Genomic DNA, 121,386 nt, shown 5'->3' on the forward strand with positions numbered 1-121,386 from the left:
GGGGGGGGGGGGGGGGGCTTAGTTTGGGATGTTGTGAGCACTTACAACTGTTTATACAAATCAGTGACTGTTCCAGATAACTGGATTTTCTAGTAAACAGTAGGATATTCTTTTAAAATTGAATTGTGATTTAGATTCTGGATTTCCTGTTCTTGGAGAACCCACCATTTATTCTCTTCAGAGGTCATGTAAAGGTTTGAAAGATTATAAAACCGGATATGATTGTTTAAAATGCTAACAAATACCTCCCCTAATGACTCTCTGATTAAAGTTGGTACTTTAGATAACCAGTACTTGAAGGAGACCTGAGTAAATACTTGGATTAAACATTTTCGTCGTCTTATTTTCAACCATAAAATGGTAAAAACATTTTTTCTTTTTAGAGAGTTGCAAAGATGCATACTGATTTATTTATTTATTTATAAAGCGCAGACAGATAGATAGATGCTGAAGGTAAAAAGCCTATGAAACAGTTATTTTCATTGCAGGATTGGGATAGTATGCAATAAGCAAGACCTTGAGACTACATATTGAGTGGTGAAAGAGAAATATTCATTAAGCTGCTTCATTCCCTGAGCATGTTCCATCCTGTGCAATGAATGAGGCAAGAATCTTGTGAAGAAAAATAGAATGTTCTCATGTAATTAATCATATGCATACAAGGGTCAGAATTAAGGTCAGACATAAACTTGCCTTTGCTTTTAATAGCCATGTAATGCTTGACTTTGAAACTTTTTTAAAAATAGATTTTAAAAATTATTGCAGGAGACTTTTGTGCTTCAAATCACTCATTTTGAGTGCATGAAATTGTACTGAGTTGTAATACTTGTTTTTATTTTACAGGTCCATCACTTATATCAGAGAGCCCTTCAGAAGTTACCTCTATGTGCAACACTGTGGAAAGATGTAATGTTTTCTCCTTATGATTCAGTTTGAGGTTTCATATAAATTTTCTGCATATCCCATATCCATAGATGTGGTGATGCTCAAGCTCTGGCTAAATCTTATATCTGCTTCCCCATCTCTTACAGCAACTCTTGTTTGAAGCATCAGGAGGAGGTAAAACTGATAACCTGAGAAAACTAGTTTCCAAGTGCCAAGAGGTTGGAGTCAGCCTAGATGAGCTTTTAAATTTAAACACTTACAGAACAGAAAGCAAGAATCACTGAACGCTGGGTACGGTCAGCCATAAGTCCTATTAAATGCCAAAATCAGTTGAATGATTCTTCAGGCTGATCCATGCCTAAGATCTGTGTAAGGCAGATGAGTATTGCTGAGCATATCAAGTCTCCAGTCTGCTTTCCGTGAACCTGGAAACAATTAACATGACCCTCCTCTGGAAAAATGAACTCCCTGTCTGGCCTTGCTTCTGGGCCCTGCCAGATTCTCATAACGTCATCTACGTAAGTATAGTTAATCAAAATGACAGACATTATTTTTTTATGTTTTCTTTTTATTTTCTGTTTTCTTTGTTTTGCTGTTCCTGATTCACTTGACACTCTCGCTGATGCCTGAGAGATCTGTGTTTGGGATTAATTTACTGGGCTGTGTTTACAGTAAAAAGCAAGTAGTCCATTTTGGGTTTTTCCTTTTTTTAAACCTTTTTTGAGACTTTTTCATTACAGGATTTAAAACAAAAGCAGCCGCTCTTAAGGAAAGTGTAACTGCCGTGGCCACAAGTATGCTTCTTGCACTTGAAGGCTCTAAGAGGGTTGCTTACTGCCCTTTTCTGCATTGGACTCACGGCAGAGACTATTAAACTTGAAGATTAAAGAAACTATTGCAAATGCCAGTGCATCAGAACCTAAGAGTGGTCAATTATGTGCAATTTTTTGTAAAGAAATTTTAATTTATAATAAAGTTTAACAGTTTAAAGAAAGTTATCATTGATCTGTTTTGTATTGGGACTACCTTGTAGTATATAGGTCTTTTTACAGAGATATTTTCAATACAGGCTTACCTTTTAAAAAAAAAAAAAAGTTGTCTTCTGTTATTTTAATCAGAAGATAGTCAAATGTGATTGTGCCACCTGTTGTGGCTGTAAATAACTACGTCAAAAAACTACATCTCAATGAGATTTTTCTTCCTCTTGCCTCAGGTACATAGATGTTTGTCCCATAACACATATTCCTGTCAATAATACCACTTCAGTAGTGTAAAGTACTTTTTTTAAAAATAAACTTTGTCCTTTCCACCTGTAATGAAATAAGGCCCACTTTCCAAAGTCACTGCATGTCCATTACAGAGAGATACTGTCAGGCCACTGAACCTGTGGTGGGACTGTTCACAGCAGGTTGGCTTGCCACCTGATTTTCCATCTGCCAAATGATACCAAAAGATGGTTGTGTAGTGCCTTTTGCATAGGTGATTTATGCAGATGCCATGAAGACAGTGAACAAGTGGTCTTTGTGTTTGAGACAAGATGGTTTGTGTAACTTCCATTAACTTTCAAAACCCTTACTTTATCTAATGTTACTACCACATGAAGCAGGTCCCTTAAAGGAGAGAGAAGTGGGAAATACTGACTTTCATTTAGGGACAGGGGATGATTCTGCACCTTAAGTCATTTTAGACAACTCTCATATTTAAGATATATTTAATATAGCCACTTTAATGGCCAGGTTTTCCTGCAGACTTCACAACTGGTATCAGAAAAGCTGACTCAAACCCATTTTTCATTGTAGTAAAGTGATATCCCTATCTTGAAACTTCTGTGGTACAGCTCAGTGAAGATGATGTAGACCACAGAAGTGCAGCGTTTTTAATAGAAAACTCCTCAAGTATGGTAAATGCTGGCTTATACACATTGCCCAAATATTTTTTTGAAATTTGTCTCTAGAACTTTGCTGATAAACAATTGCTTTTTTTTTTTTTTCCAGCAACACCTGAACACCTGCAGTAGTTATTTTAGTGGGATACCATTTTACCTATTTTGCTGTTAAAAACAGAAAAACTTAACACTGTTAAGGGTTACAGCACTTTGAATGCTGTCTTATACATTCCCTGGCTTGGGCTTGTGTTACACTTAGGACTGTTGGTGACCTTGGTTGCATTGCTGTGCAATGAGTTTATAACAAAAGACCTAGTGCCTCAAAGGAGATCTTAAGCTTTAGGTACTCTGCTTTCATGGCTTCTCACATCTTGGGAGGTAAGGGGAGGGAGAACCAAAACCCCACAATGTTCTGCCTTCTACTGGCCTTAATTCATATTGTTTTAATTAAAATACTCTGGGTTTGTATGTGGCCTTTTGACTCAATTTTGCTTGGCTTGATGGTATGTTAAAGTGACTAATCGTAATGGAAATTGTTCATTTAGGAGATGGAATGAAGAAGAACAAGGAAGTGGTATAGTCTTTAGAGCAGCACAAGTAATTTTTTTTCACCAAGCAAGAAACAAAATGCATGCTGAGTAATGTAGAACTGCCAGGGAAGGATTTAGAGCTTCCACAGGTCTGCAATTACCATTGAATCCTTTCTGTCCTCTGGTATTTGGTAGTTACAAGGCGGGCATGCTGTTTTAAGAAACAAACAAGGTGGTTTGTTTCTGTCATTTGCAAAACTTCATTAATTCATCACTAGAAAGAATGAAATTTAACAGAGGGTACTAAATTAATCTGAATTTTAATATTTTAAATTAGTAATATCTCCTGAGGACTTTGTTCTAGAAGAAATAAATTTCACATTACAGGCAACAGAGGTGAATAACTGGGAATAAAGAAGAACTCCAGTCAATCAAGCAAAATACTAGCTGCTTAACAGGAAAAATAGGAGGAAAGCACATAACAAAACATAAAACAATGCTGCTACTTGCTCTACGCTCAGAATGGCTACTTTATCAATAGTGATTACTTATTTGGCCTTTAGTTTGTCTTTCTGGAAGCAAGCTACTGTCACTACAGTTTTTTCATTTCCTAGCTATTGCAAAGACACAACAACATGAACAAAACATTCAGCTGCATATATTAGGAAGAAAAATAAATGTAAACTATTCATTGTGTTGTTTAGTACATCCAGTGAGGACCTGCATGAAGATAATCTCTTTCACTATTAGCCATTTTTGTGCTCATCAAGACAATTATCAATTTATGGGATGGCATGCTGTTTTTAGCTTTGTTAGAGATATGCTCTTCACAGCTACAAGGTGAAGGCACATTGGAAAGTAAGTGTGGAGAGAAGCAAGCAGAAAGGTTTTAAAGAATTGTGTAGGTAAGAAATTTAGATATGAAGGCCTAAGATAGTCCTAATCTTTCTGAGATAACTGAGACTTGTCTTCTATAATTTTTTTTTTTAAGTTTTGGGATAAGAGACTATTTTTCTGTAAGGCACATCCTCTTTTCACTGGATTCAAGGATGAGCCCATTCATTCTTCTAGGCCCATTGGTTAATTGCATTTCATATAGCAATATTTATTGGGAATTGGTAACTCTTAAAAGCAGATGTGAATTCCCTTTTGTGTTCTACAGGCCCTGTTTCAGGTGAAAGACTTGAAACTTTGTAGTGCATGTTTTGTGTTTATATATAAGACTTAACAAAGAACCAGAAATTTTCAGTGTCACAGGAACGTTACCGAAACTGAGTGAGCGAGGAGGTTTGCCTGATATTGATAGCAGCAGGGGTATGGAGCTTTTAAGAGGTATGAAGAGGTTGGCAAATAAAGAGATGCAGTGCAAGTATACAGGAAGCTGGGAATATGAAGATGCAAAATGGAAAGAGCTGCTTCCATTAGACAAGAGCGGTAGGTAAACATCAACAGTACTGTAACAACGGGATGTGATCAGCATGCTGTAGATGTCAGCAGGGCAACTGTTGGCCTGCTGCTGAGCTTTTGGAAGCGAGAAGCTTGATGCTCCGTCCAGCTTGTTAGCTTTAGCTGTTGCCAGCTGCCTTGCTACTTCCTGGAAGTTCTGGTGTTCTGAACACGGTAAGAGTACCAGCTGTCCACTATTAGAGCATTAATACCATTAGTATCATCATTAACATTCTTACAATTAGAGGTCACTACTTGGGGGCCTACTTGGCCATCTGTAAATGAAGCAAATCAGAGTTCTCACACTGTGACTTACAAACTGTTCTTTTCCGTGCTGCTAGAAGTAACTTGTTTTCACTGAATTAATTTCATGTCTGTCATGCTTCTTGTGTTTGGGGGCCCTTGTGCCTCCTGTTAAACAGTGTAAAATGAGAAAAGCTTCAAACTGTTCTTACTGCTTGAGATTGTGAGGCAGAACCCTGTGATGTCTGTTTCCCGTTATTTATGTGATTCTCCATCTGCAAGTGTCTTAAACTTTTGCATGGAGAAAAGAGAAAGGGAACAGTGAGTAAGTAAAATTTAAAAACAGGAAGAAAGATCTCACTAGGAGTTACCTTCTTGTAAAGAATATATGCAGCATCTACTCCTTAACATCAGGAATCATTCATGACAGCTTTTTTTTTTTTTTAGCGGTGCACGTGCTAAAGTTCTTTAGCTTCAATTCCACTTTTCAGTTTTTCTTAGAGCGAAGCGTTGTCAGATGTTGAATTATCCACACCTCTTTTGTGTTTCACTTTTTTGAGGTCCTTCTGAACAACTGGCTTTGATCTGAGCTTAAGGCTGCTTGTGAATCTCTACTTTTCTCTGGGATTCAGAAAAGAAGGAAATTTTCTCCAAGGTCTTAACTGATCAGTGGCTGAAAGCTAAGCAGCCTTCGACTATGAAAGCAGACCCACCAGCAAACCAGATTTCCATCACTAACGTTTCTACAATTAGTGCTGTTCTGAAACACTGGGCTAGTATTGGGAGATGCAGAGATGGCTACACTGGTGTTGAATGCAGACATTCTGCAAAACTGCTGTGAGTTTATTGGCTCAGAACATTTGGCACTGGTGTCTGTGGGTGCAGAAAGGGGGTGAGGTCGGATCTGATGCAAATCCCTGTTCAGCAGAGTAGACTGCCTCTGTGAGCAGGGACACCTTCCGCTAGACCAGGTTTCTCAAAGCCCCGTCCAACCTGGCCTTGAACACTGCCAGGGAGGGGGCAGCCACAACTTCTCTGGGCAACCTGTGCCAGTGTCTCACCACTGTTATTCTAAAAAATTTCTTCTTGATGTCTAGCCTAAACCTACCCTCTTTCAGTTCAGTTCACTGCCCCATGATCTGTCACCACAGGCTTTGGTAAAAAGTCTCCATCTTTCTTATAAACTCAAGTTGTTAAGCCCACATCAGTGAGATGCTTTAACTCCTAGCTGTTGACCTTCACATCTAGCAAGTTTTGGAGCAGCATCTGAACTTTTGAATTGCAGTCATTGGTCATGTAATTGTACCTAATTAGTTTTTATTTCTGCTCATAGTGCTGAGTTAATGCTGTTCCTCTATGAATTCTGTGCATTGATAGTAGGTTCTTGAGCTGCTTTATCTTACCCTTTTCATGCTTCTAAGGCATACTGTGAAGATAAGGACAAGCTTTTTTATCTTTCTATCCAGATTACAAGCCTTGAGTGAGGAGTGAAAGGAGGGAAAACAAAGTCTTGGTTTATTAATTTATTGATTTATTGACAGTTTTTCATGGTTGGGCTGTATAAAACTGCAAAGATTCCAAAAATGTAATCACATAAAGAATAGGACATACCCCAGTAAAACATGCTTCCTTCCGTTCATCCAGGCTCACGATTAATAGCATTTACTTTTTGGGGTACAGATTTATATTGAGACTACAAGAGGTGTTAGAGCTGTGCATCAGGATCTGACCAGTACTTAAAAGCATAAGTGGATGCTGGTATTTGACATTGAAGATTTCCTAACCAATTTCTATCTTACCTGACAACTCACTTAACAGCCACTGTTATGTCACTCTTATACTAAGGTGTCTGTAAGGAAGCTAGACTCGCCGGAGTATGTGGGGTGGAAGATGCAGAGTTCTTGCATGGACAATAGTCATGGGAAGTGGTATGCCGTCCTCATAGAGAAGCTGATGAAGTATAGACTGGCAGAGCAGGCACTGAGGTAGACTGAAAACTAGCTCAACAGCTGTGTCCAGAGGGTGGTGATCAGTGGGGCAAAGTCTAGTGGAGATCAGTCACTAGTGATGTAATCCTGGGGTCAATACTGGATCCAGTCCTGTTTAACATCTTCATTAATAATCTAGATGGTGGGGCAGGGTGTACCCTTAGCATGTTTGCTGATGACACAAAATTGTGAGGAGTGACTGATATGTCAGAGGGTCATACTGCCACCCAGACAGACCTTGACAGGCTGGAGAAACATGACAGCAGAAACCTTGTGAAGTTCAACATCAGGAAGTGCCAGGTCCTGCACATGGGGCAAAATCACCCCAGGAAAAATCACCCCAAGGCTGGAAAGCAGCTTTGTAGAGAAGGACCTGGGGACACCAAGTTGAACATGAGCCAATAATTTTCCCCTGTGGCAAAGGTGGCCAACAGCCTCCTGTACTCCATTAGGAAAACCATTGCCAGCAGGTCAAGGGAGGTGATCCTTCTCAGCACTGAGGAGGCCACACCTGGAGTGGTGTGTCCAGGTCTGGCTTCCCAGTACGAAAGAGGTATGGAGTTACTGGAGAGAGCCCACTTAACGGCCACAAAGATAATTAAGGGACTGGAGCACTGGGACTCTTCAGCCTGAAGAAAGCTTGGGGGAAGGAAGACTTTACTAATGTGTACAAAAGGAGGGCGTGAAGAGGATGGAGCTAAGCTCTTTTCAGTGATGCCCAGTAACAGGACTAGAAGCAATGGGCCCAAAACTGAAATACAGAAATTTTGGCTGAATATCAGGAACCCCTTTTTTACTGTGAAAGTGATCAAGCACTGGCACAGGTTGGCCAGAGAGGAGGTGGAGTCTCCATCCTTGAAGACATTCAAAAGCTGTCTAGACATGGTCCTGGGTAACTGGCTCTAGGAGGCCCTGCTTGAGCAGGGGGTTGGACCAGATGACCTCTGGAGGCCCCTTCCAGCCTCAGCCCTTCTGTGATTCTGTCCTGTTCCTGGTGTACATTAAATCTGTGTGCTTTTACCACCTTTGTCTAACCAGCTGCACCTGGCCCCTAACTGTCTTCATGCTCCTTGAGTCAAGGGCAAAAAGCATGGAGCCAGGCCAGCAGTCTAGGTTCTTTCCTACCATCCCTGGCTGAGACAAAGCTATGAGCATGTGATCTTTTGCACTTGACTAACTTTGTTTGTAAACACTTCTTATCTTAGTGTATACAGTATCTTAATAGCTGTCTATGGACTATATAGTTTCTTTAATGCTTTTATTGAGGTGTTCTCCCACTGCACACACTTTGTTTCATATAGTCAGTACAGGGATTGCAGTTGCTGATAGAGCCTTTCTGCCCAGTTTTATTCTTTCTGGAGGTAACCATGGCCTCCAATGAAAGATGTATATTAGCTTTTGTTTAGGTGAATGGCAGAAGCAAAAAATTAATGGTTTAAATTGAAAAGACTAAGGAAGCTTGTTCATCTTGTATAGTAGGTGGCCTGTTTTCAGCCCTAACTGCTGGAGAGACTATCCATGCCAGACAAAATTTGCTGGAATTTCCATGCCACCTGTTGCTGGTGTCATAATTTGTATTTATCTGGGAAAACTGATGAACTACTTAGCATCCTGTTTTTTCCTTTTTAAAAAAAAAATCCACATCTATATTTTGTTTACTAACTGTAGCAAATTGAACACCCCGTTCATGCCCTTGCCCAAACTCTACGTATGTAGCAAGTGTCAAAGGAAGACTTCCTGAGACAAGCAGAAGTGATCAGGCTTGGAGCACTCTTGAGCTGGACTTTTGAAATTGCAAACCACAATGACTGTTACAGAGGTGCAATTATCCCCGTAGAACTGATGATCATGAGTATGTTTCTCCTAGCAATGTATGGATAGCAGCGCATGGATGAGTTGAAATTTCCTTGATCAAGGAAAATTCACTTGCAACAAGTTTGAGGAAGCAATTGATGGTTCTTATGTGGCCTTAAGATATATAAACTCTTAATTGTCACTGCAGTTGCTGTCATGGTTATACTCTTCAAAATCTGGAAGCTACAAATCTCCAGAGAAATTCTCCTCTCTGAGATACTTGCTCACATGATGATTAAAATGGTGGAGCCTTTCATGCAGAGAGAAGTATCAAAGACTGACGTCTAGTGAGGAGGAGCAAGAGGAAACAAGCACCATAAACAGGCAGCAATCACAGAAAGCTGCCCCTTGGAAGGAGGTAAATCATCAGTGAAGGAAGAAAAGCATCACAACATAAAAATTTCTTCCTTGCAGAAGTTGGTTTCTCTGTTCCTGAGAACCATTTGGTCTGGCCCTCTGTTAGTTCTGCTCTTTCCTGGCAATTCTGGGCATTGCCTGGTTTTGTTTTTCCTTTGGTCCATAAAGAAGATCACCTCAGGATTTTGGAAATAATCAAAACAGATTATATTTATCAGGCAGAGTATTTAATAGGATAGACTTGAATGAATTTTCTGATAGAAGGAAAAAAATAATTCTTGACTTGCCCATCTGTGGGAAGGGTTCATGTCCGTGGAGCTCCAGAATGCTCATGGACTTGCCTCTTTCCTTAAGCTGGTTGGACCTTGACTAAACCCCTTCCCACAGGTAATGTGAGTTCATGTTCCATGAAATGTCATTTAGAATTACAGGGCAATGAAGTTTCTAGTTTATGTGAATAAATGAGAAGTCTGATCACCCAAATTTATGTCATGGAACAATTCAGCTGAGGGACGAGTGCATCAGACATCTCATCAGCTTTTTAGGGTTATGAGCAAACCTCTTCCATATGAACATGGAAACCCAATCTGATCAATAATGTGACTTGTCTCCACTAGTAATATTTCTTCAGATTTAAAATAAAAAGTTCCCAAGCAATGGTCAAATAGTCAAACCAATTGCTGCCCCATTTCCCTCTGAAGGTTTTATGTTGACTGACTCTGGTCACATCTCTGTTAGCTTTCTGTGCTTTGGTTTTGTCTTTTTTGTTTGTTTGTTTTCCCTGATAGCCTTCAGCTTCCTGAACTGTTGTGGAACAAACTGAACTCCATCCTCTTGGTTTGAAGGACACAATTTGTGTATCTACAGAAAACCACAGGCTGTTTCACTGACTCTGGTCTTGGCAGGATAGGGAGAATGAGTGGTATTTGCATTGTTTTAGCACACAGATTTTTTAACAAACATCCATTTAAACAAGCCCATTTATCTTTATGGAGTTTCCTTGCCAGTTGTTTCTTAAAACCTAGCATACCTTTCCGCAGCTGGTTAATAAAATAATTTATTTCCTTGTTGCTGGGAATAATAAAAGGGTATAATTTGAATAATTTTGCTAGATGCTATATCACATCTTGGCATCTGGTAGATTTCGAAGATAGTTTTTAAGTGAGAATGTAAGCATCTATGTCTTGGTGGCATTTGGTTACAAAATAATAAATTTGTGGGTTATGTATCTAATGAAAAGACTTATTTGAATATCTCTGCCTACTTTATCTAACATGTAAGATATACAAGTTATATCTCTACTCTGTAATGAGAATGTAATTGTACATGTGGTGATGCTCCTAACTAGCTTGGACAGAGTACAAAGATGTAGCAGCATTGACTTCTAAATTTTTCTGCATCTTTCAAATCCTTTAGAAATTCCAAATAGGCTATTGAGGTAGTTATAGTGCATGGAAATAAATGAAGCCTTTTCTTACCTGGGGAATCTAGACTAAAACCAGCAGATGTCCTTACACATCGTGCTATTTCACCTGAGACGGGGGTCATCCTACCATTGGTTTTAGGGAGTGGTAAGGAATGAGGTGAGAGCAGAAAAGGGCTGTTTTCCGGAGTCGGTCAGTATTTCATGCCAGGGGATCTGAAGAACAGAGCAGGGGTGTTAACTTATCCTTATCTGCAAGGTGGCTTAATGTTTGCAAGAAACCCAAGATGAAAATTTGGCTTAAAAGAGGATATAGACGTTAACTGCTACTTTTTTATTGCATACTACTGTTTGTTGTTGTCCTACCTGAGTAGCAGGTAATAAAGCAGAGTATGGCTTGTAACTGAAACAACCTTGTAAAATTGTTGGCAATGAATTATCTATGTGTCTGTTTGTCTGTTTGCTCTCTGTTAATGGGAGCATAAAATCCAGTCATAAGGTTTGCGGTGCTGCACCTGGGGTACTGGCAGAAATGACCATATTGTGGCTCAGTAAAATGTTACTAAAGAATAAATGGTAAGAGGCCTTTCAGTGCAGACAGCAGGGCCTGGTCTATCAGAAAACAGCATAGAAAATACAGTGATGCTGTCGTGTAAATGACTTCATTCAAAGAGTCTGAGCTGGAGAAAACTACATCTTTGAAAAAGGGAATGACTTTGAATTAATTTCTCATTGCTACCACAGCATGTGATGGCCACAGGTGATCTGTGAGGAATGTTTGCTCTTTGAGATTATAATCCTCACTGATATCTATATCTTTTTTTTTTTTTTTTTCATGACAACTGTCAATCTGGCTCTCATTTGTAATGCTTTTAGTTAAGTCAGTCCCTTTTCTGCTCAGTTTGAGAAAACTGTGTGGCTGAAGAAAGGTGGTTGGGGAAATTCTAAGAATGAGTTTCGAGAGCAATGATGTTTTCTCCTATATTGACCAGAGTTAATACAGCATGAGTAGGAAGGCAGAAGAAATGTCCTGACAAGCCTGCATGAAGAAGTTTTAGTTATGATGATGTGATGTGGGAATAGCCCATATTTTTCAGTCCCTTCCCCCTGTATCACATCTGCCTTTCCCACCAGCTTTCTCTTTTCTCTCCTGAGTCTTCCTTCTCTCTCTGAAGTCTTCTGAGAACTTGCCTTCTCTTCTAGAAGAGATGTTAAGACACCTTCTGCCAGGAGTGGTTGGGTAGATTTTGATATGAAGTTCACCAGCAAGACCTGCGTTGTTCAGATCTGAGCAGTCAAGAGAAACCAAACTTTGCCTCATCTCCTCTTGTTGGAACAGCAGCAAAGAGTGGTGGTGCATTCCTCTCATGGCCCTAGATAGACCAAACAAGAAGCATGCTTTCAAAAGGGCAGTGGCTCTAAACTCTGATTACAGGTACGAAACCATCATTCCTGCAAAATGATTGAGGGAGGATCAACTTTAAATCTTGCCTATACAGAGGACAAACTCAGTGGTTAAAAAAAATTATATTTGCAAAAATCTTAAAATAGGTGAGGCTATGCCTAAAGACACCAGTGCAGGGTATGCTGAAGGTTTGATGATGGATGCAGGAGATGGTGTATAGCAAGACCAGATTCTGTGGCAGATGCATACTCCAGTACTGTGTGGACAGCACAGACACCTACTTGCCTCCTAAGCCAAAGTCTCCAATAGAGGGTAGTGTACAGAGGACTCTGATGTACCTGGGTATTCTGAAGAAAAGAACCAGAGTTAAGGTCCCTACTTGAGTGATCCTCTTAGAGGAGCCTATGTTTCTCTGTGTTACTGCAGAAGATGTTTAGGCAGGTCAGCATCCATGCCTCAAACTAGCCCTTGGCGCTAGCAGTCGACAGCACAGTCTATGCTGTCTTTGGGAGAGGCACCCAGTATGGACTCGGAAAGCTGTGTTAATCTTCAGAGCCTACAGATGAGGGCTCTAAGATATATGTGCTACATGGGAACAGTCATTCACAACAGCATCCAGCATTCCCTGTCCACCAACTCAGCCTATTTACAGAAGATAATATGCTTTTTATTATCGAGAGGTTTTGTTGGTCTTTGTGGTGCATTCATTCCCTGTTGTGCTGGTATTGACTAGGGTAAAGTTAATTTTCTACGTAGTAGCTATTATGGGGCTATGGTTTGGATTTGTGCTGGAAACAGTGTGGATAATGCAGAGATATTTTTGTTATCGCTGAGCAGGGCTCACACAGAGTCAAGGCATTTTCTGTTTCTCACCCCATCCCACCAGCGAGCAGGCTGGGGGTGCACAAGGAGTTGGGAAGGGACACAGCTGGGACAGCTGACCCCAACTGACCAAAGGGATAACCCAAACCTTATGATGTCATGATCAGCAATAAAACTAGGGGGAAGGTTGGCTGGGGCACCACTGCTCGGGGATTGGCTGGGCATCAGTCAGTTGGTGGTGAGCAATTGTTTTCATTTGCATCACTTGTCTTTCTTGGGTTTTATTTCTCTCTCTTTGTTATTTTCTGTTTCCTTACAATTTAAATGATTATTACTATTTAATTTTATTTCAATTATTAAACTGCTCTTATCTCATCCCACAAGTTTTATTTTTACCCTTCCAATTCTCTTCCCCCAATTCTGCTGGGGGAGGACTGAGTGAGGACTTTGTGATGCTTAGTTTCTGGCTGGGGTTAAACCACGACAGTCCTTTTTGGTGCCCAACGTGGCACCTGATGTACCGGGCCATTGAATACACAGAGTCCAGTAAACCCAGTTGCCCCTTTCCTCCTCTTGGCCAAAGGGAGGCCCCTCTATTCCTGGCTGGAGTCTTCATTATTTCGTTTTTATAACTGTAAAACAGAAATCCCTTCCACAGGCTCAAAAGTACAGTCAGCCTTTCTACTCTGCCCAACAGACACTGGAGCAGTAATTTTCATGGATGGATATTTTTTGGCTGTTGTTTTTCCTTGCAGTTCCTGTACCTGAGCTTCTAGTCTCCCTGTAGGTTCACCATCCCACTTCCTCATGTCCTCCACCTGGTCACACAGGAAGAACCACAGGGTTGCATGTGGCATGTGCCACCAGTACCCTTTGCCTTGAACAGAAAAAGACTGACACTTGGTTGAGGTGCATGTGGAAGACCTACCCTTCTCGGCTTGCTCAAACATTTTTTGGTCAGTCTGTCCACGGTCGAGACATGGGCCTACATGGAGGAAGTAAGATTATTTTCAAATTCTCAGAGTTGTCTGGCCAGTTTAGTTGGTGCCTCCATGTCTGTCCAGCTCATTATTGTCAGGGTATTGGGTGTATGACTTCAGTGCATTTCATATAAACTTTTGCCACATTGACTGCGTGCACCAGATTTCGTCCGGGTCTTTGGATGCCTGTTTGTCAACCAAGTTGTTATAGATCACCTCCAACATGGCTAATTCCCTCAGATACTGGATACATCCCTCAATGCTGGTCCACTTGCTTTGGAAATTTGCAAATTCTTCCTTGAAGGGATACTTGTCCTTCACACTTGACAAGAGTCACAGCCAAACCCTTTGTCCAAGCCCTTTGTCAATAGCCTTATCCTTTGCAAGCTGTCCCAGTTGCTGGGCTTCCTTGTCCCAATATCCCAGCATCAGAATAACCACCTGAGAATTATCTCATCCAGTTGGCAGCTAAAATCTTTTCACATATCTCTCAGCTCACTTAGGGATAGGGATCATGGGGTTTCTGTCTGATTTATGATTTGAGTCTCTTCCTCTTCCTGTTTTTGTGGCTACTCTGCTGTAGAACAGGCTGCTTCTTCTGATTCTTTCTCTTGCTCCCTCTTAGGAGAAGCTTGCTCATCCCTTACTAAATGAGCTGACTTTTGTTTCTTTTTAGTTATAGGGGTTATTGTCTGTTGGTATGTTTTCCCTCTCTTCTCCCTGAGGGTGCTGCATAATAACGAGCAGTGTTTGGTAGATGCTGGCCAGGGCCCAGCACAGTGAGATAAGTTGCACCTCTTTGGAATAGCCATGACATTGTTTTTTTCAAGCATTCTACCACTTCAGCAGGATCCTATAGCTGTTTGAGAGTGAAGTCCCAGATCATTAGAGGTGAGAATTTCTCTAGGTACCTGCCCATATTCTCCCACATGCCATGACACCCATGACCATACTCTCCTGGAACCTGGTTCATATTCCTAAATTACTTGTTAACCTTAGACAAAATCGGTGCCATATTTGTAAGAAATACTAATAGAAGTATTTTAACTACTCAAGGATGTTCAAGAAACTGTGAAATTATTGTATGAGGGAGAAAACATCACAGAAGAAGGTAGTGAAGGTGCCTTTCTGTATTTACTCCACAGAAAACCTCTCAGAGGAAGAAGAATAATTGTTAACTGTCTCCATGAGATAGTACCTGAAGTAGAGTAATGGCTTCAGTACAGAGCCCAAATACCAGTTGAAGCTCAAGGTCAGTGTTTTAATAACAAATCTCTCAGGCAAAACATCACTAATCACTACAGAGCACAGCAAACTGCAAAAGCCAACACTAATCTTTAACATGTAAAGCAAAAAAAGGAAAGAGCATGATGCAGATAAGACAAACTACTACTGAGAACAGATGAATCAATAATTTGATCTGCAACTGTTAAAGGATATAAATCCCTTCTAATATGCTCTAGTCAATCTGTTATTATCTCAAACCCTTCGAGCCTCAACTTGGGCACCAAAAAAGGACTGTTGTGGTTTAATGCCAGTGGACAGCTAAGCACCACCCAGCCGCTCGCTCACTCCCCACCAGTGGGATGGGGAAGAGAACTGGAAGGGTAAAAGTGAGAAAACTCATGGATTGAGATCAGAACAGTTTAATAATTGAAATAAAATAAAATAGTAGTAGTAGTAGTAATAATAATAATAATTTGTAATGAAAAGGAAAGTAACAGAGAGAGAGAAATAAAACCCAAGATAGACAAGTGATGAAAATGAAAACAATTGCTCACCACCAATGGACTGATGCTCAGTCAGTCCCCAAACAGCAGCCCTTCAGCCAACCTGGTTTTATTGCTGAGCGTGATGTCACAAGGTAAGAGATATCCCTTTGGTCAGTTGGGGTCAGCTGTCCCAGCTGTGTCCCAACTTCTTGTGCACCCTCAGCCTACTCACTGGTGGGGTGGTGTGAGGAGCAGAAAGGCCTTGATGCTGTGTAGGCACTGCTCAACAATAGCAAAAGCATCCTTGTGTTATCAACACTGTTTCGGTCAGAAATCCAAACCATAGCCCCATGCTAGCTACTATGAAGAAAATGAACCCTACCCTAGCCAAAACCAGCACACCTATTCATCTGAAACCGAAGATTTTCATGGTGTGTTACTGTGCTCCCTACAGCACAAATATATGATGAGCATTGTTGCCTATTCAAGGCACTAGCTAGAAGAATGTTGTGTAAGATGCATATTTTCTTTAAGCAGAAGTTGGACAACATCATAAAATCAAACATGTCTTGATGACAGTAATTCTCTCTGAGAAGGGTTAGCCCCCCACCCCCAATCCCCTGATACAGAAAAAAGAGGCAGGACTCTCTTACTCTCAAAACATTTTTCAGCCAGCAACCTATGGCATATTTCCAGCTAAATTGTCAGAAGACAAATATGGGAGACTTGGATGGAACCAAAGACTGAATTATGGGCAACAATCTTGTTTAGAATGCAATGATCATCTACTTGTTTTTATAGTGGGTCTGTGTGCTCCAGCTAAGCAATGTCCTGGGGGACTGGCATGTGGCATCTCTGCACCAACTCTGAGTGCAGTAGTTTTGGCTTGGTAAGTAGGAAGTCCTACCTCCATGTGTTTTCTTATTGTAAAGTCCCAGTATAATCTGATGGATTATCTGTAGAATAGTGTGGAGAGAGAAAGATATCACACCATAAATAGTGTAAGTGGATTTATAATTGCATGATGGGAGATAGGGAAATGACAAGTGGAATTCATCTGGAAGGCAAAAATTCAGTGCTTTTGTCTGAAATAAGCACGTGAGTGGGTCAGTGTCTGTAGAGTGCCAATGCACATGAAGCCTGTGCTTTTATCACTTGTTCAGCATAATCCTTCCAGAGTGCTATGTTGAGTTGTTTTTGAAGGCCCTGTGCCAGGGCTTTATCAGATCAACCTAGATCAAGGGTTAGGCTTGATTATTATATTTGTATGTCTTTTTTTCCCTGTCCAGTTCTACTGAGCAATCCAGAAGCTTTAAGTTATGAAATGGAGCAATGAAAACTGTTTCAGCTTGGCCTTCTCTCACCCAACATGCAGATGAGTGGAGAACACAGCGGTACAATGCCAGGACCTGAGCTCACTCCCTGTATTGTACACGCTCTGATTTCTGATGTAGTGGAAGTCCTAAATCACAACTGGGACAAATGGCTGCATAGAGAATCATCCATAGAGATGAGTCAAGAAGATTTGATCCAGTCACAAAGCCCCTGCTGATGGGTTACTGGGTCTTATCCAAAATTGGTTTTTGTGTTTGCTAGATCACAGGCAATTGGACAATGGAGTGGACCAGGAAGTCTCTAATCAAAGTCAGAAATCTGCTGGTTGCCTGAGATAAAATGCTTCCAGGTCTGCTGGACACACTGATAGGATGCTAAGCCTAAACCCTGGACCCTATCCCTCTGAACCATCTGATTTGTGCCAGAAACTCCAGAAACTTTGGTTTTATTATTTGGACTGGACAAGGTATGAACTCAAGCACAGGCTAACAGCTCAACATGCTGTTAGCAGTCTCCCTGTCATGGTTTTGGCCCATACAGCATCTATCCCAGGTATTGTTTGGTGAATTAATATAGAGCAGACACTGTTTCCAATATATATTTTGGACAAGGCCACTCTATTTTGAAGGACAGAGGGACTGGAGAGAGCATGAGCACATAGACCTGATTATGCTTTGAGGTCAGAGAACATTCTCAGACTGTTTAATCCACAGTACAGATGTAGCGAATGTGTCTAGAGGCATGAGTCAGATTGTGTGCTGGTACTTTAGAGCCAGCACACCAACCAGAGCCTCCTGGCATTTTGCTGGATGGAGCTGGGATCCTGGAGGTCTTGAGTGTCCAAACTGCCAAAGACAGGGTCCTGACTCTTTTTTCTAGAGGCAGCAAGATATAGCAGCTGGGCTGCTGGCACTGCCTGAGTGCCTTTCCAGCTGAATCCCCCCAGTGCAGCTCACATCTCTTCCTTCAGGACCCCTGAACCAGCATGAAATGCCAACTTTCTCAGGACTGTAGTGATTAAAGAACAAGGATGTAAACAGTTATGCAGGGTGAAAGAGGGGATGCTTTCCTAATAAAGTGATTATTTTTCCATATGTCTTCTAGAAAACCGTGGTGGTGGTGGCAATCAAGATCTCAATTTGACTGAGCAGTGAAATATGTGCAGATTGTGTTACTTTATAGGACATTTTTGCTTTTGAGGAGTGTAAGTCTCTTGTCATACATCCTTGCCATCATTTGCCCACCTGTACACTTGCTGGGCTGCAGTATTTAGGTTGCTCACATGGGCTGTCAAAGTGGGCTGCAGTATTACCATTTTACCATTATTACCATTTTCTTGGCTTCTCCTGCAGACCTGCCTTAAGATTTTGGAATTGGGAACTGGAACGCTTCAGGAGGTTCAGGACATCTCTGTTCCATCTCCAGCCTTCCAAATACTTTGGGTTTAAAGCTTACCTTTATACATAGCTGAAGCAAACAGGGACACATGCTTTTAACAGAATAATAAATGCATAGATATGAACACAAGTAAGTTCCAATACACTTAGTTTCCTTGATTTCCTGACCACTCTTCTGTACAGACACAAGAGTCCTCTGTGCATGATTTCCTAGTCCCTGTTTTCCCTCAGATGCTTGGTTGGGGTCTGTTTTCTGTGTCTTTGGCTTTCCTGCCATGATTTTCCTCAGCATGGATGATATTATTTTATTTCATACTGCTGGAGCCTTTTGATCAGTTTTATCAGTTGACATCTCCATTGATTATTTCCTTTCTGCATTTCAGAGTGTTTTACCATGACTGGCAACCATCTTGCTGATCAAGAACGCTGTGTTTTGCATGGAAAACCATTGAAGCCTAAGGGGTCCCACTGTCAGTCTTGTACTCACCTCCACCACCACCAGAGTGGAAGAGCCTGAGAGCATCCTTTCTTCCAGAATTCCCAAAATCTGCACAGGGAATTTTTTCAAATTGTCCTTACAAGCTTTCTGGAAGAGGGATGACTCACTGAAGCAGAAACTGAAAAGGGAGATATAAATGTTTCATAAAGGCAGTGAGGAACACTTGAGCACATGGTGGCACTAGGTGCCTGGTGAAACAAGATCGACTTTCTCCAGCTGGCCCCAACTGCCTGCAACCTCAGATCTAAGAGGCAAAAGCCTGAATATCGCACGGAAAGACAAAGTAAGAGATCTAGGTTCCAATACAATGTCTGGGAATGCTCTCTTAGCAAGTGTCTTCCTTTGTCATCTGTCATACAAATTCTGCTTCTGGTCATATTACACCCACAGATCCCTTGAGGCAAGCTTTTCCTGTAATGCTGTCTCATGCCTCCCTTGCAAATAAACCCAGGGCACATTCCTGCTACCTTATTAAAAGATCTATGACATAGTTATTGAAAATCTTGCTCACATAAAAAAAAAAAAATAATTAGCTTTTTAAAAGGTGATGGCTTAATTTTCAGTCTGGGTCTTTCTTCAGAATCTTTTAATGGCTGGTTAACATCACATTGGCAGCCTAAACTTCTGAGCCATAAAATGTGAAACTTTTAAATTTTTTCCTCATGACAGAGGTATTTGGGGTAGAAAATCTGAATGACACAAAAGAAGAAATTTGCCAGGGAGCTCTAAGAGGGAAATAGAGGTGAACAATCTTTTTCTAATTATCCTAATAGAGTGCCATTATCAGAAATGCTCTGTGCTCCATTGGGAAAGAAAGTTATGTTAATAAGAAACAAAGATATTTGATCCTTCCTAGATCAAAGCACTTTTATGATGCTGCTGTCATTATGAAAGTCTCTTGGTGTAAAACGGTACTTAGTGGACAATGGATCTATTGTTTGTCACTTATTTACCTTCTAAGAAAACCCCCAAACCTAGTGTATAATTTATGAGGTCTCAGATTTGATGAGAAATGCTTCACTTTATCATAAAGCAACAGTTTTTAAGACTATGCTGTAGTTCGTTGCCTACAAATGTGGGAAGTTCCACTGTGAAAAAAGGAATATTTGGTATGGAAATTAAAACTTGCTGAAATCCACTGAAGTGCAGAAGGTTTTTGCAAAACCTCTGAATTCCACACTGGAAAGGCCTGTGGGCTTTCTTACCATTTTTCTTCCCTTTCTCTTTACACTTGCTTGCATACAGAATTCAGCTCAGAGTTTCCAAGCAGCCTTTTTCCTTTTGTATTCATGCAGCATTAGAGCAGTGGGATGGTGGTCCATGACCAAAGCTCCAAAGTGCTCTCCTAACACAGATAATAATTAGAGTAGAGAGAGAGATTGATACTGATTCACCTATGGCCCACAAAATGGATTTCTGACTGCTGTAAAACCCTCTGAGGAGGGAAAAAGTGCTTAAAGACCTGGAAAGGCTTATGTACACTAGCAGTGGTGTGTAAAGAATAGTGTCAAGAGTATGGGAAAAAGAGAAAGAATGTTTTCCAAAAAGCTATCAATTCTTGTAGGTAGAAAAGCGGTATTCAAGGATAGAACTAAATAATTAATACTGGTAATTTACTTTAACCTGTATTTCAGTTCTGGACAAGCTAGTATCACTGATTCCTATTTAAGCAGATTGAATAGAAGAAAAAATAAAAAAGTATTTGAGTTTTGAATAGCTTGTCAGTTCACCAAACTTAACACTTGATGAACCCAGTAAAACACAATAATTTATTGTTTTGTTTATTTTCTACTAACCCTTGCATAAAGGTGGTGGTTTTTTAAGTGACTTTTTCCCATGGAAATGCTTCGTTTTTGCATTAGTATCTTTATCTTCTTTTTTTGACTGATGCTGCACAAATAGTCTCATACTGTGGATACACATACATGTCTTTAAGATTGGAGATCTTTCTTCTCCCTTTTGCAATACCAGTAAAGGGTACTGTACAGTCCTTCCCTGTGTTCAGCACATGGGTGCACACCATTTTCCCACTGCCATTTCAGTTTCTCTTTGCTGCTTTTTGGAATGAGGCACTTGGTGCCTATGAGATTTTTTAAAATATTTTTGCTTCAGTTTCTTCTAAGGTTACAATTTCTTGTTTCTTCCAAATTCTACCTCTCAACCTCTATACAACCTCTGTATTTGCTCTCTTAGAGATGGACAAATTTCTGTTAAGTGCTCCACTTGCAGTACTTTTAAGCCCAGACCAAGGACAGCTCAGAACTTTCAGTTGCGAAGCTGCTTGTTCAGGAAGCCATGGAGACTGCATCCAGTTCCAGAGGTGGCATTTCCTGGGGCAGATGTTTTGTCACAACTCACTGCACAGACAAAAGCTTCCAACATGAGTGCTTGGGCTGGAGAGCTGGGGCATGTTGTCTGAAGTCTACTCCAAAAGAATATTTCTCTGACCTGTAGTATCCATTTTTGTAAGACAATTGCACAACATTTATGGCTCATGGTGATCTTACAGAGTTTCCAGTCTGTCCCGACTTTAACTCCCTGCCAACGAGTACAGTGAAATGGGATTTTTTTCTCCTTGTCTTTGTGATACTGAACACATGCCAAACTCTGCTGCAGGTGTTCCTAGCTGTTTCCATCCTGTGTGCTTTATTGCCTTGTTTCAGCTCAGCAAGAATGTCACTGTCCCTTAGATACATACTCTCTCCCGGCGTCTCAGGGCTTGGTGTCTTTAGCCCCCCATGTCCTCCAGAATAGGATATATCCCTCTGTATGAAGAAGCCCACTTGGGTGGCCAGGGTGAGCAGGACTGGGTCTCCAGGGAAGCAGAAGCTTTGTGTCCATATTAGACTTTCAGGCTGTTCAAAATACAAGGCTGACAAATCTCACAGTGAATGCTTATGTGTCCAGGTGATGATAAGCAGCTCAATTACCATCCACTACATCAAAAAATGGCACGCTAGGAGGGCTGCTCTTTTCTTTTGGGAGATGGTAGTTATGGAGGGCAGATGTCTAGAGAATAAGGCTGTGTATTACATCACTCAACTCTGCCTATTTTCACTCAGATAAACCATGTACTTCTCTATCATACCTGAGATCAGCTCCCATATTCACATGTGGCCCTTTTGGGAGTAGGATCAATTTAATGCAGACCTCTTCGCTTTCCTCAACAGGAAGCAACACTGCTTTTTTTGCATAGGCATAATTGCTGAGGTTTTCTCCAGATATTCCTCTCATACCACATCTGCACACCTTGATGGTTAGAGTTGCCTCAACATCTTTACAGAAAAATGCTCTGGTTAAAGTAAGCAAGAGGAGCCTGGTCATCGCACACAGCTGAGGAAGTTCTAGTGTCAGATCTTTGTTCCTTGGTAAGGTCTTTAAGACTGTTGTTACTTCCAGATCAGCTCTGTGAGAACCAAGTCACCTGACTCCCTCTGCTTTTGAAGTGCTTGGTTGCACAACGTAGGCATTGGATGGCTCTCTTTCCTAGTATACTCCAGTAAGAGAGGAATAACTCCTCATAAAGGATAGAAATGATCTGTTAGTTGCAGTTACCCTATTAGGTGACTTAGCCCCTGGTCCTCATGAACTATCTCCCTTTCAATGTAATCAGTTTTGCATACTGGAGTTATTCCCCAAATAACATTTTTATCCAGCCAGTTAGGAACAGTTTACCACCACTATGGCTCTATGACACCCCCTGTAGATTGAGTCTTTGCTTTCTCTAGTCAGGTAGTTTGCAGATTATTTCACGTCTGAGGTGTGTGTGTGTTTAACCCATGCAGGGGGACTCCATGTTTCTGCAAGACTTAACCTTGTGCTGTGCATCCATGAAGATCCCTACTTGCTCAATTAATTTTTCTGTTAAGATGGTTCTCTCAGCTGTAATGGTCTTTGCTAGAAAAACAAAATTTAAGATGTTATGACTGATCTTTGTATCTTATTTTTCAGAACAGCGTGGCGGAGAGACGTAGTTAACTAGTTACCCCACTGTGCATAGGCAAAATTAGAATTCTTAAAATGCATAAGGAAAGAAAAAGGTCTTCATCTTCTCGGCATACACAGCTCCCTGAAATGGTTTTAGACTGGCTTTGCAGGTAGCAATGCAAACTTGCCCACAAAAACAGGTGAAAAAATTACAATGGACTGGCCTGTGACTGCAGTTGCTGTATATTAGTGCGATGTATGATTGGGTAATTCCTGTCACTGCTCTGCATCAGCCGGTTCTGACTTGACGGCGGTACTGTTTCCGTATGTGCAGGACACCAAGACTTACCGCCTACACCACCAACAGCTCTAGAAATTTATATCATTATTCTGTAGTTTTGAGAAAAAAGTTACTTGAAACTAGATGATATCGCGTCCCCTTCACTGGGATAAATGCAAGCAAGAGTGCATGTCCCCCAAACCACAAAGGTTTCTGGAATCTAAACTGATGTTCCAGAGGCACATATTGGGTATTACTTAGCCAGAAACACAAGAGGAGTGGGACAGAAGCAGGTAGAGATGGCAGTGAGGAAGTACTAGCGTCACCCAGAGAAGCAGATATTTTTATGAACAGGAAGGTAACAGAGAATGGGAATTTGGGTGAATCTGGCTGAACGCAGAAATTGTTCACAGCTGCCTTCAAGTCGATGGCATTTTGGAGTGTGCAGTAAATTAATGGGATGGTGCCAAAAAGGTATCCTTACTCTCCGAGGATATCCTCTCCTCACTGGGCCTGCACAGTCAGGGTATTTCACCGTATCAGGGCATCTTAAAATATTAAGAGGAGTTTTTACACAGGCACTTGGGCATTCCTGTTCTTCAACAGGAAACTGAATAAATTCAGCTGTCGCTGGAATTAAACTATACTGTAAACAAAGTGCCTAAACCCTGTCCAAGGTGGGGAGAACTAGGCTCTGACCTTAAGAAATTCATACTGAATTTGAATGACATTGACTCTCATGAATGTAGTCATATTTTTGCCTTTTAAAATACTAAATTAACAAATCGGGTCAGAATGAAAATTGCTAGATTAAAGACTGTTCCTGAAAGTTGTGAACTGAGATGCTTTCTTGCAGGGTAGGCCTTGCAAACTTTGATTTGCTATACTGCCTTGCATTGAGGTGAGACCTCGTATGATGGATTTTAGATCTTCAGGTGTGAACATAAGTGATGACCATTCCTGGCAGCTGGAGCATCTCAAGCCTCTCTATATTCCACAGACTGAAGATGGATGTAGGTTGGCATTAAATTTGTTTGCCAAGCAGAGACAAGTCCAGTGAAAAACTCGATGTTTTATTGTTTTCTTCAAGCTTCCTATGATTTTCAAGAAGCTGTAGGTGAAACTTGAGGTAAGTATATAAACCCCATTTTTAAGGAAGTGGCTTTCGGTCTCATTCAGTTCTACAAATGGGTCTTCCACCTTCCTCATCTATCACACTGAATTTAACAAGTATCAAATATACCATGTCACCACCAAACAAAAGAAATATGTAGAACTATGGCTCCCCTAATGGCAAGCAATGGCTATTTTCCTTGAGGAATAGTCAGCTCAGAGAAATCTGTGTGTAAAATTTGTATGCAGTTGCACATTAGTATTGAGGAATATGTTGAAATCTCACAAACTCCTGAATATCGCTAGTTGCTCAAACCTGCAAAAATGCAAACAAAAAAACCCCACGGGAAAATCCAACAATATGGAGGGCCATCTGTATACTGGGACAAGTATATATCAAATAAAGAAAAAACTCCTCACACTTTGCATTCACAGTAGGGCATTTAGTTAAGTCGGGGAACTATTTTCCCACTTCATGAATTAAGATGCCCATGGCTGGCTCTTCCACTTGGCTAGTTTGTTACGGTTTAGACACATTGTCATCTATCATCTCTTCTATATACTTCCCTGGAACAATGATCTTGGGTCCTCATTCATTTGCTGACTGATGACAATGTTCAGGGAGAGAAGTGCTGAGGCATTTGATAACGCTGCAGACTCAAGACTGATTTCATATGCTACAATTCATTCCCTGGCCACACAAAACTTTCTGGAGTTCTTTTTCATAGTTAAGATGAAAAGAGGCCTAGGAGAATTTCACAGGCCGTGGTACTTACTACAGGAGACAAAACCTCTGTTTCTAGTAGAGAAAACTTCCCAATTATTTTTTTCTTAGAAGGCTGGGAGAGCTCCTTCCTCCAGGAAAAGGTCAGTTCATAAACTGGAAATGCTGGTAACTGCAGTGACAGCTACAGATAGTCCTGAGAAGCTGTTGTTATGCATGGAACAAAATTAATAACTGAAGGCACCTGTCAAAACAGTGATTACATATCAGGAATGACACCAGATGAAAAAGGAGATGTTTGAAACTTCCTTCAAGTATTAGTTTTGGAGTCCTGAAACTTTCAAGGTCAACTGAAGACTTTTGGTACATGCATGCATAATACTTAGTGGAAGTCTTCAGATTCACAGATGGACAAGTTTTTTCCTTGTTAATGAAGCATATTTTTTGCTTGACAAGTGGAAAATGTTGCCCCTGTGAAAAGATTAAATAGGGATTTTGAGTGGACTCTGTCTGTGACTGAGTTTTTTAGAAATCCTGGCTGTAGGCCAGCTCTCAAGAGGAATAATGTTTGTTTTTTCCTATGACTGAGATTGGATCATTAGATAATTTTGACAATGCCACAACAAATTGTTTTCTGGAGGGAACATACTCATATTTCCTATGTCTCCAGAGTCACTGGAGCACGTCTGTGATTCTCATTATGTGAACAAGATGTTCTTAATATTGATAATGTCTTTTCTTTCCAGTATGCTTCCAAGTGTTAGTTATTAGAATTCCTTCTACTTTATTTATTAGCATGGGTAAATTTGCATTTTTCTTTAAAATTTCTGATCTCATGTACCTGGACTCTGTTCAAGCAAAGATAGATAAGTTGAATCAATTTCCTAGGGTTAGTTTAGATAATATCAAATAATACCCACATTATTTTTTACAACAACGTTGCAGAATGACAGATTTGTTCCTTGGCTGGCACACATTATTGAAAGAGAACATGAAGTGCTTATTGTGGTTGGTGGAGATGCTGGTCCATCCTTTGCTGATGGAAGCAGTGCGGGAGTTCGAGAGCTATGTTCTCCTGCAGCACCTGAGCATCTGCACAATTATTGTGCCTCACGGACCTGGAAAGGATTTTCTAACACTGTTGTTGTTGCTGCTGTGATCTAGTTCTGGTCTTTCATTGTTAGCTTTCCTGTGCTCATGTTCTTACTCTTCTGTCTCCACTTCTTTGTCTTCCAGTGCTTTCCTGAAGGAAGCACACTGATTTTCACAGAATCACAGAGTGGTTTGGGTGGGAAGGGACCTTAAAGATCATCTAGTTCCAACCCCCATGGTTTTTAAATTATTTGATCCTTTAAGTGGTTGAGTAATGAGGTTTTCCAGCAAGACCTTAACTTTCATACAGCAACCTAAACAAATGACAGAGAAATGTCTGATGATGAGACTATTGTTGCAGTGTTTCATACAACAGTCGGAGGAAATAAGCTGTGCCCAATACTATAAAGCTGAAATTCTTCTTACAGACAATATGGATAGGAGATAGTTTAAAACTCTGTGCAGTAGCAGCTTTCCTGCTGTCTAGGCTGCATGTAGGCTACTAAGGCAGAAAGCAAACATGAAGCAGCAGCAAGGACTTCACAAGTGGTTGATCTCAATTCGAGATCAAGTATGACCACCAGATTACCCAGGGACGTTCTCCCCTGTTTTGGTCATGAGGTCTGAAGCTGCATGCCCAGCTGATGCAGCGTTTCTCCCACAGCATCATTTTCTGTGCTTCTGTGCTAGTGCCTGCTAAGGCTTGACCTTTATCCCCATCTGTTTTTCTTACAGGTGATCCCATCTTTTTTATGGCTTTCACTTGTATCTCTGACTAGATTTTTTTCCTTGGCCATTCATGTACCTGTAACTTCCCTGAGGACTGAGTTCCTAGATGAAATTCAGTAATGTACCTAGTGTGTCAGAACAGTGAGCAGGTGTCATGCCTAAATAACCTATTACAGCAAACTCTCCTGCAGGTGTTACTGTGGATAACGCTACACATCTGTGGTGTGAGTGCTCTAAGGGAGAGGTCACCCATACTTATGTGTTACAGTATATTGCCCAGAACACTGAAGTTGTGACCACAGGCACTACTGCTCACTATCTGGTACGTAAAATAATAAAAACTTTTCTTCCACAATACCAAGATGTAATTTTTGTTCCACATACCTTGATGCTTCTTTTTCCATTCTGCATCGAGGCTTTCACTAATCAGAACATTCTCCCTTTGTAGTTATTCTCTTTCCCTTCTGTGTTCAATCTATACTACTTCCTTCCTCAAATAACAACATTTCATTCCTCTCCCTTATGGTCACCAGTTATATCACTTATGTTGTCTGGTGCGAATAAGTGCATGGAAAAGCATTTTCACTGCTTGTTTTTTTTATCAATCTCCTCAGCCATCACACTGTTTCCCTCCTTTTGTATCCACTGAGCTCTTCATCCTTCACAGAACTCCACCACTCTTCTCAATATCCCATAAAACTCTGCCCCTGTTTGCATCCTGTCCCCTGAAGCCCTCTCACTTCCCTGGCTTATGCACTCCCCTATGCTATCTTTGTCATGCTTCTGTTTTTTTCCTCCTAAAGATAATTAATGCCTTTCTCATGCCCATTCTCTGCTGGTCTGTCCCACCTCAACAAGACTATTCTGAAACTCACTCACCCTTCTGGCTGAAATGACCCCATCCACTCTAGCCTCCTTATCTACACCGAGAACCTGCACACTCTCTGCCAAAATCAATTTACATCTAAGATCACTTTACTTTCTTTTTTTTTCAGATCTTTGTACTCTGTTACTTACCACATGGAGTGAATTCCTGACTAAGCAATTGCTTTCTCAGAGTTTTTACTTCATTGGTATTTTACCCCTTTCTTTCAGGCGCTTCACAGAAATGACCTACAATCATAATCTTGGAAAAAACAAGCACATAGAACTGTCCTGTGCTGCAGTCCCTCCTAACAGGAATGCATCTGCTGTCTTGCCTTTACTTGATGCCTAGGTGATGACATGACTGTGCTTAGCTGCTGCTTGTCTTTAATTCAACAGAGCTGTAACTTCTAGTGCAGCCTGAGCAACCTGACTCTTGCCAAGTCCCACATTTTAGCTCCACCTTTCATTTGTCCTTAGCATCTGCACCTTACGCATTTCATATATGATAGTGCTACTGCCTCTCTGCTGTGAATCATCAGATGAACTCTGCCAGCTGTTTGGTAATCCTCTGACCTGCTTTGTCTGCCACATAAGGGATTGGAGAGAAAATAAGGAAGCATGTGGGAGAATTTGCTGTCTCACCCAAAAGCAGCAGCCTAGTACAGCAGAACCTCATCTCTCATGTAGCCCAATGTGGTCTGAAGCCTGCTGGTAACTCACGCACGTTCATGGCCTGACCTGATGCACACCCTTGTCACACGGTTGGAGGTGCCAGGCTCACACACAGCAATTGTGAGTGGTCATCACTGAGACACAGACGCATGCACAGGGAGCAGGATCTGTTCGTAAGGGTCTGTGAGTGAAGTTTTGGTAAAAGACAGTCTGTGTTGCAATGAAACATTACTCTTTTTTATTTTTTTGCTCCTTTGGAACCTAATGAGAGCATGCAACCTGTAACACATGTCACCAAGAATTCTGGGCATCTAGGGAGGTCAGTCTAAGTATTACAATGACTTGGGAAGAATTAATTAGGGATGCACACCACTTTAAGAGGTGTTAGGTCCCGATTAGATGGTCTTTACTGGGTAGTCACATTTTATTACAACTTACATATGTTTGGAACACCGATAGAAAAGAAATCATGTCACCTATTTACAGTTACTACACATTTACATTATATTATTTACAGATAATGAATTTAGTAATATATGAGCAGAAAATATAGCAAATATCAATATGAAACTGTACAGGGCTTAATCTCATGTCCTTTACTGTGGTTGCATTTCACTGTAACAATAAATACAGTTCTATATTTACACATTTTACTTTAAAAATCTATTAAATGAATTTTAACAATTTCAAGTTTAAAATATCTGATCAAAATATTTCAAACATGCTTATAAAAATAAAGACATAAAGCCTTTAGGACTTTCTGCAAGCTAAAAAAGTTCTGATAAAAGAAGCCTTCTTTAACTAGTCTTTAGATTTATAACATTATTTTGCTTCTTAAATCACTTTACAAACTTCTTAAATATAGCTAGCTGAAAGGAAATTCACTGACATTAAGCAGTGCAGCACAGATGGACCCCAGTTAAATTAAAGCTAAGTAAACATGGTAATAAGTATTGTGCAACGGTTGACTGATCCTCTGTTTAATCCAAAGTGGTTTCAGGCATCATTCGGGCAGCTGTATGCTGCACTGCTTCAAAAGCCACAAGAGATAAAGGATTAAGATAAGTACTCAGCTGACTTTATCATACATAATTTAAGCATTGGTTCATTTTTTTTCCCCAAAGGATGAATATGTCAGCCAAAGTCAACTGATGCCATCTGTAACTGTAAAACTAAAAATATGCCAGTGTGAATAGACAAGAAAATCAAGGCATATCCATTGTTGGCAACACATTCCTCATTGTGAAAATCCATCCTTTGAGTCCCAGGAAGTTTTATATACAGTAACAGATGCACAGCAGAGATCATCTGTAACTGATTACCTCAATTACTGGGCTAGCCTAACCTTGGTAATGTTAAATTAGTCTCATTCACCTGCAGGTTGAGTGGCCACTAACTGAGCAGTGAGTACTGGGCTGTTAAATGTTACTCTTCAGGGAGCTACTTTTAACAACAAAAAAAAGTAAATTTGTGCACTTTTTTGTCTTAAATGATCAGTTCACTCAAGCAAAAGGTGCCAACTCAGAAAAGAACACTGGAGTATTGCTTGATGACTTGGCCAAGGTCAAAGACTGATATTCTAGGGAAGTGAAGGTGGCTCTGTTGTCAGAGGTATTTTGACAGTAGACTTGGCAAAGATCTGAAATCTCTTTTCTCTATGTGTAAAAAGCTTCTGATGTGTAAACATACAGGCCTTGCTTCAGCAAAGTATTAACAGATTTAAAGCCAGAGAGGAACTCTGTTAATCAAATCTAACCTTTTCCTAAACTAAAGCCATCAGAAATCTCTGAATTCCAATAGCTGCTCCGATACCTTTTTTGGCAATATATCCAATTTGAATTTAGAGATTTTTGGTGACAGATGGTTCAACTAGCTAATGACCATCACTGCCAAAACCGTACACATTTATTTCTATGTTGTGTATCCATAATGTCAACTTCAGTCTATCTTACCAGATTCTTCTCCTCTTGAATGAGTAGTCCCTCTGCTCTCGAGCTTTTGTTTTGCAGAAGCAGCTACTTAATAAACTGTGATCAAATCACTTTTTTCTTAAGCTGCTTTAGATTTATGATATTCATATTCTTTTCAATTTCACGATGTTCTTTACAGAATGTGAATGCAAGAACTGTGTGAAATATCCCAGTCGTGCTTGCATCAGCGCTAAGATCACAGGTCATACAACCTCTTCAATCCTACTTGATACTGCCTTGACTAAGGATATTTGTCATCCTTAGCCAACAGGACACAGTGGCTTCTAAATCTTCAACTGACTTGTGACCATGAACTAGCATCTTTCTAGAATAACTGTTTCACAGGTCAGAGGTCATGCCACGAGCAGGACTACAGTTTTTGTTCCTAGACAAATTACCTTAAATTAATGTTTCTATGTGAGTGCCTTTGGTGTCCTTTAACTGCTCTAAGCATGCCAGTCTTTCTGTATTGATTACTTTCTATGTAGCCTTTTCCACCCTCTATCTGCCAATTTTATCAGCAGTAATTCTGGGATTGATTCTAGTGGCATGGTAGCAATTCAGGACCAAACTGCAGAATTTCACTAGAAAAATATCCATGTGACAATGGCTTGCAATCACATTTTAAGTGCTTAACAGGGTCTTTATTAACTTCTTTCACACCATGTTTTGCAGGTTTTGTAGGTTTAGCTGACAAAACGCTTTGTCAAGTCAGATGACTTCTAAAAACCAAACCTGATGCCAATTAAACTATTAAATCAGCTTTATCAAACATTGAACTTCATCAAAATCTATTCTGCAGAAACCTTTAGAACTTGAATAGGACTACTCTTCCATTTAGATACCTTGCTGAATGAGGGCCATACACAGATGCTTATAAAAACAATCGCAGCACTGAAAAAGTATTATTAAAACCAGATAACAATAAACAGGAAGAAAAACCCCAAACCCAGAAAACAAACTGTATCAGGTGATGCTTTGAACACAAAGCTTACCAATTTAATGTGGCATTTTTGCTCTTGACCAACTGATGCCCTTTCTGAGTAGTGTTGCTTTAAAAGAGCACAGCTGATACAACTGCACAAACTGCAGCAGCTTTCAGTTTCTCTGTTCATCCCAGCATTTTGGAAGCAGGCTGAGAAGGCTCAAGTATTGGATTTTCAACCTGCTGCAGGTTTTGTCATTGTCTGTTTTCTGATGTGTGTAACAATAATTCAGAGGCACTCTTTAGCTTGTATGCACACATCCATACTTACTTTCGAGACTAAACATTTTGTAAACATAGATATTTTCTGTACTGCCACTGAAACTAGCGACATGGAACAAATGTGACTGATGAAAGATTGCAGCTTTCTGCCACTTGATAAGACGATGGCATTAGTGAATTGCTGGTAGGCATATCATATGATATGCTGGCACTTGTGAAGGTTACCAATGCTTGTGTTGAGTCACAAGATTGTTTTTCTATGTCTTCTGAATTCACAGAGATCAGACTAGCATGTTTTGATCTCTTCCATAACAAAGTTTGCTTTCGCAGACTTCCCAAGTCCTCCTTAAAGTGTGGATTGAAAAGTATATAAAGGAGTGGGTTTAGACATGCAGGCAGCGGGACAATTACTAGCAGTATTGACTTAATCACTTCTGGGCTGATAAAAGTGAGATTTAGTAAGGAGGAAAAAGATAAGAAAGCCACAGGGCAATAAAGAATGCAATTAGTAAAAAGCAGCAAGGCTATATGTTTGACCATAGAGCAATCCCAAATGTTGTCAAGTTCTCCCTTTTCTAAACTACAGTAGAGCTTTGTATAAGCAATAGTCATTACCAGGAAACAAAGGGAGTTCAGCAATACCAGTGCTACCATGTAGCCCATAGCAGTGGGTTCTCCAAACGGTAGTGGTAAACAAAGTGGAGAAACTCCAAACTCACTCCCAGTGAGGAGTGGTATCACTGCAATGATTACCGCCAACGTAAAGCAAAAGAAAATGGCAATTTTTACACTAGCAATGGAGGATTTTGTTTCAAACTTCGTAGTGTGCTTTACAGAGAACGCACGTTCAAGTGCAGCTAGGGTAAGGAGAAAAATGGAAGCCTCTGAAGCAAAAATTGAGAGAAGGCCAGTTACTTGGCAACCAATTCCACTTTCCCACTGTGCTCCATACTGAGCAAAGCTACCAAAAGTTGATGCATCCACGCTAGCCAGTACTCCACTGGCCAGACCCATCAAGGTATTTACAATAGCTATTAAACCGATCAAAAGTTTTATGGAGGACATATACAACAGAGATCTGAAAACTGTAGCAGACACCAGTGCATTGCAAATAAATGTTAAACCCACTATGGTCCACACTCCAATTCTGATCAGCCAGCTACCAAACAGATGGTCACATGGTTTGAAGGGACCTGAAATGACAAAATAAAAAGGGCATAGGAAACACATGTAAACTAAAAAATAATTTTATGCTTTCTAAGACAATACATTTCATGCTTCTTGCAGGTTCTCAGCACAGCCAAGCAGTGAATTTCAGTCCAAAAGGGGAGCTTGAAATTTGCTCTTCCTTTGGAGTAATCCAAGACCTTGATAACACGCTGCTAAATGCACGCTGCATTACTGGTGGTGCACATGAGTCTTTGTCCTTCAACCTGAATAATCTATGGGTTTCTTTTTGAGCCTAGCAGTACAAGTGCAATGTGAATGTCCAGTCTGCAGTTTCAAGAACTGCTGTGACATTTGTCAGTGTGTGAAAAAAGCCCAAAAGGATACTTCTCGCTAAACTAGGACAGGTTGCTAATGAGTCTTGGTGCAGTGCGATGTAATGGATACAGACAGATGCACTTTGGCTACTTATAACATGTCATTACACAGTCCAAGAAAATGGAGGCTGTCTTTGCATTTGAAAGTGCTGCCTTTCTGGAGGGGCGTCTGATGACCCGTGGCTATGACTGGAGCCTTCTGTGTATTCTCATAGAACTGAGGTGCATATGCTGTGCAGTTGAAGCTGAATGCTCTGCAGTCTGAGAAACATTATTTATCATGGTACAATCTAGCTATGCTCTCTCAAAGCAAGTAAGCAAGTCCTTCAACAGTGGTCTGTGCTTCTCCATGAAGACACAAACCCTGCAGCTGAGATGCACTCCATATGGCTACAGCTATTGCCATCAATAGGCATAAGCATCTATTGTGTCGGTTTGCAGGTTTTTTTAAGATACCATTTGAAGATCAGCACGGAAGCTAAATTTTTTCTTGGGTCTAGTGATAACTTGCTTTGAAGACAGAAATGTTTTCATGAACTCAGTAGTTATATTTAAGACTCAGGAGAATGTGATGGTCAAATGGTTCTAAATTATTTGGCTTCATGTCCTTCCTATTTCTCTTGACATAACTTTTAAGCCTCAAGCAAACTTCCAAAGACATGTTTCTTTCCTTGCCTTAAAGGAAACTTTCCGTGGAATTGGTGGCCTGTAGCTTTGCAATTCAATCACTGTATTTATATTTCCTTTCTGCCACACTGCAAAGCCAGGGATGCACTATTCGATAAAGAAAATGACAGTGCTGGGGGTCTTTTGTGATGGACTGTGTACATCAGTACAATAGCATTTGGTATGTTATTGTACAGTGTCTGGTATTTCTTAGACATTAAACTAAGCTGTGTGTTGTTCAAGAAGCTCAAGTGCAGAATAACTCAGTGAAGTTCAGAAGAATTATTTTAGCTTTGGAAAAGACTGAGCAAACGAAGATTCTGCTCTCCTTTACCATCTACGTCTTGGTAGAACACAGAGTCTTTGCTTTCTCATTTCCTTGATAAGGGGACCAATTCCTGTGAAAAGGGGCCCAGAGTGAGGACCTGCTTGAGGACTGGGTAAAACTTTCATTACACTCATAGATTAATTTAGTAGCTGATTAGTTTTCTGGACCTCAATGCAAAATTTTATATTACTGTGCAATGTATTTGTATTAATCTCATCAAATTACTGCAAAACATCATGTTACTATCCTAGTATCAGATTCAGTTTATTCTGCATCTAGAATATCTGGTAATGCTGTGCTTGGACTCTTATCTGTCTGGCAGTTTCATACCTGGAGAAGGTGAGCATTGCACTGAATGATGAGCTTTCAAATCTTCTTCAAAGTCAAGAAAAAAATCTTCAAAGTCACGCTCATCTGTGGGGGAGAAAATACCCAGACTTGATACTGCGATTTTCAGGAAAACTTCTTTCAGTACAAATTGCAAAAATGCCTGTGGTATTTAAGGCCTGGTCTTGTCTGTTTGCCTGCCAAAATGTGAGCAGAAGCAGACATATGCGTTGTAGTTGGTTTCGAATTACTGTATTCAGGATTATTTAATAAGTTGGCACCATCACTTCTCTGAAAATAATCACTTAAAGGTACATTCCCTATTACCTAACATGCAGTGTGACAACTGCTTAGAAAGGAGTTTAAAATATGAATTCTGCTGCTGTGCCAGGCTACTAAGAATTAACCCAAGTTTTTTCTGTGTTTCTCATCGCTCTACCATGTATTCTTGGCTTTATTCTTGCTGGGGCTGACCCTGAACTCTGAGACTTACTGGTTTGCAGGAGCAGAGACAGCACAGAAAGCCGCAGGATGGCATAACATGTATGGGTGCACCTACGTAACAGGTAACAAGACAAGTAATCAACCTTGTGCTGAAGGGGAAGAAAAATACAGTAGTCTTCTGACCTGGAGAGCAGATGCACTCTCTGGTACCCAGGAAGTGCTGAGAAAAAATATTGGCAGCTATGCCAAAGTAGCCACATAAACTCTGTGACTCATCCTGAGGCATGTGGACAGCAGGAGAGTCAAGGATGCGTTGCTACTTCTAGAGCTGGCAAGAAACTAGATCTTTGCTGGCCTGCACTTGTATGGGGTTACATACCGGCATCACTTCCCTGTCTCTCATGTAAAGGGAAGATTTCACTTCCCACATTATTATAGTTATTGTTTGGATGGAAAGATAAGTGAGTGAGATTTTTGAAAGGCAAGCCTGAAAAAATGAGTTTGCTAAGCATAGGAATGCTTGAGTAATATATTACCAGGCAAGAGAGAGGCGGCCTCTGTGACTGTAAAAGAGTTCTGGATTTGTTTAACATCACAGGCTGCTCACAACCTTCAGGTAGATTTAAAGGCCAAAGATGATGACTACCTTGAATTTGTAACAATCCAGCATCCTTCCTGTGAAAATCATCAATGCTGCTATTCTCATCCTTGTTCCACTGGCTGGTGATTTTGTAGTGGCTCTCACAAGCTCCAAAGGCACAGCACTGATAAGCATAAGGCATTTCCATGACCCTGTAAAAGAATAAAGCAGCATGCCATGATACTAGTTTAGCACCAGAGTTACTGGATTGTGCTGCTCCTCTACTGTTAGGAGCAGATTGAATTATGACTGGAAGTAAAAATATCTATGTGTAAAAACCAGTCATGATAATACAAAATGAAGACTCACAAATTCCATGTCAGAAATATAGATGATTTCTAGGCTAATTTTAGTAAAGGCTCAATGAAGTTTCTTATGCATTTTCATGGGAGGTAAGAAAGTGGGAGATACATGCCTTGCTGTTGGGCGAATGTTACTCTTAGAGCTGTATTTGTGGTTTTCGATTTTGAATGATTTTACAGTGTAACTCAACAGTTTCTCCATGTTACTTTCTTTAAAAAAGCAGATCCAAAGATCACAACTGCATCTACCTGCCTAACAGGCAAAACCAAACCATCACTTCCCAAATAAAACTTCTCCAGTTCTGGGAGAATGAGATCTTTTGGAATTCAAACTTTGTTCAACTCTTTTCACAGTAAGATGGTAAAAAGATTGTCTTTTGTGCACCGATCAAGAAAGCAGTCTTCTAAATCAAAAGGTGAATGAATCAGAAAGGCTCTATGTGTGAAAACAGATGTCACTGAGGAAAAGGTTTTACTTTATTAATTGTCTTCTAAATGAGCACGGTCAGTGCAGGACCCTGGATGATCATCCTATTGGTATTCCGGACACATGAGTATAGGTCAGAGTTTCAGTGATTCTTGAGGGTTTCTTTTTGTCAGAAAATGGCTCAATTCTGGTGTGTTTTGAACTTAATTCCTTTGGGGATCTGCAAATTCTGGGGTAGCATGGAAGAACTACATATATTCAAGTTCTACTTCTTCTACTCTTTAGATATATTTTATGCTTTGGAAACAGAGATATTTAATTTGCACAGTTTGTCAATAGTACACAGTAAAACCTAACAACTCATCTTAATTCCAAAAGTTCAATGAACCAAAAAATTCAAAGGTAAAGAGGTGATTAGAAGTTATTTTAACTTAACTTAAAAAGAATAAAACAGAACTAGATTCTCCTATCAGATTACTTTTAACACGTTAATCATGTAAATTAACATAATGAGAGTTCCAAGCAACCTCTAACCCTCTGGGAAATGTGCAAACAAATCAGTCTGAATCAGGCCCAGTGCCAACAGGACTTAAACTTGTGTGCTAGCCAAAAGGTTGGTACAAAGGGAAACAAACAGAACCCTAAGCTCTAAAGTGATTTTTAAATTAGTGCGTTTTAGGGCATTTAGATTCTATATACTTACATTTCCATTGGGAATTAGCAACAAAATTCTGTACCCTTGTACCCAATATGAAAAGCTACAGAATGTAATTTTAAGGTACTTCAATAAAAGTTCAAGATAACCAAGATCTAACTATCAAGCAACCTCATGCCAGCAGATTTAAATATTTAATTTCTAACTCATTTTTGTGCATGCCATCTTTTAAAATAAGGAGATTATCTCAAACATTTTTGAACACATTTCACAGAAGCCCTTCTCAAAGAAACTATTATTAAACCCATAGTTTGCCAGACTAAACCATAGCTAGTCACCTGGGCTAAAAGTAATCCCAATCCCCATCTAGAAATGCCCCTTTTCTGAAAAAAATACCCCACAAAACCCAACAAAAACTATCAAAAGAAACACTGGCTGTTCTGCAAAGTGATCACTGCGACTTACGGCTTCAGACCTTTTAGAAATCATTGATACAGCTGGGGAAGGAAGCTAGGGGATATTTTAGGCCCAAGCGTCTAATAGAAAGTATTCTCTGGTTATTCAAACGGATCTATGTGCTTAATAGTGACAGATTTCCAAATGCCGCTACACTTCTACAGGCCAGCTGTCCAGTCATACCCTGGAAATGTGGACCTCTCACATTGTAGTGGTCCACTACTTGGATAAAGTAGTCAAAAAATCCCACTGCTTTTAAATTATCTTTAAAGACCAAGAGTCTCATTTCTTATCCTCTCTGCAGGTCTTTCTAGCATCCTTTCTTCAACCTGAACAGTTTGTTTGTTTGCTTGTTCCCCTGGGTTACTAGGATATACATATAGGCCTTAAAAATGCTGAATGCTTCTGAACCTGTGTGCAAAGTATAATTGCACAGAATGACTGGGAGCAGAACACAAGAGGACAAAACATACTTTGCAATGCAGAGAGATCGGTATCAGCTCTTCTTGGTGACAGAGGAATTTCTTTCTCAAAAAGGCACATTTAACAAAAAAAAGAAAAAAAAAGAAAAAGGAAGGAACTTGTCAGCTATACAGTGCTGGAAGCAGTCCTTTTTATGGCTAGTGCTTATTTGATGAGGATGATTAGATTTGGACTTTGTCAAACACTTTTACAAACACTGGCTGAATTTATTTTTATATACTGCTTATCTTACTGATGATATCTGTGTCCCTCATGATTTTTTTCCTGCAGCAAGGAAAGCCTCTTTTTTTCTGTTTTTAGATTAAGCAGCAGAGAATACAAGGTCGTTTCCACCTCACAGAGGTGTGAAGTTTACCAAGAATGGGAAGGCACAGTTGTAATGAATGGAGCAAATCACTGAGTTCTTTACAGAGCTGAATCAAAGCATCAGATAAAGAAGGAAGGAGTGGCTGGCAGCCTGACTTTACTTCCTCAAAGCTTGCCATAGCAGGCTGGGCTCAGCTCTGTAGAGCATTCCCCTGCCATTGCTGAAGGTGGGGCAGAGGATGCTCGGTTCTTTGATGTGTCTGTCTATTGAACAGCAATGACCCATTTAGATGAGCAGGAAGCTTTTATACAGGAATTTGTCTTTAATGTTGTAACCAGTGTCTCGTTCCAACAATTAAAAAAGGGTGAAATTTCATTTTGGTTTAGATCTCTGTTCAAGTTTGGTGCAGTGATCCAGTGTGAAGTCCTGGCCTCATTTCGATTTAGTCCTGCAGACTCCAGGTCAGGATTTTACCCCATTCTCTCCTGACTGGATACAATTTGTTCTTGCAGATGTTAATCAACTCTACACAAATTAATCATTCTTTTTATACCTTTTTTTTTTTTTAAGACAAGATACTGCCTGACACATTCTTGTTAACTACTTACCCAGACTAAATACACTGTAGTTGCATCTGACCAATGTACATAATTTTACTGGTGGAAAAATCACATGAAGTATAATTTTGATAAAAGAATTAAAAAATCTCATCTGTACATAATTCAGTTGAATAGTGCATTATTCTAGGACTACTGCAGCACCTTTTATGCTTCTAAGCCATGGTATACACATCACTACATATTTGCTAGGTTGGAGTAATCTATTTTGTTGTGTTTACATTCTTTTAAAGAACCTTCAGGTATTTTAGAACCTGCCTCGAGATGTGGGTCAAGTCAGTGAGAGAAGACAAACTATGGCAGAAGCTCAGCCTCAACCATTCATAAACTTCTGATGGTACTTGCTTCTTGACCTCTTAGACCCATCTCAAGGTCTCTAGTGTAAGAGAGGTGCAAGGCCTCTAGTACTTTGAATGTTTATGTTATAAAGTAGTTTCATACACTGTGATGAAGTCACTGCCTGATCTCCTCTGTGACAAGCTACAAATACTGGGTTTATTAAGAATTTTAAGGCATTGTTTCCTAACCTTGGAACCATTTTTTGCAACTCTTCTCTCGGTTTATATTAACCTGCCATCACAGAAATATTCTAGTGTGGATCCCTCCAGTGCTGTACATGAAGGTTTAATAGCTCTGCACTTCTACTCCTGACTCCCTTATAACTCCAAACACTCCAGTCCTTTTCATTAGTGGTAGTGTCTCCTTGAGTTGTCTGCCTGATAAAAACTCATGGGACTTTTCCAGTGCAAAAGGCAAATCTAGTGAAGACATAAAGATGGAGTCTCCATCCTTGGAGATATTTAAAAGCTGTTTGGACATGATCCTGGGCAACCAGCTCCACATGATCCTGCTAGAGCAGGGTGGTTTGGAAGAGAAGACCTCCAGAGGCCCTTTCTAACCTCAACCACTCTGTGATTCTGTATCTATGTGCACACACTTTAATTGTTTAAAATTTTACAATATCAAACCTTTTACAGTAAAACATGGGAAAAATGTATGTTGCACTTGCCATCCTCTAATTAAACTATAAAAATCGAGGGAGAGTGTTGGGATTCTAGAGGGCTTCCTACGAGAGAACGGACATGTGAGCAATCCTGCATGAGAACAAGACTGATAAGAGCCTCAGCTGAGCAAGAATGCGATAAGGATGTGGCCCTGAATGAGGGGGGAGAAGCTCGACGAGACAAACAACCCCCAGAAGGCTTTGGGATGGAAGAGGAAGTTACCCAAGGCAGGAAGCCTGGCAAGGCTGATGTGGCACTTCTTATCCAATCATAAGAAGGTTTAAAGCGCGGGCTAAGTTAACTGTCCAGTCTTGAGGACTTGTACTGCATGTTACTGACGTGTGCGGGATTTCTTAGTTGTAATAAATGGGCATTGCTTGATCACAACGGTCGTGTGCGTGCTCAGCTGTCCCGCAGGAGAGTTAGGGGACACTAATACCCTGAAGTCAGAGGCAAAACTTTATTTACTGAGATTTCTCTATGGTCATCCAGTGCCTGGCAGAGCTGCAAATGATCTCTAGGGAACATTTCCTTCCTCTATCACAGAGCACCCAGCAGAAAATTACTAGCATCAAAATGTTTTAGTAATAATGGCAAAGTATTATCTGAATCTTAATCAAAAGCTTACAGAAAAAATATGTTCAAACAAAAGAGGTCAAATATTCTGGAACTTCAGGAGTATATTCCTCCCTTGATATTTGTTGTGTTCTTGTTAAATATAATGGAAATTCTGTAAGCACAGCCCAGTAGAAGAAGGACATATCACTAAGCCCCTAGCAATATTGTTTTAACAGCTTTTGAAACGTATCACCAGGAAGCAGATGTGGCTTGTATTAAGCAAGTACTGCAGTTAATATTTCAAAACCCTTCATAGTTTTTTCAGTTAAAACTCAGCATAATAAAAGAAGTCTATCATTTTTATCATATTTGCTTTAGTTTTAACAGCACAGATCAAAGACTGACAAGATGAAGTAACATGCGCTACACACTGACACACCTTCCATTGCACATGAACACAAATGTGGCTTATTAGTTTTAATGATATACTCACTTGAGTTCTGGAAAATTTTCAGATGATATCAAACTTTGTAGGGCATGATTTCCTGTTAATTTTAAATGAGTTAAACCATGTAGCCCCGTCACAGGAAAAGAGGACAAAAGGTTGGATGACACATCCCTGCATAACAGCAAATAAAAATCAGCTTATGGGTTTTCAGTTTTTTTCTTCAGCACTAGAAGTGACACATTTGAAGAACAGGTTAGACTTTTTTAACTTGATCAAAAATGACTGCAATAAACAGAGCCCCAGTCAGTGGAGCAAGGCTGCAGCACCACTCAGGAGTATGCACCTATGTGTCTAGAAGAAAGCTAACAGTAGTATCTATCAGTTAGCTGTTTCTGTTGACAAATTTTGACTCCAAACATTCATAGTGTCAGTTTGGAGACCAGCAAATTAATTTATAATCTGTTAATTAGATTGTTTGAATTAAAGGGAGCCAGTACCAGAGCAGCTTAAAAGATTCAGTGCTATGCTAGAGGCCATGTTACACTGAAAGCTCCACAAGGGTCAGGTCAGGTGTACGGGGAAGACATGTTTCAGTGTAGGATGGGTCTGGGCTGGAGCAGATGAAGGTGACAGTTTTAAACTGAGGTTTGTCTGAGGAGCTGAGGGAAGACAGTGCAGATGAACAGATACAGAAGTGGGGGAAAATAAATCAGGTGAACAAAAAAGTGACAGTGATCAAGGAGATATGGTAAAATAATCAAAGAGGGGGAAGTCCAGAGGTATTCTGTATTTCTCCCTCTCCCATTTATTCTATGAGGCTTTTCAGTCCTCTTCACAATTATCTACACTGCAATACTTAAAATGGTCAACAGTCAAGGAGGACAAAGAGGAGTCTGATGCTGCCGAAATGCTTTTATGCCCAAGGCTGCACGGCAAAGTTCCTGTCTCTTGGACTATCTACTGAAATCAAAGAGCTAGACGTAAAATAAGGTATGTTGATAGATTGGTCTTCTACCTATCTGGTTTACTCTGTGTCCACTTGCTCACAACATAGTTAAATACCAAAGATGAAATTCTGGTCCTACCACAATGGTAAAAATGAATGCTCACTTCAGTCAGACCAGGCTTAGAGACTACCATTTCAGGAAACACTGGTACACTGTGTTACTGCATGTGTGTTAAAGGGCTTTTTTCTTTAATCCCCTCTGACTGTTCTATGCTATTTACCAAAGCTACAATTTATTGCTCATCTCACAAATTAGGAAACTTCTGAGGAGGGCCTTAACAGGGTATCATAGACAACATTGTCTTTATGGACATTTTTCACTGCACCATTCAGAGGGGAGGGTTTGGACATCAACAGAAATGAATATGCCTTTGCAAATGTAGGTATCCCACCAACTACTGGATTATCTGTGAGCAAATGCCCATCAGTGTATCTTTGTGATAACCATGCAACAAGATGATTCCAGAGGAATTTTTTTTCACATCTTCCCCATACACCCAATGTCTCGGGGATTCACCTTAAAGAGGCATTACAATGACAGTAAGAAGTGGGAAAAACTTATTAAGGACTGAGAAGTGCTTGTGACAAGGCCTGCAAAATTGGCTGCTGATATTTTTATCACTAACTACTCTGGCTGACCTTACTAAAGAAGAAAAACTATTCCATCAAATGAGGAATGATGAAATAAAGATGCATACTGGAAAACTTTTCTTATTTAATTTTAAATTCAGTTCCTTCATCCTGAAACACAGATAACAGGAAATATTCCCCTCTGAATCAAGAGGCTAAACTGCTAACAAATTGAATGAAGCAAAGCAGATGCACTGTTATTATTCACGGACCCCAAATCGCTCTCATTACACAGTGTTACATGCACCTTTGCCATAATACCTGTGGGAACTAGTGAAGTAAAAGAAAGCAATCATTTAGACACAGATTCAAAAGACTGGAAGATTAGACTAGAGAAAGCCTCAGTTTCTGCTGGGGCACCAAGTTATTACATTTTTGTACACTCTTGCAAGAAAAATGTGACAATTTAAATGTAGAAAATATACAAATACTTACAGTTTGATCAGAGATGGTAAAGAGGAGAAGGCATTGGGGTGAATAACTTTAATTTTGTTCCAAGCTAAATTCCTACAAGAAAAGTGAGTGGAAAATTACATACCCACTAAGTGAATATGCAAGTTTTCATACACTTGAATAGAATGCTCAAATATAAAAAAGGTATTAATGACATGCAAATATTTTCAATAAACTTCTGCATATCTCACAGTGCAAAATCTTTTTTCCATTTTAAAATTATGTTAGTCAGTTAATGGTGTTAGTTATTAAACTGACAACTTTCTTAAAACCTCTTAATGCCTTCTACAGTCTAAGGCAGTTATTTTCCATCTGCTTCACACCTTCCTAAGGCTGCAGAGAGAAGGGTGAGGTACATGGACTACTTTAAGAGGTCCTCATGATGTGACTAAGAACAGCAAATCCATTGTCAATAACTTCCTAATCTCAATCCTCACCGCCCTTGAAAAATCAAAAAGATTGAAAGCAACTCTTAAAAAAATGTATGGGTTTGATCCTGCGAAAACTTACAACCATGAGTAATTTCTTGACAAAGTTACTCTGATTAGCACATGCATCTGTGTGAAAACTAGAAACCCACACATGACTGGACTCTATTTCTTAAGATGCTGTTCTCTATTAGAAGATTTCATGCTACCTAGAGCTGATTATTATGTGAACCTGCCAACAGATGCCATCTCTGGCTCAGTGTCTCTCTCCACCTCCATCAGAAACATTCAGATGTAACAGCTTTTATAGCTCTAAGTTTACACCTTTGGATTCATTGCTGCAAATGCTAAACATCACAATGTTTGTTCTCCTTTCACAGTTATGACCTAACGGGTGAAAGATCAAAGTGAGGAAAAGCAGAAAAAAGGATGTTTTGGGATATGTAGTGAGCCGACAGTATATACCCCATGTTTTTAAGAACGTTGGTGAATGGCTTTTAGGGCTGTACTCACAGAGACCGAAGAGCAGCCAGCTGCTGAAACGTGTCTGCTTTGATTTCACCGATTTCATTGTGATGCAAGTCACTGAAATAGCAATAAGAATCTCCTCAGTTTCAAAGACACTTGGAGGACTTGGGGTGTTTTAGACTGTGTTTATGATCCACTTCAATATACTGTAAGGGTATGTATTTGGGATATGTCAAATCAGCCAGCAATAACCAAGTTAATGATGTTCAAACGCATTTGTATATAGATGATTATTTTTATGCTTTTTACGGTAGTTTGATGCTTACATTTTTTGGAGTTTTTTACATGTGGTAAAACAAGGTAAATCTTTCAGCAGGTTATAAGACAGATCCCTGTAATACACAAGAAAAGAAAAGATTAACATCAAAGTAACAGTAAAAGAAAAAGATCTTTCATTGTCTACCTTCATGCTCAATTTAAAATAACTTCTTTTTATCCACACTCACAGAAGAACAAAAATGTGGAAACTCACTTATCATCTCTCATCTGTCAGATTTTGATTTCTAACTGAGGAAGAAAGAGGAGGGGAAAAGGGAAGATGTATTAACTCCATATCCTACGTTTGCAAATTCCTTGCATTGTCTGAAGATTTCCTGCCTGAAGTGTAGACTTCTGCCGAGTGTTTTACAGTAACGATATTGACCATCTGCTCATAGACAATATTGGATTTACATCACAGACTTCATATTCATCATGTTTAAATTCTGACAAATATTTAAACCACTTAAAATAATCTACTAAACATAGATTTATTTATTTTAATCTACTAAATATTTTCAGAGAAGATCCTGTATCTTCTGGTAATAATCACAATGGACTGTAATCAGCTTTCTATTCTATGCTTTTAATTAAGCACTATTGCCTCTGATGCTCAGACTGTTATATCTTATAACTGAGGGAAATGGTTAAAAAAAAAATTGGAACTAACTTTGAAATCAATCACTACATGGGAGGAAAAAAACCTTAAAAAGACTTGAGCCAAAACTCAACAAATTACAGAATAACTGAAACATCTGGACTGATTTATAGTATAATATAACTAATCAAAACCAAGCCCAGGCAATTTGCAGAAATTGGAGGGAAAAAAAAAAAAAGGAACCAAGCACCAACCCCCACCATCCAACAGTCTCATCCTATATATACATGTTGCTCAGGGAAAACTGAATGGGAAATTTATTAGTGAAAAGAATATAGAAAAAAAGCTTACGCCTATAATCAGGAAAAATTTATTTTCCACAGTTATCCAATATTATCATGTAAAAGAGTAATCTCTTTTTCACTCCTGTTTCAAATTCTTTAAAACTGCTTCATCTCCACTCATTTGCTTCCTTGTTGAAGTTTTATTTTCACCATTACTATTTCAGCAGGGGCATTTACATTATTCTACATTTGATTTATGTAAGTCGTGCAAATAATGACTATGTGTGTTTTTAAGGTATTCTACTTTGCTTTTACTATGCATAAAGGCTATCATCAGTGTATGTATATATATATATATATATATATATATTTGTTACAGCAGGGAAGATTATGGCTTCTCCTTTTTCTATTTTTCACAGGTACTCTGTGGTCCAAATCAGACATGACAGAGGATAATTCAAGTGAGCTGGAGGCGTTTAGGCCAAGGTAAAAGACATTTAGTATGTCTGGTGGACTGTGGCTATTCTGTCATGTCCAGATTTGTGACTTGGGTCTTCTCAGATGTGATCAGCTTGAATTTTGTGTATACTGACACTCCTTCTTCACACACAGAAAAACCTCCAACCCAAAATCAAACCCCTTCTTCATTCAGTTTCTGTTAGAACTCCAGGAAATATTTTACTTGTTTATTTTTAAGGATTTTTTCCCACTTTGTTAGTACATGAGGCTCTTGGCAGCAGCAGAGGGCAAGTGGGTTTGGTTACTGTGTTGAGGTGGGTACCCAGCTGTGCTGAGGGTAGTCTCTCGAGGACTCCTGCAACCATGTTCTCACATACACCTTCCCTGCAGGTGCACAGGCACCCAAGAAGCCTCCCTGCACATTAATCCACATTTGGAAGTATTGGTAGGCAGGTAGGATGCACAAATTGTCTTTCAAAGAAGTGTTTGTGCATGTATCTGAGCCAGGAAGCCCCTTCAAGATCACAGTCTCCAGGTAAACTTGCGGGGTTCAGCACACCGTTATACTTTATGGCACAGGCAAAACTGATGTGCAAACCTAAATGTGGGCTTGGCGGGATTGTTCCAATCTGATTGGACAGGGGAAAGAGCAACTCTGAATACACCCCCCCCCCCCCTTAAAATATCAGCTGTAATAATGCAGGGTGATACTCAAAAATAAAAAATGTGAATTCCCAACGGACAGTCCTACTCTACTATGAACTGCACAAGTTATTAATTACTATAGTATTTATTTGCCTTCTGTTTTGAGATTATTTATTGGTTTTGAATAATGCAGGACATATTTAAACTTGAGTCTGTGTGCAGACTTCTGGCAACAGACTCTGTTTCTGTCTTTTCTCATTCTGGCAATGATTATATTGAGTCCATCAACTAAAACTTAATTTTTTTCTGGAAATGTTCGTGACAGTCATGCTGGTATTCAAATAATGTGTTACAATTAGTGCTATTTCAATGCTGTCCAGAGAACTAATAGCAAATACCTTCCTAGTGATGTAATACATAGAGAAGTGCTGTTGGTTCATTCTCAAAGAAGAGGACACGATTACTTTCGTTAGTAATTAAGCAAACTCCAAGGAAATTTCCAAGCTATAAAATACTGGTTATTTAGTATAAAATCTATGCCCCAACTATGCCAACTATGCCAAGGAACAGTCTATTAAAATTTCAGTCAGCTACTTATGTCTGATTGGAAAAGAAACTAAAAGAGGAGCATTACAAGGACTTAAAACCGCACTCCTTATATATATGTCCCATTCACTTCATTGAATTATCTTCCTCGGTGAGGAAAAAACCCTCAGACTACTGTAGTAGAGACAGAATGAATGGAAAATAAGGTAGTTCTGTGGTTTTTTAAACAAAATCAAGAACTGTTTTACCCTTTCCTAAAAATAGGCAAAGTGATTATCTTTTTCAGCAACGTACAGGAAAACCTGACTGATCCGTGGGGGTTGTGAGCTTTTTGAGTAACATGGGGTCCCGCTCCCTCAGCTGACTTCCTAGGAAGTAACGTGATACACAGAAATAGCAGTAACTGGGTAATTTAAAAATCATACTAATTTCATTTATCCATTAATCTCTTGCATTAATGTAATGTTAATAATCTTACTGAAACATACAGCACTTGGAGATTAGGTAACTGGTCACAAGCTGATTTGGGGAGAGAGGTGATCTGTGCTCCTGTTAGTGTCCTGTTGAAAGTATTTATTTAAAAAAAAAAAAGAAAAAAATAGATTACTTTTTAAAGATTGCAAAACAAATATATTTTTTTAGGACATTCTTTAAAATAAGTCAGTACTCAAGAAAATAAAACGAAGCAAAAATACTTCTCTGGCACTTACAAACTCTCCAGACTCGTAGTCCCTGTCAGATCAGGAAACTCTGTTATCTGTGATGCACCATTTAAAGTCCTAGAATTCAAACCCATAATTTTAATACAATTGAGGTGAGGGAAGTGTGAGACAACTCTAATACTGCAATATATAAAGGCATTTAAAATAAAAATGTAAACACATACAGAGTTCTGAGTTCTGGTAAGTGTTGAAAAGCAGATTTTCCAACCAGCTGGATAGGGTTATCATAAAAATGTCTGCAAAAACAGGATAAAAAGATTTTATGAGAAATATTTGAAGTTTCTAAATATATTACACGATTATACTATAAGCAAATGAGTAAACTCTCCACAATGAATCACAGACTGTGCACCTCTGATTGTAGCACAGGTGAATCTCTGGGGTTTTCTCATCCACTCATCTTTATCTATCAACCACATTTCACATTTTGATTATTCAACTAGTCATTGTTCTCTTAGCTTTAAACCCAGAAGCCAGTCAACAAAATATTCCCTCTTCCTCCCAGGTTTGCAAAGACAGGAATCCAAATATGAAGAATATTGTTATGACCTGAGACAAATTTAAGGTCAGCAGGTGAAGAAGTCAGAACTTTACCTACTCAGAAGAGGTTCCCTTTCACTTTTGAAGTCACACTGCTTTTGCTCATAGAATAATATTGCTCAGAATGAGTCACTATTTTTCTTACATTTATTTTACAATTTCTTATTTTGAGGTTTGCCTATTAAATGCATTCTCATGTAAGACAATGGGAACTGAGACTGGAATCCATCAAGAGTAATTTTTGCTAGCTTCTACATTGACAGTAATGCTAAGAGACTTAGAAGAAATAGTTCAAATAAAAGGTCAAAGGCCAGAGACCACTATTCGCTTCCCTTAAACAGGCATCCATGAAGATGGAAAGATAAGAGCTTGTTTGCTTGTATAATGATGTGCTACACAGTATGCTCACAAGAAGAGCTATTTGACAATTAGCCACAAATACAATACTTAATTCCACATTTTCTAATAAGAGTCACTGAAAGACTCATATCACTTACATTGTAATAAGTGATGGATTACCCACAAATGCACGCTCAGGTATTGACTTGATGTTATTGCTATGAAATCCCCTACAAAAGGAAAAATGGTTTACACAGTAAGAAAAAAAAAGTGAAGGCACAATCTGTGTTCACAACGTACGTTTTTTTTTGTTTGTAATAAGAAAAGTGTCTGTATGTAAAGGTATGCCCTTGTTTTCTAGGACAAGATGGAACTGAAAAAAGCAAAAGAAAAGAAAAAACCAAAATAGCTGGAATTCTGCACTTTTCTAAACGAACAAAACCATTCTAATGAAGTAAACTGCAAAATGGCATTTTAAAATTCAGATGCCCTCAGTACGAAAATGCTTTGTAGCTCTATGTCCTGTATTTATGAATTTATGTTTGTAAGTATATAGATCTAATGTAAATATACAGACGCATATACAAATTAGTAACATTAATAGTTAAATATTAATACTTAAATAAATAACAATAAAACAGTATATATATATTTCCCCCTGTACTTGTTAAATTGCAATTATTTCTTTTGATGGGATAATAATGGATTGCACAAGTTTATCACATAAATGATTTTATACATTATATTGTAATATGTTGAGCCTCCCACAACCACCTTTTGTAGAAATATTTTAAATGTGGACATGAACAAACTATCCAATGTAGTTGTGCCTGCTGGATAGAGGGTCAAATGTTTGTCTCATCATTAATTACTGGATTTTATTCATATGAGTAATTCTCCATTGTGAGAAACAAAAGATACAACTAAGATTTCAAAAGAACAATGATGATTTGTGTGGGAAACTCCCATTAGTTCAGTCGGGTATGAAAAAGGCTTCCCAGCTTAAATTTATGCATTTAGAAAGCCTCAAATTGTTCACTGATGCAAGCACACTTGGTCATTACTTGATCAGGTCCCACATTATTGGCTTTACTTGTTTAGGCATTGTGCTACTGCTGATGAGCCGCAGAGCAAGGCTCTAAATCCCTAGTTCTTTTGCGTGCAATAAAAACTGCATCCATGTAGATTCAGACTCTAAGCAATATGAGGATCCCAGTTAATCTAGAACCAGTAAACAGGCTGGTTTTGTGGCTGTATTGAATGGGATTCCTTGCATGGCAGAAAAGATAAGGAAATGGCATGATTACTTCCCAGGGCAGTATCTGGCCCCCCATCACCATTCTGACTTAAGTCAGAGGGAGGGAGCAGCCCCATCATCAACCAAGAGCAGACTCCGGTGCATTTATGCACAGAAGAGCCTGAAGCACTTCTGAACTGGTCTGAACAGAGCATGCTCAGGGCTGCAGCCTGTGTCCTGGGGCACTGTACCCAAGTGATACACTCTGTCTGAACTGAAGGCACTTCACAGCCTGGGTAAAAAAACTATATTAAGGCCACACTGGGAAAAATGCATCTATAGGTATCCTCAAAATCCAGTCTCGAATACAATATATATGCATAAACTTTGGGTAACAGCTATACCCACTTACTTGGGAGAGAGAACTATTCCTACAGCTGAGACCTTGTAGTGCAGAGCATCTGGGGCAATGGTGTCCCTGTAGTATCAAACAGATACGGCCCTGACTCATTGCCACTTGCTAGCAGATCTCCAGCTCTGAATGGTTGCTTGGAGGCACAAATTCTGAGAGAGAAATGAGGTCCCATCCAGAAACACTCTTAATAAGGTGGCCCTGCAATGAGCTGAACCTCTGTGGACCTGGGCTCCCAGCTGGGTGAGAACAGCAGGGCATGTACAACCTCATGGGAGCCGTCTGGTGTTTGTAAGATTAACTTTGGGCCCCAAACAAAGCACCGAAGCTCACGGTCTCATAGTCGGTGCTGCATTTAGGATGTGAAGTTGCAATTTCACACTCTAAAGGTTTCTTGCACCTAGGAGCTCATCTGAAACAGTATGTTTGATACTTAGAAGTGAAGTACTACAGGGGCCTGTAAGTAATCTCAAGCATATCAGGCACTTTGCTGGACTGGGCAAGGTGCATTTCCTGCAAACCTGGGTGATTCACATTTGGCTACTGACTCCAGAGGTCAGCAAAAAGGCAATCCTTTAAGGCCACTGGATTTCATACTCCTTATTTCAGCTGATAGATGGCTTAACAGTGGCAGAGAATAGTTGGGCTGAGAAACTCACAGCCCCACTCCCTCCTTCAGAGCCCCACTCTGCCAGCACTGGAGGTGCTGAGCTAAAGTCATCACTGCCTGGGGCTCCTTGCTTTGGAAAAAATCACAGGTGGATACCTAAAGCAGTTTTGAGATCAGTTTGTGATATAGCAAGGGTACAATTGTGTATATGACTACCTATTTTTTACAAAAATCTGTGCTGATAGTACCAATAACATGGTAAATAATTCAAATGGAAATAATTCTGAACATATGCACTGATGTGTACATTGTGTGTATGATGTGTGAATATAATGTTATTCAATTTGTATAATTCAGCTGTTTCTTACAATAAACTTTGCCAGCTTAATTGCTGATTTTTTTATAAGCAAACTATGTCTGTGCATCCAGAAGTGTTTTATTTACAGCATTACAAAGGACTATTTATATTGAAAAGAAACTGCTTTAATTTAATGGGGAGGAGGGAGGGAAGAAGGTAAAGACATTTAAACCTGATGGGCTAATAAGGGTGCCACACCTTCTTCTTCTTCTTCGACTAGAAGGCTGTGATATATTGGATTGTTTGCAGTATCCAACTGTTGTGTTTGGGAGCCAAAGTACACTAATTGTGTTTATTATTTACTGTAGTCCAAGGATGAAGTTCCTGGAAAAACCGCACTGCACAATGCAGTATAAAAGCAGAACTGTCAGAACCTGAATGCTCTAAACTGAATGTTAAAAATGATCTTTTATGCATGTTGACATGTTTATTAGTTTTTCCTAGGATATCAGTTTTTAAGGATTACTGATAAAATCATCAGCGTTAGAAAAAAAATCACATGCTAGACAAAACATCCTCCTTCCTAATATGAGATCTGTACTTACAGTTCTTTTAGGTTTGTTAGTGTCCTGATAGCGGTGGGGAACTCGTCCAGACTGTTATAATTTAAATCTCTGTGTGAAAATAGATTTTATTATTTAGGTTATGCACTGCATAATGGATAACATAGAACTGTTGGAATTTGTAATGAAATATCACCTTCCATGCATTGAATAAATGCATACAGCTAAAAGCCAGGAAATCCACAAAAGTGTATGGATGTTTTCCAACAAACTCTATTTAGGGCACATTATCGTTCCTATTTTTTATTAGCATCCTATTTTTAGTTATATCTTAGATATTCTGCAATAAAGAAAACATACACGGACACAGATACCATTAAGGGATTTGCTATTTTGTAAATTGCCCATCCTTCTTGTCATTTGAAAGTATTAATCTGAAAAAAAAATCTTTCAAATAGAATATACAACAGCTTTGTATGGCAAGGGGCATTTTACATGGCTAACTATAAAGGTTTCATTTGCCTGTGACTCTCTGTCTAGTTGTATTAGTCTTTCTTCTTTTTTTTTTTTTTCCTGATGAAAAAATCTCTGAAGAGATATTTCCCAACGGTTATGTAGTAAAAATAAGAGATACTGGAGCCTGAAGGGTAAAAATGATTTGGGGTAATCTTGCTCTGTCTAAAACAAGTGAGAAAACATACAGTAAGTTCAATGTTACCATTAGCTGTATTGTTAATGTTCAATATTCATAGGAGAATGTTTCTAACCACACAAATTGCAAAAACTGTAGTTCAACTAGGGTAGTCACCTCTCCTTTTAGAACTGCTCATGCTGCAGTGGTAATAAGACTTTATTCTGGTAGGTTGAATGGACTATAAACCTACTACTGCCCTCAGCATGACATGTGCATCCTTTAGCATTCAGGAGACACCTGAAATTAAAATTGAGGTATGGCAGTTTACTGTGATGCTCTCTGGCACTGCTTTCTGAAGAATATAATCTGAAAAACTTGAGCAAAAGCCTTTTTGAAGAGGCAAAACACAACTCAGATTTTACAACAGATTGAAATTGAAATAGTATCAGACTGAAGTAATACGGGCAGGAAACTGCTGTCTGAACTCAACAAGGCTTTCCTTCCTGCCTGTAAATCTCTCTCTCCTGCTTATTGACAAAAAGAGATTACAGTCATGTATGGTTTGTTTTCGCCCTCCAGTCACATGTGATTTCCAGACCTATGCATCGAATAAAACAAATGATCTTAAAGCTGGTGTCCATCATTTACACGAGATCTCTTTAGATTATCTTGAAACTATCTGGAAACTGGTCTATACAATATGCAACTACTGTGCTTGAGGCAAGTGCTACATTCTCCTATTGCAGTGAAGTAGCTGCACCTACACTTATTCTCAGGTTCCTGTCTGTCCTTTATGTTTTCATCTCTCTCATGCCAGGTGGCTGGGACTGGGTTTGCAATTACTTACTCCATTGTTCTGTTTTTTCCCCCAAGTGCCATGTGAATCTCACTTTAAAAAACAAAACAAACAATTACGTTTTCCTTCTCCCTTTCCTGTCCCCCTTTCTGGTGCAACACTAAGGGACTTCCTCTCAACTCACTGCTGGCTAAAAGTCAAAACTGTAAAATCACAATTCAGTGGCAAGGGATCAATGTAATGAAAACTAGTAAAAAAAAAAAAAAAAAAAGTCCCAAACTTCTCGCTTTGTGATCTTAACGAAAGTGTGCAGTACATAGTTCTATGGATGAGAAAGCAAATAGTCAACTTTAGACTAGTATTATTCATGTTTGAAACTTTGCCTATTTGTTCTTCATCACAGGCCTTTTAGACTCTCTCCTTGCTGGGTGAACAATCTAAAATCTCTGAAAATGATGCAGCTGACTGTGGCAAGTGCCAGGGGGAAGGATATGCAAGGTTTTACCATCCCTGTAGCATTTTTGGAGTCTGTGGCCTACTCTAGAAGACAATATCTTTATTTAACTGACTCTGCAGTGAAATACTTTGTGCTAACCATCAGCACTGTGTTCCTGTTTGGCGTTCTTCTGTAGAATTTAGGGTTTTTTTTAAAAAACTCAAGAAAATTTGAATTGTTCTGAACAGAACTATGGTGAAAACTTGAGGAAATTTTAGTCTTTACCAGCGCTACTCTTTATCAGAGCTCTTCAAACACAAAACCTTGGATACAACTTCAACACTCCTCCTCTTGTAAAACACGTGCATAATTTGGCTACCTGACACTTTTGCTATTTCCAGGGATAAAAAAAATAAACCCATCTAATTTTGTAACCCTGCTCTATGGTGAGACAGTTTCTTAATTTTAAAGTTTTTCATTGTGACAATTTCCCAATCTAGCTATCAGCTTTATTGATTAAACAAGACAAATAAATAGTACTAAACTAGGCAAACATAACTGTTCATTAATAGCCACTTCTTTTTCAATGCTCAGTACAGTTTTCAATTGTCCTTCAAACAATTTATCAATTGACAATGCTTATTAAAAAGGCAAACTAGTTTTATAGTAAAAAATAGGATTTGCTACATAGAGTCATTGTAAACCATCACTTAGATCTTGTAGTGATCAGGCAAGCCAAAAACCTCATATGGCTTTTAGGCTATTTTTATTCTTTCAGAATATTAATGAAAACACTCTAAAAAAAAAAAAAAAGAAACAAATAAGAGGTCAACTCACAAAGTCTCTAGGCTGTGGAGCCCATCAAAGCATTTCTTTCCCAGGGAGTAGATTCTATTGTTATGGAGATGTCTGCAGGGGAACATTAAGCACACAGTCAGGAAAGCACACTGCACACAGTGGACTTAAGCAAAACATTTTGATGGTTAAATGAAAAGAAACTTTTTTTCAGGCATGCACATTATATGCAAGTCATGCTTTTGCAAGAGCATGTACAGGAGCCACCTCCACTGCCTTCCCCCCTTTCTCTGGATATCTCCCCACCCACACAGGCTTCCATTTGGTTTCATAGAAGGGATTTGTTTTAAAGCCACCTAGATATTGTTTAAAAAGTGTATATCCTGGAGTTCCAGGTTGGGGTTTGCATATTGAATACTGAGAAATTGTAGACATATTCTCAATGATGGTTAACTAACATGTTGTCTTAAAAACTGTGTGGAGTGTGAGGTGCGTATTTGGAAGATGTATATTCAGAGGTGTCAGAGGGTATGGCACAGAACAGGAGCAGATGAAGAGATGGATAATATGGCAGACAGGAAACTGGCGTAAGGTCTGCAAAATGAAAAAAGACACAAAGCCACAGGACAAAAAAGTCATAGCTTTACTAAGATGAGTAAACTAACTAATCTTAAAAGTGCTGTATCTTGCCTTCCTCTGAAACTGTAAAAATCAACAACTACTTTCTCAAACGTTTAGCAATTTTAAGTAATTTTGTTGTATATTTAAACCAACCTCCCTGCATGAAGGCTCACAGTGCTGCCTATTTCTAAATGTTTTAGGCTGACATGGAAAAACTCCACTCTGTGTGAAGCTCATTAATGTGAGTAGATACAACTTGGAGCCACTTCAGGTTGTTTCTTAAGAAGGATGCCTTTTTCCTAGCAGATTTTTCTTTTTATTTTATTCTTGACACTCTACCCCTAATAGTGGAGGGAAACTCTGTGAGTAGTACTTTAAAAGAAAAGATCTGTGAATGAGGGGCTGCTAGGCACTTTCCCTTCAATGCTTTATTCTGCTCTGAAAATAATGTTAAAGATGAGAGGCTCTCTGTTTTGGAGAACGTACAGAAACTGAGTCTACCTGTCCAAAAAAGGCAGGGATTCTGATGGCAAAATGGAAATGCTCTGTCTTTTTCCTTTACTAGGAAGAAACCTAATCAACTTTTGTTTTTAATAACTACACTGACCTTTAATGCTTTAGTTAGCGTGAAGAGTGCATCTCCAAATTCCAATTATATTTGGATCTTTAATGATAGAGCTTCAAACCTGCTCCAACTGACCATGCATTTTTGCACTGAGTTGAAAATTTGCCAGACCGTATAGAGTAGCAAACAAAAGAAAGCAGAACCACACACAAAGATTCAGATGAGCAAAAAAATATCACATCTTGTAGGTCATGAGGAATGATTCAATTAGTAATCAAGATGGAGCCCAGATTAGAAATAAACAAGGCAGATCTAAATTAAGGAAACCTAACTGAGCAGAAAAGAAATAATTTTCTCCTGCATTTCTTAACTGTTGTCTTATCAATACATTTCTGGTAGGGATCTAGAGAATGACATTCAAGACAGCCTCTTGTCTTTAGCATTGCTGAGATAAGTCTAGAATCTTAGTCAAATGACAAGTCCATCCACTCTTTAATTTGAATGGGATTAATATTTAATGTAAACAGAAGGCAAAGATTTCACAGCACAAAGCAGCTGTTTACCCCACATTTTTGGTGCCCTATATGCTTATATGAATATATTAAGCACTAGCAGAGATGGTGATTATAACTGTCAATAAAGAACCCTGGTGTGTGCCAGGTTCAATGCTTACACTGGGGCTAGAATAGAATATGCTAAAATATACTAAATGTCTTACACACTGATTTCAGACAGTTTGTAAAGCTTGAATATATTATTCTCTTTAATAATGCTAAAATTTTCCGAAGTATCCCGAAATAACTTCTCCACCTCAGTTTTTCTAGCCAGTCCAGGTTTTTTTCCACTTTTCCCAGAAGATAAAAAGCTGAAATCACACTCCACAGCATATCTTTCAGTCTTTAGTGTGAAGTACGCATGTTTCATTTAGTTGAACTGGTATGCACACATAACAAAATACAAAACTACATATACTTTCTATGAAGGGAAATGCATACCTCTTCTACTGGTCAGCATTCTTTCCAAGTCATTGAGAAAACTTGCAGTTCATTTCCTATTTCTAATCTTCCCTCACTCAGCCTTAGAAACTTAAAGGGCACACAATCCATCTCTTCCTGTTTGTTTTGCTGACCAGATAGGGTGATTTTTTAAATTCATTTACATAGTTCATTATTGGAGAAAGAAACTTTTAAGCTAGATCAAAACAAGTGATTTAGAAAATGCTAGCTTAACTGTAGGAAGGTGCAAAAAATCTGCTTCTCCAAGATAATTTCTTAACATTTTAGTTTGTAGGACAATTACAATCCAGAAAACTTAATTTACATTTCAAAAATAACACTTTCCTCAGCAAACAAAAGTGACCTCTTGGTAAAGGAATACCAAGAAGCCTAGTGCAAATGCAGAAGGGAAACTACAGATTTATAGCCCCAAGATATCAAGTTAATACTAACACTGTAAGACAAAACAGATGTTTAATTAACCTGTGTATAAACCTATTTACCTATAATTTGCCAACTGTGGAGGGACTAGAGGACTATTTAATTATTAAAGGTTGTCTCAAGCAACTTCTAAATTAAACATTGCATCTGCAAGAGGTTAACGCCCTGCAAAGAAGTTGAGACTGTGTCTAAAAAGCAATCAATAAAACTTACAGAACTACCAAACTAGAGAGGTTTCCAAAAGCATAGTCTGGTATATAATGAATTTTGTTCAGTGCCAATGTCATTGCCTGAAGTGCTGGTAAACTTCTAAAAGCTTGAACGGGAATTTCTGTCAAAGAATTATCATCTAGCCACAGGTGTCTAAGGGAGACCAAGCCATTGAAGCAGTTGGGGGGCACATAGTTGATGTGGTTGGCATCCAGACGTCTAGGAGAAAAAGAAATAGAGAAAATTGAGAAAAGAACAGTGGATTTACACAACGGCTATCAGAAGTTACAACCAAGAACACAACCCCAAAGGATGGACATGGGTTGCCACACTCATTTTTCATTTCCATCTTGCTTGCGGCCTCACGCCTGAGACCTCACATTGTGTTTACAAGTCTCCTTGTCAGCTGGCTCTCTGCAGACAGCTCTCCTTTGGAGCCATCAACTCACTGACAGTTCACACTGATAATTTTTGAGAGCTTCTCTACAGACCAAGTATAAATTTGTTTCCCTTCCTAATTATTTGAAAGTATGGGATAAAAAAGTGCAAGCAACTCAGCCAGAGATTCTTTCTCAGAACCTTTAAACCACTGAGATGCAACATGATTTCCATACACTAGACACCCATTCTAAGAGCCAAAAATAAAACTCACTTATGAGTTTCTATTCCCGTCTTACCTTTACTTAAATATGGTTTATTCCAATGATTCTAATGAGCACTGAAGTTCACATTTTTCAGTAGTGGAGGAAAACTTCTTTAAAATAAAGAGTAGCATTGCTAATGCGATGTATTTATTTTGAAAATGAAGTTCTTAAATACACTTAGGTTGCTGCAGAGCCAATAGAGGGAGCTCAGATGCACACTGTACCTCTTCAGAGTCTGCAGGTGATACCTTGCTCTCACACTTGTGTAAATAAGGATTAAATCTACTGAACCTTTTGCAGATGTGGCATTAGAAATACTATGTCATATATTCATTGGCTTTTAGTTTTGCTCTGTTTTTCTTTCCCACTGTGATGCTTTCAGGGAAAGATTTAAAAGTATGCTTCAGATTTCTGTAACTTTGTGAAACATTCTGATGGTGATCTGTACTGTGACACACTTTTTCTGCTTTTAATGTTTTGTAGTGACTTGTACCTTGTTCAGAACATGAAAACCACACTCTATAACTTTTATTGAAGATGTTTGTAGAGAAGAGTAATTAAGTGAATAGTGAAACAGAAATAAATTTAAATAGATGTTTGAAAACACTACAGAACAAACAGCCACAGCCAGGGTACAAAGAAGTAATTCTGTGCAACCTAAATTTGGTCTGTTTGAGAGAAATCAATACTCTTTGTGGTGAGCATACTAATCTCTTTATTTAAAGCTGCTTCCTCATTTACAGTCATGTAAAATGTCAGGTCCATTCTATCTCCCGTTCCATGCTGCTCCTACCTACTGCATGAGAACAAATAATGACTGCTAAGGCTCTGTGCCAGGCTGGCAAATAACTGAGACAAGGTCAGTTGGAACAAATTTATAAAGTTCAGTGTCAAAGCCCTTGTACAATTAAATTTTCAATTTAATAACTGACATGTCAGGCGGCAGAGACAGAGCCTCCAAAATAACTCAAGAGTCTGTCAACAAATGGGTGAGGCTGGAAATGTTTAGAAATACTCACGCTGTACCTCCTCCATTCCCTGGGCAACAACCATGCTACGCCGGTGTTTTCAAACAAGGTATAATTTGAATGAGTAGATGAGGTGTTTTGTGTTTAGTCAGAAGTAAATTTCTTCCCTGGGTGATGCAGATATGTAAACTAAGAAGTTACAGTTGCCTTAGTTTGACAGTTACACTGATTAAAGAATGGAGGCTTTATTCAAACTAAATGTGTTACTGTATTACATCTTATTCAACATGAAGCCTGCCTGTGCAGCTCTCATGTCCCCACTGACTCCACAGGAGTTACTCACAGGATGCCTGGCCGCATGGTGAAGCCGACAGTCAGTTGTTTGTATGTGATCCTGTGTCTGAAATGGCACTACTTCTGCTGTTGTCAGTGAGACCAGGACTTTTATCTTACCAGTATTTGGTAGCAAATCAAGGGACAGATTTTTATTTTTTTTTATAGCTGAAGTTTCCAAATATAAACCCACCACTGGCTATGTAAACAAAATACACAACACAGAAAGAAAAACAGGACTGCTACAATATAAATTAAATTCTAGGTAGCTGAATTACTGTTTAAATAAAGCTTGGAAGAGAGCAAGAAGCTACAATGATTTGTGCTGCAGGTCCTGTAACTGGATTATGTACACTGCAAGTGCTCGTAAGAAGTACTGCCTAAAGTGCTCTTTTGTTATCTAATCTTTCTAAAATTTCCAAGTACCATTTTCCCTCCTGCAGATACTAAAAGGTTTGAGCAGTGGTTATGTTTCCAGTCATACCGTAGGTAATGCACACTGATGTATAAACCATTGATCAAAATAGCCGGTTTCAGCCAATTGTTTTACACGTGTTGATCAAAGTTTTGGCACTTCTAGAACTAAACCCATTAACTCACAAACATGACCCTATTTATAACTGAAAATATATAGATAACGTGGTGAGTTTGAAAGCTGCTATTATATTCCAGAGAGAACCAATTTAGGGAAACAGAAATGCTCGATCTTTTCTGATAAGCAGCATGTAAATAAAGCAGTCAGTATGAAATTCACTATGAGCTCACTTAAAATGCCCAAACTTTTCAAAGCAAATGCTTGAACTATGTGGAATCTATCTCACTGGTGTTTCCTGTGACATACAGTAAATGCTACGACCATGTGCAAAAATTATGAAAAGATATTGTTAGTATAGAATTGTAAACATTTATTGGTACTCTAAAACAGGTGAAGGTGGATGCTTGAAAAAGATTCTTTTTTTTTGATCAATTCGACATGACTGGATACTTAGTTTTACACCACTTGTAGGTTTCTAAGTGAATATATTTTTTTTTTCCTTTTTCTGAGTTTTCTCTCAAGAGCAAGCCCAGCTACAACCTGGATGTACCTTGTGATCAAGAAATTAATGTCTTGTTGGAGTGTCTTGCTCATTCATTCAGGGTTAAATCAAATGCTAGATATGGGATCGGGAAGATGCTTTCTTTCACATCATTCTCCCCTCTGAAAGAAACAGCTATTAGATGGATTGCCTCTTCTTACAATAGATGAGGGCCTGAATACAATGAAGGGACTGAAGATAAAAGCCACACAGACAGATAAAGAAGTCAAGGACAAAATGTTTCTTCTGACATTTAAGTTTAAAATAGGAGAGGTAAAACCAAATGAAAAGGGGCTATACATAACAGGTAGGGGAGGCAAAGAAGTGACAGCACATGAGGACTGATTTTGGGCATGATGGGTTAAAGAAGGGGTATGCTTCTTCCTCTCCTACCATATTCCTCTTCTCCTGACCTGGGTCTGTTATGCAGGGAGCTACAGTCAAGCCTTGCCACAAGGCATGGGGTTATGATGGACACAGGCTGGGGACAGGGCCTGTCTGGGGAGGGTATAACAAGCAGGAGGGGACCACCTGCAGCCCCACCATCTTTGCTAGTGTGTGGTGACATGGAGTGCCTCAAGGGTTTGTTCACAGGAGTTTAACTAAAGCATCTAAGTAATGCCAAGTGACATTGAAACTGGCTCTGAAAAGTGGATGTAATGAAAGTATAGATGGCTATTGTGAGACATGTTTTTCAAACATGGCCCTTTACGCAGGATATCCCCTTCAGTCCACAGGGGAAAATGCTAGGACGATTGTAAAACCTTCATTACAACACACCAGCTTAGCAGTTCCCACAGCTCACTTTCAGCTCTGCCCTTGTATATGCTTCTACAGGACTGATACAAAGAACCCTGTGTGGCAACAGCAAGACCAAAAACGAAAAGTCACAAGTCACAGTTTGCGAGCATTTGTTTCTGTCCCACTGCTCAGTTTTACATGAGGAAGTCTCTCAGCTCTGGGAGTTTCAATCCTCAGTCTTTATATCCAAACATGATGCCCAGGTGTTTGATAAATCTGCATTCAAGATGGTGGGCCAAGATGCTAGTGCACTGCATAACTTTCCAACCTAGACAATTCTGTGATTCTGTGATAAAGCACAAATAGTCAACTGTAATGCTATGTTTACAGAATCACAGATTCATCTAGGTTGGAAAGGACCTTGAAGATCATCTAGTCCAACTGTTCACCTAGCACTGACAGTTCCCACCTACAGCATATCCTTAAGTGATGAATTGACTCAACTGTTAAGCACCTCCAGGGATGGGGACTCCACCACTGCCCTGGGCAGCCCATTCCAACGCCTTACAACCCCTTCTGGAAAGAAATGCTTCCTAATATCCAGTCTGAACCTTCCCTGGTGCAACTTGAGGCCATTCCCTCTTGTCCTGTCGCTTTCTACTAGGCTAAAGAGACTCATCCCCAGCTCTCTGCAACCTCCTTTCAGGGAGCTGTAGAGGGCGATGAGGTCTCCCCTCAGCCTCCTCTTCTCCAGACTAAACACCCCCAGTTCCCTCAGCCGCTCCCCGTACGACCTGTGCTCCAGACCCTGCACCAGCTCCGTTGCCCTTCTCTGGACACGCTCGAGTCATTCAATGTCCTTTTTGTAGTGAGGGGCCCAAAACTGAACACAGCAATCGAGGTGCAGCCTCACCAGTGCCGAGGACAGGGGTCAGATCCCTTCCCTGTCCCTGCTGGCCACGCTATTGCTGACACAAGCCAGGATGCCATTGGCCTTCTTGGCCCCCTGGGCACACTGCTGGCTCCTGTTCAGCTGGCTGTCAATCAACACCTTTTATATACAATCAATACCCTTTATAAACATCTTTATACAAAGATTGGTTCTGATACTAGGTACCTTGAATTCCCACAGGTGGGAAAAAGTGGGGGACACCAGGTTATCTTAGGAATCTGACTGCAGACTCAGATCAGGAGTCCACAGCTAGATCAGCACATTTGATGTGGCTGGGAATGCTCCCAGGTCCTGCAGCCAACAGAGAGACCCATGTTATGCCGGTGACCTCTCCTAGCCTCCAAAGTGAGGTGGCTGTATGTAGAGAGCCTACTGGGGATGGCCCCAGGGGTGTGTGAACTGCCAGATGGCCCTCAGGAATAGTTCAGGCAAATGTTAGTTGGCACGAGTCAACTGGCAAGGGTCAAAAGTGTGCCAAGAACCCCGTTAACAGCGCAACAGGGCAGACGGTCATGGCTGGGGTGCCTGGGAGCACTTGCAGCACTGTTTGCTTTGCTAGGCTGGCTGTAGCCACAGTCTGTCATCATACAGTGCCAAGGAGGATGTGGTATACATGTAGTATACATCCTGATGGGCTTCAGACATGCAGGATGATTTTTGGCTAGCAGTTCTGAGGTTGAGAAATTTGTCTGTCCCTTACAAATGTGATTAAAAAACCCTCTCTTTTGAGATTACTCATAAGACAGAAAAGGGTCAGATGCTTAGTAGCTTCTCCTAGATGAAAGAACATCACCCAGTGGCCTGGCATTGCCGATCTAGTTCAGCCTTTCTGCACCCCATTTTGAAAGCAAGTAGCCCTACAACTGGTTGAGTTAGGGACTGCAACCCCCCAGAATAATAGCACATGCATTTTAGGGAACCTTGCACCTCCATCTTCCTCTCAGATCCTTATCAAGCTAGAAAAGTGTCTGTGACTTGAGAGGGCTGGCCTAGTATTGTACTAGTGCTCCATGTTTCGGTCACTCTTCTGTTATCCAGTGCGCACCAGTGCTCCAGTAGCTTGGCTGATTAAGACATGCAATAAAGTGAAGAGACTGCAAGGGTGAGTTTTGAGACATCTTTGAGTATATGTATAGACATCTGCATGGGACACACAACCTTGATTTAAACTGTGGGAAATTCCTCCTCAGGGAGTTTGTGGGTACTTGCTGAGGTACTGGGTTTCCTAAGAAGGATAATAGCTTCTGTAGGCTTCATTATCATGGGGTGTGACATGAAAAACCACAATTAAAGCTCCTGTCTTTTCATGAAAACAGTTCTCTTGGGAGAATGTGATCTCAACAAAGCTGTTTTGTCTTCAACTAAAAATTGGGATTATTAACACAAGCATCAAACCAGAAAAAATTGTTTAAAGTTAATATTTCTGAAATTTTTAATTTCAAGCCTGAACTGGAAGCAATACAGAACTCTGTGCCCTCAAATTCTTCAACGCTTTGTTCAGATTAAGAATGAAAACTGCTCGTGAAATGTCAAATATTTGGAGGAGTAGGGAGAAGATGAAAAATCCATTTGCTGACCTGTTCCAGCTGGGCAATTACTTAAGAACATCCAAGATGTTCTGGATAATCTTTTATGTAAAACTTGGTGTCACCATCAGGTGCTCCACAAATACCAAAATATCTTAAATTTAGTGATTTACAAATGCTGTTAAGAAATTTAAACAGATTTCATTGATACTTTTTTCTTCTTACTTGTAAACTCAAATTAATTTGCTTCACTAAATTCCAATTTTGCAGGTTGACAAGGGAGAAAAGATGGTTTATTTTTTCCCTCTATCAACTGTTTCCAGCACTCTGGAAGACAGACTATGTTGTATTCCGCCCTATTTTCTACTACTAATGTAAAGGTCCTCTTAAATTTTTCAGGAATGAAAGCAGGTGATACAGTAAATAAAGCTTGCTTTTAAAAGTCCTTCATTACTGGTTTGGCATGGGCAGTGAGATAGCACCTGATCTGTTCTTGATTTTGAATGTTTCTATGTCTGACAATGCAGCAGTAAAAGCTGCTCATTAACAATGACGTCTAAAAAAGAAAATAAACAGGGAGTGAAGTTTCATCTGTAGAACTCACTGCAAAGGGTTGTATTACATTAGTTCCAATAAAAGAATAGCAGAAGCTTTGCTTTTCCATCAGCAGTGTCAATTATGCTTTTCTCGTTTATTTAGCAGCATTCACAAATGGAAATCTGCAACTTATTGGTTGCTAGTAATATAAAATTTGTGTTACATGTTCAGGTAAAAAAAAAAAAAAAAGAAATTATTGTTATGTCATTGCCTGTTTTACCAAACTTCTTGTTCAATTATATGCCAATTCTGGTACATAAGGGATGCCATTAGAAATGACAAGACAATTACACTAGAGGAAAAAAGATACCTATTTAAACAGATACTTACATTAAATGAAAAATGTTGGACAGAAAGCAAGCTGTTAATTAATAATGATGTTTGAAAAAACAATCAATATACATACTGAAAAGGTTTTTGGACTATACAGGTATATTCAAAATAACTAAAAGGCTTCTTGATTTAAAAGCAGAATGGAGCTATTGATGCTGTGGGAAACACAAAATCCAGAGACCATCCGCTTACAGTCAGTTCTAAAGAAATACATTTGCTTAAGGTGAGTAACAGGGGAGACAGCATTCAAACCCTGCTGCCAAGATCTAAGTCGTGACATGTCACTGATTGTGTGTTCCTCCTTTTCAATCATGGTACCTGCAAACATGTCTTCCTCTTTTTGGGTTAACACAAATAAATGCCATTTGAATTGTTAGGACTAGTAATCCAGATAATTTGCATTCACACTTGATTTCAGAGGAAAATTTAAGTGCATAAAATAAGTTGAAGCTATCCTTCTGCTGAACCTGGAGATCAAAGCACATCTCAAAATCAACATGTTCTGATTACTTCCTTAAATTGTTCTACCACAGAGGGAACTGAAGTCCTATGCAATCATTGTCCAGGTTCTGGTAGCTGAACTCATTTATTAACCAAAGTAGCACAACTGTTATTGACTATTGAACTACATAGGTTTTTATAAAATTGGAGAAGATTTCAATAGTTTAATTTTATTTTTTGCTTCAGCGACAGAAAAAATATACTGCTGGTTGTTTGCTTTGAGGCAAAAATATAAATGTTTCCGCATAGATTTTTTTTCTGTTGAAGGTGAAATTCACAAATCTTAGGGAGTTTTGGTTAATTTTTTGGTGCCCATTTTATAGCATTTATTGAATAATGTCTGCTGACTGAAGAAGACTGATCTATTCTAGAGGTAGGGTGAGCCATGAATGAATATTTATCACTCAAACTTGTCACACCATTCTGAATGCCAGCAATATTATAACTTAGACAAGAAAGTGAAAGAAATTGTTGCTTGTTCCCGCAATATACCAGTTCTTGTTCTGTGTGCCACAGGCCATTTAACATCAATTAATGCATCTACCAATACTGTTACTTATACTGTCATTTTTGAGCCTGGAACTAGATAATAAGGAGAGCACCCAGAAATATGTTTTTGTGCAAAAATTTGTGATTAATTAGCATTATAAGTGAACATGGAAAACTTGTGTGTGCATATATATATATACCCATATATTGTGCATGTACACACACACAATTATATATGCATATTTACATACACATTATTTTAACATTGATTAAGGTGGCAAGGCAGTTATTATGGCTTGCACCTCTACGTACCTGACTTTCTTGAGTAAAACCACAAAAGGCAGAGATTTGTGTTCTGTCACCAGTTTTAAGTTTTTTGAATCTATACTAACCTAAAGCAAAGGGTTAATGAGTTTCACAAATCATGCCACCTGCATAGTTAAACATGACAAATACAAGAAGTTGCTATCTTATAGGAATTGCTTTTGTGAAGGCTTTTAACCTCTTGTTTACACTTGTGAAAAAAACTCCAGCTATTTCAAAGGTTTCAAGAAATAATTCCTATTGTAAATCAGAAGCCAATGCAAGAACCACACTGTGAACAGAAAATTCCTACACGATATGAAACAAGAAATTGAATCTGTGCACACCTTTATCTGACAGGCACAACCCTGTTTAAGCAAACAAAAGAATAATAGTTTTCTTTTCCTCAAAGAGGTCTCTTTTGCTGGTGATCGTTTTTCAGGTGAGAGTAGCTTTTCTGTACAAACCCGTATCTTTCCATCTTGGGTCTGCTACACAGCTGTCTAAAGGTTTCCACTGACCACTCCTATTCTCCCTCTGTTTTAGTTCTGTCATAAAATATCAGTCCTTTAAATAGACTGCACAAACGATGTTTGGTTTACTTCCTCAACTTCTTCATCCAAGGAAAAAAATATTTGCAACAGAGCCTGAGTGAGACTGTCATGTTGTTTAGAAGCTGTGCTGAAAATTCAACAGTCTCCTTTAGAGCAACAAAGGAACTCTTGTTTGCTTGGCTTATCGTGTTTTGGTCCAGAATGTGTATAGAGTGATGTGATCTCAGCAAGATTTTTTTTGTTTGTTTAGCAGGAAGAAAATCTAATATAGTCACTAGACCAGCATTTTCTCAGGACTTTTTCAAAGATCAAAGGAAAGAACTGTAACCTCAAAAGTATATGGCTGAGATATTTCACTCTGTGTCTGGTCAATAAAGAAAAAAGGCACTGACTGAGTAACAATTATAAGATAATTAATTCTTAGGGTTGTTTCACCTTTAGAAACCTTAACGAATGCTTTGTACATTAAGGAGGTAAATGTTGTTCAAGACGGACATAAGAACCTGGGAGCTAATACAGTATAATGTAAGTCTGTGTAGTGGTAAGTTATACACAGATGACATAATTTTGCTGAAAATCAATTCATTTCATTAATTCCACTCTTCAGATTTTGGCTGAATTGAACATATGCAAAAGACGTTAACTTTCTGTTGGAACTTCTTGATACGCAAAAAGGAAGAGCATGTTCAGTACAGTACATTTCTCAACCAATACATCTTACTCTATCCAGATGGGATGGCTTGGTACAGGTGCTCACTCTATCCTTATCATTGTTAGACTTTTACCAGTGACACCGGTCATCAGTGTACACTGTAGTAACATTTTTTGTGATAGTTATTTGACCTTCCAGATTGACTTCCACATTTGGATCTTGGAACTTTTTAGGAAAATAATTCTATTTCAAAGCAAATCTGTGAAAATACAAGGTGGTCAACTAAAGCACAGAGGAGTCAGTTGACATTTCCCTCTGGCCAAAGAACCTGTCTGCCTATCTTCAATCATCCAGATATTTTATGCTGCGCAATCAAAATCAGTAGATCCTTCCATAGTCTTTTTTTTCTGTATCAGGTGAAAACAGAATTCTGTGGATAATTCAGAAGCATACTCTATTTACTGTGTCCTTCACTGAGATAGCAAGAGTGGCCTTGTGGTTGCAAAATGTGAACTGCAAGTGCAGCAGAAGGAACTCATGATACTCAACTGACTGAACAAGAACATGGCAGATGAATTTTGGTATAGATAGGTGTCAAGTGACTACTTAGGGAAAAGACAATTCAAACGTTACATGACAAACTCTTGAGTAGCTACCAACATACTAGAAAGAGGCCCTGCAGTTGTATGAAACTAACAGTTCAGTGTTCAGTAAAGGTTAAAAAATTAGGCAAAACAAAGTTTGGGGAATTAGTAGAAAAGCGAACAAAAAACCATCCACAATTCCCCTCTATAAATCCACAGTGTGCAAACAATTTAAACATGCTGTGCAGGTCTGATCCCTCCCTCCTTGATTAGTCTCAAATCAAATATATGAGAAGTGAAAAAAAGTTCAGTAAGAGTGACAAGGATGACCAGAGGAAGGGAACAGCTCCCACATGAGAAAAGAGTCTTAACAGCCTACTTCTGAAAAACATGACTAATGGAGATACAACAAAGGTCTATAAAATCCGGCATATATCAGTAAGGAACTGCTGTTTCCACTTTTTCTTGATGCTATACTTAAGAGACATCAAATGTAGTGGGAAGTTCCAAGTGAATAACAGGAGGTACTTTACCATGCTACACAGGGCTAAGCTGACCAGCAGATACACTGCCACAAAAAATCATCAGTGTTAAATTGGCTCAAAAAGCAATTGTACAAACTCACAGAAGAAAATTCTTTAAGAGCTATTAAATTCAAAGAAGCCACAATAAGCTTAGTGAGTCCCTAAGTGCAAACCTTTGGCAGCTGGGACAGTTTACAGAAGGAATATTATTATATTCTTTGCCAGACCTTCTAGTTTTCCTTTGGAATCTGCTGCTGAAGACTGGATACAGGGCTAGGTCAGCTTTCAGCACAACCTGCTACAACCACCCTTATGTTATGGGGCAGAAGCACATCAAAATAATTTCATTCATACCACGAAGCAGCCAATCCTCAGTCCTGGTCCAGCAGTTCTGGCAGGAGTTCTGTTAAAACTGAAGCTTGTGGACTGAGTCAGCACGGCACAGTCAAGAACTATAAATACAGAGACCTGCCTGAAGCACAGAATATAATTAAGCATCCTCTAGTACACTTTGTTTCATGAGTTACTAGTGTTTTCCATACTGCTTAAAAAGAGAAAAATTACACCAAATGAAAAAAAAAAGCAACAAAATTCAGTAAAGAATCTTAACAAGAAATCATGGGAAAGACCAGTGCTCAAGGGATGATATTCTTCTTGACAGAAAGCACTGCAAGGCAAGGTATGTCTTAGATGGTGAACCGGTTTATAACTCTGCAAAGAAGCTGCTGGTGTCGTAAAATTACTGTAATTAAATCAGTCACTTCTGATGTTTAATTGAGAGTACAATTCTCTGGAAAAGCAGCCCAAGAGTTAAAAGAAAAAGTTGATTCAGCACATTATTAAGTGATTAACAGGTAATTAATAGGTAATCATATATTATTGTTCATGGAAGGTTACAAGTTGATTTATCAAGGATACTCACAGAGACTGAAGGCTGCGCAAGTTCTGGAGTGCTTCAGTAGGAACCTGGCGTAGCTGGTTATTCTGCAGCATCCTACATTTTGAGCAGCACAAAACCCAGAATCAACACTGTGAAGACAATTTCTTTCTACTGTAAATTTTCTTCCAAGCTTACCTCCTTTGTACTGGTTCTACTTCAAGGTTACAAACAAAGGAAAGCTACAAAATTCTCCGTTCTCCTGCCCCTGTCAAATGCCAGTTCTCTTCAAAGCAAACAAATACCTGTCGCATTTTAGCTTTGTTAATAGCTATACATCAGCTTTGAGCAATATTTTGAAAGCAACTGAGGAAGTCAAAAGAATAAATCCAATTTGCTTTCAATAGGGCTTGAGCTCCTAATTGCCTCCAGTGATTCTGAAATTGTGATCCTCATGTACCGATTTTGTTTTTCTTCTGAAGTGCTTCAGTTTCTTATTCTGACAAAGCTGTGAAGGACTGACTCTTGAAATCCTTATTCAGGAAAATGCTACTATGGCAAACAGAACTTTTAACTGTATGAGGAGTTTATGATTTGGTTAGAATAAAATTTTATCTCTGTAAAACCTGCTGAATTTTCCCCAATGAAATCAATTTTGTCAAACGGAAGTTCTCTAGCAATGACCTGACAAACCTCTTTTTTTGAAATATCACATCATTTAGCTTGAAAAGATTGAAAAGTCACTTTTCATTCCAAAATAATCTCTTCCTCTCTTTGAGTACCGCTTCATTCACACCACCTAATATCCTTGTCTGGACCAACTCCTACATATACAAAAGGATTCTATGTGGGTGTCCTGGTTCAGCTAGGATAGGGTTAAGTTTCCCCAGCAGTGGGGAGGGGGCTCCAGCCGGGTTATTCAATACCATGCTGACTTCAGGTCTGGTTGCCCAAGTGGGGGATGGCTTTTGTTCATCACTGCTCCCCTTCTCTGCTGTATCCTTGTGGTATATCTCTGTATATCTCTTGTCCTGTTCATTGTTATTAGTTTATTGTTATTGTTATTGCTATTGTTATTGTTTGGTTTATTATTTGTTACACTGTTGTATTAAATTTTTCCTCATCTCAACCCTGGGGTTGGTATCTCACTCCCTGCCCTGACTGGTCCGAGGGTGGTGGAGGGACAATGGCAGCATGGTCTTGGGTCCCTAACCACCAGGGCGGGTAAAACTGAAGTAGTACATGCTGCCTTCAAAATGAGGCATACTTGATGGGACATTGTAAATGAAATCATTTTTGGCAGGCCTAAATCTCCTTAGGCCAACAAGAACTACAGCTGGCCAACTTAAGGGTAGATGGAGTGGGAAGCTCTTCATATTTCTTTCCCACTTACATATTTTTTCAGTAGAGCTTTGTATACTCTTACAGTAGCATCTGGTTTGGCTTGACGCTGCCTAGGAGGCTGGTGTTCTTGCATTTTCATCTCTGTGAACTTTACACAGGCAAAGATCCCCTCTAGTATAAATATTGTGAGATGTGGCCTGCTAGTAATTTTAATCACTATATGTACTGTTTAATTTCTCCAAATAATAAAGGGTTTTGTCATATTTTTTTATAATTTCTCTTATAGTATTTACATTGCAAAGAACAAGATATGAAATACAAACTGCATTTTAAATTACATGGTGTTCTACAATGATGCCTCTTGCCCCTAGCTCTCAAGAAAAGGAGAAGGCAATTTACCCACAGTTTTCTGTGATCATGAAAAGTTCACTAAGATTTTTAGACTTGAAATCAGAACTTCTGAGACAATTAAAGAAACTATTAACTTAACCAGTTTTTACCTTTGATATTTTACAGAGACATCTACTTGATGAGCATGGTTTTTTTTTACAATGCCATTAATGTTTTTCAACCTTTGTGTTTAGGATATTTTCTATATGAAAAAACAAAGATTTAATGATGTTCATATGTATCTTCACTTCAGCTGAATTGTTCAAAATGAGCTGATCAAAATACGTAATTTACTTGATCAAAATGTCACTGGTTAATTAGTTCCCTGGAGCATTTAGGAAATCAGAAATATATCAAACAACACACAGTTTACTTACAGCACTTTAAGACTGAAAAGGCCAGCAAATGCTCCCTTAGGAATGTATGTCAAGCCATTTCCTGCAAGACGTCTGCAAAGTTTAAAAAAGGAAAAGAAAAAGAGTGAGTAGTTTTTCTCTTCATGTGGAATTAATTTGGTTGTTAAAAAGTGCAATATAGCTATGTTTGAGTGACTAATGCCAGAGGCAGTAGTTTAAGAGCCTTGTTTTGTCATTAATACACTTTTAAAAGAAAAAAAAAAAAAAAAAAAAAAAAAAAAAAAAAAAAAAAAAAAGCCCTTAACTGTACAGTTGATTTACTGACAGCTGGACTGCAGAGACAAAATGCAGTTTCATTGCAAATAGAGCTTATAGTTTAGAATGCACACTGGATTCTTCATATTGTTCTTTTTAAGGATTATAGCAATCACAGCAACAAAAATATAGATATACTGACAACAATTAGCATGTATGATGTCTGTGAACATTTAATTCATTTGCACTAATATCAAAAGACATCCACATAGTAATGACCACAGTTCATTTCAAAATAACTACACATAAAACCGCTGTACTGGTGGAATCATGGTTTTCCCTGTGAGCAGATGTGTAATAGGTTAGCATAAAGTGTGTTTGCTAAAGTTTGTAGGGCTTTTTTCCCTACTTCTACTGCATCTTCCTCTCAAAATGCCTGAAAGTATTTTACAGACCTAGGTAAGTACAACAAATAACTCTGTAAAGTGTTGTTACTCTGACGAAAAAAGACTGCATTCTGTTAGGTTTGTGCCTACAAAAGAGATCATGTATTTGATGTGAAATAATGGCATTTCGATGTTCCCCATCAGTGCAACTTCAAAGCATCTTTCATGTAGCCTCCCAATGTCTCAGGTCAGCATGAATGTGCTATGATAGCTGTACCCTATCTGGAAAACTGACTAGTAGGGGTCAGATTCCCAGTCGCTACTTTGTGTCACTAGAGTCATAGTGTCTGCTCTTAGCTGGCAACAAATGCAGGTTGATCTGATGTAATCCATCAGCTAAGATACTGTACACTAAAACTGCAGACAGTTACCACAGACCAGCTGATGTGATAACAAAGTTGACATTTGATTTGGTCTCTGGCCCCTTAGGAAAGACCACAGTACTAGATCCAGAAAATGCCTTAGGCACCAAGCTGCCAGAGAGGAACCTACAGCACTGAAGTAGGCGTTAGCATTGCCAGTACTGTTCATGGAAAACGCCAAGTGCTTATGTCTGCAGTCCAAAGATCCAGCACTGCCTGGCCCTTAAACATTGCCTTCCTTTGGAGTTTAGTTGCCCCAGGCTAACGACAGGGTCCTGAGCACACCAGCTCTTCAGACAACTCTTTCATACAGAAAATAAAAATTAGGCCATGAAGAGAGAAAACACCATTCTAGATCCCAGCTCCAAAGACTTTTCAGACATTTTTGATCTGTGGAAAAGGCTTTTGCCTGTAAACACACACCTGCTGAGCGATGTGACCTATTACTCCGAGCAGGTGGCTCTTGCTCTCTCTGTTCAATTAATGTAATTGTGCTCTGCAGAGGCTCTCAGCTTCAGAGTTGCTGAGCTTGTCTCTCATTTTGCAGTACACTGGAGTCTGATGTTCAGACATCTGAGAATCAGGCACATGCACCTGAATTCCTGCAGGCAGATGAGTGAACAAAACCTGGCTCACTCTTGCTCCAAGGTGAGGCACTCACAGGCTGAGCCTATTTTTTTTTTCAGATGTGTGAGGGACTTCTCCAACTTCAGTTTTCATTCTGAATGAAAGTGGCAATGACTTCTGGGTTGTTGCTGGATCATGCAGGTGTGTGCTAGGTTAGGCACAACAGACTGGGTCCCTGAAAGTAAACGCCATTTGTGGATCCCAGACTAGTAGAGGCTCAGGCCCTATCTAATGCTAATCTCAGTTTATGATATGATTTTTTAGAAAGACTAAGGACTACTTCACACCCATAGCATCCTTTTGCTCTGTTATTTTAATCACATGACTGGACATAAGTCTGAACATGAGCCTGGTATCAACCAGAAAGTTAAAAGTCTGAAGAACCGTACTGGAAAAAAAAGTAGGTACAGGAACTGAGGTTTTCACTTACAGCTATAAGTTATTGCTCATATGGAAAGCTTGATAAAGAGCAGAAAACTAAACCCATGTGTCTAAAGACTCAAGCTGTTGCCCTTTCAGGCCACCATTCCTTCTTAAGAGTGGCTGTGTTGCGGCAATTTTCATAATTGTCGCAGTGCAAACTGCCAACCACACTACCTGTTCATACTGCCTGTTTGAACTGGAATATACGTCATAAAATGGGCTAGCTGAGAAAATCAGACCTGTTTAAGAGCTCCTGGAGAATGGCTCTGGCAATTACCAAGCATGTTCCTCCATGCTGCAAATGCAGGACTGTGGCAATTTAATTGGGATACTATGCAGCTTTAAAGTCTTGTTCAATCTGCAATACTCAATTTTCCCAGCTTCAGAACATCATCATGGCTTTCTGCGGTAAGCCTTAATGTTTGGCATTTTTTGAAAATGGACTGTCATAATTTTAAGACTTTATTATTATACCTGTAATGTATATCTAATATATTTAGAAAGAAATACCTAAGCACAGAGACACACCCATACATGTACATGCTACACATCTCACCAACATTCAGGATGGTTTTAGTGGGACTGTACTGCATCAGGCTGTATTTGAGCTAGTCCCTGATGGCTAAAACTTCCCCATGTAACTTTTTGGTTAGGTGTATTTTAAAGCTTTTGTGGCCAGGTTTTCTGTCAAACTATCTTCAGGAGATGATTTGATGGATTAAACTGTTGTCATTCTGACTGTAAGGTCCATTTGGATCATCTGGCCACTCACAATATACCACCCTAAGAGCCTGATGGCTCCACATGGCCCCAGCTTTTAGAGGAATATCTGAAGCAAACAGTTAGTTGTAAGAGAGGGATGCTGAGCCATGTTTCCTGAGCTTTTCTGAGTGACAGTTACCTGCACTGTTAAACTGAGATGTATATTTTCCCTCTTTTGTTTTGTTTCAAATTCCAACCCTTGTTTTATATTCTACTTCTTTTCCTTTTAGATCACAACTTCTCAGTTATTAAATGTTACACAGATGAAACTACATGTTAATGTTTTTGGTAGACACAGCTTCTGCATTACTCCTTATGAGTTTTTCAAACCTCAAGTCATTGCTGAAGTTCTGCTTCGACTACTTTTTGGTTTGGAAAGAGCTCTCACTAATTTTGCAGATAGTGATTAATACTGTCTTATATGATACTCCTCTGCTTATGCAGCAGCAGATCACTCACATCATGTATAGCCCTACATATTTCAGTAGAGGGCTACATCAAACATATCTCAAATGCTGAAATACATATATGTCCATGTAGTTCTCTCACAAGGCAAACTGACAATGTCAGAAAAGGTAGCCATCTGGGAACAATTACCTTATATGTAACGATGTTGTCTTTCAGTTACCATATTAAATTCTTTCTTATGATGCTCTTTTCATGATTTCCTGCAGAACTGACTTCAGGGAAACTACCTATCTACCATTCCCAAGATACTCCATGAGATCACTTCTGGACACTGGTACAACAGTAGCATCTTTCCAGCCCTTTGGAATTCCACAGCATTGTGATATTTGGTAAAGATCAGCAAAAAAGATTCACTGGAACTGCAGTCTAATTTTTTCAGTATTCCTGGATAGAAAATTAGCACACCAGTTCTTTAAGTCATGCTGCAAAGCTCATCAAGTTTGGCTTGTTTCTGACCATTTTTAACACCTTCCTTGTGGGTTTTTCCTGGTATTACCATGTTTCTAATGTCAGTCCTGGCATAGGGGAAAATTACTCCCCTCGTTGACACTACAGTGATCATGTTTCTATCAGGGTTTACTCTTCTCCACTTCAGGGATTTTGTTTTCCATTACCCTAAATTATTTGAGGGAAGCTGCCCAGTATTTTACTGAACTCTGGATGGATTTTGGGTAGTGATTTTAGTCTGGGTGGGTAAATATTGCTTTCCCTGAACAGATGAGAATGGACATACTATCTGTCTCTATGATTCATCATTTAGTTAATGATTTCTGAGAGCAGGAATGAACTAGCTTGTTTATAGCATTTACATAACCAAATGGCTGGTTTCTACTGTTTGAACAACTTAGAATCTCAATTTTTGTTATTTCTTTTATTTCCAACATTTATGATAAAATTTTATAAATATCTCATTAAATACGTTCAGGATCAAATGTTCCCTATCTTTTTAATGAACAAGTAATCAAAAGTATACAGTTACTAATTTTGGATCATATTTTTTGAGCTGAATTTTAGAACTAGATTTTACTTATACAGCTTCATATATTCTTGCAAATTAATGGAGGCTGTATTAAGTTACCACATGCTTCCCTCAGGACCTGCTACTTGCCACTGCTGGGATTCAAGATAACTAGGATACTTTTGGCTTAAGCATAGGATGAATTTTTATACTACTGCATGTTTCTTTCTAAAGATGTAAAATAAATGAGCTGAGAGAAAAGCATGTTGCCTCCATCCTTTCAAATGGCAGCAATTTATAAAACATCTTTCAGAGCAGTTCAGCCCAGCTGGCAATCTCTGCTCACTGCTAGCTGCAGTGCTGCAGGGCAGCTTAATGAAAAGGTGTGTCTGGGCTCTCCTTTGAGTGTTCCCCATCTGTTTACTCCTTTGGTGTATTCTGACCTCTCCTGCAGTGTCACGGTTCTGAGAAATGGTGGTCACCAAATCAGAGGAACATTCCCAAAGACAACACAACTAAGGAGACACCCACAAAAAACTCTGAAAATAATCAGAAACTTCTTTTTGTTTTCCTTCAATTGTTGCTCACATCTGAAAAGAAAAACTTAATTCCTCAGAAAGAAGCAAATTAATATGAAGTTGAGACTGAGCACAGTCAATTATTTCCTTTACATTTCTAGTACAAGAATTTTTCTTTGCCAACTCAGAACTGCTTTGTGGATGGATGTTTTCTGCATCAGGACAAGCCTTCCCTGGTACTAAGCGTCTCCTTATTACCTGCTAGGATGGAAGGTGAACTTGAAACGCTAAAAAGTCTTCTCTCTACAGCTAAGAAACCGTGGCATTTAATAAAGAAAGCACTTCTCCACCAACTGTGGAAAGAAGCTGTAGCAAATCTAACACAGCTACTCCTCATCGTCTGCAGCAGACAATGACAGTATGATATAGGTAGTGGCTGCTTTTCTTCTTTGCTTGAGTAAGATCTAGTCCAGCAAATGCTGAACAAGCACACACAGTACACACAGAAAAGTGTACACGGTAAAGTGAACTTCAAAATCTAGCAATATCAAACATATAGGAAGGACATGAAGAAGATAATGTCTCTCTGGGAAAAAGCATACATTTATGCTAATTAATATTCATGCTATGTTTTAAAAGGATAAGCATAATGTAATTTTCTGTAACAAGTTACTGATCAAATCTTGCAAGATGCTGAAATGCAGGAGAATTGACAGCACTCTCGATCTTGGGCTGTGGCTCCACACAGTAGGAATAAGCAATGTGAAAGGAGTCAAGCTCCATTGTTAATAAGTGAAAACCTAGTGAAATGTGTTATAATTCTATTTCAGAACAGATATAGTAGGTAGAACTTCATTAGACTCAAATTTATGATAATATATTAGACTCATTATTATGCCAGTAAATTATATTAGCAGTACCAGACTGACTCAATGTTTCTTGACTAGTGCCAGTGCGTGCCCATTAATACAGATTAGGGTATATATCTGTGCATCACTTGTGTTGCATTATATTTAATCAGTCCACAGGTATTGTAATATCCTATACAGAATGTAATTTTGAGTGCAATCTGAAATCATCCTTCAGCTGTGCAAAGATACTGAGAGATTTATTTAAAAATAATTATGTGAACTACTGTCTTGCCTTGATGTCCCTTTGAGTCTGCATCTTTCTTCTGTTCACTAACTGGTTTACTGATGTCATCTAAGGAATGAGAGCAAAGACTGCACATGCTAAGAGAATGCTATCATCAATTTGGTTATATATATATATATATATATATATATATATATGTATGTTTAAAGATGAAGTTAACATCAATAATGTAACAATTCAGTCAGTTTCATATTTGCCTGTTTTCTTGGTAAACAGATGCTGTATTTCTCATTTCCTACATTATACACTACAACTAACAAACTCTCCAGACAGAAAATCAAAATAGAATTATATAGAAGAACCTAGAAACTGGTGAAAAACATCTTTGCTTTTGTGAATAGAAAGTACAGGCCTGAGATAGTGAAAAACCCCAACAACTGGGACAATTCTGCTATGTGACATTAACCTTTCTGATTTTGGTGCTAAAACACTAGTATGCCATGTAGAAAATACCATTAAAATTCATTAATTGTGGACTGTGTCTTTTATACCTTGGGTACAGATAAGAAACTCTTCAGTTATTTGAAACTTCTTTCTTAAAAGCCTGATCCACCTCTCCAACTGCCATAATTGTTCTGATAAAAAAATCCGTGGTGAAATCTTAGTCTCATTGTGGAAAAATTTGTGCTGACACAAGTAGAAATAGGATTCTCATTTGCATCCTACCTCAGTACCATATCTGCCAGCAATTTACTCTTGTCTGAGGAGTTGTACCGATAGCACTAGTACCAATCCTAAAACTATTATCTCCATATCTACTAAAGGAAATGGCTGTTTGTGGAAGAATAACATGGAAGTATAAAAGGAAAACATAAATTCAAAAATCTTTTTATAAACCAACTTGTTCTGGATATAAAAAATTGCCTCTATTCAAGAAGAATTACCAATCTTGACTCTTTTGCTTCAATTTTGTTTCCTGTCAAATTTAATCAAAGATACACAAGCACACAACTGCACATACATAAATAGACAATATATAATTTACATATTTCCATAACAATAATTATCTTCAGCTTACATATACATCTACAAATAGGTAAGATGAAATGTTCTTGCTTCTTGCATCAAAAAAGCTTTGACAATATGGACACTCACCAAGCTCTTAGTCAAAGTCAACCAAAATTTCCAGATAAGTGTTTAATTTGATATTTATTAGTGATTATCCTTGGGCCAATGCAATAGAAATGTAGGAATTATTGGGTGATTAATTACAGTGTTAACTATTAGTCAATTAATGGATGATAACAACATATATATTTCAAAATGGTTTTAAGGAATTACTTTGTTAGACTAGGAATCTGAATGTTACTCTGTATTTTAGTTATCTTTTAATATTTCAGTCTGTCATGTTAATTACAACTGCAATCATTATACTAATATAAAAATAAGTGTGGGTCAAATGATACATTATAAAATCTGATGCTCAAAGAGATCAAAGAAGAAAATGTAAGGATATACCCCTTTCTTTAAAAAAGAGGAGGGGAGTGTGCAAGTTGTAATTGTGGCTGTATATTATATTTATTGCTACTTACAGTTTAGTTGGAAATTCAAATGTAACACAGTCTGCTCTTGCTTTAGGGCCTAATTGCCTTTTAAAATGCATGTGCCAAATTCTCATAGGGTGTAAACTGGAATAACTCCAACTGACCTCAAGCAGTTGGAATGAAATCAGTGTGTATTTGATCTTGAGCTGGCTTTGATAAAACAGATCATAGATTTTTGTCAGTTAAGGGTACGGTCTAAAATGTACTATTTCTTTCTGCACTTATAAGAGGCAAAGACTCTTTCAGCACCTGGCATGACTGTGATCCAATAACTGCTAAAGACAACTGATCTCTCCTTTCGCAAAGCTGTCCATAGCCAGCGCTGCGAACAAGCTGTTTTGCTGTCAGCGCTGCAGAAGGCAGTGCCCTTCTACAGGGCTCCAGGAGGGCCCTTCTGCTGAACAGGCAGCCAGGTACCTGCCTTCTGACTGCTGCAAGGCCAGCTGTCGGGAGGTACTCCAACATCAGCCAGGAAATCCCACGCTGATTCCCAGCAGTGGATCCCAAGGATACCATCAATAAGAGTCCTAACTCTGCTTCTGTGTCTGAAGAAAGCTGTCACCAAATCACTACTCCCAGAACAATCTTAATTTTGTTAAAATTTCTTTCTCAGTGTTTAAATGCTACAGTAAGATGGAGTAACAATTGGTGAATCCATATACCTCACACTTCCTAGGCTGGGTCTTCCAAGTGTCATTTATACTTCTGATGCTGGCTTTGGTTTTATCTCAGTATCACCACAGAAAGGGTAAGAACTATTAATAATAATCATTAATAACAGGAATTGGCTGAAGTGTACTGCAGTACAACACACCATGATCAGACTATCAATAAAGAAAAATGTGTTGGCTGTTTTGTCATTCCTGTGAGATAGGCAAAGGACACAAACTGTGTAGATACATGTCTCGAGATTACTACCATTTTCTGAGTGGTACAATGAAGCCAGACCAAAGAATTACTGCAGAAATTACTGCTACTCCTGTTTGGAAATTCAAGAAAACAAGAGAGAAGTTGGTTTTACTGTGCTTGTGAACCTATTAGATGTAAATGTGATATTGGCTGAATTAATTGCCCATAATCCTAAGCAAGTGGAAAATTGAACAGCGTAGGTATCAGAAGTGTTCACTGCACAGAAATCAAGCAGTCTACAAACAGGCTGAACTTCCACTGACAAAAAGGAAATGATTTCTCTGTACTTGCTACTGCAGCACACGCAGAATGTGTAAGACTTAAATTAAAACCCTGCCTCAGGATCTACAGATATATAGCACATTTAATAAAGCATCATTTCACCTTAGTGTAATTAAGTATAATTTCACTATCTGTATTGATCGCAAAACACAAAAAGCTCTTCCGATGACTTTTTTTTACATTTGAAACTAGTTGATAATGAATATTGGTGGAGAATAAATTTCAAGTTCCAGAAAGCATTTACAAGCTACAAGCCAAAAATAAACTTCAGCACATGCTCAGTAAGAGCAACGCAGCAGCACTGACAAGGCTTCTTGGATATCAACCTCAAACATTTATTGTTTCTGCTTGCGTGCATATCTTAGGCTTTTCACTTCAATCTTCTTCCTTCCTCCATCTTCTCCCCTTCTGCCCCCTTACACCATAGATGCACAGCAGTTCCAGTATCAAGGTTGCTTTGTGCAATCTGTGTTAACATTTCCAGAGTAATTTTCTGTCAGCAGAAGCTATTATTCAACTAGCAATGCAAGCAGCTCTGATTTAGTAAGGCATTTGCTCTGTTGTTTCTCCTTTTTTTGTTCTTCATCTTGTCATTCTTGGTAAGACAGCAAAAAGGTCAGTTTGGAGGGTGCCTGGCTGACACATCCACATGGGAGAGTTCTTTGTTGTGACTCGATTTGGTGGCATCAAAGAGACAGCAACAAAGGCAGTGACAACTCCAGAACATCAGAAGTGCTTTGGGAATCTAAAGGTTACAAGTTATCTGGTACAGTAGGAATCTTCTGTGTTTGGGTTTGTTCTTTTCTAGTAAAGCAAACTAATTGTGTATGCAAAAACTAGAGGAGACTACCTCAAGTAATTGCTTCCAACTGATTACCTAAATAAACATCATCTCACTGGTTTTACTGACACAGTTAATCTCAAGATGACCGGTGCACTTCCCTCTGTCAGGACTCTGATTGCCTCCCTGACTGTATTAAAGCAAATTTGGGGAGCCACAGCCCTGAGTTATCAACAGTCTGTCTTACAGGAACAGAATTTAAAATGTGCCATGGGCCACTTGCCTGGCTGGTGACAGGTACCTCTCTCTGACAAACACCATGAATCAAACACAGTGGCACAGTCTGAACGTATCGTCTACACGTATGCATGTAGGAAGTGAAGAAATCAAATTCATAAATCATGTGAGGAAACAGAATTCACAACTTACATGTTAGGTTGTGCACAGGTCTGAAATTACCTAAGGGATCATAAGCCATTTAGCAGTGAAAGTTCTTGAAACTTCAGCTGAAGGAGGTGGCACAAGCCAATTTCCACCAGGAACAGCTCGCTCCACTAAAACCTGCTGTGAAGAACTGTAAAACTGGTATTTAAGTGACATTGGAAGGAAGCATCCGTGGATAGTTTGAGGTCACTAGATTGATAGTCTATTTTTTACTTTAGTTGTGCATGTCAGTTGTAGGTATTTTTACTTTTTTGCCTTGGAGGTTTTTTAATCTATGCAGATTAATCTTTGGGAAATATTTTAGTATTTAAGCATCCTGTCCAAAGATTGTTGAAGTAATTACAAGATTCCCCAGCTTCTCCAAAAAGTTTTGGACTATGGCTGAAGCACTTTCATGTCTTCTACCAGCTTACATAACAGTAAAAAGTACTGAATCAGTTTTCAGTGCTAGCCACAATGTGCTTGCACCAGCACAATAATAAAGACTGTACAAGACCCCAGGAGCTAATGCTTTCAGTTTTCAAAGATGTAAATGACCAGAGAGCTCAGTCCCCCTGCCCAAAGTCAGTGGGGAAAAGAACACCTAATTCCCATTAAGTGCTTTGAAAACCTCTTTGTTGGAAGAAAGAGCAAAAAGAGAGGGAAGGGAAAACAATAATAAGAACAGATGGTGATAGATTATGCCTGGTAATTTAGGACTTCATTTTCATGTATACAGTGGCCTCTTGACCACTTCTGCAGTGTAAAGGGATTTCCACACAAATAAGGTGAGATTCACACAATATGTGTGTTTTGTATTGTATCTGTAATTCTGCACTTCAGTGTTGTAGCAAAATGCACGCACTTTTAAAGGCACTTATGCCTGAGTAATGTCTGTAATAATACCATGATCAATCTGAAAAACCTTGTACATATATTTAATTACCTTCAAAGTTATTTTTAGAAATAACATGGGTGCCAGTAAACTTTCTTGCACCTGTATGTAGGTTGCAATTAATTTAAGGTGGTTTTGTTGCTTGATTTTTGTGAAATGGAAGTTATTTGGAACTCTCTTACTCTGTAGGTAAAATAATTGTAATAAAACAGTCATTTGCTGCTGTTTTACTAAAACACCTATTTCAAGTTGCTGAAAAATAGCAATGTACTAAAAATCACTTGAGTTTTGACTATCTGTGAAAAGTTCCCATGTTTAAAATTAAAATAAAAGCTTTATATATATATATATGTGTATGCCTCTGTGTGTGTGCATATATTTATACATATGCATATGTATGTATATGTGGAGATACATCTAGCTGGAGATATTTGTAGTTAGGTCTGATTTAAATAGTTTTAAATTATTATTGGCTTTCTTCTTCACTCTTCATAGAGACACTCATTTATAAAATAAAACAGTTTCAGGCACTGCTTTGAAGTGTTATTAATCACAAAATGGTATGTCTACACTCAGATGTAGTTGCCTCTTAAACTCTTAAGAATCTTACCCTAAGTAGTTCTTTACACTTTAAAAAAACCCTTTTTTTTCATGCATTACTCTAACTTACTGCTCTATTAACATGGGCATTCTACACATGTTGTAGAATGACATATGTCTAGAAATACTCCACATGAGATCGAGTCTTGGACTCAGTCACACTGATAAATATCTGCAGTTATTTTGAATTTATAATGAAGAATTTGATTTAATGGTGTTGTACAAGTTCATGCAGAGCAACTTGCTGATAATCAAGTAGCTGAAGCATATTTCTTTCTTGGTGGGAGTTCCATCATATGCACTTAAGAGAAAATTAGGTCTGAAAGGCCTGCCCATCATTTTCACAAATAAAAGATCTTGCTCAAAACAACTTTTTATGAGCTAGACAGTTCAGTTTTCAAAGTTCCACAATGTTTTCCAAAATTTTTAGAGAAATATGGACCTCAAAAATACAGCATAGTTTCAGTATGTTGTACTTCAGTGATCAAAGTCTTTGGTTACGGATCAACACCAGGCATGATCACCAGGACTGCAAGAATGCTGCCTGAAGAGGTGTCTAACCTTGGCTGGAAGAATGGATCAGATTCAGCCTAGAAGGTCAGAACTGTCTGAACAGAGCTGGCTTATACATCCTTGATTTGGAGTCAAAACAACTGCTTTAACTGTCTTAATAAAATCTCAGTTCTTCTGGGGTAATGGCTTAGCAGTATTGCCAAACCACACACCTAGGACATAACAACTAAGCTAAAATTCAGTGGATCGTTAGCTTTTATCAGATTTTTGAACCAGACCTCTAATAAAGGGATTAGCAGCACTTTTTTCAACACGAAAAAAACCCTAAAAAAATGCATTTTAAGCTCCTGTTGTTGTTGAAGAGCAAATAGATTTTTCTAAGATGCATTTTAATTTCATGGAAACATTACTTTGGTATAAAGATTCTGTAAAATCTTATTGTTACAATGTTTGCATTATAGGCCAAATTATATTTTGAAACAGTCCCATTTAACTGAGCAACATAAACAAAACACAGAATTCCCAGGTAAATTGGGAATAAAAATCATGGTGAAATGCCTGGATGGGCAAAATAATTTTCATATGTACAATCACTGCTCAGAAATAAATATAGAGGAGCATGGGAACTACAATGGCTGTTACTCCCTACTTCGAAATTGAATATCCAGTTCCCTTTCCATTGCCTATACTTTTTTCCATGCAATACTAGACTGAGTTGTATTACATGCCTCTGAACACCAAAGAATCTCTCAGCACAATGGGTTTTCATCTGCATTAAGAAGAGGTGATCAGTTGCCTCACCTCTTCAAAGGCTTCTGTTTTCTATGTTTATTTGAAAAGTGAATACAAAGTGGAAGGGTTCCACAAAACAGAATCACAATTAATGAGAAATAATGGTTGGCTTGTGTGAAATGTATGGAGGAGCTGACTGCATATATGTAAACAAAAACATAGTAAAGAAATAAATATTTTTCTGGTACTACCAGCAATCATGTACTGGAATGACTTAAATTGGAACAGAGGATTATAAGGATACCAGTTTAGTATTTCTGGTGGAAAAAGTAGGCTCAACACAAGAATAAGGTAAGAACACTTTCAAAGGTCTTGATCAGGATGATGAAGTAGACTGCTGAACAGTTTCTCAAGCAGTGGCATAAGTCTCACTATTTGGGTGATCTGACTTTGGAGCACAAAATGAAAGAGTGAAGGTAAGTTGGCTTAATATTTTAGAATTTACTTCCAGCAAAGGCCCGTACTTTTGTTTTTCTTCTTTTCTTTAATGCCTGGAGAGAAATCATTAGGTTGAAAGTTTTTAGTGGGGTTATTAGAGCTGACAGGAGATTGGACAAGCAAACATGAACATGATGCAAAAATCCACAAGCAGAATCTCTGTGGCATGATTCATTTCATTCACACTTGATATTTAACACTTGGCATGTGACATCTCTCCTTGTTATGTCCATATCTGTGTTATTTGAAAGTTGCACCAACAGCAATACAGATAATGATAACCAAAGAAAAGAAGTAAAGAAAGAGAAATAATGCTTTCTATATACAAATGCTGCCAGTAATAAAAAGAGGACAGGAAAGGAAAATCTGCTTGCAAAGAGGGTATTGTTTTCAAAGTTAGCATTACAAAATGGTTCTTTTTTTTTTGTTTTGTTTTGGTTTTTTTTGGTTTTGTTTTGTTTTTTGTTTTTTTGTGATTTTTTTTTTTTTTTTTTTTTTCCCCTCACAGATGCCAGCTGGAAAGACCAGGTGTCAGAATTCAAATGAGCGTTAGCAAGGACACCAAAAGTTGTCAGTGCAATACCCACCTAAATTGCAGACAACTGTACATATTTCATAGCTTAAAATAGGCAATGTCTTCACCATAAGGACAGCATCATGACTTTGCATATCTTATGTGGGTTTTATGGTGTGTTAGCAGTTAAACCTGCTATAAAAAAAGGAGACTTTCACTTTTAAAAGCTTATAAAGCACATTTCATGGGAGGCTGGATGCCTAGACAATTCTTTTAATCAACTTTTAGAGGTACTCATGCAAATGCAGGTGCCAGCTTTTTCCCCCAAGATCTATGGTGCATCAGTTACAGAGTCTCCATCACTCCTCAGGAACCTAAATTTTCTTTTAAGTCTGGATCATTGTAACTAGGGTCACTGCCAAATCCAGGTCTCATGAATGCACAATACTTTTCACTTTTGGTTAGTCACCATCATTTCAAACCAGCATTCCTCTTTTGATGTTGTGCTTGATTAGCTAGTTTTTGCAATGTACTTTTTCCCCTCAGTGAATGTACTAGATAGCGTAACTAAGCTTTTTGCAGGATTCTGCATTTCACAGTTAGCCTTCAGGGATGCTAAATTTAAAAGTAAGGAAACAGTAATTAAAAGTGATTAGGACAAGAAGCCTTGATACTATGAAATGTGGACTCAATTGTTCTTGACACAGGCAGAATGAGGCAGCAGGTTTTGGTTTTGATTATAGCTTTACTTGAGATTTTAATAAACATGAGCCAGTATTCAAACTTTTAATATCCTGCTGCTTAACTATTTCCAAAAAGCAATACAGCTCTTTTAAACAGCCCTTGTTTAAAAATTTTAATTTGTTTGGCTCTGTCTCTGCTTAGAGAAGTTGTAGCCTCATGGTAACTCTTTTATAAGTTCATTTCCAGAATCACAAGCAATTGGGTTTTTTTCAAGTAAGTGTTTCCGCATGTGCCAGAAGTGTCAGGTTGACAGCTTTCCTGCACTGTTTTATCTGGTTCCCACAGTAAGTATGAGAGACAAACACAGGAATGTGTCTAGTGCTGACTATGCCCATCAAGGATACAATGATACTTACAGCTCTTCCAGGAAGCGGAGATTGTGCACGGGGTTTGAGGGCAGCTTAGTAATGTTGTTCATACTGAGATCACTGTAGGGGAAAACAGACAGAGACTTAATGTGGCATGCCACAACTGTGGTATCCAGCTGTTCATACCACACATTTTTAAGTACTACATTAACAAAAATTAGTTCCTCTGCCAGAACTGATGAATCATTATCTAGTTAGCACGTTAAACACTCTTCTTTCGTATGAACACAGCTTTGTCAAACCAAATACAGGCTGTAGCATGCTCCTTGTTTCCAAAGATTTTGGAATGTTTTATCACACTCTATAAATCAGCTGGAACACTAAACAACCCTTATAGTCTACATAATTATAATAAACCACTGTACTGTATTAAAATTTACTTGGAGTAGTAAAGGAAAACTACTACAATTTTTGTTGTTGTAGCACTGTAGCACAGTTCATTTACTGAAGTACACAGGCAAAACTGTACCTATACAAACTATCTGCATAATTCTTTACATTTCATGAATATGGAAACATTTTGCTTTTGCTGTACAACCTGCTGCATGGCTGTCCTGATTTGCCTTGCCTTACATTAGGCTCATCAGGTGTCCTCAAAACCCAACTTACTTGAGTCAAAGAAATGACATATTTTCAAATAATAAACATCCCCTTTTTAGAGTGCTCTTTTTTGCAGGTTCTCAAATCACATTAAATAAGTGAAATGAACCATAAAACAAGGGTGTAATGTGATCCTGCTCTGTGGCACACTTCCTGGTGGGGTTCCACAGTAGTTCCTGGCACAGGAAACAACCAGCCATATCAGCTCTGTTATTGCTCATTCAAGCTATGTTTTAGACTAAACTTCATATAATACCTTTTTATTTTTAACATGCTTCTTTGTTGTTTTCCACTGTCTTCGCCATGCCCCACAGTATCATTATTATCACTTTGCATTAAGTATAAAAACTGTAAACAGACTACATAATAAAATTTTGTGTGGAAGATAAGACATACACAACTATATCAAAATTCCTGTAGACTGTTAAAATAAAAATATCAGACTTGCACATTTTATGCAAACATTATGTGATAATTTAACCCCCCCACACTATTTAAACATATATACATGTTTGTAGCAGTGCATATAGTTTCCAGCTACTTTGGGTAGTATTTGGATAACTTTATTTCTTCCAGCTGTTGAGAGCTTATACAAGGTAAGTAAGTTATCTGTACTTTGGTGGGTAAACGTCCTATTCCTATTCCATCTAGTTCTTATTACTCATGGTCTGTTTCACATTACAGAATATGTGCTTTTAGTCAGCATAGTTCAATTTGATGTTTGATCTTTTGCTGAATTTTAAAATATTTAATTTAAAAACATACTTCACACAGAGGTTTTGAAATAAAGGAAATGTGTTAATACTTTACAACAATTATCAAATCACTGTTGGGTAAGGTCTCCGTATTCACTTCAAAATCAAGGTATAATTTGAGAACTGTGTACTTATTAAATTCATTCTTTACTGTAATACTTTATCACCTAATTTTTTCATACCATTTAGCAGGTTATTATCCTTTCACTTTGATAAAGGCTCAAAGGATTTATTCTGGCAAAGGAACAAAACCATGGATATATTTGGCAAAAGAAAAACTCATCCAGGTAGTGAATTGTATACTGCTGAATATTAAGATAAACCCAGTATTTTAACAATATCATTTTGATCATGAGATTTTCAACACATGTCTTAATGGGTTTTTGTAAACACACCAAATCACATTTTAGACTTAAAAAGCCAGCCTTAGTGGAAGATGGGAGTGATTCATCTTCCGATATACACATATTTAGGGCATTTGACAAAACCAGCATTAACCAGTGCTCTGGCACCCCAGGGAAACCTGAAGCTTGTTTTTCTAGCACATTAATTTCTGTTAGTAGTAGGCAGTACTTGTCTGCTTGTACCACCCACAACACCCCACGATGACGCCAGTCACAAGCAATCTATAGACCAGACGCTAATATCTTAAGAGGATCAGAATAAGAGAAGGTGGCTTTCATTATGTGTTTTGATGCACAATGAGAAAATCAACAATACATGCACTTTTCTTAAAAGCATCTTTAGACCCCAGAGATGGATTTGCCAACAGTGAACTCCACTGTCCTAGTTTTTTTTTTTTTTTGGACTCCACTCATGTGGTAAAGTATGTGCTCCACATCATATAATGGAGGAAATGCTCTCCAGTCTACACCGCAGCAATTGCTAGCTCTTTTTAAACCTACCAGTTAAATAATCTCATCCTGTTAGATATGTTCCATTTTTCTCCAGATTATTCTTTCCTTGGAACATGAAGAACAAAGATGTTTCTGTGAAACAGATCTGCTAAATATTACATATGCATATTTCATAGAATCATTTAGGTTGGAAAAGACCCTTAAGACCACCGAGTCCAACTGTTAACCTAACACTACCAAATCCACCACTAAACTATGTCCCTAAATGACACACCTACATGTCTTTTACTTCCAGAGATGGTGGAGGTAACAGAAATTGTTTCCAAATTTGGTCAATAAAGTCTTTCCAAACCAGTTGTTAACACCAGTATCTAATACACAGCCATTCCAGCCTATGCTGGCGATGTATTATTGTTGTAGCTATAAGGGTTTAAGAATATAAGGGAGACTACTGTAGGGAGAGGTAGTATCTTTGATTACGCTAGCTGAGACAGCTGGAAAAACTGAGAAACTTTCAGGGACAAAAATCAAAAATCTCTGCTTCTTCCAACTGTACCAGTTGGCTAAATAGATGACATTGTTTCTCCCTAGAAACCTCACATCACTTAGGCTGGCAAAGCAGTAGTCCATCTGTGCTTACAGTTTTTAGATTCAGAATACTCTTTTGGGTCGGAATCACCATGGATGCATTTAATCAAATTTTTGTTCACTGAAGTAACTAAGGGACTTACAAGAGAAGTCCCATGACACAGAGCTACTTCTGGGGGTATTATTTGGAGAAGTGAGACAAACAAAAAGAGTTAATGCAATGCAATCAGTCACTGCATCTCATGTGAGCAACAATGTAAAGTTTGGGCTGCAGAGCAGAAACTCCTCACAGTGCTCCAGAGACAAATAATGGAGGTTCTCAGCAAACTTGACAGCCTTTGGACCATATTGCCAAGAAGACATAGCTAGGATGAGATTTACGGCCATTAGCTAGATCAAGTACAGCTAACAGACTGAAAGACTGCTGTAGGCTTACATATTATTACTATGAAAAATAATTGTATGGCTTATGTCCTGCAACTGAGATGGTTTCTTTCCAGAAAGTGTATCAAATGGGTTTTCTCATTTCTCCTTACAGGGCTAGCCTGTCAAAATCAGCAATTTGTTCTCTCTAGAAAAGAGAAGGGGATGAAAGATGGCTTGAACATCAGGATTTGCAGTATAATGCTGAAAAATATTAAAATCAAGGTACTAGATTTTAACTATCTGCAGTGGAATGGTTCTGATTTTGTATCAGATCCACTCCCCAATTTCCTTGGTGTGCTCATGCATGTATACTTAGAACCAAACCAGCTGAAACTGCAAACGTTTCTTGTCAAACTTGGCAGGCTCCTACAAGCTACAGTGATGAAAAAATTATTAGAATACTGAAAATCTTTAAGTAAGTTAGTGTAACAGAACTATTCCTATATCCTACCACCAAAGCACATGCAAACCCCACCAATGTCAGTAGGAGCGGCATTGTAAGAGTACACTCTGAGTTTTAAAATGTTCCTAATGTAAACAGCAGTAGTACTAGATCTACCTTTATGAAAACTACCTGCATGTACTGTACTGGAAAGAGGACAGGTTATTTTGAACAGTCGGATGAACACATTGTCTGTTCTCCCATCAGCATTCCTGCAGCCTGTTTCCAACTTCTGACTGTAAAAAGCAATATAGCAGCAAACTAAACTTTTTTTCTTTTCAAAAGATAAAAAGATTTGCTTCAATGACTGCATTGGCAACACGGCTCACTATAATGATATCTTAATTACAGTCTGTGCCAATCACCATGTTGGTGTTTTTTAAAGGAGAGCAAAAACTGTCTTGGGACATATGCAAGGCTTCTATTGGCTTTCAGCAACCTGTTGATCTACTACTAGGCTAAACTTCTATTACACTGAATGGTATAAATTTGTCTACCCATTACAAGGCTAATACTATAATCCAATATTAGACACTGAATTGCGTCTTTTTTTTTTTTAACAGCTGCAACCTGGTTGATTTTTAGAAAATTATCAAGACTTATTAATAGGATTATTAATTATACTTCTTCTAGGCCTGCCTTAGCCCAGCAAGTTGTATTAATGATTATTTTTATGGAAGTCTTTGAAAGATAAAGCATTTGCATAAAAATACTGACAACAGACTGAACGCACTCCCTGAGTTCTTATTAGCTGAGAACATCTCCTAAACTAAGACAATTTCCTTAACCATTTACAGCAAAATTTGACACTATCTCTCTTCCTTTGTAACGCCTATCTTTTTAACACAGAACTCTTGTTCCTACTGTTGACAGAATACTTTACTAGCTCCACTGTATGATGGAAGAAAATGCTAGCCATGTGCATGCCATCTACTAATGCAAATGCTTCACTATGGATATTAAAAATAACTTAATCTGCTACAGCTACTTAAAGTAGATAAATCTATTTGCCAACACTGTAGTAGTAGTAGTAGTTCCTATTTCTTACAAATAATTCCTATAGCATGTTTTTATTCGTCTCAATAAATAAATAGAATAATAATTATCAGCATTTTACAGAAGAGGAACTAAGACACCTAATGACGAAGTGACATGCTCACAGTCAAAAGCAGGTTATACGTCACAGAGGAACCAAACACTGATGATGATTTGTCCAGTGTCCTTTTCATTAGATCACGTTGTCTATTCCCAGCATTTACACTGGTTTTCCAAATGGTGATGCATAATCTGTCAACAGCTTCAGAAAACAATGACCATATTTTCCTTTTAATGGTCCTAGAATCAACATGAAAATTGGTAGTCATGTATTTGCATGTTTAATACACCCATGCAGAGCAGCACAGGACAGTGTATGAGCATGCATAAATAAACACTGTAAGCACTTCCTGACAATTAAATCACAGCATTTCTTCTTACAACTAGCTTCAAACTCATCTGTGGTTCTTTAAAGGACTCTGTAGTAAACTATGATTAAGATGTGAATTTCTGTTAAATGATTCACATTTGAAGCAGTACATATTTGTGTCTGGAAAAATCTTCAGGAAAAAAGGTGGTAGTTTTGCATGGAGAATCAGTAAAGAGAGAGAGACATTACATGGAGCAGGTAATCGATCAAGGCATTCACAGTAAATAACAAGTGGCAATAGCATGGATATTTCCGCCCTACTACACGTTGATATTGACAAATGCTAAAATTAAATATTTAAAAATTCATTATCTCCTGTAATATTATTTGTAACAGTAAATTAGCAGCAACTGAACCCATTCTATACTTCTAAAAATTAATGAAAAAGTGATGCAAAGCTAAAACAGGATTGTTACTCAATTTTTAACAGAAAATTTCTGTTACTTGAGAGATTGAAGTTCATTAATGGTTTCCAGAGACCCAACACCTTTGTATTAAAACACACCCTGAAAAAAGCAAATGATGTTGTGTGGTTGCTTGAAAAAGCACCCTGCAGTACGACTATGTGTGACTGTGCACCCCATGAAGAGCTCTATGCCAGTGAATGGACAGTACTCCCACTGTCCCCCTTGCACTGTCCTTCCCTTCTTTGGCACACCAGTGGTGCTTGTTCCAGCAGTGCGTTTGTTTACAGAAGATACAACCACTGCAATTGTAAATAGATATCTATGGGAAGGATCAGGTGCCTTGAACTTAGGGAGGCCTCAAAGATGATCCAGCAAGGTCAGGAGGGCTCTGTCTACACCTGTTCTCTGCTGTTGTGTGTTGGCCCATAACCCATTGGGTGAATATTAAACATCAGATCCTTGCAAACCATGCTGATAGGTCACATCTGGATTCAATACAAATTAACAAAATGCTTTGGCTACAACTTGGCACTCTCAACACCTGTCAGTGGGTTCCTCTAATGTCACAGACAGCAAAATTTGGCTTATTACCACAGAATTCTGTAACAAAGTCATTTTAAACAGCATGCATTATTCCTGAACATAGTTGGCAATTCTGTCATATAAACAGCCATCAAAGACTCACTTAAATCTACACTGCAGAACATTTGTAAAGCAAACAGTACGTGCATGATTAATCTTTTCAGGAAACAATTTTACCATTCAGTTTATCCAAGACTCCAGCAGAGGGAGCAGGGCAGAGCAAACAATTAGGGTCAAAAAGAAAGTAAAGATCAAAGATCAGATCAAACACACTCAATGCTGAATTAATCTGACAAGTACCTGACATTTCATTTTAGCTACAAAGATTCTGTCTCTCTGCTTTTCCTCTGTATCACATTCATGATGCTCCCTAGATGAAATTACCCATTTACTTTCAAAGCTGATTCATGGCTGTTCGTTTGGTGCTGAAGAGACAGTTTGCTAAGTAATAATTACCAGGGTAAGTTACAAAAACATTCCAACATGTCAATCATTTACTGTACTTAACTTACCTATTTTAAAGCTTAAATAACCAAAGGGATATTTTATAATGCAGAAGCCAGCAGGAGCAATTAAGAGAGTACTGAATGGAATTCCTATTCCTTCCATGCCCACAGATTGTACTATATTATTTTACTTTGTGACTTATTACTTGTTTCTGCTGCACTAATTCAAACAGATTACATGAATACTGCATACATGATTCATCTTGTTCAAATACTGAAACAATATGTGACAGGAAAATATATCAGTTTTTATTGTAATATACGAAGACAATGGGTAGAATGTTTGTTCTGTTTTTCATCATTACCTGTTTATCAGGTACTGTTTTTATCTTATTTGTGATGAAGAACAGTACAGTTAAATTGAGAAAAGATATTTATTAGAAGTGACCAAGTCTGGGAAAAAAACCTCTTGGTGTCTCTTAGTTTCAGAATACTTTCTGCAACTCTAGAAGTTGTCAATTTTACAACTATTTGCTACAAAAATATAGAAAAAAACATCCCTTTTTTGCTCAATAAATGGACATTTATTAATTTTAGAAACTGGGGGATCAATTTCCTTCTAATTCCAGGTCTATAATTTCATCCCTCTGAATTCAATGAAACTGTTCCTAAATTATGGTTATTTATGAGAGGAGAGCATCTACAAAAAGCTACAGCATAGCTTACTGGTTAGCATACTATACCTTGACTACAGCAGAAAATATGTGAAGTAAAACTTTCCTAAATCAAGTATTATGGGCCACACAGCCAATTGGTCTGAATACCCAACTGGTAGTTATGCACAGAATAGATTATATGTTACACAAACCAATTTTAAAACTCTGCCAAAATATCCAGTATTACTTCATTGAGGCTGCTGAGGATGGAAATGAATGAGGACTAGCCTTGGTTTCATTTGTAACAAGGTACACTGTATTACTTCAGTGAGGCTGCTGAGGATGGAAATGAGGGAGGATTAGCCTGATTTCATTTGTAACAACATACCCTGTAAATTACTTACTTTGTTGGTCTTAATTTGCCTCAATTCCAGAGCATGGATTTGAAGAATTAAAAAGCAAAGAGATTTGAGAGCATCTGCTACAAACACATTATAACAGTGATGGTGTAGTCTGAGATCTGGACATCTGTGCACAACACACTTGCATTTAGAGCAGGAAATATATATCTTACATTGCACAGTGCAAAGGTCCCCAAGGTACAGATGAGTGACCTGGGTCCAGAGCTGGAAGCTACATTACCATGCTGTGTGCTCTCAGAAAAGCTAATTATCCCAAGTACAGCAGGATACTGCTATGACTGTACTAATTGCACATGCAGAGTCTTTGCACAATGCTACTTTGTGTGATGTAATGTAGCAGTTGTCGTATATATAAACTGGGTATTCTCAAACTGGTTCACTGCAAAATACACACACTCCAGATAGCGTGAAATTCTGGCTTGGTAAATGAAATGGTAAAAATGTCATTCAACAAAGACAAGAGTCCACCTCTTTGATCCCAAATGATCCTTTTATCTCAGAGGAGTTTTCAGTAAAATTCTGGTTAGCTTCTTTACTACTCTTCTTCTATAGGATCCCATTTTCATATGCATTGGTGCTGAATGACTGGACTTGTTTTAACACAGCACTGTCAGTTCTGCTTTTATTATATTTTAGTTTCACCTTGTGTTGTTGCAGAGTAATTGAAGAGTTTCATCAGAGAAAATGATGCTATACTATATCTCAACTACTAGAGTTCCACTCTGAATTACTAATTCAATCATTTTTGTATTATTGCTTAGCTGAAATAATTCTTTACAGAATCTTCTCTTTATTATGGACAACCCAAATGATGTTATATTACCAGCACACTCAGTTTCATCCAATGCTGCTACCAAAAGAATTACTCCTGATCTCCTCCCCACCCCAGCACTGCCCATTCCTTTCAAGAATGCTGTTGAACTAGAGTTGGCAACTGATCTGGATTTTAAAAAATCCAGCAGGAAAAAAAAAAAAAAAAAAAAAAGGTTTTAATCCAAATCAGTTCCCTGAACTTGTTCATTGTGCTGCTGTTTGTGCCACCACAAGTTAAAGTATAGCGGAGAAACAAATAAGAAAGGAGAAGCAGAACTGCTTTTTTCAGTTGGCAGTGTTGGCTTAAAGCAATGCATTGTGATTCCATACCTAGGACGTCAACACTGTAAATCTTCAGATATACAAAGATGTGGATTCTTTTTTTTTATATGCACATCTTCCCTTTAATGTCTGACAAAGCTTGTTCACTGAAATACAATAGGGACTCCAGATCTGCCAGCTCCTCGCTGCTGACAGTCTCTTCCAACACCTCCTACAGAACTCAGAGGAATGACAGAGCTGTCAGATTTTTCACTGATGGACTGAACACCCAAACTTCTGCAATAGTAAGTGCCAGGAAATGTGTATAGCTTGATTCTTACAAAGATAATGCACTTAAAACCACTGTATTTCTCCATCAGGTAATTTTTTTTTTTTTGCTTAAGTGTTCAAAATTCACTTTCAGCATGAGATATTTTCACACGGGTTGGTATAGACTACTCTGAATATACATGAACACCGGGTCTTTAATCTTTTACTGTCATCCTGTATGCCAGGTCTCCACACATTTTGTTTGCTTGTAAGTGAACAGCTGCCCTTCAGATAGGCAGAGTACTGAGATACCTGAGCTAGTTTTCAACAATTCAGGTCAAGAAGCAGGGTTGAGATGCACTAATTTACCCTACCAAGGGGAAATCTCCGGTAGAATCCTCATGTGTTGGATTTGGCTGGCATGTATTTTTTGTGTGGTTATACCAGCACAATCTTCAGGGAAAGGGGCTGTGCTCCTTCTAGTATAAAAGTATCTTCTCTTTGGATAAATTATTTCCTTTTCCAGTAACTTAAATTACTGGGATTAGAGCTGTACAATTAATACATGCAAGCAAAATATTTCAGGGCTATTTCTACAGAGACCAGCTGGGCCGTTCAGACAATAAGCTAATATTTAGTACAAGTAGAGACAGCAGACTCTTACCCAGAACAAATGATCCCTATTTCCTTCCTTTTAGTCACAATATTTACATAGTCCACTGTTTGGCAACCTCATTTGAGGCCAGTGACCCACCACTTCTTGTGACTGTTATGATGATCAACAGAAAATCTCTCCAGGGCAAGCAACTGACTGGTGCTGTTCAGACAAATCCACTCTGTGTCTCGGTTTTAGGTTTCAAGTATCAGTTCTGGATCTTCCTGAAGACAGTATTGAGCAGTATTATAAAACATCAGTAGACAAAACAAACTTCTAACAAATGTAAACTGTTGCTGCCAACTCTGTTGCACCTGTGTGCACATGTGAACTAAGCATGTTCCCTATATTGCACCTGTCTGATTCTTTTTGCACATGAAATGAACTTTCCAAGATCTCTTTTGTTTAGCTGTTCCAATGCTATAAGAATGCTGGAAAGAATCAGTCGCCCTATTGTTTACATGTCTTAAAACTTGTAACACAGCAAGTCAATGTCAGCACTAGAATAGTGCCTGGGGGTAAACACCTGGCTCCAGTGACGCTGGTACCAAAACTCCCACTGACTCTCATGGGAGGAGGACGTCATCCCAGGCCCCTAAGTGCCTAATGCCAGGTTCTACCCAAGAGGCAGGATTTCACAGTTGTGGAAATCATGCAACAGCACATCGCTGTGCCTGGAGTAGTGAATGTAGTACTGATGGGTTCACTGGGAAGACTTCTACATATTTTTTCCAGACCTTTCATTATTTCTAGAATCTGCTGAGGTAAAGGCGGGATGCCATTGGTTTGAGTCACTAAGGAGAGGAAAGTGTGACATTTTCTGTTGACAAAAATGGTCCTTAATATCTTTTTCCCAAGTGAGAAAGTTCAAAATCTAAGGAAGTGGTTTATTTCAGTTTATTTCCCTATTATTTGCTGTCAAAGCTTTTCTTTTCTGTTTGGTTGTCATGCCTGCTCCAATTATTTGGGTACTTTCATGTCAGGTATTCTGCTTCCAAAGCGATGTGCTGATTCTCCTCATATTTCTTTCTTCACCCTCTCTTTTCCATAGCCTTTGCTCAATTTTTGTTTCACATGAGGTTCAGCTTTCCAGTCAGGAAACCAGAAGGATTACTCAGAATGATCTGCACTGTGATGGTTCTTTCTGGACAAAGATGAATCAACATTTTGGGACTAGATGGTTTAGACTCTGTGACACTTTAGGAGATCTCTTAAACGCTAATTCACCTAACAATGAACAAGTAGCACAAACGAACACAGCAATACCAACCTCCTACATGACAACAACTGCTGATGACCACTGGTCTCACCTTGCACAAGAGTGTATAATAAGACAGTACCTGTCACATACTGTTGTTGCTGCTCTCCTCCCCCAAATGGTGACAACACAGATGCCAGCTTGAAAATGGAGCAGGTAGAAATGAAATATAGGACAGAAACAAAGTCAAGGCACTCACTAAGCAGAAGCAGGTCTTCTACTGAGAGGTGTTATCCTATTTTCCACACTCTGCAGAATCCAGTCAGCCTCACCTTCCCTTCATGAGGGGTTTGGAGTTGGTTGGGATGCAGACTGTTCTTTGCACCACACACAGGGCATAAAGAGACTATCTCAGCCCACATGCTGCCTTCATTCTCCCGTCCCATGTGGGGAGTGGTGTGAAGATCAGAGAGGTGAAGGATGCCCCTCTCAGTCACTGTCTTGGCATTTAGATCTCAACTTTCACATACTTTTGGAGACTGAAGAATACAAAATCACATGGCTCTACATATATTAATACTGTTGCTATTAAAAGGACCGCAAAGGGGGGTTTTGTGGGCATTCATTCTGACTGAAAAACACAAACCCATTGGGAACTTCCTGAATAAAGCCCCACCAGACATGACCCACCAGAGATTCTAGGAAGATCCCTTCTCCAGAACTGTCCAGCAGGTTCTGTCACTTTTTTGTTTGTGCAGTTTTATTAAGCTCTTCAGAATTTTCATCCTGCAGATTCAGCACAGCACAGGAAAAAACGAGGACTTCAAGCCATCCTGATCTTAAATTAAAACCCCTTTAAAAAAAACATGGTCATCTAAGCTGTTTTTTTTTCCTAATCCCATAATGGACATTTTTTAATAAAGGCATGTGGTTTGAAAACGAGCTTATAAATAACTAGAGAAAAGAAAGAACATAGGAACAGGTTTTAAAATGTCTGTGGAAAAAAAGATAGGGCATTATCTTAAATAATTAAACTCAAAGCTCAGGTGATTTGTCTTGTCACATGTATAATGTATGAGGTTACTTTTCTTTAAAAGCCAGTGTTTAAGAAGGAAATGGTAACATCGTTAACAAATGCCATAGGGCAGAGAGTCTTTTCTGGGCAATTTTTCAATTCAATAAAATTTTCAAACTTGTATTTTGCCATTTCCAGCTCCCATATTAGAAATCTATTAGCAGAAAGCCTATTGAAAAGCTGACCATGAGCACAAGAGACTTTTTCTGGAAACACTTCTATTCAGTTCTCATGCCTGAACAAAAGCAGATTGGCACATTCAGTTATATACAAGCGCCTTTGAAAGGGACCTCCCCCCCCTTTCCCATAGCCACGCGTTTCAGGGCTCTATATGCTGAAGGAAGCCAGTGAAAGGTTTGAAGAGGTGGGGAGACCAAGGGCTTCCACCGAGATCCTTCAAAGTCCTCGTCTTCTATAGTGGGAGGATTTCCCTCTAAATCCCTTTCAATAGCATATTGATGGCTTTGAAAGCTTAAATGGCATTTGTCAACCATCAGTAAATCTTGAAAACTGTTTCTGCAAATAGCCCAACTCCGAGTCTCAGCTTTTCCCATTAATCTGTATGTAAGGCCAATGAAGACTTTTTCAGAGCCTAGATAATGCCTGGATTAAAAGGTCCATTCAGAAGGGAAAACTTTAGCATTCACCTTGTGTACATAGCCATTTCACCAGTGGTATTCATGGGTTGTTATTTCAACTCTGCATTTGTCCTGCAAACAAGACATTTTGCCACAAAGACTTGGTAGAGACATTCTTCAGTGAATTACTGAAACCTAGCCCTGCTATTTGTCATGGCTTGCTATTTTTATCAAGTGTAATCAGTTCAAATAGGAACCCTAGACTGACAACTTTACAATTGCATTACTATTTTAAGAGTGGAAGTTATGTTTCTTCTAATTCAACAATGAAACTGATTAAAGCAATACCTGATTGCTTTATCTAATGAAACAGGCTAAAATTTCCCTTACTCAGATGTCAGAAGACTGTTTGTTTGTTTTATATTGAAAATAAAGACAAGAACTTTATCAAAATCAAAATTTTTATATTTTATAAAAATTTTATACATTTATAAGGCTTAATAATTTATAATATGTTACATACTGCTTGCGTTTGTATTTTAGGGTAATAATGTAATAATGTATTAATTTACCTTTCTCCAAATAAGGCAAATGGACAGACTTAAACCCTCAGAACTTCTGCCCCTTACATGCACAAACTCTTTTTTAGCCTGTTCTTACATCCTCTTCTTTTTTTTTTTTTTTTTTTTTTTTTTTAGTAAGTTATACCAAAGCCAAGGTATGAGCTATTTTGAAGAGCATGAGGCATTTTTTTTAAAAAAAAATTATCATCATCCTCATCTTTATCATTATTATAATCAGGTCAAAATGTTTATATATCACAGAAAAAAGGAAAACCAGAACAAGATCACACACTGGAGATCCCAGGCAAATTTTGAGGTGCCAGTGACACAATGCTAGGCAAAATCTTTAATATTAAAAAAAAAAAAAAAGTCAGACTTCTGTAAAATTTCCCTCAATCCAGGTAGGTCTCCTTGTTTGAACAAATTGACTTTTTCACCATACTGAACGATTTACTGTGAACATCAAGAACACTCAACCTGGGGAACAGTGAAATTGTCCTTCCCTCTAGTACTGTTGAAAGGGAGGAGATTAAGTCAAGGATTTATAAATGCAAAATCACATGAACTATGGCTGAAGGCCACACCTTGCATTTGTTTCTTTCATTTGCTTTATTGTCCACCTATATGGACACATCCCACCTATTTTTTGCTATCAATGGAAGAGACATTGTTTAAACGTGAAAACTCTATGCAGCTTGGATATGGCAATGACAGATCATCCATGCTTCGTCCAACTCATTGTAAAACTAATATGAAGCCTATCACAGAAGTTTAAACAGAAGGGTTTTTCTACTCCAAACCTGCCCCTTCCCCCCACTCCAAGTTACTGTGTTAATAATACTACTACAGTTCTCCATATGTCTTGAAGATTTCTAGGGGCTCTTGGCCAATTATAAGAAAACTAGGTCAGATTTTTTTATCTGTGGGTCACTTCTTGAGATGGCTTAGGGTATCTTGGCTGGCTTCCAACCAACACTGTCCACACAATAGCAGATGCACTTCCTGTAGAGGTTTTATCATGTGTACCCCATAGAGACACCTCAGACAACCTGGAGTACCTTAAATGGCACAAGCCAGGTATGTGTGAGCATCTAAATGAAGTTCCAGCTGCGTTAAAGAATGAAGACTCAATTTAGTTTGCTAAACACAGGCATCTAGAGTAATTTGAAACATCCTCGGTTACCTGAGACAAACACATGGGCCTGGCAAATATAACATTATGGCCTATGACATGACCCGTTGCCTTTTGAAGGGACAACTGAACTTCAGCAAAGATACCCAAAGGCAAATCACGGACACTAGATAGATACCTATGCTTAGACAATTGCACTGACCTCTGAGACTGGGATTCAGCTCTTAATACCCCTAAGTTAGTTGTTTGCATGTGAAACAGGCTTCTTGGCTCCTCATGTAGTGAGTTGAATCTAGAAAGATTTATCTCATTTTCAGACGAGTGACTTTTTTTCTCTCCAACAACTAGGACTACACTGACTGTTAGGAGGGTGAGAGACAGCTTAACCTAGACAGCTGCATTTTAGATCAGCGTATGAATCTGGAGCTGAATACCAATTGAGCTGACTTCAGGAGCAACTAAATTACTAGATAAACTGTATGCACAATATTTATACTAGTAGTGGTTCAAGGAAATTAGATGACGAAATATGCTTCCTTGACTCCTTCTCTGTACCAATACAACTTAAGTTTTCTGACATCTGAAGCACACTGTAATGCCTGGTTGCTTACTCAAGCTTTTCTTTCAATGAAAGAAACTAGTTTTCTTTATGTGGGAAAAATGAGAAGTTGTCTTTCGTCAGTGTATGTTAAGACCTATGACTTGATTGTTGGGCTTTCCTTCATAAAAATATAAATTGGTAGATCTTCCTAGAAATACAGAATACTTAGTAAGGATGATTTAACAAAAATTAGTAAAATCTTAACAAAATTGAATGCAAGTTAGACTGTAATAACACTTAAAGACTTTTGAAACCTTTTTTCTCTGTAACTCAGGATGTGTTCATCAAAGTGAAGCTTAGGGAGCTCAGCTTCATGTGAGTTTCTATCTTGTAGTCAGCTTCAATGAGATGAAGCAGGTTTCTCTCCCATGCAGATTCTTAGGTGTGTCTAGATAAAAACCATCCTTTTTGGTAAGGTTAGTGCTCAGGTAAGGTCAGGCTCAGTGATTTGCTAATGGTTTCCAGATGGCTCAGAACACAGGCAGAGCTCATACACATCTTCCTATAAAGTTCCTAAAAAGATGTGAATTCATACATGTGTTGAATCCTTTGGGATAGAAATGAGTAATATCACAAAAGTATGGAGTATTCCTTGCAAAACTATTTTTCTGCTCCATTTTAAGAGGCGTGCATTTTCATATTACCACGAAAATGTTATTTTAAAAACCCTCAGCCTTGTAATGAACAGAATGCTATGGAAGAAGGACAACTGCCATAACTAGGGTCAGTGTTTTCCTCCTGTAAGACTCACAGATCCTTTGATTTCCTCATAGTTTCCATTCCGGTAAACTAGGGATTTAGGAAAGTAATTTCTGTGCAAGTCAAAAAGAGGGACAAAAGCAATCCCCTGTCCTTCCTCAGGTTTGTGAATAACAGCTGTAGGAATCTGGACTCTAGCTCACATCCTACAGAAAATGTGATGTAATAAAAGGTCCCAGACAGAATTGCTATCTCTTCTCTTGCAAGTGTCAGGGAGCAACTTGTGCCCACCCATACCCAAGAAGGATGTGTATTGGCAGGGGGTGGGGCAGAATTTTCTGGGCTGAAGTACTTAGGTGCTTGGAAGCTTTTCCCTCCTGCACTTCTTAGAAATATTCAATTATCCAATACTTTTCAAAGAACAACATAAAGAAATAATTAACCATTTAGGAGTTGAGGAGACTGTAGAGTGGGAGACAAATGAATTTTGCTGTGGCACTAAGCAATGCAATAAGGAAATGCAAGAAAATAAAGGTCTGAATCTCAGATCAATGCTTTATCTATGAGATGGTGCTGCCTCCTTAAGCAAAACCAGTAAATATTCCCAGGCTAACCACAACTCTCACTAGGATTTCAATGAACACTTCTACTTTTCTTTATAACTCTTCCATCAATTTTTAGTTTTGTGACCATGTTCTTACATTCAAACTGACATAGCTTTTGCAGCTGACATCACATGGGTTGGAATACAAATACTGCAGATGTTCACAGTGCCAACGTATTTTAGGACATAGAAAGACAACTTAAAAATCTGTTACCTACTTCAGTTTAAGAGCGCTATTATAGAAGAACATAATTTTTTCCCCGCAGATACTATTCAATGCATCTTGTTGGCAGGGGAAATTAATTTTCCAAACTCAGTCTTTAAAGGATATTGTTCTTTTAATAGGAGCGTCTTTGAGATAGAACATATGCCTCTGTTTCTCTATCCACACCATAAAATGTTTTTCTCATTCATCACAAATAGCTGGGGTTTTTCCTATGAAAGCTTTTATAGACCCTGCCTCTGTATTTTAACTGTTACTGACACAGTGGATCCACAATCCCAATTACAGCTGTGGACTGCAATCCAACTGTAACAGAAATGATACACAGAGTCGTTATGCTTGTCTGACTTTTTAAATATAACTTTCAAAATACAAAGAGGTAGATGGACAGAATTATTAAGCAGGCTGGCTGTAACTGCCTGCTGAACTACTCAATTCATACAAAAGATGGGGAAACTTGGGGGAAGACATAATCCTTAACCTTCATTTAGTACATCCTAAGGTTACATGATTCTTCTCTGCATTATTACTGCATAGCACAAAAATATGTACAAATGTGAGGCCTTATGCTTATGGAAGGTCTGTCTGGCCTCTGCAAGGAATAGACATTTTAGGCCCCTAATGCCCCCCCCTGAAACACCTTCCATACCCTTGCAAGTCAAGGTTGTGAAAGTGAGATAGCTAAAAGATGAACAATGCAGTCCAATAATTTCTTCTAAGTCATGTGTGATGGACAATTTAGAGATCTGTTTCCTTATGACGATAGGCATTTTACTGATAGACCACAAGATCAGCAGCAAGTCAAATATAAAAAAATTACAAGAACATATATTCTTTGAAAACTTTTTATCTTAATACTAGTTAAGATGGTTCATAAATATTTCCAAACAATCTTCATTTTAAAGACAGGGATTAAAAATGGGGGATTCTGCAGCCTTCAGTAAGATTATCTGAACGAGTACTGTTTGCCTGGGTAAAGATGGCAGTTCTGTGTCCTGGCATTTCATTATGTTTGCATATTAAGGGTTTTACAGAGAAACTCAGTATCTTTCAAGACATCCTGACTTATACTTAAATGGAATGGCCAAAGCCAAGGAGGAGGAAGAGCTCACGGAAAACTTAGCTGAGGCATACTACACCACAGCGCATGTGTCAGGCCAACAGTCCCAGTTTGGGCGTACAGAACTGCACACTTGTTGCCTAACAGAATCAGGAGACAGGGATATCCAGTAATTTGGCTTTGGCAATGGCCATGGCATTTCTGTTTTCACTATGTGGCCTTAGAGACCCTGATCTTAAAAAGCCTTATGGTAGCAGCAGATCCAGGCTTTAATTAGCCACTGAATTACTCTAATGTAATTGTGGAGAAAGATACCAAAATGTCTTGGAAAATCAACCACCACCCTCAGAGAATGGCAGACATACTGTTTCTATGGAATATGTTTTTTCAATAAAAGAGAGCAGAACCTAAATATATTAAAACTCATGTGAAATTTATCTTCAAAAAACATTTAGCTGTGTAGCATTACAGATCATGGTGTACAATGACATCCCAGTCCATAAAACCACCTTAATCAGGGCCTCTCTCCTATGGCACCATCCTATTTTCAGCTAACAATGCCTTCAGATGAGCCGAAAAGGGGTACTTTACTCCCACCATTACAATTTCTGCTCTTCTTTTCTTTACCCTTTTCAAAAACATGAAAGCATTGGATTGCTAATTACTTTTATCCAGCCTATAGGAAAATTAGTTTATCTTCCTGATCAAAGCAAATTAGGCAGATCATGGCTGATTAGAATGCAACAGTAAAATCTCCATACTTTCTATTCCACCCCCTTTTCTCTCAGAAATGGGGCCTGTGTCAAATATGTAGGTATTTCCCACGGCCAGTCTGGACTCTTGTTTCCAACAGGCTCTGGGGCTGGGACAATGGTTCTTACACAGACACTGAAGTTCTTTAGTTCAGTCATTGTGCAAGGAAGGAACTGGTAACCCCTTAGCTAGCATTTGATGAAACATCTAGATTTACATATTTCCCTAATTGCATTTTTTGAATGTGAGTGAGATTTATCTGACCAAAGTTAAATGCCTCCTTTATTCTACTACTCAAAATACAAACCTATGCTCTCCAGGCTGAGTTGCATTTGGTTCTGATCCCAGCATTAAAATTTTGGTTTTTACTATAGTGGCACAAACCAATGTCTACCTTTACTTCTCAAAGCACAATCTAAAGACGGCCTTGGTTAGTTGCTTCCAAGGTGGCTGCTGCATTACACTGCAAAACTGAATACCATTATTCCTTCTGAGTAACTGCTTCAAGCAGCATTTTCTATTAGTATTTTTACCCTTTATAACTTGTTTCCCTTCAATTTGTGTTCTTTGGCTTTAATAGATGAAAGCCAAGCTATACTGCTACTTTATTTATAACCAATTACTATAAATTAACAGTAAATCTCACATTTAGCTCCATTTAGACATCACTATGCAGCTGTCCATTTGAAAATAAAATGGTTGCCTTCTTTCACTTCAGTGGGCACAATACAAAACATCCATTGAGCTTTTCCTTTATTGCAGCTGCCAATGCCCAGCCGACTTTTAACAAATCAACCAAGCGGAATAACAATGCAGCTGCAACATTTTATGGTATTTCTGTTAGTTCTCTTTTGAGACTGAAGGTGTTAATTAGGAATCAAAGAATACAACCCTGCTAGCTTTCTTTCACAAACTATACACTGGCCACTGCAGTTTTCAGAAGAAAAATAAATCTAATAAAGGGACAAAAATGTTGTTTGTCACACCAGTAACGTGTATTTAAGATGCTTTGATCACAAGCTTTTCATGTAGTCTTGTCAGACAGGCTGAAAATATTTTTTCCCCTCTTTTCTCCTTTCTTTAGGCTTTTCTGAATACTGATTCTAGGGTTGTCTGGAAAGGTGAAAAACCTGATAGTAACTGGAATGCTTTACAGGTTAAAATAACTTTGCTGAGCAAGCCAGCTTTAAATCAAATCAAAACAAATCAAATCAAATCATAACTGTTCACTTCTCTGATTTGAGTGTAAGTTGTTTTGAAATAGAAACGATCTATTCCTGTACGGAGCTTACTAATTCTGTGTATAATTTAATATTTTAATATTTCAAGCATTTAAGTATATGCTTTTAATATTAATACATCAATTGTTTGTGGAATCCGGTTTTAAATCATAAAACTGACAGTTTAAAGGATGTTGTAAAATATCCATTACATACATATTTTCACATGTGTACCACAATATATATTCAATATTTTATTTACACTTATTAACCATAATCATAGTAGAGTATCATATATTCAAAGGTAACAGCATGAAGTCATTACCTTTTATCTTCAAAGTTAAAACCTTAAAATAGGTTTATGAAGTTAGCACAACTGAGAATTAGTCAAGCTTGCTAGCTTACCCAGCAAGAGCTTTCACTGTTAAATGCACAAATCATGCCAAAATCCATTAATCCTGCCAGGGAATGGCAGAAAGAAGCTCTGGTTGTTGATTTAATGATAATGAACTGAACAGGCTCTTAAGGCTACCTGCAGAGTTTTCTAAACTGTAAAACAAATAAAGTCAATTGTAAGAAACACTTTAACAGAAGTATATATAACAGTTTTATTTGCCTTAAACACTTTTCAGGAGAAGCAAGGTTTTAAAACACCATTCTACTTACCTTGTTACACTTTTAATATGATTCCTTATAATGTTATATATAGAGAATGTAGTTACAAAACATATTTGGGGATTTGCTATTTGGTAATCAAGAAATACAGAACTGGCTTGAAAATGTTAAAATACAAATTTTAGTAAGAAAAAAATTCTGATCCACCTTTTCAGGCTGTATGTCTCATGTAAAGTGCACTCTCTGGCTATGGTAACAGACACACAGTGAGATGATTCATAGTTAGAAAGCTACGTTTTCTTTAGTGCCCCAAGTATTCCATTTCTTACCTTCCCAAACTTTAGAAAAGTGAAACATAAAATTGGATAAAGGTTTAAATTCTTTAGAAACAGAAACATGTCTAATTTGTTGGGGTTTTTTTTTGTAAAGTGATGTAAGAGATGATAACCTATTAAATGTGACTGCTGTATTTCTATCTGTTTTACTTGTTGAGCACTGGTTGGCAATGCAGAATTTGGCTTGATTTTCTAGGTAAGCAATGGCAGCTGGGAGGCAGAAGAGAATATTCCCTTTCTGCATATGGCATAAGGTATAAACAGCAAATATTTTTGAAATTGGCTGCTGCAATCACTTCCTACAATGTTTTGTTTGGTTGGTTGGTTTTGTTTGGGTTTTTTTTTTTCTGTTGCATCATAATAGTGCCACATTGTCTAAAGGAATGAAATTATTTGTGTAGAAAGATGTTGAGTATATACACAACTGTCATACTACTCTCCATAGGTTTAATAATAATAGAGTCCTGTTGCTAATAATTTGTTAAAGTTCTGCTCTGGATGATGTATTTCATAGCTATTTCAGAGTAAGGTGGCATTTTCAACTGTAAGCTCATACCTGATGAGTCTTTCTCTTAAACATGGTCTCAAATGTGGTCTATAGGCTAAGAGTACTTTTATATGGAGTGGAGGGGATACTCTTCTTCAATTTTGGAAAAATTTTTTACCCAGTAATTATTCTGAAAGTATTAGTTGTATAAGCTTCATATTTATTTGACTCACAAATTCAAGAACTGCTCTGTGTGATTATTTTTACAGAGCTATGCCTGAGTGAAAAATTTTCTCTCGGTTGACTACTAGATTGAACCACTGTAAATGAACTCAAGTTCTCTGAGAATGTTCACCTGCTCAGTTCTGCTGAATTCTAGACTCATCTGGAATAGCCTGAAGAATTTATATTGTGCCTATTATAAGCATCTCCAGTGGAATTTCTACAAAATGCAATGTTTATCAACTATACAAAATTAATACAGGCAAAAGAGTTTTGCTAATGAGCACATGAATACAGCTAAATCAAAGATAAGAAAATCCCATCCCTATGGTTTCCTGTATGTTCATTTTTTAATTGGAAACTGCAGTGGTACAAGGGTACTTGAAAAGTTTTCCACTCCAGTTGCTCACTGAACTCCCAAACAGTTGTCCCTGCCCCTTCAGCTTTGCTGGTTTGTCTGTTTCTATGGCTACACCTAAAACAGATCACTGAAATGAGATGTATATTTTTAAAAGATCAGAAATGTGTTTCTTTTTAAACTGGATTATTTCACAGATCTGCTTAGGAGCACAGCCCAACAAACAGCTGAGTCAGCACAGCTGAAAGAGGTGAAGCCTGGAGCGGGAGGGTGGGAACAACTGGTGTCAACTGGGAGAAAGCCAACGTGAATATCTTAGACTGTCTGTGTTGCAGAGGAACTCAATATGGAAGCACATTTTTTCTGTGTTTCCTATTCCAACCCCAATCTTCCAGAAAATTCTAAGCACTATCTTCTTCCAAATCTATGAATTCAGAAACTTAACTAGCAAACTCAAACAGCTCCTACTCAAAGAATACAACTGCAGAAAGCAAGTTCTTCTCCTACAGCCCTGCCCTGCTGAGTGAAATCAGCAACTGTGCTTGAGCCAGGAGTGTCGGAGTCAGCACACATACTGGCACCTTGGAAGTTCACTTTTGGTGGTCCACCTCTCCTAAATTGTTTTTCTTCATGGATCTAACAAGTCCTAAATCTGTTACCTTTCACAGCTTGGAGAAAAAGTCCATTCTGGTTTCTTGTATGAATTTGATTTTCTTTGTATGAGGAGCGTCTGTGCTGACGAGACCAGAAGAGAAAAAGTATAGACAAAACACACCAGAAAATACAGCATGTAAATCAAGCTTTTCCTGCCCTCTTTCTCATCTTTTTCACTAAACCACCAATGTTACAAGATTTCATGACATCCTCAAGTACAATCTTTGGACTGAATCCAACATGCTCACTACACTGTCATTCTGTTGTCCTTTCAGGCACAGTAACTGTAGCAAAGAACAAAACTGTCAAAGTTGGCTTCTGCAATGGCAGTGATTCATGATTAGTTTGTATTTTTAAATTTTGGAATAAAAACAAAGAAATTTTGTATTTATCTGAGAATATTTGAGAACCCTAATTTAAAGGAATTTTTAAAAATTTACCATAAGAGAATACAAAAAAAAAAAAGACTGTTTTGTTTAGAGAGATGAATACAATGGTTAGACTGTATCTCCTCTTCAAAATGAGAAAAAAAATCCTCTTCATAATGAAGAGATTCCTGTAATAATAAACCTATCAGTATTTAATACTTTAAAAAGCACTCTATCTGTGTCTGTGAAAACTGTTGACTTGAGGCAGCTGGAATTAGTATTTTGACAGCATTTAGAAAGGGTCAGTGTGCTCTCAGGAACAAGAATATTCCCAAGTATATTAAAATATCATGGAACACAGGGATTTGTTTTCACTTACAAGGTAGCAGGTAAGTATCTTCCAAAGCAGCTAGGTGTGGTTGCTGTTAGAATGAGACAGAGATTTAATCACCCTGGTCTGATCCAATTTACAATCTTTTATTTGCCCTTCAGAATCCAGGTTGCTTAATAATTAACTCTTGATGTTCCCCATTTTAATTGCTTTATAATTTGTAGATTTTATAATTTCAATAATTTGATTCTATTTTATCAGATCTTAAACAGTTCACTCTGACAACAAGACCCCTCAATTTTCAGATTTGACAATAACTACTTCTGCAGAGGACAGACCTAGGAACATGACAGAAATATAGTCAGTGATCTGGGAAGCAAATTTAGGCAAATGTCTTATTCTCTACTGCTTGTACACTTGTAGTCATACTCTTGCTGTAAAACAGTGTAGTTGTATAGGTTTGCAGATTTCCGAAGTGACTACCAGGCACATTAAAATTATATTGCATATAAAAATTAATGTAGAATTAAATGTTCTAAGGCCCAAATATTTGTCATAACCTCTTTCCCCACTTGTATACAAGTAGATACAGTATCTGTACATACTCTACCAACTGCAACTTAGAAAATAATCTTCATCTTACCAGTTAATGTCTTAAAAATGAGAAATAAAATTCTGTCTCAGTCTAGAAAAATCTTATGAAAAACCTCTTCCTAGATCTGAAGTAGTAAGCTGAGAAGCTTGAAAAAGTTTTGTTTGCCAGTGTAAGGCATCTCTTTCCTACTTTAATAGCTTAAAGATAGTAAGGATAGAGGTCTTAAAAGCTGTATAGGCACTTAGCGATGCAGATAGCAAACACAGACATACTAAGAAGGGATCAGGTGCTGAGTAGATGGTACAGAGGCAATAGTCCCCACAGTTGATTGCCTGATGACACAATTATCTGTCTTTCCTTCCAAACACAGAGCAGCTAAGTCTGCAGCTGTATCCAGACATATGTAACTGCCAAACTCCCATGGATATAAGATACCTTGGAATCCAAGGAAAAATTTAATGTGTAACAGAACTTCAGAAGTATTTCCACTTTGACAGAATGAAAGAGTCATATACTGAGAAAAAATACACTAATTTCTGTATTAATATATTTTATACTTTAAGGGTAAGACTTAGTGAGTGTACGGAGGATATGCCCTACACAGAAGCACTGCAGCTGAAATCATTAGCCTGAAGATGAAGACATTTGCATTAGCCTGCATTTGTTTATTTCTCCAGAAAACATGATACATATAATAAATCCAATCATTTTACTAGAGACTTTTACCTAGACCTAGCAAAGCTTGTAGTTACATTGTTGGGTCTTTCCAACTACATGTGGAAGTTTAAGAACAAAGATATTAGTTTTTTAAGATCCAAGAAAAGCCAGTGGTTTCAACTACTGAACTAAATTGATAGTTCTCACATATCTTCATAATTTTTAACATTGCTGGGAACACTGCTTCACTGACCCAGCTGTGTGTCAGTCCGAATGGGGCTCACTTGCTTCTAAGTAGCCCTCTCAGGAGGAGGCACTGGCATACACCAAACATCCTCAGAAGCCAGAGTGTTACCATAAAAGCCAGCAGAGGAACTCTCTAAGACTTGTTTTGGAGTGTTAGACAGAAAGACATTTTACATTCTCTGCTTGACAGTTCTGACTAGTGGAACAGTTCCCAGGATATCTATGAGGTTTTCTAAGAAGCAGCCTTAGACCTTTTCTCCTTTCTCTGTGAGTTGTGTTGCTGTGCTAAGTAACCTACAAAGGAAAATATTTAAAAATGGCAAAAGGTACCTCTAGCCATCACTGCCAGTCCTAAATTTTAGAAGCAGCATAAACTCCACTCCAATATCCCTTACTGAAGTCTTCTTAATTAGTATCTTTCAACATCAGCTGCCTCACGCTCTTCGTGAAATACTGAAAGAGTAGCTTGAGGTACAGAACTGGTACTAGAATCAACCTTTTATTCATTTTAATATCACTCAGCCTTATGTATATACTTACATAGTGACATCTCAAACTTGCTTCCCTACAGTGGGAAGCTTGTTATTTATTTATTTACTTTTTTAGAGAACATTGCAGGTCTACTTCATGTCATATGTTTGAAGACATTATTCCACAGTCTAACATGTACTTTCATTTGTCTAGTTTGAATATTTATCCCTCAATATTGAGTCTTATGTTAATATGTTAACACTAAATATATGATGTTGATGCAATCTGTTCAGAGTGCTTTACAACAATTTTTAAATTAGTTTACAATCTCATGCCAGCAGTAAACCTAGCCATCATCTTGCCTATCAGAACACTTAGGTATTTTTATTAAACCTGGCAGTCAGAGACAACTCTGTCAACAAGATTATTATGAATATGAAAGAAACAAAAATTTTTATAAGTATTAAAACTCCTTGATTTACATGAGCTGCATTATCTATTCTGATGGATGATGATGTAAAAGGACAGATATCTGAATGTTGGTTTCTTTCTCCACAGTTAATACTCCGTGCACCGAGATCAATCTCTGCAGTTGTTTTTTTATGCATGCCCTGACACATGACAAAATATTCAAAACCTGTCTTTTTTATCTAGAAGTGAAAACCATACATACAGTACATCGTTAAAATGATGTAATTACTCAAGAATGATACGCTTTGAAGTAGCACTGCAGAATCATCTTAGTATGCAACTTTAAAGACTCTTTCTCGTACTGTGACTACTGAGAAATTCCACCTCATATTTCATTTTCATCAATAATGGTGCATAAAGAAAAATTTAGAGCTCCCTTTGTTCTGTGCCATCCTTTCCACCTACCCTGGGCTGTTTCTTTCAGGTCAGCTTACCCTGAGTTCCCAAAGTGCACCCAAGCTCACTGCAGTAGCAACAGGCCTGCTCTAAGTGCACCCAAATGCACTGACTCAGGCGTTTGCTTGTCAAACTCTTTGAAGACCTCAGTTTGGCTAATAAGACAGGTGCTACTCCATGAGTCAAACACCATACAAATATGCTAGTTGCTTTGTCAACTCTGTAGACCCATCTGCTAAAGCGACACATTGGCTAGTACTGGTCCAAGGCACTTCACTGTGAATGGACTTGATAGCACAGAGGAACACTCAGATTAATGTCTAAACCTGTTAATAAATGTTAGATTACCAAATGTTTTAATTGCTGGAATTGTTCCTGATAAACAATACCATTTCACAGATAGCAAACAAAGACAAGGCTTATTTCATATCTAATTCTGTTACAGCTAGACATGTATTTAATTTATACTGACTGAAAGAATATAGACATAATGCTTTGCTGCTAAGGTTTTGGGGTTTTTTTTCCCTTTAGGTCTTTGTGTTACTGTTCTCCTGTGGCTAGGACACCCATCCATTTGCCAAATTCATACTGTTACATGATGATACACAGAGTGCTTATTTTCACTTAGTCTAATCTTGATCTGTATGATTTTATTGAACAACCAGCTTAATGCTGCCTTACAAAAGCTGTGAGCACTTTAATGGAAGCTCTCCATGCTGAGATCAAAACCACTAATGAATGTAATTTACAATTAATTATTATCATTGTGTACTTAGGTAATTATTTATTCATCAAATATGAAAAACAAATCTGTTTGTGTACTCAACATATGGTGATACTTGAATAAAGAGCGAGTAATTTCCCTTAGATTAGACTCACCATGACCTAAAGGAATCCTCTACAATAAAACTAACTGTGACACACCAGGAGCTCAATTCTTATATTTAAAAGGAGTTCCAGTTCTAGCTTCATTGAGAATCAAACTGGCTCATAATTAGTTCTCACAAACCCTTATCAGATGAGATAAACTAGCAGCATGTTGAGAGCATGCAGCATTTCTCTATATACTTCCCACAGAGAGATACAACACTGCAAATAACACCATTCAGTTAATACTACAAATTCCTTATGAAATCTGATGCTCTTACAGCACTGCTGTATGGTCAGACAGGCAGGAACATAGAGCTGCATGACTGCAAGATGCTCCATCCATGACTGAAGATAAATGTAGAAAACAGACCACATCTGGCTTCAGGTTTATGGGATTCTTCACAGGTTGAGTGACACAGACATTGAAGTCAGAACAGTCAAAACACCAGTATATACAGAAATGTGATTCTGATAACTCTATTTGGTGTGACAGTTCTTTCTGTCTATGATAAATGGAATAAACGTATCACAGAGCTGTATAAGCACCCTCCAGAAAAATCTGTTGCTCTCTTCACTGAATGCTATCAACAACGACAACAAAAAACCTGAAAAACAAAAGAAAATCCCTCCTTCCTCAAAACTGCTGGAAAGTCTGTAGAGTTGATCACAACTGCCTGACACAACACAACTCTTCTGCCAGAGTCTACATCCTGACACAAACAAGGCAAAAGTGATCACTTGGCTGTACGCTTAAAATCTTTTTTTCTAAACAAAATTTTTACTTTTACTTATTTCAGAAAGGCAGACACCATGAACAGCATTGACATATCAGAAGCTCTTTGTCAAGAGTTGACACATTAAAACCGAAGTGAATGTTTAATTTTAATTATTTTAATGCTTTTCCAAAATTTTCAAATTAAATTTATTTTATCAGTACCAGTTCCACACGATTGAGTTAGTTCCAGTAGTATAAGCAGAGCAAAAAGCACCTGAAGACTTTCTTGGCATATGTCTATTAAATTACACACACTGAATGACATGCAGAGATGAATCTGGCACTGGGTCTTTTTTCCCCATTCCCTATAATGATTTATTTTCTATCCAAATAACCTAAGAAATACTTCTGTTACAATAATGTTCCACATATATCTGTTTCTACACAATGGTTTTTTCTATTCCAGATGAAAGTTTTTTTGCCTTAGCAGTATTCAGTAAGCATTTGTTTTATTCTAAAAACATGTACTTCAAGATTTCAAGAATGTGTTCAGCTATGTTCCGTACTGTCTCTGGCCTTCAGGCAGATAGGATGTTCCAAGATGCTTGTCCCGCCCTTTCTTTTCACATCTTCTGTCTTGGCCAGAAAGAAGTAAAGTTCTGGCACTCAGCAGTTCACACTGTTCTACATATGTACGGGTAACAGGTAGGAGGCAACGTGAAGCCTCCATATGCTGAGGAATTTACAGCCTTCCCAGATGTTATTCTCAGATCACAAGCTTTCATATTGTCTCTGTTCAGTGCTAGGCCTAAATAACACCCATATTCTGCTACCAATTACTCTTCCGCAGTGCCCCACACTCAATTCTTAAAAACACTCATCAGCAGTGCTGTAAACCGTTACTGTTGAGCCCACCACAACTAGATACTTAGGTGTTACCTCTACCAGAGCCAATCAGTCACAAATGTTTCTGACAATAACTATGCCAAGGTAACTGTACCCTACAAAGTCTTACTGCAGACACATAGCACAAATGTAAACTGATTTGCATTACTGCCACTTCTGAGGGTTTAAAATTGGTTGAGCTGCCTGATGAGAGCCACATTTCACTCTCTATAGCACCAGTAGAGACAGATTCCCAAGCTCCCTGCTCTCTCTTTCCCCACAATGCACTTTTTGCTTCTCTGTCAGTCTTCCAGTAATTGGATATACCAGCTTAAAGTCAACATAGTGAGGCTTTACACAGGGACACTGGTAGGACAGGAATTTACTCCGAGACCCTTGTCAGGCCACAAGGTTGAACCTGCACTTCTTTTGGCTCTCTTCCAAATCCTTGTCTTTGCACAACTTCAGCAAGAGTGCAGGCAATACTTCCATATTGCACCAAGCATATGGATTCTGTATTTTCTTGTCAAAAGGTCAACTACTGCTTTCAGACTTCACTTGTTCCAATAAGGAACTTCTATATCACAGAGTTCAGCCCACATAGATGGTCATGAGCAAAACTGAGAGACAGACATACATCCTTATGAAGATAATAAAGTCCTTTAGGATTTCACCGTATTTACCATGTTATAATTACCACCTCATTAAGTGTTTTTAATCTACAGATCTCCAGCATTTATCAGCCAAACTCAGATGTAGGTAGTTGTCCCAGACATCACACATATAGAATAAGACTACAGAAAAGTTGCATGATTTGCTTAAATTGGTAAACTACTTCATTACTGTATAGAAGAACAGAACTCAAAGGTCTCACTACCTGAATCCCTGCTATAGCTATCTGATCTTACTTCCTACTCCCAGAAGCTGTTACTGCCCTTTGCTTCTGCTTCCAAAATGGCAATCTCTGTGAACTGGGATGTTTAAGAAACTTTGGTTTCTATGCCTTCATAAGGATGAATCTCATTTCTGGGCACTGGACAACTTGGTCTGCCCAACACCCCACCCCCCCCCCTCCCCAAACATAATTGCAAACTCATCATGTGCGAGACCAGGAGGAGAAAGATTAAATTTCTAACGCAGACTCCACACCAAACTGATCAAGGATCAAGCCCAAAGGCAAGTTACTCACCAAGGTGGTTCAGAACAGGTAACTTTCAGTGATGGGTGAGAGAGAGCTTTGTCTTATCTTACTTGCATCCTTTGCCAGCTATGACCTACTTCTCCCCTCAGGGTACACAGAGACTCATTTACAAAGTCAGTGAGTGCCAAATCAGTGCAGTTACACTTCCCTTAATGCTGACATCATCTCACATCTGTTCTCTCATTTACTTATGCTAGCATATATATTATCACAGGATCCAGAAGACAAGGTAATAACTGGCATCATAAGATGCCTACTGCTGCAGAAACAAGGGCTAGGAAGGTTTCATTTCTGTGTAATACCAGTGCTGTATCTATTCCATCCTCAAGCAAAGCGGACTAAAGTGTTTGGTAAAGGAACTAACAGCAAAAAACTCGAAGAAAATAGAGAAGTACTAGTAATAAACACCAGCTTTACTTTTGTACCCCCTACCTTCCCTTCCTAAATATCAGCATCAAATTATCTATTGTACACTTTTTGTAGGAGAAGCTGTATGACACAAGCAGAAAATAGATCATAAGACTTAAAGGGGTAAGTCTATACACAATCATTATACAAATAAATTCCCAATACAGCAAATACTTGTGCATTACTTAAATTTGGTAACGTCAATAAGCATGGTTACTCTCAATAAAAACAGAAAGCATTTATTCAAGTGTCTGTAAAAGAGAAGGGAGATTTTGTGTGGCAGAAGCAATAGTTGTTTGTACTGCTTTAGGCCGATAACTTTCTTAAATTTGCCCAAAGCCTATTCATACACACACATCTCCACACACACAATATCCTATCTCCTGTACAAAAAGACTGTACTTTTGTACTACAATGCAAAATGTTGTAGCAATTTCTTATCAAAAACATGTCCTTAAAATTCTCCATTGCAATTAATTAACTTCATTGTTAAAGCTGTTGAAAGACAGTGCCTTCCAGATTAAACTAAATACTTCACATAAGATTTTGAAAAATTTTGAAAGAAAGGCTTTAAAATTCTTTATGATGTCCATCATGCTTTAGGCTGTGTAATGAGATAGGGTAGCAGAACATCTCAGTGAAACTGTTCTGCATAAATGAGTTGATATTTGGGTAAGGGGATAATTGTTTTAGAATTATTCAAGACCTTGATCTGACAAACATTTTCACATATGATTTCAGTGGAATCATTCCTGACACTAAAGTTAAGTATCTGGATAATTATTTGCAGGACTGGAGCCAAATCACACAATGGGGCCCAAACTAAAAGCCCATTTGTTACCAATAAAATCTTAATTTGGGAGTGGCTGATTATTATAATTATCATTGTTGAATAACACCACACTTCAGAATAATCAGTTTTTGGAGCAGTGTCTAGCCATGAAAATACAACTTGTCCTTTCCGGGATGGACCTCAGTGCTGTGGTCACTGGCCCCAAACCCCAAAGCTCATAGCTAAAAATCAGTAAAACATAACAAAATAATAAAACTGGAAGGTGATACATAATATGCTGTCTAAGCAAAGGTCTTATCAAGCCGGGGACATACAGAATCAGCTCCCTGGGGATCTCCACTGCTATCCTATTTCATTCCTTCTTGGAGTTCCAGGTATTGCTGGTGCCTAGTATTATACTAGCTGGCTTGTGCTCTCTCAGCTTGAGTGATCCCATACATCTCTCTGAGCGGCAGCTTATGGGGGTCTTTTTCACCTGACTGGCAAAGACATTCTAGGACGGTATTTCTATTTGGGTGCTGCTGCTTTAATACTCATTCCAAGCTCTCCAATTCAAAAATCCCAAACTGTTGTCCATAGGCTTTTAGAAAAAAAGCATGCTTCTTAGTCCTAAAACCAGGGGTACCATGAGTAGCTACTGTCATATACAGTCAAAGCTGTTCATTGTCTTAGTTTTGTGCACTTTTCACTTAAACTTCGATTCCAAGAGAGAGAAGAGGGTAGCACTCCTTCAACAGATAAAAGCAACGTCATTTCAGGCCCTGCCTCTCTCCAACTTCATTTATTTATTTTATAATTCTCCAGGCATTAAATTTCTCACATCTGATCAGTAAAACTGTGCAGAAGTTTCTCAGGTCTTCTCAGCAAATAGTACAGAGCATGTAGCATAAGGATCTGCCACATGAATCGCTAAATCTCTGAGGAGTAAGTGTGCTTTGATCACATCTCATTCTTTTTAAAGATGTTAGGGTATTTTCTTCTAACTGAAGTCTAAAGCTGTTTTGGTACGTCAAAAACACCACATCATGTTCTGCCCTCAGTCAGTTTACTTGGAGTCAAGGGAACCACACCTTATTTACCATGATTTTTATGGGAAAAGAATCAGATCTGCAGGACAGTTCAAGGAAGTAAGTCAGGGAAAATACCATAAATTGTATTAATCAAGACCTTTTAAATAATCAACAGAGAATTAAGAAAGCAGTGCATGGAGATGAAATATTATCTTGGCCAACAAACAAAAGAAAGTGGTCTGGACTGCTGCAAAACTGGTAGCAATTTTAAGCATTTGAAGACAAATGACATTGGAGAAAAGACTGGTTAAGAAGGGAGCACTTGAGGAAAATCTAATCTCTGCTGGCATGCTGACTGGGAAGGTCAGCCCAGTGCACGCGTTCTCAGCTGGAGTTAGGCTCCTTCTGCCCAGCCAATTGTCCTATGCACTTGAGATATCAAACCAAATTGAAGGTGCCTTCATCCTGCCAGCTCCTTATATTCTACCAGCTTAAAGACAGCTTACTTTTCCCCATCAATTTATGCACTGTTTCCACAGAGCAAATGCTACAAAGAAGAGAGGTAGTGTGTGAGTGGATTTTCTTCCTCTTCTGAGCAGCACAAGGCTCTTTAGGAAGCAGTGTAAAGAGCTATTTTTAGGACTGTATTCTCAAGTGGGAAGAGTGACATTCTCTAATACATTTTGAATCCAAATTTTTCACAAAGAAACTGAGTTGACACATTATGTTTTGAAATGTAAAGCAAATCCCTTGAAAACTGGCAAATGTGAATTTTACACAGTTTACTGCTTCAGTTCTTATGTAATTTCTCTATGCATATATTTTACCTTTGCATACCTACTATTGCCATGAGTAGAGAGGAAATAACTCTTGTCTTCTTTTCAAAAGGGCGATTTAACACCAAATTCTAAATTGAGAACCTGGATTCACCTTCATCCTCAACTGGGACAAGACTCAGATTATTAACTGAAACCACATGGCAATCATTTAATTTCTTCCGACTAGAAAGTGACAAAAATGGTTTATAAAGTCTGCAGCTATGTGAAAAAGTACTTTCTAAGAAAAGACAGACATTTTACTAACTACCTAACATCTAAATCTTGTCAAGAGATCTGGAAGTTGTAAGAGACTTTGTAAAGCTTACATCTTCGTAAGAAGATATCTTGCTGTTCAATCTCTTTGAAAAACTATGGCCATTCCCAAGATATCTTAGATGAAGATGCAGACAAGTCTTGAGTTTGCACTGCGAGATCAGAATGATTAAATAGTGCAAATTCACCCCAAAGGCTTGGTCTTAACGGTCTGGGGTATTTCTGACACAGGAACAACTATCTTTCTTGTTTCAGAAGTGTAGTTCATTTCTGGGAACGTCCTCTTTAACCTTCAAGAAATAAATAATTTTCTTTCTCCCAAATTCTTTGTATGTTTTGGGGTTTTTTTCCTGTTTAGTAGTCTTAAACACTTTCAGATGTCCTATAGAGTTTTGACTGTGCTTTACAGGAATATTTATCATCAAATACAGTATTATGGCAATGCATGAAGCAGAAGGCCAAACTGTATTTGAAGAATAATATGTTAGGAGCCTTATAATATGCAGTGATTTCTTCTTCATAGGTTTTACTGTAATACTATCAATGTTATAGTTTTGAAAAATATTTTTTCTTATTCAATTATTTCTATGAAAAATAAAAAATTATATGAATCAGATTTCCCTAAATGTTACTATGCATTTTTACAATGTACTCATAGTTTTAATGCAAGTAACATGTAACCCAAAATAACTCATTAACTACAATGCAAAAGCCAACATATCCTATGCTGCAATATTTATGCATGCATGCATGCATGTCTATGTCAGTCTAAGATGGTAACGTTATGAAAACATTCTACATAAAATACTCCACTAAGTTTATTATTGAGATTTTTTCATCACTAAGAACACAGCATCTGAACTGTTAGACAGCCTTGGCATTTATAATAAATTTACTTTTCTGTGCTATCCAGGCACATAACAGAGAGACCTTCAAATATCTTCTATATTGCCATCACATTGAGATATGAAAACAGATTCTTTTTTATATATACTAAATATTCTTGAACAGGAGTTGCCAGATTTTACACTATTTTTAATGACTAAATATTTAGGAGAAGTAGGGTGAGCCTGTGGTTAAAGAATGGAGTTAGGATGAGGCATTCTGTCTTTAATTACTGGCTTTGTCACAAACTCTACCTCTAAATTTGAGCAAGTCCTCTTTGCCTCAATCTTCCACATCACAGCAAATGTTAACAGTATTTCACTAACTCACAGGCTTGGTTTGAGAATTAATGAGGGTCCTATGTGAGAAAGACTTGTAGATCCTGGCCTCTTCTTTTCACTGTGTACTAATAGGGAAGTGACATGTTCTTAATTTGAAACAGAGACTCAGTGCCGCCCTTCATCAGCACATGGAATTCTCATTTATGTCAACAGGAATTGCATTAAATACATTATTTAACTTAAAAGTAAATGAAGAAAAGGGAATGGAAAGAAACTCTTGGATTCTCCTTGTTTGCTCTTAAAAAGTCTAGCAGTTCATGGCAGCAGACACATAATAACAAAAATATTTTTGATGGGAGGAAAGAATTGCTGCCTGGGAATATAAATGAGAATGGAGAAATGTGTTGCAGGTTCATCTGTAGACTACATTTAGCTCTGCTGCAAGAGCACCATCGTGAAAAACCAGCAGAATTCAGGCACCATAATATATCATGCTCTATACGTATGTCCCAACATAAAACAAAGCTTAATGGCCTCAGCGTTTCAACTTTTCACACAATTTCCAGTGCACACCAAGAAACGTTTATTTTTTTTCTATGTGATGTCCAGATAAGATAAAAATGTCAGAAATTTAGAAAAAACCTTTAACAGCCCAGACTTAAAACAAGGTGCTACCACAGACCATTTTTTTGTTGAATATGTCTACTGTTTAAGAACAGAATCAACTAGAGAAGATGTGTTTTTTTTTGTCAGAAAATGAGTTAATATGACTACACAGTTTTAATCTCCTGCTTTGGACTGAAGTAAACATTGTCACAGTGCAAAAAGACATTGCTGTTTTTCTGGGGAAAAAAAAACCAGAAAAAAAAAATAATCCAGGAGCTTCTTGTTGGCCACTGCCAAGCTCAGGCAAACATCTCTATAACAAGCAGGCAAGTTTTAAAATTTGCCGTTGCTTAGCCATCTACAGACAATGAGACTTGACAGTTCTTTATGGAAGGCAGGCAGGAGCTACAACTCTGCATAACTAGGTAATAAATAATCAATCCAAAGAGAACAGCCTGGTAAATTTGGAGAAGGATAAGTATAGCTGCCTATGTGCATGAACCAGTCTTTTATACCATTGTATTGCATGTCTTTTACACTGTTACAAGGCCTGTATGTAGCCTTGGCCATTTAAAAGTCTGCCTGTCCCACCGCGGTGGTTTTTTCCATCAGGGTGTATGCTACTGAACAGCACAGAATTCTTGACTGGAGAAAGGCATTCCTCTGCTGAAGGACAAGAGGATTTAAAAACAGCAGTGCGGACCAGATCACAATCCTACCGAGAAGCAGGTTACTGGAGACATAGATCTTTTCAACGGTAGAGGACCACAGCAGTGGTATTTTGACATCATTGTGCATATTCATATTCTCTTTTTCTTCATAAACCAGCCAAACAGGGGGTTCTCTAATGTTTTTCCAGTTTTAGCATTCCTCCAAGCAACCGAGAATTTAGGGCATCTACTTCTTGACACAGGATAACGCACAGCTTAAGTATGCCTTTATAACTTCATTATCTTTCTGCTTACGACTTTCCAAATCGCCAGAAAACATTATGTCTTGTGTATACCCAAAATCCTGATCTCCTACTTTTGAAACCTGTGGCAGATGTTGTATGTGTCTTAAAAGTTGTATCTTTATTACATACAGTCAAAGGTTTGCTCTAAGTGGTCATTCAGTAATGCTGACTCCTGCCTCTTAACATTACTAACAGCTTTGACTTTGAAATGTCTATGATAAAATAAGTTAAAACTGATCTTAAGATAAATTTCAGAACAGTATTTACATGCATAATATTTAGAAGAGTCTTTCAACTGCACATCCTCTTTCTAAACCAATGTTATTTTCACTAAACTAAGCTTTCTCCTAAGATTTTATTGGTTGCACTTCATTTCTACCTTTCTGATGTTGTCATGTTCGTACTTCTCTTGGAAAGGCCATTTCTAGTTTAGTTTCGTCTACCTTCTCAGATGCAACATATGGTTTATATCCTTTGAAGTCTGGTATTAACAGAGAAGCGAGTTCAGAATTATCACTTTTAGTGCCCCAGAGACACAATACTTGTGAAAGCATCTTTTCAGTAGCCATAGTAGCAAGCGTGTCAACAGCATGTCAAAATATACAGATGGACAAACACGTTCAGAAACAGACATCCTGTATGTTGGATATGGAGGATAAGCACTAAATTAACAAACTACTGGACACGCGACCACAAAGAACCGTATGGAATCGGTAAGGAAGGCACTAAAGCGACACTTTGACTGCACCAACACTTTTAACACACAAAACCACGAGAGGCTAAACGATGACCCTTCTGCCAAAAAGAAGGAAACAAAGAAGCTTCCCCACAGCTCTGGGTGGGGTTTTTTGTTAATACGAAGTGTCTCCGTTCTCGCCGTCCCTGTCCCCACACGCTGTAATTCAGCGCGCCCGAGATGCAGAGTTGTTTCCGCGCACGGCAGCCCGGCCCGGCGGGGATGCCCGCCCGTACGGCGGGTGCTCCGAGGCAGAGGGCGGGCCCCGGCGGGGT

At 38.4% G+C, this 121,386-nt stretch overlaps 2 protein-coding genes across 4 annotated transcripts in view; one reads left to right on the top strand and one right to left on the bottom strand.

Moving 5' to 3' along the window:
- Positions 1-1,879, top strand: part of ZFC3H1 (zinc finger C3H1-type containing) — a 57,978-nt gene extending 56,099 nt beyond the window's left edge. The window contains exons 35-36 of the mRNA XM_026865047.1: positions 844-906; positions 1,032-1,879. Of these exons, the coding sequence (XP_026720848.1) occupies positions 844-906; positions 1,032-1,169 (201 nt within the window). The 3' untranslated portion in view covers positions 1,170-1,879. The remainder of the gene's footprint in view (positions 1-843; positions 907-1,031) is intronic.
- A 26,664-nt stretch (positions 1,880-28,543) lies between these two features.
- On the bottom strand, positions 28,544-85,888 carry LGR5 (leucine rich repeat containing G protein-coupled receptor 5). Of its 3 annotated transcripts, XM_026868149.1 has the most exons (18): positions 85,828-85,888; positions 85,107-85,178; positions 70,363-70,434; positions 68,297-68,368; positions 56,601-56,816; positions 53,808-53,879; positions 51,147-51,215; positions 48,143-48,214; positions 47,270-47,341; positions 47,094-47,162; positions 46,872-46,943; positions 43,860-43,925; positions 43,579-43,650; positions 42,620-42,691; positions 40,594-40,719; positions 35,298-35,443; positions 34,211-34,294; positions 28,544-32,535 (listed from the first exon to the last, which is right to left on the bottom strand). In XM_026868149.1, exons 2-18 carry the CDS (start codon positions 85,166-85,168, stop codon positions 31,445-31,447), a joined length of 2,505 nt encoding a protein of 834 aa, XP_026723950.1. In that variant the 5' UTR covers positions 85,169-85,178; positions 85,828-85,888; the 3' UTR covers positions 28,544-31,444. The 3 variants fall into 3 exon arrangements, with proteins under 3 accessions (XP_026723950.1, XP_026723951.1, XP_026723952.1); XM_026868150.1 differs by lacking the exons at positions 46,872-46,943; positions 85,828-85,888 and having other exon boundaries at positions 85,107-85,186; XM_026868151.1 differs by lacking the exons at positions 68,297-68,368; positions 70,363-70,434; positions 85,107-85,178; positions 85,828-85,888 and adding an exon at positions 68,450-68,514.
- Positions 85,889-121,386: the final 35,498 nt, after the last annotated feature.

This window comes from Athene cunicularia, assembly GCF_003259725.1.
Source record: "Athene cunicularia isolate RWA chromosome 1 unlocalized genomic scaffold, athCun1 chr1_part2, whole genome shotgun sequence".
NCBI classification, from domain to species: Eukaryota; Metazoa; Chordata; class Aves; order Strigiformes; family Strigidae; genus Athene; species Athene cunicularia.

What these genes read in the sequence shown, in the direction of transcription:
- LGR5 (XM_026868149.1), bottom strand. Translation starts at nt 85,168, where the DNA reads ATGAACAACATTACTAAGCTGCCCTCAAACCCCGTGCACAATCTCCGC. An exon ending in TTGCGCAGCCTTCAGTCTCT is followed by an intron (nt 56,817 to 68,296) that starts GTGAGTATCCTT and finishes TTTTTCTCCTAG; the next exon opens with ACGTCTGGATGCCAACCACA. An exon ending in TTACCATCTCTGATCAAACT is followed by an intron (nt 40,720 to 42,619) that starts GTAAGTATTTGT and finishes GCTGTTATGCAG; the next exon opens with GGATGTGTCATCCAACCTTT.